Here is a 144,179-nt window from a genome sequence, read left to right on the forward strand (position 1 = left end):
GCTGACTTGGTTGTGTGACTCTTAATACGGCGATTAGATCAACACCAACATGGCGGTCTTTTGGTGGTCTCCGTTACGGCAATCTTACTTTCAGACCACCAAACTCGTAATGAGGCCCCAAGTATCTCCTCACACACCAAGTGTAAACTGGTTCTTGACACATGGGATGGCGCCTAGACCATGTCTAATGTTCCTTTTGTTTTGGGTGATATTGTCTTAATCTTTTACAATATTAATACTAAGGGGGTCATTCCGACCCTGGCGGTCAAGAACCGCCGGGGCCGGGGTCGGCGGGAGCACCGCTAACAGGCTGGCGGTGCCCCGCAGGGCATTCTGACCGCGGCGGTTTGGCGGCGGTCAGAACAGGAAAACCGGCGGTGTCCCGCCGGTTTTCCGCTGCCCTGGGAATCCCCCATGGCGGCGCAGCTTGCTGCGCCGCCATGGGGGATTCCGACCCCCTCACCGCCATCCTGTTCCTGGCGGTTCCGCCCGCCAGGAACAGGATGGCGGTGAGGGGTGTCGTGGGGCCCCTGGGGGCCCCTGCAGTGCCCATGCCAATGGCATGGGCACTGCAGGGGCCCCCGTAAGAGGGCCCCACTTTGTATTTCAGTGTCTGCTTTGCAGACACTGAAATACGCGACGGGTGCCACTGCACCCGTCGCACATCCTCCACTCCGCCGGCTCCATTCGGAGCCGGCATCCTCATGGAGGGGTGTTTCCCACTGGGCTGGCGGGCGGCCTTTTGGCGGTCGCCCGCCAGCCCAGTGGGAAACCCAGAATACCCGCGGCGGTCTTTTGATCGCGCAGCGGTATTCTGGCGGTTCCCTCCAGGCGGGTGGCTCCCGCCGCCCGCCGGGGTCAGAATGACCCCCTAAGTTTGGTATCTAGCAGTCCTACTCTAAAAATAACATCCTAACCCACTCCCTACCGACTTGGCAGTAATGGGTGGCTGTTCATAACCCTCTAAAATTACCCTTTACCTATTCACTGGGCCTATTTTAGCTGTCTTGTGTGCCTCATGTAAAAAAAGAAATGGATAAGAAATATATAGATATATAACACAACATTTTATGGCGCAACCCACTTCATCCATTGGACTGTTCAGCTGTCATTCACATTTTGCTTTCCACCCACCACAGCATACTTCAGGATTCCCTGAAGAGTTAGACCCCAATCCCGCTGCTCCGCAGAGGCTGGTGCAGGGAAGCGAGATGTAAACTTTGGCAAAGGCAAAAGATTTCCCATAGGTGAAAGCTATTGGCTTTGCCAATGTTTGTTTATTTTTGTTAGCCACTGAACCATTGTTCTGTCTTATCTGGAACTCTATAAATAATAAAGGTTTAACTATTAATTTCACAGTTCCTAGGGTATCTGCTTAGGCAGATGATATACCATTATATAGTAGTGCCCCTATATGCACTGTACCTGTTATACCAGTCACATTCGATATTATTAGTACTTATGCATTATCAGGTTATACATTGAATATTACTAAAAATGTTTTTTTTTCCATTCGATATATTCTGTACTGAGGGTATATCACATGGTACTGATAGTCTCTGGGAAACAGCTAGTCTCATAAATCTTGGTATTTATTTTCTGAATACAATAAAACATATAGCTAATCTAAATTGTAAGAAACTAATAACTAAAGTCTCAGAAAAATTAAACAAATGGTCTTCATTTAATCTATCATCGTGAGGGAGATTCTAGGCTTTTATTATGGAAATATCACCACAAGTACTGTATGTATTATCATTTTTTCATGTTGCTTTCACTTTAAGTCTCTTTAAAAACCTAAATATGATTTTTACTAAATATTTTTTGAATAATACAATTTGCAGGATTAAATATAAGATATTACAATCATCTAAATTAGATGAGGAATTTGCTATACCTGATTTCATGAAATATCCTTTTTCTTTTCTAGCTGCTCAAAGTGTATGTTGGTTCTCAAACTTGGAATCTCACTTAACACCAAAGTGGGTCTTGGTTGAGCAAAATAACGTTGCTCCATTTTCTTTGCCAGCTATCCTCACTATTGATATTAGAAACAAATTAGTTTGAGTTTCCAGTTCTAAATATAACAAAAATTGCATTATCCAATCCTGATGCAATATTTGGTAACACAATTGTATCTTCTAAGAAAGTATCTTTGTGACATACTCCAGAGATTAAACTGAATTCACCTAAAGCCTGTTGGGAGAGTTAAGATAAAACTGGTGTATTCTGTATTTAAGATATTGGACAAAGTAGCATCTTTTGTCAATATAAAAACGACTTTCTGTATGCCCTTCTCTGAATATCATAGCCATGATCTATTCTTTAGGCTTACAATTGTTCTATTCCACATCCTCGGTGTTCTGATATTGAACTTTTCTTTAGTATGCACAAAATTTCTGGTCACAGTGCCGCTAATACATATACAAAAATGTTTTCTATGAACCCTAGGAACTTATTAATATCAGGCAAATTCTAAAACCAATTTTTATATGTTAATTTTACAACACAGTAGTGGAAGAAAATGTGGTTATGTAGTATTTCAAGCTGGCTACTATTATCTATCTGTCAGACTAATTTGCTAATATTCAATAATTGTTATTGGTCTCCTGTCAAGTGATACAGTGTAAAATTACTTGACACATTGATTTTGGGATTTTAATTAGGAACCTGGTACTTTGAAGCATATGTTATTTGATTGTCCAGCTTGCTTTAAATTTTGGTTTGATGTTTTGGAAAGAGTTTCACAAATCTTTCATTCTGATGTTCCTCTTTCTTATGAAATGGTTACAGGCAAATCTTCTTTTTTAACTTCATTATCACATATGGATTTTAAATGGATTGATATTTTAATTCCATCTGATATCAAATCCATTGCTATGAACTGGAAGCCAGCTAATGCTAATATTTTGTCTGCTCATGCTTGGTGGGAATGGAAAATATATATGAAAAAAGGACCTGAAATGTCTTTCAGTTGAAACAATAAGACTCCTTCAGTCAAAACTTTATTCTGGAAAACTGTAGACAAATATATCACTTACTGTTGACTTATCTTCTGAACTGTGGGTTTGATAATTATTAATGCATAAGTAGCTGTATGTGTCATGTTTTATTATTATTTTAGGGCTGCCATTATAAATACAGATCTTCGTATCTGCTATATTTTATTTGAAATACAACATGTTAATCTTGATGAGGATTTTGCTTTTATTTTCTGTCTGCCTCTTGATACTATATTCAGTAAAAGTCAATAAAAACCTTGCATATCCAAGGAAAATCATTTGTCTGGCTTAAATGTTTCTTGTTGTACAGATGCCCAGAAATTCAAGATGCACTTTTCAGATCCATTGACACCTCCCTTCATTGGGAATCCCCCAGTTTTCACACTTCCCTCCCTGTTATTCAATCTACATTTCAACTACTTATAACTCTACTTAAGAAATTCAAGGCCAAAAGCTACCAGATGACACACAAATATTCAACAATCTGCACCTTTAATTCAGAAACCTCTGTTGCTTAGTTGATGGACCATAACTTCCTAATATTCAACTGATCCAAGACAAAGATTCCCCTGATCTTTAAAATATCAATGTCTGGGAACAGTCTTTTCGTCCTAAAGCTCTAGGTGATTGCCTTTTTGAGGCATCTTTAGTCTGCAGCCTGCGGGTCACTATTGATTCCAAATTCAACTTGGAGAAGCAAGTTAATAATGTTATCAAATCTTGTTCACTTCGATCCACATAATACACCATATTATGCCCTTTCCTACCCTCCCACATAAGATTATGATGGCTAATTATTTTGTCCAGGCACACCTGAATTACAGTAGCTCTGCATATGTAGGCCTTCCAGTAAAATCTCTGGAAGGAACAATCCACAGTTAGAGCCATATTTAATTTGAATAAAATTTGGTTCGGTCTCAGACGACGTTTGACTCCTGGACTGCTTAGCCTGCTTGATGTTTAAGATCTTTCATTTCATCTCCCCAGAGTTCCTATTTGGTAAATTTAAGAATCATATTCCGTCTAGAAATCTCCGCACCCTAATTAAAACATCTTTGAGATTCATGCATCAAGTAGCAAATCTGAGATTGGCAGAACTTTCACACTGCAAGAAGTCAAGCTTTTGAACAGAATTCCTCTGGAAATAAGAGCTCAGACAACGATCTTAAAGTTAAGGAAAGCTTTAAAACATAGCTGTTTACCCTGTAAATTCCAGCTAAACTATAATGTGCCAAGTGACTCCCCTCAAAGTAACAGCTGTGCTATATGTTACCTTAAATAAATACTTAAATAACTAAAAAGAAACTTGAGCTTCCTATTCCTTTGGACTGTGAGTGCAGCACGAAAGATACTCAAAATACTCCCAAGTGCTCTACTGCACTTCCCAGTGTAGGTTTAGTTACAAACCTTTCCTCATGGATCATTCTTTGGCTTTTCAATAATATGCCCAGTCAAAGGTTCCGGTTCTTTTCAAATCCTGAGGTTCATGGTTCTGACTGACCTGATCAAAGGACTTATCTATTTTCAAATATTTCTGCTTTTGAATAATTGATCACTTTCTGTGCATGATCACTAAGGGTGCCACATTCTAATGATCTTTAATTGGACATGAACTACCTTAAGACAAGATTTTCTCATAGTAAACATGTATCACTTGCTGTTGATCCCTCTTTATTGTTGTCTGTAGAAAACGAAATAGTGAAACTGAAACAAAAAGTGTTAAGTCTGATGAAGCAGAAAATGAAGGTTTTTGATTTATTAACGCATAAACGTAGTGCTGACATAATCATGTGTGACATTAACCGAATTAATGAAGATTGTACGGGGACAAAATGTGCCCTCAGAGTAGTTTGCCATCATTTATACGCGTGCTTTATGTAACGTGGTGTATTAGAGTTGCACTAATCCGACATAATCATAAACATGTGCTACGATTTGCTTATTTGAAATGCCTTAGCTTAGCATTACTTTAGCGGAGGCTTTGGCCTAGTTGCCTGGTCTCACGGTTTAGATGTTCGTATTTTTCCACTGTGCTATTAAACGTGTATTTTTGCTTGGAGCTGTATTTTTCCACAAGAAACTGTTCACATGCTTATCTTAAAGTTGGTGCCAGCATGGCATATTTTCTCCTTAATTCAAGGTCGGCTTGCAGGTGCGGACAATGGAGGCTCTGAGAGTAAGCTAATCGAGAGACAATGTTGCAACTTGCGTACCCATCTCCAAGGATAATGTATGCTTAAGTAAAAGCTTGAGAACTGTCGTTTTTGATTGGTCAATTTGAAGCTAACCTATGAACCCTCCAATGGAGACCCTACTGGACTTGAACTGTTGTCTATAAAACCCAGGTGCACGAGAGGGAAGCTCTCTCTCTATCTTCGGACATCCCGCCATTTTGACTTCGTAGCTACTATGACCCATTTTGCTGCGACGCCATTTTGAGAGACTTTGATGCTTTCTCTAATCGAGAGAAAGAGACTTTAATGATTCTTGCCCTAGAGACTTTAACTTTGATTTGCCCTTTGCATGAAGTAGTAGCCTTACTTTGCCGCCGTGAGGCAATTGCCCCGTTCACCCCTGCCCCTTTGTTCCGTCCCATGCTGATCGAGAAACGATACCTGTGAGACGAAGAATTCATTGATTGCTGATTGGAATTGGTAAATATGAAAGGAAATTGTAAAATTGCATTGTGTTCCTTTTAGGTAACTGACTGCTGATTTTGATAAAGACCCTAGCTAGGAGTTTTCTAAATTGATGTTGCTAAATTGTTTTTTGCATGAAGTCCCACATGCTGATGCTAATTTGAAGTTAGATGAGGATTCCATATGTCGCACGATGCAATTGGAGATCTTGTTATGCTGACTAAATGTACGCAATTAGCCCATTGCAGATTATCGTATTAGTGCTTTGCATTGCCACTATCGAATGCCTTGTGATTCAAATGTTACATAGATTACACTTGTTCCGACGATATGGACAGCTATTAATGTTCATTTATGTTTATCATTTGGTGTTGAGACACATCTATATTGTGCTAGCTTTGTTAATATAGGGAAATAAATTCACTAACTTTGCAATAAACTGGTGTGGTTATTCCTGGCTGAAAGGTCAGGGTTCGCCGAAATGTATTCTGGATTAATCGTTAAGTGTTATGTTGTTCAAGGTGTTGCTTATGTTCGTTATTGATTATTGATTGGATGCGACTGATCGATATAAGAGTACAGAGAGCTCCCACTAAGTCAAAAGATTCATCGGCCTAAAGAGCGTCCAAACGTAGGTAAATTGTTACTACGTTCCGCTCTATCAAGTCCCAACAGGAAGATAAGATCCCACTGCATATTTCTTTAACACACTGCACCAGCGTAATACTTGTAATGTTTGAATCTTTTTAAAAATCAAAAATTAATGCAGCATATTTTGCATGTACTTATTACAGTGAACAAAAAACTATCTGTTACTATGTAGAAATAATTGTGCTTTTATAGAGCTGCCACGTCACCCATAAATGCAAGCTGTTAATGAGGCTTACACACGTACAGGAAGCCATCAATATCTGCTCCACTGTTTGTGGTGCATAACCTTTTCTTACAAAGTGATTGTATTTGCAAACTTACAATATAAAGTTTCTGAGCCTGGCTTACAAAATAATAAAAGGATGGGTGGGGGGGAAGGGAATTCCAAACGGTTCATTCACAGAAAAAAGATTTTGAGGACTTATCCATTCTTAAATCTGACTCATGGCTTTGGTAAATACTTCAGAATTTTGGATTTGTACTGTTGTGCTGGTTGTTTTTTATGAGATGGACAAGGGCAGTTGAAGTGATGTTAAAACCCATACATTCAAAACTGTGTGAGCATTCACATACATTAGTAATGGTTTTCTATTCTTACCCAATTTACAGACACAACTCTGTGTTGAAAATGCTTTTGAAAGTGTAAAAATTAGAAGTGCCCTAAATGCCCCCGTATTTTCAAGTGATTGAAAGAAAGGATTTCTCCACAAGGAATCAAATATCTCTGTTTCTCAGGCAAATGGGGGAGGAGGAATAGGAAGAGCCCTGTATCCCTTGACCATAAACCAGGGTCTGATTGAGCTAACTGTAGACCATGAATCAACAGAATTCCAAGTCTATTCTTAGAGTTTTTCACCTCCCAAAAAGTACATAAATTATTGAAAGCGTGGGATTTTGCCCTCAATTAATTGGCAGAGCAGGTCCACGTAATTACAAAAGCAGCTTGTAGCAGCTGGATCCAGACTACTCGATTTGTTTTATGTTTACAACAATATTAAATCTACAAAGAAGTACTGACTGGGTGATATCTGAGACTTGCTCTATGCATATGTGGAGTGTACAATATAGGAAGCAATCGTAGTACCGTGCATTTAGTTTCATAATTCAGTGTTTTGGCAAATGTTACAGATATTGCAACAGAGAGGTGTTAAAAGACACCATCATGTTGTTTCAATGAACAGTCCGTGCAGATAGAAGCCGACATTAGAAAATATACACTCCCATTTGTATTAGTCTTTGGCCCCTTGTTTCACCTAGAAAGTGTTTTGTACCATAACATAGGGATAAATACATTGGTTGTCTTTCCATGTAGTCAATTTACGTTTTGCTTGATATTTAGCTGATTGGATAGTAAGAAATAGAAAGGGTTGCATTTGTTCTGCATTTTGCTAAACATTATCTCTCAAGGTAGCCAAAATATGAAGCTTTTGACTTTATCACCAGAGCATTGTGGATAATAAGCTATGACACAAATGTGTATTTCCTTACAAACACAGCACTTCAATGCTGGGACACAAATTTAAACTGATAAGAAAATACACGAAAGATTGGAAAAGGATCTGTCAACCATTGAACAAAATAGGTAGATAAAAGACTAAGGCACTCATTTGGACTTTGGTGGTCAATTTGACTGACCGCCAAACTCAACCCACCAGACGACCACCAGTTCATATTACAAGTGCTGGCTGCTTTCTGCCATTATTGAGGCGAAAGCAGGCAGCAATTGTGCTTCCGGTCGACGCTGCAGAGGCGGGTCCCTCACCAGCACTGCCAAACCAGCAGGACTCTGCCCGCTGTATTATAAGCCGTAAAGCGGCTTGGCTGAGTCCTGCTGGTGTGGTGGTGGCGGTGAGGGAAGACCGCCAGGACCCATCCCCTCCCAGACATCCCCCTCGACTATGGAGATAAGTGGGCATCCGAAGGGGGGGGAGGTCTGTGTGTTTGGGTGTGTGAATGCATGTTTGCAGAGGGGGGAGGGGGTTGCTGAATGCGTGCGTGTATGTGAATGAATGTGTGTGTGTATGTGCGCATGAATGGGGGTGTCTGTGTTGAATGTGAGTGAGTGGGTGTGACTGAGTGCATGTATGCGTATGTTGAATGGGTGTGTATGTGTATGCATGCATGCGTGACAGGGGGTGGAGGGTGTGCATGAGTGTGAGGACAGGTGGGGGGATGTGTGCATGTGTGTGGACATGTGTGTATGTGTGTGCTGGTGACAGAAATGAAGATTGCTGTTGCTGGGTGCGTGACCGCCAGGGTTTTCGTGGCAGGGTGATGGCCATGAAAAGCCTGGCAGTTTGCAGCCTCGTAATTCGGACGGCAGGCTGAGGCCAGGGTTGTGGAGGCTTGGCGCCTGACAAGCCTCACAACTTTTAATGTGGTGGTCGTTACCGCCGGCTCCGCGTTGGTAGGGACACTACGGAGAAGCTGGCGGTCTCATGACCTAATGAGGACCTAAGACAGCAATGATCGTTAAGGGCCTGCTTGGATTTTTGAGCAGTTCAATGAGACAGCTAGCTGAGTTGAATCAGCAAAAAGCAGCACAATTCAGTTCGTCATATGCCAAGATTGGTTGTAGCATCAAAAGTGAAAACAAAATGTCCTTGCCAATGTTTGTTTATGGGATGCCTTAAAAGGATTTCATGTCCTATTCCCTTTATCCAGGTCTGAAGAGACTCCAGAGTACCAGGTTCAGTGCAACAATATTTTTATGTGTTATTTATGACTTTTGTGTGTGTAATTGTTATGCCATAACTATAAGAATGTCTATAATATTCAAAAGGGCCAGATTTAGAATAGGGTATTTCCTCAAATAGGTTCCGATGAATACCTTTTACCTGGCTAAATGGCAGCAAAATGTTGACCACCTTAAAAATAATGTCTTTAGGGATTATTGCTTCCCATGAGTCCACCTGTGCGTTTTTAACCTTACCATGGTTAGTATAAACTACAATAAAAAAATCAGTTTTACCTAAGCATAGGTAATTTAATCATTAATCAAGCTGTGTTTAAAAAGACCTGAAGATAACGTAGCAGCCGCGGTACTTGGATCTAAAAAAATATCTCCAAAATTGAGCCCCGTACGGAACCTGTTGGGTACTGCAGGCCCAAACGTCCCAAAATGGGTAATAGTCTGTATATCCTGTGAAGAAGATCTTCACGATCTGTAACTTAGTTATTTATGGGGCGAATTCCCTTAGGTACTTTGTACAGAACATCACACCAGTAGGTCTTGTAGTGAAATAACCTAGAATCAGAAGTATCCTACCACCCGAAATTATCATTGCACAGGTTCACACATTTTAATGAATTTTATTATTTTAAAGCGGTGGACAATATATAAACTGTACAACAAGAAACACTGAATCATGCGAAAAGCTGTGGAAAAATAAAGAGAAGATCGACAAATTATGACTTTATTTCACAATTCTTTTTTACATCTCCAATTTTGCCTTCATGCCAAGTTTGTAAATGATCTGGTAACCATCATCCCAAGCGTAGATCTGCTTCTCCCGTGGATTATATTTCATACTAGAGTGGGAGCCATATCTTTTTGGAAAGTAAACTAATGGGGCATCGTCAGTAGAAATGGTACCACTGACATCAAACACACATTGCACCCGTGAGCGGCTGGGGAGCTTTGTATTGTACACTACATAGATTGTGCCACAAATAACAAAAGCACTTTCTGCATTCTCTATGGGACATGGGGTATCCCACAGTTGCTCGATGCCAAGAGTTTTGGAGTCCATTTTAGCCAGGCAGATGTTATTCACGTTTTCTTTAGTGGCATAAATAGCCCACATACCTTCTTCATCAGCTGCAATGTCAATGTAGTTAAAAGGAGACAAACCATAGACTGGAACCTGGTGCTCCACTTGAAACACTGCACTGTCGACAACTGTTTTGTTGGCCAAGTCAAATTTGATGACCTGGAACTCATCTTGCTGTCTGATGAAGTAAAGGTTCCCACCATAAACCACATGCCCAGTACCAACCCAAGGGAAGGGTAGCTTAATTCTTGAAGCTTTACGAGTGGAGGAAGACAAAGTAAATTCTCTCATTCTTGGGAATACATAGACTGTGTCATTGCTGGTTCCATCAAACACATAAATCTTTTCTGAAGTGCCCATCAGGTCTTTGGTCCAGATGCCTGAAGTGCTTCCATACCTTTTTAGGATTTTCATCGCACTGATTTGGGAAATTGACTCACTGCAATCTGGAACAGAAGGAAAAGAAAAACAGAATATTTTAAAGCATGTTACTGGTTGTATATTTATATCCTGAAGCAGTTTCTCATCCTAGCTTCACAGAAGTAGCTCACGGGGAAGTGTGGTGGATTAACTCAAACAAGTGTTCCAACTCTGTGTAGCTATGTCAGAATCCGAACTTCTGTCCATGATTGAGTCATGCACTATGAAAAATTAGATTAACGTGTGTGTTTATTCACATGAAAGCAGCAAATATAATAAATCTTTCTGAATGACATTTCGAATACATTGGATCGTGGTGCGAAGTTTAAACTGGAAGCTCCGCATAACTAGGAATAAATACAGCTTCTGAGAGAAAGTACTTCATTGAGTACAGGTGTGAAGGTAATCTTTAAGGGAAGGTAATCTTTATGGTAGGTATTAATTAGGTGGCGTTCAAGTGCTTTTTTGGTTTATAACTGTGACTTTCATATTAACCTCAAAGTGGTTCTATTTAATGACAATCCCTAGAGTTAATAGCGCAAAAGGCCCAGCCCTATGCAGAGCCAGAGGCTGTGTACAGCTGCTTCACGCCAGGCTACTGGAGTCTACTATGCACTCCTGGAAGCTGTGCACTGCTGGTTTGGTAGCACATGAGCTAATGCAGAGCCTAGAGCATAATATGCTTTGCTAAAGACAGTATACAGCGGGTTCAGTGATACATCAGCTGTCACAGGGCCTAAACCCACAGCGTACTAAAAATGGCTGGACTCATGAAGACCATTGTGTGGGAGGTTGTATGTGTGATTTACAGCCATCCCATGCTGTGCAGTACCGAAGGCGTGTGCAGAGAGCTTGGGTTCACAGAAGGATGGACGGTGGTCTGGTTGCTGAGGGTGTATATTCATGAGAGAACTTACCAACCCTCTGGCTCTTCTGCAATGCTGCTTTGCTTTGTTTTAAACTTTTCCTTCCAGCAGTTGAGATTATCTGAACTGATGGGTAACGGCATTTAATAAAAAAGAGCCAGGTATTTACACAGTTCAACTATGCCAATCTGATGTCTGGCCTAATGGCAGTTGTATAGTTTTGATGGTATGAAGAATCTCCTTTATCTGTGTAAATAGGCCCCACTCCCATAGTACTATCCCGCTTATATTTAAGATGCCCTTGTGCACTCTGGAACTTGTAATCCTGGCAGTAATCCCCTCTCAAGATGTCACACACCAGGGCTCTTTTTAATGCTCGGTCCTTGTCCTTTTATAGTTTTAGTTCATTCTCACTCTTCATGCAGGTTTCCATGCTCCTTCTCGCGAGACAACTTTTGCAGCCAGGTTTGTTGCTCTCAAAGTGCATACAAACAAGACGGGGATTTCAGTATGTGATGACCCACGCTGAAGACTAGAGGATATGGACTCCAGTAACCTGAGCTATGAGCTTTTGATAGTGACTTCCTGCAGACTAAGAGAAGGTCCCTCAGACAAAGACATCTCCTACCCAAAATAGGACTGAGGAACCCACCCAGGTCAAATGTCAACATTGTGGTATTTAGCAGGCATATGGTCCCGTACACCAAGATCCCCAGCCGCTAATCATGAAGACACTGAGGTTCGAAAGTGGGTGCTCATTTAGAAAAGCATTGGTCTAGGTGGCAACTTCTATCAGCTACGCTGCATTTAACATAGAGGCCCCCGAAGCCACAAGCTTTGGGTCAGTGTAACCAAAGGGAAAAGAACGCTACCATCTGGACGCCTGTGCACAGTGCCTCCAAATCATAATTTTCTGAATGTAAAGATAGGCCTTGGTCCTACGGGAAGTTACAGCCTGATGGTGCACCAGTGTGGACAGAGACAGCAATATTTTCACCACAGCTCCATATAAACTGCGCTGTCTCCAGTCACTCATTCTGCGCTTTTGTTTCTGGTTTCTGTCTATTAGCACAGCACCTTAGTTCTCCAAGATACTGGGCTGTGGGTCACCCTTCTAGACAGCTCCTCATAAAAGGAATAGCCTAAAATATAAATGTCCCATCTGTGATAGCTTGTTCCCTCAGTCCTCCTCTTAAAAAACAATTCCACCATGAGAGTAGCAGGACATCAGGCCTGTTCGTTAGCGTTGCATATGGTGCCTGTGTTATGGTTTGTATGGCTGGTGTGTGTGCTAACCCTATTTGTTTTTTCCCAGTTTTATTTCATAACCATAATTGTGCTTTAAATATGTTTTTGTTGCTAGGACCAAACCTAAACTCAACTTCACTTTAATTGTGGATCTTTTCAATGAATTCCTGTTTTTTGGAGATATACTGCATCCAGCTTCTATAAAGGCAACACCATCTGCTGGTAGTCTACCCCGCTGTGCTTATGGCCAGGACCTGTGCCTAGATCCCTCACATGCCCAACACCAACCGTTTATTGCCACTAGTCATGTGCTGGATGATGAAAATAGAAAAAAACTATGTCCCATGGCATGCATTTATTTTTTTGCTGTATTAGTGGAACCTTCACATATTCCCAAATCCACAGTGAATCTGCGAATTAATGGTTAAGGTATCTTGTTAATCTAACCCTTTGAAGTGTGCCAGGCACCTTTTTGGAATCCTAATTTCACAAAAACGGCTAACTGGATTTACAACAAACAAAGCAGCAGTGGTGACCCCTGAGTAAAGTTCTAGATCCAAGCCAAGATTGATGTACTTTTGCTCAGTGTTTTTTGTTATAGAAGAGAACAAGGTTTTCTGTGAGTGTTAAAATGGAAAACACTAATGTTTGACTCCCCCTTTCCTTTTCCAGTGGAAAGGTCTGTACACCACTTGAAATACACCCATTTTCGATATGATTGTGAAAGAGATCACATTTTATCAATATATTAGCAGCATAGAAGTTAGCGTATGGTGACTAATTAACCTATATTTTACAGCCTAACAGACAAAATAACACAAGTTGTAAAATGTGCCCCTTTGAATTATGGTGGACCATGAGGCCACCATTTGCATAGTGCACCATGTTTTAACATTAGAGATTTTGTCATTTATATTAAATGAAGTATTAAAATGAGTTAACATAATGAGTGTTTTGTTATGATGTAGATTAAGAATTCAAGTATTAAATGAATATGAATTAAACATACTTATATTGAATTAAATGAATTTATGAATGTGAGTTACACGTGTGCAGAAAAATAAATGCACGTTTAATTTAGTTCTAACATGGCGTAAATAATGTTTACAATTTTATAATTTGCTTTGCATATTTGATTTGAATTGTAAGGAGCGCAATAGGTTTTATTAATGTATTAATGTTTATCAAGGCTTTCTCAGTTTGACTATGCCTGAAAGATTCATTTTGCAGGAGTAGTGGAAAATCACTTGTTTATTTTGTTCCCTCTGACCTGAATTCTTTTTCTAGGATGTTAATGGGATGTTGAATGTCCTATTGTATTGAAGGCAAAAAAAATTTATTAACCATGTTGCAGTATTTGTTCTCGTTGTCAAACAAGACAGTAAACTTATGATTTTTATGAGAAACAGGTTTAGTGTACCGTGAGAGAAGAACCTAATGTTGCAAGTTATTAGAGAATGTAATATTGTGAAGGAATTGCATGAAATCATTGAAATGACAATGCACATTTGCTGAGAAAATCAGGCATAGTTGCAAATTTAGTGTTGCCATCTACAACCACTGGACACCGAAATTGACGTCTGAAGTGAGACCACCTGAAAGCACAATGAATGGATCTTGCATATTCCTAATAAGTGAGAAATTCTGAAATTTTAAGTTAGTCCCATTCCTGATTCGAAGATATTCAGATCTCTAATTGAGTCTGTCTACTTCTGTCTGCTGTCACCCTCTGATTCTTTAAGTCCCCACATGAGCTTTCTCATCTTACTTTAATTGCCATGCTGTTCAGTACTAATATGTCCAACTACTTCTGAATTGCTGTCCTATGTGCAGCCCATGTTCTGCACTGTCCTGAAACTGCTGTCAACTGACGCCGGAAGAAGTGACCGCTCCTGTCTGATGAAGTACACTGTCTGCTGTTCCATTAGGAGAGGTATAACTAAATGTGGTTTCTTGTTTCCTTTTCAATTAGATAATGCCACCAGCGTAATTGTTATAGTAAGTTGCCGTAGTTAGATTTTTTTGCTTTGGTCTTCATGTGTTAGCCCGCTCCCATGCATGCAAGGCCGAATATCTGTTAGTGACAGGAATGGCACAGCCTTGAAATCTGAAATTGATTTTTAAAATTGTATTTTGATGATTTACTGATTTCACCATCATCAGCTTGAAAAATGTAATAATAATGTGCATATTATGTTGTTGCTAATTTATATTATTCTTTTGGAGTGTTTAACAGTGTTGATGCTCCGTCGATTACATCTTTTCAGACGTATTGGTCAACCTATGTTTTTTATGTTTATTTATAATTTTGTTTTGCGCACTATATACGTGACATTGATTTTGGGATTGTAATAAAGCTTTGAAACTTTATTCAGTTTGGACTTTGATTTAGTGTTAAATTGTTTATGGTGTTTAGAATTGTTTATGGTATAATAGTATTGATTTGTGTTTGAATGATTCTGATTACTACACTATTCGCCAAATGTCCAAAGATCTAGTTGACCTCAATAGGTAAGAATAGGGTGTCTCACCTGTGTGTATGTGGTTTCTGAAACTGAAGTGGGGAGAAATTATTCCCGACACAATGCACCAACAATTGGAAAGCTCCATACAGATTTGTCACTTCTCTAAAGTCTGTGTGACTGCCCTCTTACTGACTTTTAGAGGAGACTTGCCTCACAGACTATTTTTGCTTTATCAGTTCATTCATCATTTGGCTACTTGCTATCAATTCAAAATCAAGAGGCACTCATTGTTCCAAATTCACCCAGCCTTATCACTTCTCCTACTCTGAAATGTCTGCATTGGCTCCCAATGCAAACCTGTGTTTCTTATGAAGTCCCCTGCAGTATATACACATAGTACATGTAGCACACATACACATACAACTTTGGTGGCACTCACACTCGTTGGTCCCCCAAACTGGTGGCTACCTGAACTCAGCATTTACTTGCTCCTGTCAGTTCTTGCGAAATATCCAGTTCTCACGCTGTCATAATCTCTCCATTTTTATAAAATATCAAACAATCCTTGCCTTCCTGTTTCTATTATGTCAAGCTAGTTCATTCACTGCTGTCACATTGGCGTAAAACTGTAATTCAGTCCACCATAGGTTCTCATATTCTGAGTGGCAATCTGCTGTTCTTAGGTCTCCTCAACTATCACTTATACAAAGTACTGCGGCAAGGCTTCTGCTAGTGCTTCATTAGCAATCTTCCGTCTCTTCCCACCTGGTAGCACTGCCTCGAAGCTCACAAGCACTCAGTATTTAAGGCACTTTGTGCAATCCGTCGAGCTCTCCGCAAGAATGTCCTCTCTTTTAATCATCATATGTATATTGTAGTCCTATGTCCCTCTTTACGAGTTTGGGAAGGTGGTGTCCGGGGTAGGAGGTACCAGTCTGACATACTATGAGTTGCGTCGGGGGTCTGGAGCCGAGATTACCAAGTCTGGCAAAATCGACTCAGTATTATTTGGTGTGAATCTGCCCTGGTAAAACTGTGGGTCCTCTAGGCAGGCCAGTGGGCACATACACAGTTAGGCCCCCGTCTGTTTTCACTACACAATTTTATTAGGGAACCCCTCTAGAAGCAATATATTCTCCACTACTTTGTGCTGTGAGATCCCCCCCGCAGTCAACAGACATGAACTCAATCTGAAGCTCGGTATGGACCTTACCACAAGTAGGAGGGAACTGAATAATGAATCACATAATGCCAGTTTGAGTTAAAAAAAAATCAGTGACAAGTTCTGAAGTGGTACAAAGTTGTCATGGTCAGGACAATCGTTTTCTTGGTTTCTAGACATGATTTGCTTTGGGAGAACACAATCATCATCGGTTATTCCCTCTTAGTACTTCTCATAGTTCACAATACCGGCATAGTAACTACCCATGTCTGAAACAAAAACTCACAATGGCAGTATTTAGGTGTGTTTTTAGGAAATTCTTACCTCCTTGTATACCCACACCCAAATCTAGCCTACTCCTATGTAAACCCACAGAGGGCTCTATGCTCTTCCACAGCTCACCTTAGAAGATTCCAACTATTAAGGTGATGCATACTCGTGGCTGCTCTGTTTGTTTTTCTATTTCTTATAAAATACTTTATCATTAATAGAGCCATACTACTAAAATATTTAAATTCTATGTAAATGTTAGAAATGGGGTTTTTGGTTGGCAGTCAGGTTACCCTCTGTCCAAGCAAGAACCCTCACTCTTGTCAGGGTAAGTCACACACAATCCAAAATCAGCCTGTGCCCACCCTCTTGTAGCTTGGCACGAGCAGTCAGGCTTAACTTAGAAGGCAATGTGTAAAGCATTTGTGCAATAAATCATACAATACCATAATATAACACCACAAAAATACACCACACCGTGTTTAGAAAAATATATAATATTTATCTGGGTATTTGCAGGTCAAAACGATCAAAGTTGTAATATGAAGTTGTAAAGATATAAAAAAAAAATTATATAAAGGGGGTCATTCTGACCCTGGCGGTCTCGGACCGCCAGGGCGCAGAATGACGGAAGCACCGCCAACAGGCTGGCGGTGCTTCAAAGCCCATTCTGACCGCAGCGGTAAAGCTGCGGTCGGAAAACCGGGGCCGGCGGTTTCCCGCCGTTTTTGCCCCGGCTGGGCGAATCCGCCAGGGCAGCGCTGCAAGCAGCGCTGCCCTGGGGATTCTGACCCCCTTACCGCCAGCCTGTTTCTGGCGGTTTTCACTGCCAGGAAGAGGCTGGCGGTAAGGGGTGTCCTGGGGCCCCTGGGGGCCCCTGCACTGCCCATGCCACTGGCATGGGCTGTGCAGGGGTCCCCTAACAGGGCCCCGGCCAGCTTTTCACTGTCTGCCGAGCAGACAGTGAAAAGCGCGACGGGTGCAACTGCACCCGTCACACGGCCGCAACACCGCCGGCTCCATTTGGAGCCGGCTTCTGTGTTGCGGCCTCATTCCCGCTGGGCCGGCGGGCGCTAACTTGGTTAGCGCCCGCCGGCCCAGCGGGAATGTTGGAATGCCGGCAGCGGTCATGGCGGCCGATTGGCAGTTCCCGTGGCTACCGCCGCCCGCTAAAGTTGGAATCAGGGCCAAAGTGTCTTAAGTCTTTAAAAAGTAAACAAAGTCTCTTTCAAGCACAAAGTACCTGGTTTGGAGGTGAAAATCTCCGCAGAGGGCGCAGAAAAATGGTGTGTGAGTCGGTTACGCCCCTTCACACATGGACTTGCGTTGTTATTTTTCACGCGGGGAGACGTGCGTCGTTCTACGGGAGGAAAAATGGTGTGTGCGTCGGTTGCGCCCCTTCACACACGGACTTGCGTCATTATTTTTCACTCGGGGAAGACGTGCGTCGTTTTCCGGCACGCGGACCGTCTCCTTCCATGGGTCCCGGGGATTACCAGATGTCCCGGGTCTGTGCGTGGATTCTCCTGCTTGTTTTCCGGCTGCGCGCCGTTCCGCGGGGCTGTGCGTCGAAGTTTCGATCTCACGGCAGACATCGCGTCGATTTCTCCTCTGGAAGTCGGGCGGCATTGTCCTTGCGAGGCAGTGCGTCGAAGTTCCGGTCGCCCCGAAGGCGTTGCATCGATCAGCGTCGGTGTGCGGCGTTTTTCTCACCGCGGAACAAGCTGTGCGTCGAAAATTTCTGCGCACGAAGCGTCCAAGTGAAAGAGAGAAGTCTTTTTGGTCCTGAGACTTCAGGGAACAGGAGGCAAGCACTATCCAAGCCCTTGGAAGCACTTTTACAGCCAGGCAAGAGCTCAGCAGGCCAACAGCAAGGCAGCAGGCCTTTGTAGAAAAGCAGACAGGTGAGTCCTTTGAGCAGCCAGGCAGTTCTTCTTGGCAGGATGTAGTTTCTGGTTCAGGTTTCTTCTCCAGCAAGTGTCTGATGAGGTAGGGCAGAGGCCCTGTTTTATACTAAGTTGTGCCTTTGAAGTGGGGGTGACTTCAAAGAGTGTCTAAGAAATGCACCAAGCCCCCTTTCAGTTCAATCCTGTCTGCCAGAGTCCCAGTAGGGGGTGTGGCAGTCCTTTGTGTGAGGGCAGGCCCTCCACCCTCCCAGCCCAGGAAGACACATTCAAAATGCAGATGTATGCAAGTGAGGCTGAGTACCCTGTGTTTGGGGTGTGTCTGAGTGAATGCACAAGGAGCTGTCAACTAAACCTAGCCAGACGTGGATTGAAGGGCACAAAAAGATTTAAGTGCAAAGAAATGCTCACTTTCTAAAAGTGGCATTTCTAGAATAGTAATATTAAATACGACTTCACCAGTCAGCAGGACTTTATATTACCATTCTGGCCATATTAAATATGACTTCCCTGCTCCTTTCAGATCAGCAGCTGCCACTTCAACAGTGTATGAGGGCAGCCCCAATGTTAGCCTATAAAGGGAGCAGGCCTCACAGTAGTGTAAAAACGAATTTAGGAGTTTTACACTACCAGAACATATAACTACACAGGTACATGTCCTGCCTTTTACCCACACAGCACCCTGCTCTAGGGGTTACCTAGGGCACACATTAGGGATGACTTATATGTAGAAAAAAGGGAGTTCTAGGCTTGGCAAGTACTTTTAAATGCCAAGTCAAAGTGGCAGTGAAACTGCACACACAGGCCTTGCAATGGCAGGCCTGAGACAAGGTTAAGGGGCTACTGAAGTGGGTGGCACAACCAGTGCTGCAGGCCCACTAGCAGCATTTAATCTACAGGTCCTAGGCACATATAGTGCACTCTACTAGGGACTTATAAGTAAATTAGATAAACCAATCAATAGTACAATTTACACAGAGAGCATATGCACTTTAGCACTGGTTAGCAGTGGTAAAGTGCCCAGAGGTCAAAAGTCAACAACAACAGGTCAGAAAAAATAGGAGGAAGGAGGCAAAAAGTTTGGGGATGTCCCTGTCAAAAAGCCAGGTCCAACAGTAAACATATTACACTTACCCCCAAGCCCCAATGTTCCCCCTTACCTTCCTCTACCACACCATAAGAGCAAATCCCTAAAGAGTTCATTAAAAATAATCTGCCTGTAGTTCTATATTATTATGTATATTGGAGATATGTAAGCATTGAAGAGTGTTGGACTGAGAAATTAGTAGGACACCACACTCACACCACACAAGCGAGAAATCTGGCCAACTTGTATGGAGGAAATTTGACAATTTGAGCGCTGTCTGTCAGGAAAAAACAAAACAAACAAAAGCCTGTCTGCAGACCACGGGATCAACCTGAAAATAAGCACTGAATGATAAATTGTATCAGCAGCTTCTGAGAGATGTAAAAGACCAAGGGCCACAGTATCCCCTGATCCAAGTTGTACCTAAGATCATCTGTTACTGTCAAGAGTGCTGAATCAGTACAATATAGTGGTCTAAAACCTGATTATTCCAGGGAGGCGGATAGTTGATAATTACACAAACTTTGATAGATAGGACAGTAGCAAAGTGAAATATAGAGATGTGAGGGATCTGCTGAATTTCTTTCAAGATAGGAGTAAGCATTGCCTTTTTCCATTTAACAGGGATCACAGCATTTTCAAGTGACAGATTACACAGGTTGATCAGAATTGGGCAAATCACACTAACAGCTTGCTACATAATGAGGGGGCCAGTTGTGAATCTGATTTGATAATGGCTAGCAGATCTGAAATCTGAGTTAGAGATGGTGGTACAATGTTGGAAAATGGGTTATTGGTAAGGGCAGGTAGGTACCTACACTTAGCAATAGGCCACCAACCTCCACTTAGGTCCAGTTAGGTCTCAATAAATTAAACCCAGCTCAACCCTTGGTAGCTTGGCAACGAGCGACAAGGCTTAACTTAGGAGACAGAGTGTAAAGCATTCAAATATCACAAAACAGTAATTAAATAAAACACAGGAAACAGTTTAAAAATCCACAACCAATTTCTGAAAATAGATTATATTTTTATCTTTAAAATGACACAAAAACGAACAAAATCGGATAAGGGGAACGGAGATCTGAATTTTTAAAGAATTATTGTTTTCTAGCGCCTAGAAACAAAAAGCGCCAATCTGGTCATCTGGTCGCATCTCGACCGGGGCAAAGTCAAAGTGAAAGGCCGACCGCGATGGATCCCTGCTCGGCTACAGCTCGCAGAGGCCTCGGTCAAAAGTTTACTTTTGGACTTAGTCTCTTTTCTGAAGATTTTCTTCAGCGGGACGAACCTGCCAGTCCAATCCAACCTCCTGGAACTCTTCTCCGGATATGCGTTGCTGGAGCCCTCGGTGGAGATTTTTACCTTTGGACTTAGTCGTTTTTCCGAGGTGAAAATCCTTCGACCGGGGTAAAGCTGGATCTTGATCAACTTTTTACCTTCAGACTTAGGGGGTCATTCTGACCCCGGCGGGCGGCGGGAGCCGCCCGCCTGGAGGGAACCGCCGAATGACCGCACCACGGTCAAAAGACCGCGGCGGCCATTCTGGCTTTCCCGCTGGGCCGGCGGGCGACCGCCAGAAGGCCGCCCGCCGGCCCAGCGGGAAACCCCCCTCAACAATGAAGCCGGCTCCGAATGGAGCTGGCGGAGTTGTAGGGGTGCGACGGGTGCAGTGGCAGGGATTTTCAGTGGAAAGCAGACACTGAAAATCATTATGGGGCCCTGTTAGGGGGCCCCTGCACTGCCCATGCCTGTGGCATGGGCAGTGTAGGGGCCCCCAGGGGCCCCACGACACCCGTTCCCGCTTCCTTGGGCCAGGGGTAAACCGGCGGGAAACCGCCGGTTGCCCTTTTCTGACCGCGGCTTTACCGCTGCGGTCAGAATGGCCCAGGAAGCACCGCCAGCCTGTTGGCGGTGCTTCCGCGGTCCCCGGCCCTGGCGGTCATGGACCGCCAGGGTCGGAATGACCCCCTTAGTCTCTTTTTTGGAGATTTTCTTTACCGGGACCGACCTGCAAATCAGGCCGGGTCGCGGGTGAGGCAAGCCGGCTAGAGTTGCCGTGGCGGGTCGGTCCATGTATGGAACCTTTTTCCAAAAGTTTTCAAAAGTTCTCAAAACTTCTGGGTCTTCTCCCAGATGTTCTTTTAAGGTTCTTTTGGGGCCCACAGCTCACCCCAAGGGTCCAGAAGCTCTGACATGATCCTTAGGGGTGTGGACTACAACTCCCAGAATGCACCTGGCGCAAACTCCTGTTTGGCCACTGGGTAGTGGTCAGCTGATTGATTTCTTCAGGAGTTGGTGCTGGGGACTCTGGTTAGCAATTTTTCACCTGTAGCAAACAGGGAGTCCCTCCTTGAACCAGTTGAAGCCAGGCAAAGTCCTTCTTGTGGTGAAGCCCAAGTATGCAGCTGGTGCAGTCCTTCAGAGTGCAGGTTCCAGGTGCAGGCCAGGGGTCCAGCAGGGCAGTCATTTTTCTCCTTTGGTTCTTCCTTGTTGGAATCTGATGGGTATCTGGAAGGGAACTGAGGTGTGGGTGCAGGTCTGCCAGTTTTATCCTTGCTCCTGGGTGAAAAACAGGGGGGTCCTGATTCTCCAATCAGGTGCATGGTCCTTCCCCCTGTGATGACCACTTCCTGGGAAGTGTGGCAAAAATCAATCCCAGGAGGCAACATTCCTCAAAAATCCATCATGGCTGAAAATGATTTTTGAAGGTTACATCTGGCTGAGCCCACCCACTGGTGTGGCTAAAAATCATAAACACACCCCGCTCCTGCCCTCTCCTAATCTAATCAAGGGGGTACCTAGTTGTTTGGGGTTGCATGATGTGGGGGTGTTGCTGGGTTGCTCCAAATGTCCTTCTCTGCCTTTGAAGACCAGTTTGGCAGCCCTCCTCCTTCCTCCCTCACCATCTGCTGAGGGGAGATTCCCTCCCACAGGCACATCTCTTTGTGTGAAGCCAGGCCACTTCACACCTCATCAAGGCAGCCTGGCCAGGCTGCCAGAGGCTGGCCAATCAGGGCACAGCAGCAAAAACAATGCAGGGCTGAAATTGGCAACTTTTCAGGTAAAGTTTGAAACTCTTTACCTGAACAAGTTATATCAATCAAAACAGACTTTATTCGGCTTTCAACCAGCCATAAAAGTATCAATTAATAACACATCTAGTAATAAATAAATATATATATAAGAAATAAGTAATAAAAAGAGGGGAAGTACAAGCACATTCTAGATACATTCAATACTGGTATATAAACCCCTAATAGATTTACACCAATACCAAGTCAAATGTCCTTACAGTTTTTGTTTTTCTCTTTTGTGTTTTCCATAAGGTAAAAAACTCCAAACAGTCCAATGAAATTAGTCCAAAACTCCCATAGACTTCCTTACAGTCCATACTGAGCATAAAAAGTTTGCTAAAATTCCACAAGTTATGTTAAATCCCACAACTGGAAGTTGTGGGATTTATTATAACAATTAATTTGATACCAAACTCATTGTATCTGTCATTTAAGGGGACTTTTAAAATTAAAATAAAGTCTTCCCATTCTAGCCTATGAAGGCCATTCACTACAATGAGGGAAAAACTAATTTGGCTGTTTTTACCTCACCAGGGCTTATAAAACTACTTTTATAAGGCCCCTGCTTATAGTTACATGGCACCCAGCCCTAGGGGCACATAGGGCACACCTTAGGGGTGACTTATATGTAAAAATAAGGTAGTCTAAGACTTTGGAACTCCTTTTAATTCCAAAGTCGAATTTGCATATAACTTTAATTTAAAAGCAGCCAGCAAGGCAGGCCTGCATTTAAAATGACACTGGTCACCTCAGCAGTGCACCTATGGGTGCACTACCTATGCTGTGGTCCCTAAACCTACATGCCCTACCATATACTAGGGACTTATAGGTAGGTTGACTTAACCAATTATAATTAGCCTAATTTGCATACTGATTTTACACAAAGCACAGGCCCTGGGACTGGTTAGCAGTACCCAGGGCACCATCAGAGTCAGGAAAACACCAGCTAAAAGTGGAAAATGGGGGCAAAAAGTTAGGGGGCCTCTGCAATCAGCCCTGTTTTCTCACATACAAACTTTTCCAAGGGGGGTCACTTTTGAAAAATTAGAGCCTTTTTCAAGAAACTGCACTCCACAGTGCACCCTCACAAGCCACTGAGCCTGGTTTAGTATAAAAGTAAAGTTGGATATGTTCCTTAATCTCTTGACAGAACAATATATCTAATGGAGCTGAACTCTTAAAGCACCATCTGTGCTGGTTGATTCCCTCATGCTTAAATGATAACTGAGCAAGGACTGGCTAGTGAGCAAACAATGTATTGGTCTCATCAAGCACATATATTATGTCCACTGTCAATAAGACTCTGTCTAATCTAGAGGATGCCTGTTGTACAGTGTAGTGGAATACAGATTCTACACTGTCTGGGTGCAAATGCCTCCAGGCCATGCATCTGACATCTCAAAAAGGTCATGATAAGGAAAGAGCACAGTGGACAGCACCCCTAATGTTTTTATCTGTTGTGATTTGTGTCTGTAATTGTTTTAAAATTCCCAGAATAAATAAACTGTAAATCAGAGAACTCCATCATTCAGCAGTCACACCCTCAAAGAAATATGCATCATCCTGATTGGGACTGTATATGTTCACTAGTGTGAGCTTATAATTTGCTATTTGTGAAATATGACAACCGACCCTTAGGGCACAATCACCTTCCCACTCTGAAAGCATTGAATCTATTTATTAGTATTACTACTGCTCATGAATGAGTAAAGTATGAGGAAAAGTATCTATGACAAAAACATTTCTCTGCATAAGCTATAGGTCCCTCTCGTGTTAAGTGACATTCATGTAGCATTGCTATGTTCGCCATGCGTCTCTGCAAATAAGCTATCACTTTCCTGGCTTAAATGGGGTGATTAAGACCTCTCCCATTCCATGTAAGAATGAGTAGGTTCTACACTATCCCAGATCTTACATTCACAGTTATAATAGTACTCCCTTTCTGCTTTCCTTTTGTCTCCAGTATTTAACATAATTCTACTGTGTGACCAATCTTATCTGTCCTCCTTTCCTTCACTCTCCTATCCCACCTTGCCTGATACCTCCACAACCATCATTGTCTTCACTCCTACCTGGACCCTACCTAGCATCTTAAACTTAAAAAAAAACTGCAAGTAATCTCACTAGGGGTAACACACACCTTGACACCACAATGACTGTGCCACATATATAACTGGCATCTGGGTCATTTGTATTTATAAGGCACTGCATATAGACCAGGGAGTAAGACTCCCTTCAGGTGGTAGTGGACTATAAATGACTCAGAACATAGAGCAAAGTCTCTCCCGAACATATCATCACATTTCATCAAAGCATTTCCTCTTTGTTACTATCGCAGTTGCAGTACCGAGCCTGGACCCAGCCTTAATTTCACCATAGCTTCTACACACGGTATTCCTCTGTTCATCAGTCCAATATCTGTAAAGTGTCTATTTCATTTCATTATTCCAATCCACTGTTTTCCTTACTGTAGATGTGCCTTCTCCAAGATATTGTGGGAGCTATTTTCTCTAAACTACTGATCTCAAACTCCTGTTTTGAGTCAGGATTTTCTTCTTAGTGACTGTATATTTGCAATGCTGTTTTGAATTTATTTTGTCTTTACTGACACATTGCTTCATCCACTCTCGAGTTCAACACCATACCTGACATCTCAACTACGTGCCACTATCATGCAGATTATCTAAGAGATAGGGCTTCCACAATATGCAGTATTATAATATAACAAAATCTGTTGCGTCTTCCTTTGAACTGAAGAAGTGAGTTCTCCCACTAAACTGTGTAATTAGCTTTAAAGGGAATAGCATTGCCTTCTTCAATCAATGCTTTCCTAGTAGCCTGATGGATGAGATAAAGCCTGGGAATATCATCACCATAGAGCCTTCATATTGCAAGCAACCTCTCACTCAAACAAGTCTCAGACTTTTATCCTTGTCTCTTTATTTAAGAGTGGAGTTAGAGGGAGGTCACTGTAGCAGCCATCGGTGTTCTCCGTCCACAGCAAAGTAGCTCAAAAAGGCATGCATCCCAACAACTTCCAAAGATATTCCACAAGCTCTTCCATGCCCCCCATGTGTTTATTTTCATCAGTACATATAATTCAGATATTGTTCCTCTGTGATCTGGGATCTTCCTTCCAGATCTTCAACCTAGCTAGGAGGTTTAACAGTCTTCTTTCTGTTTCCATAATATTCTTTCAGTTCCTATGATTCACATCCTCAACTATGACTTCTTGTCAGGACTGCATCCCACCTTAGGCAGGATGGCTGATATCTTTTAGTGACAAAGATTGTCCTATAGAGTAGTCAGAACACTCAGAGAGCAGACACAGCACCTCTGCCTCCACTTGTTCACCACTGTGCAAGTAACTGTTCCTTCGGTAAGTGTAACTGGTCTTTGTTTTGCCAACTTTACGTCTCTCATCCATTCTGGTGTGGTATATCACACTGCTTAGTTTGCTACTCACTTCTGTCCAACATTGATTCACTCTCTGTTCTCAACCTGATGCCATGCTGTCCAGCTTTTTATAGTCGGCTTCACATTTTCACTTTCTTCTTTCTTGAAACCTGTCCTGCAGCGCCTTCCGTCACTTATTTCAGCAGATCTCATCCCGCCTGTCATACCAGATTTCTAAGCCGCCTGCACCTGTACAAGCCCTTGGGTCTTGCAGGCCACATCCAGCGCTTTATTTTCAGGACTCTGTGTAGGGAATGTGACCCTTCATCTGATGTACCAGAAGTATACTGCAGCCACTCCACCAAATATGTGTAAAAAAGATAGGATTTTAACAGGATATTGATTTATTTTGCCTTGTCATGCTACGTCGATCACCTAAGAGTGTCCATCTTGGCTCATAGTATACTAGCAACCCTAAAATTATTTTTCTTAATTGGGTGCAAAGCACTGGAACAATCTTCCACTGATCCTCTGGTCTGATTCGAACCATGAATCATGGCTGATTCTGGCTGTTCCCTTACATTCTTTATAAGACTGTTTCCAGTAGATCTCCGCAGCACCTTAATTCCTGATTAGGATGCTTAATGAAGCAAATTTCATTTCAAGCTACACTTCCAGATACAGTACAGCACACATCACCACATGCACCACTGTATATAATACTAGAGAACTCTAATGATGGCACTCCTGGAATATTGTAATGCAGTCTAGACTGGCGTACCAAAAAGGCATACTGTCAAGTGCAGGTCTTCTCAGATATTCTTTTTGATGTCTTTTAATTCGAAGATAAAGCCTGCTGCCTCCTAGTGTTGCGTAGGCTATCATTATCCTAATGAGACTACTGGACTTTTGGACGGCAAGATCGTTCACAGTGTGGGGGACTAAGTCTGACCCACGGCGAAGGACCCTTGTCACCTCAAATCCGGGTTGAGCTCTGGCTAACTAGCAGTGCCTTATCTCTCCCAAAGGGAAGAGACAATTGGGCAGCCGAGCGCATGACATCTTAGTGCTTCCCAGGGAAGTCGTGGTCACTCAGGTCCCAACCAGTTCTCTCATACATAGTGTGGTCTCATATATAAATGACAAAGGCAGTTTGAGTTTTAAAAATTGGTTTAATAAAACGACTGCATTTTAGATAACAAGGCGTGAGCCGCAATAACCAGAACCATACAACACAGTAGGATTGAAATAGTAACGAGGAGAGTGAAACATAAGAATAATGCTATCATAGTGCAACTAGATTACGTTCTCTAAGTTATATTTTGAGCACAGCATGTTAAGCTCAAAGCCTGCCTTTCAGGTTCCTCCGGGAGGACATCGACCCTCATACCTGAGCAAAGGCCTGTGATCGGGATCAGCATCTGCAACAGGCAGTCAGCATCTAGTTGTGGGTTCCTGGTCGGAATCTCACTCTTACGTGTACCAGGACTAGGAAGTGTTTTTATAACTAACACGCCGGTGTTCTAAGAAACATCCCTACATAAGAATGTGTACTTTCTACGAACCCTAAAGACTAAACGTCTACCACGTCTATCGGCAATGTACCAGACTGCATCCTTGACTAAAGCACAGAGCGAGCAAGAATGTATTGTTTGAGAACTTCAGTGCTGAAATAAGCTAAACAGTGTGATAGAAGAAAATAAAACAAGACCGTGAAACTGGTTATTGTAAAATAACAGTGCGAGGCTAAATAAAATGCATCTAGGTCAAAGTGCACAGAGGCCTAATACTTTAAGCAAACGCGCAGAAAGCTACATTAAAAATGGCTACACTACATTAGTTCTACTTCTGAGTCCAAAATGTTAAGTGGATAGAGTGGAAATCATGGGAGAGTAAAGTAAGCTTCAGTTTTTTGAGGAAGAAAAGCAGTAACAAAAAAACATTCAAGAACAGCCGGAACCATTGTAGCAGAAGTGGGAAGCAAATAGAAAGCATTCTGGAGCAAACAATGAATTAAGAGTGCAGTTGTGGCACTGCTTCCAGACTGACCACTTCCCTTTTATACTGTCAGATAGAATTCACCTGGAACAGGAAACAGAGATGGAACTGGAAGCAACATCTCACCCTGGTAGTTAGGATGGTCAAAATAGAAACAGAAGTTAATGTTCATAAACTTCCCCAGGAAATATCTGACCTACATCATAACTAAAATAAAAGGAAAGAATCTGCATTCTAACCAATATAGAGAAAATGTCAGTGTGAACGTTACTCAGCTTTCCACATGAAATCCATTGATAGGCAACAAGAAGACTTGTTGTGTAACAGCCAAGCTGATTACAGCCGGGCCTGAAACACACAAGGCAGTTAACATAAACTCCCCCTCCAAACACTGCCAAGCTGTATTCCTAGCCTGTTCTATGGAAAGGAGCACCTTCCTAGATAGTAGGAGACCACAGTAGAGAACAAGACACGTACAAACAAGACTATAGTTAATTACATCCTGTCCATGAAAAGACCCAACCCTCTTGTCAAAAGCAAGATTTCTAACTCCTACACCCAGCAAACAGAAACTTAAAAAGCATCTACTCTAGTGTGTTAGAATCTGCAGAAACATGATCCTGTGAAATTATCCCCAAAATTCTTCCATTGGCTCTTGATGGAGACAATGAATGGGTTGATAATCTATTGCATCATGCGCAGGGCCTTTTGTAGCAAAAGACTATGGTACTTGCAAATGTTGAGTCTCTACAGTTCCAGGCAACAGTCTTCACTCACCACGTCATACGACATTTTAAATAGGAAAAGCATGGGGTGGGTCACTTGGGAGTCTGAAGTTGCTGGAATCATCTAAATTGTTGTCTGAGGGAAATGCACATACTACATTTACTTCAGGAGATGTTTTTAAACTAAAATAATAATTTCACCACAGATGCCATGCCTTGAGAATGCCAAGTAGGTGTACTCCCTGGCATTTTAATGAATTCTGAAAGCATCTGATCTGAGCTTAAGCTGTACTTTCTCTATCATTGAAACATAGGATCATATAAACAAAGGCATTTATTCGGTCAGAAACGGCCTGATTCACAGAATCAACCCGTTTTCATCCACAAAAATGCCTTATTAATTGCAAATTATATGTTACCAAATCACAATTTGTGATTAGCGATTTGGTATTTCGAGAGGCATGTTTAGGACGTCTCTTCCGAATACTGTATTGCGGTGGTATGTATGAATTGTTTGTGACCCAATTATGGTTTCAAAACATTCATTAAGTACCAGCACCTTGTTGACGCAGATATGCTAATTAGAAATTATTAATAAATGCTTATATGTTATGGTTTATAAAAGTTCATAGAGAAATTAATCATAGAGAAAAATTAATGTGCATGTTTGAAAATGTGCCCATGGGTAATGGCAGCCACTTATATGAACTTGTACTAAAAGGACCAAAAATGTGTGAAATAATGAAAATGTATAATAGTAATGTAGTAGTATGTCATATTAAGATGTATAACCTATGTTTTGCATTATATTGTAGAGTTAACTTAGCTGAAGTTGTGGCCTAGTTGCCAGGCCTCATACAGAAGCTGAATTTCTAGCGCACAGCAGAGACGCTGGTGCGTTGAACTGTCCCTGAACTGCAAACGTTAATAAAATCTGCTTAGCTAGAATTTTCTGCAATGTACCGACGAACAGGAGATGAGGAACTAGGATATGTAACAAGTTTGGTGTAAGACAAACTTGATGTACTATCCCAGGACTTGAACAATAGAAGCACTGACTGGAGAAGAAGATGCAACATTTTCGATACCTGATGAGCCGGATGATGAGGACATCGTACAGCGAACCAATCAACGAATTGGGGATGGGGAAATATTAGAATTCATAGACTTGTAAAATTAATATTATAGGTTAGAGTCATAACTGCTGATTGACTGACCAATTAGGAATTAGGAGGATGGACTGAAAAACTCTAATAAAAAGTCATGACAGGGGCTAAAACTTCAGATGCAAGGAGAGAATTGATGATGTCAACAGGCACGATTCGAGATTCTGTCATTGGGCTCATGCTGTTGAAAGCCTGATGCGTTGCTGATCAATTGATGACCTGAGGACTAAGACTGACTTTTTTGCTGATCCATTTCGTGGATAGGTAACTATGACAATGTGACTGATTAACTTTTGTGCCTTTTTTTTCTAGGTACCAACTGCGCTGTTTTTATAGGTTATCTACTAGCTAGATGTTTTTCTAAATTAATGTTCTAAATTGTTTTCACATGAAGTCCCACATGCTAAATGCCAATCTGGGTTAGGTAAGGATTCTTTGGGTGACTCTGACAGTGACAAATGGTTGATGGACTGATTGCTGAACTCTGCTATTAATGTCAACATATTGATCTTTGTTAGCTTATGCTGAAGCATTACATATGTGTCTTCTCAAGTTCTGATTAGATTATGTTATTGGTGGACATTAATGAATTAATTCTGAGCTGATTGAATAAAGTTTGAATTAATCTCATGACTTAGTATTGTAACTAATAGGGAAATAAAACTGATAAAAACATATAATTGAGTTGTGGTTATTCATGAAATATTGATATATTGTCTCATGTTTAATGATTCTCTTAGTGGTTGTTGATTGATTACACTGATAATTGATATTCATCGATTACTGCATAGCTAGGATACTCCATATGATCCAAAAGGTTCATCCGCCTATATGCGTCCCCTTGTAAGTTTACTTACTAAGGACCAGGTGCGCTAGCAACCTCGAGGGTGGTGGTAACAATTCGCAAATGGGCAGGGGTCTGGATGGGACCCCTTCCCCTTTGTGAATGTTAAAACAAATCATTTTTAAGAGCGGGCAGTGTTCCAAAGGACTTAAACGTTTCATTGTAATTTTTGAAACGCATCCCATTTTCCTTTAAGGAAAACAGGCTGCAATAAAAAAAATGCTTCAGTAAAAAGCAATCCCAGACATGGTGATCTACTGCCCCCAGCAGTCCATCATTCCTGTGATGGTTGCAAATCCTAATGGGTTGTAAATTGCGACTTATCCCATTCATATTCATTAGGTGGGCCTACTGCGAATGCATTAGAAATCGTTATCACCAACTTGTACATTTGTGTACATTAGGAATTGCAATTTCTTAATAGGGATTCACAAAGGATTGCAATTAGGAACTCGCAATTCCTAAATACTGTACATATGGGGCCATATGTAGAAACGATATTTGTGGTCTGACTGCAAAAATTGTCTTTACGAATGTGCAAAACACAAACTGTGATTCAGTAACACGTTGATATTTATTTGTGACCCATTAGGAATCGCTAACTCAAAAGAGTTCCATATATTAGGATTCGTAGGTAATCGCAATTAGGAAATTGAAATTCCTAATGTTAGTACATCTGGCCCATTGTCCTTAGTACTTCTAGTTTTAACAATTCATTATTGAGTGACTTCCTCCAGTAAGGTATGTTTGTGTAACAATTCATTGTCCCATTATATGTTGACACTGGTAGTAATATCAGTAATTGCCCACAGTGAAGTAAGGGTTTAGTGCCCTGTTTTGAACCATCTATCTTATTGCACTGTTGAACACGTACTTTTGACTGTAGTTGCCTTCACATTTTTTAGGGTAATATCTGACAAGTTTTTTTCTGCTTTTGAAGTGCTTTAGAGGGATCCAGCTAACATCAAAGTCACAATGTTTCATCATTTCCAACTTAGTGCTGCATCTAATTATATAGATTACTCTAGAGTAGTGCATTTGGCTACATACAGATTTTCACAAACTACTACAATAGCACATGCATTTATTGCCCAACCTGCAGTCTGCACACACTGAAGTGAGGACCTTGTTGTAAGACAAGGAAAACATATTTACCGAGTGTTGTGGCTTCTTTCTATCTTATGCATTCTCCCCACTACCTTAATGTTCCCTGCTGCTCAGCCAGTGAATGAGGTCATTCTATGGTTAGAATGTTGACAGTGTTTGTGCTTGGATGAGTGGACAGTTGGAGGGAAAAGGGCTGAGCAGCAGGATGCTGCTCCTGGTGGGGCTTTATCTGTAACCTACAACCACGCTAATAAACCTACTTCTTTTATAACCTACGAGCATCTATCATTAAATACAACACCAAGCCTACCATTTAACTGAAGAAATGGTTTAGAATGTACATAAATAGAGTAAATGGCAGGTACCATCATACAGAGAAAGGATGCCTTTTTTAGGTATCTTCTCCTGTCACCCATTTCTTCCTCATAGTGGAGAGGCAAAGGCTCTCCCTTGACACACAAACTAGTGGCTCTGAAGTAAGCCTTTGTTCCTATGCCCGAACGTTAACCACTGTGACACAAACACCCTTTTTCTGTTTATTACATTGCTGCTAGTGTTGTCCTTTTTTTGTCACCCTGGTTGCCTACTAGGCACATACATACAAACCATTTTTGTGCTCTGAACGGGCCCAGTTTGGCTGTTTCCGACTGCAAAAATGCTTTTACATATGTATAAAACACAAATTGTGATTCAGTAATACGTCAACGAATCACAGTATGTGTTTGCGATTCAGTATTTGGAAGGGGCTTGTTTAGGGTGTCCCTTCCAAATACCGAATCTGAATGCGATGTTTGAATTTTGTGCAACCGAATTACAGTCACAAAGTATTCATATTTTACAGACTGGAAGGACCCTTTCTGTATGAGGCCTGGCAACTAGGCCACAGCTTCAGCTAAGCTAAGAAGAGAATGTTAAAATTACTGCCTACTCTTAAAAAATGAAACTTCAGAGTTTCATTTTTTTCTTTTTAAGCATATCTCGTTTTCCTTTAAGGAAAATTGGCTGCATTCAGAAAAAAAGATTGCTTTATTAAAAATGGCAGCGATTCCTAATGGGTCGCAAATTGCAATCTTCCTCATTAATATTCATAAGGTAGGTAAATTGCTCCACCATTAGGAATTGCTATTGAAAACTTGTACGTTTTTTAGAGTCAAGCCTGTGAGTGCATGCGCTAGAGCATGCGTCTCCCTTGCAAGACACTGTTGTGTTCAGTACAGGGCTTGGAGTATGCCTGTCGCTTACCATTTGTTGGTTTGCACAGCACTCTTTACAGCCTCGTAATTCATCAAGGCACACCTGGCATCACTTCCATTTCTGTGTGTGGAGCAGGGATCAAGCATTAATTGATGCAACTTAATTAGTGCCTGTCTGCTGCTCCCGACGTGATTGAGGTACTGTTTGTTGTTTTTAAGTTGGAGTGATCTGCAAACAGAGGGCTTGCTTCCATTGTAACTCAAAGACAGGGGTCACTTCGGTTTAACTATTCAGTGGGAAAATGGCTTCTGGTAGAATTTACACGGTCTTTGCTGCAGCCTATTAACGGAGTCATGGGCAGAAAATAAGAGCGAGAGGGAGTCAGACAAAAAGGTCGCACCAGAAAGCGTTGACTGCAACCAGTCCTGAAAATGTACCCAGCTGGTTGCACCATTGAGCTGAGCATTCCAATCCAATTGCTCTCCTTCGGGAAAATTATTTTTCCATTTGTTTCTTCACTTTTGAAAACTGATATAGTTCCCTGCACATTTCTCAACCATGCAAGTCATTACTGGGCAGCACTTACCACTTTATGAGCTGTTGTTGAGAGAAACAATGCACAAAAAGGATGGAAAAATCAATGTTTTCATTGTTTTTATGGCTCCTCCAGAAAGGCCACAACACGGAGTAGGAGCAACTTTGTATTTTTAAGTTTCTGCCAATTACCTACAATTATGCTGTTTTGAGTCTTCCATATTTGCTAAATGAACAATTAAACGGGATAGTCAACAGGAGCCTGGTGGCAAAAATCAGTACAGGTCAGATGTCAATATAAGTGTCTCTACTTGTGCAAAATGAACATATGAGGTTCAATATGCAAGACATCCTCTGACGGCAGTGAATTTCATTTTTTGAAATATAACTGTCTTATTTCTTGTTTTCAGTCAATGTTAGCCTCCATGAGTCAAGCAATATTGAATTGTAACTGTTGGTAATTACAAATAAATTCCCCTTCACAAGCGGCTTTGTCTTAGCAACAGTGAAAATCAAAGCACTGCTTCAAGAATGTTTGCCATTCCATTTCAACAGATCTGAATTTTTTCTTCCCTTTGCCCTCATCCCTTCTCTCCTTATCAGCCAGGCTAGCTTGATTCCAGTGGCACAGCAAGCAAGGGACTCATGTCAGGGCACCCTGACCACTTAGGTCGCACATAGCAACACCACAATATAAAATGATGGATGGGGTGTTGACACTTTTCAAACACTCACCCCTAGTCACAAATTTGGGTTTGATCCATAGTTATTTTGCTCGCCAAGTCATCTCTCATCAGCCAGGCGAGCTTGTATCCAGTGCTGCAGCGAGCAAGGGACCCACATGTGGGCATACCTTTTTTAGGTTGAGAGCGAAAGCGCTTTGACCTGTTGTAAGTATTGTGGGCTTTTAACCAAACCCATCTCACACCCATCACTTTCATTTGTTCCTGGGATTGCCTTTCAAAAACCACTTGATGTCATTGGTAAATGCTTTATGTTTGTCCCGCCTTGAGGCTGTTTTTGTCACGTATTGCAGACCGGCCCTGTAACATGCATTACTGCACAATTGCTAATATATTTCAGCGTGGGTAACTATTTTTTTCTTTTGTCTCTCCCCTTCACGCTGCATGGCTCTCACAGCGCAAACAGGCACAACAGCGTAAACTTGATCAGCGGTATGGAGCACTGGTCACATTGTTCACAGTTACCTAATAAGAGTAATTTCTTGTGGCTTTCTCCTTAAAATGCTTGAAATTGGTAAATGCTTTAAGTAAAATGGAAATCCTCAACACGAAAGCGGCCCTTCCGGCACAGCGAGAGAGCCGATACTGCAATATTCACTGCATTCAGGAAACTCGCCCCATAATGCTTTGCAGGGCATTACTTTTACGAAACATTTTTGCTCATTACTCAGCATGTGGTGGTTCTAGGACAATGGGACCACCTACAAAACATTCACCACGAAGTGCTCTTTCTGTCTAGGTCATCTCTTGGTACCCACAGAAGGTTAATGGGGAGCCCAAAATAATAACCCCTCCCACCATTCAGTATCTTGTTAAGCATTCTCATGACTGGAGCTTCTGTGAATAGATGTGAATAGGCCTTGTTTATAATATTATCGCTATAGGCCTGCTAGCCTGAGAATGTGTACTGCACTATAGCCTCCAGGGTCTAAATATATTATTACATGACCATGTTTTCATTGTGGTGTCCTCTAGAGGCTGTTGTAAGCATTACAGTCATATCAACATACTAAAATATTTGTGGCATGGAAACTTGCTGCATAATGCTTTGCAGGGCATTACTTTTACAAAACATTTTTGCTCACGACTCAGTCTGTGGTGGTCCTGGTACAACATTTTTGTCACTACTTTTGTAAAGTACTACATAGAGTGGCCTAAGAGGAGTATTTGTCTCTCACAGTGGTTCTCTGTTCGTTTGGTTTATCATTTTGTTTACTACGGAATGCTTCATTGAAATGCATGACATTCCTTACTTTCAGAAACAGCTGATGTCAGGAACTATTTGGTGAATGGAAAAACCATCTTGAAATAAAGGCTTCTCACACCAAATGTAACCTATTTTGCACGTTAACTAAAAGCCTACTTGAATTACGATCCAGTCAAGTATGTAAATGCCCTGCTCCTCTTGGCAAGTCCCACTTGAAAGAGAATACTTTCGTGCTTATGAAGGAACTACATCAAAACAAATGTTTTGCATGTAATAAGCATGATATGACAAGCACCAGAGTGCACTAACATACCTTTTTCAACTCCACTCCAAATAAATGTTAGTTCTTTATTTTCACACTCTTATTTTCACTGCTCAAAGCAAGCCTTCTCAGATGACCTGTGGGTCCGTTTCTGTGGGTAATGCCTAGGCAAGATTTTTCCGTCGCATGGCCAACTGTTAGGGGCCAAAATATACAACCATTAGTATGGTTGTTTATACCTATATTTGCCTTTTCATTCTAGTGCACTTTGGCTATTTGTAAGCATCGTAAATAAAACATAATTTATAGTACTCAATTTACCACCCCCAGATGAAAGGATGAGTCTGTCCTGCTGCAATTGAAACTTGTGATCTTCATAACATTGCAATTGCCAGAAGCACTTTATTTCACTGGGCCATCCTGTCTAAATTTTTTAAAATATGGAGAAATTCCATTATTAGTCTACCACTGTGTATTTGTGTCTTTAAATACTGATGGGTTTAAACACTAGAGACCTTCTCATACCATGTTTAGTTCTCGCAAGAGATATTGTATACCTCAAGGCTCTTGAAGCCCACCCTTTGCTTACCACTCATTGGCTTCATTGTCAATTGTATTTGCTACTTCCTAATTGGCCAGGGCTTGCAGACTTCACTTCCAATTCTTTTGTCTGGAGCATGGACAAAGTCCTTATTGCTTCATCTTAATTAGTGTCCTTCCGCTGTTCGAGCTGTGATTGAGATATTATTTTTATTTAGTCTTCTCGTCAGCCTTGGTATTTTTTCTTCCTCTGCCATCTTTTTCTCTTCTACCCCTGTTGTCTGTGCCTCTTTTTCCCTCCCACTCCCCCTTCTGTCCACGTTGATTCATTTTGCTTAACAACCCACCCTCCATTTTACCATTTCATTGCCTGTTACCTTCCACCCTCCCTCCTGTTGTTCGTGTTGCCTGTTCCATTCCTCTTGTTGTCTGTGTTGTCTGTTAGCTGATGCCCTCACTCCTGTTGACCTTGTTGTCCACCTCCATATGCTTTGATAAAAAAAGTTATATGTCGCGGCCAGCACTCCCCATGTCAAAATGCTTTTTTCTAACTTTTATCTATGCTGTACAGCAGCTGTGCTGCTCTATAACATGGCTAAAAGATATTGGCAAGACCTATTGGCTTTGTCAATGCTTGGTTTTCTCCTTCCTTTACAGAGTCCTTCCCATGCCATGTGGCTTACACTCATTTGCACTTTCCCACTAAAATTAACTTATCAATTGGAAACTTGTTTTACTAAATGTTTCTCACAGTTTAATTACATGTAAATATTGCACTACTACAACAGTTTTACATTGGTATTGAACCTGGCATTAAACTGCTGTTAATCTTGTGATCCTACTCAGTCTAGTGTACATTTCAAGCCAGTTCTCAGAGGTGCATTAGAAATGTAAGAAATAAATTGTTTGCTTTATCTCCAGTCTCAGTTGTTGAAAGCAGTTGTGCTTGTCCTTCTGATTTAAATGCTCACAAAAAATGGCACCATGTTCAGCTGGGCATTATTGTGATATCATCAGACCTTAGTGGAGCTGACTAGTATGTAGGGAGGTGTAGGCCTGTACTGCCTTCATGGATATCCAATAGAGCATGAAGACAGACACCACGGCCAGTGAGTGGTGGGGAGATTCTGGCTCCGATGTCTAAAGCTAAAGACCCAAAACCACCCCAGCAGGGTAAAATAGACTGCTACACTAAAGCCGTGAATCACCCCAGGAAAGACCTAGAGATGCTGCAGAGCTGCCGGAGAATGCAGCTCTGCTAGCAGTGATTCAAACTTCGCAAGTTGCCAGGGAGTCTAAGATAGGTGAGGTGCATTCCAAAGTGCCACTCCTCCGACAGGACTTATGCAATGTAGCTGAGAGAGTGACCATGGTGGATGATAGATTATCAGAGCTGGAAGACATGGTCCGTGCCCTCCAACAAGGGGTCTCTGAGGTGCGAGCAACTGCGAGGGACCTGGCCTGGAGGGTGGACAATGCTGAAAACAGGGTAAGGAAAAACATTCTGCATTTTGTGGGTTTCCAGAGGGGTATGAAAAAGGTTGCATGCTGGAGTTCTTAGACTACTGGCTCAGTTCCACCTTCTCAGCTGATAGATTCTCCACCTGCTTCATTATTGAAAGAGCACAAAGGTGCTCCCCCGCAGATGGTCACTGTGCACTTTCTGAACTTCCATGACCATGATATGATCCTCAGGGAGGCTAGACAGAGGGGGTCATCAAATACGAAGCCCTCACAATCATGATTTCCTGGACTACTCTATAGAAGTGCAGAAGCAAAGGAGGACCTATGGGGCAATAAAGACTTAACTTCGTGTATTGCAATGGAAATATATGCAACTGTTTCCCTCCTAACCCCCACGCCACCCCCACAAATACAAAACCACATGCCGAAGACACAACCACTTTGCAAGCAAGGCCTAAGAGGTCTGTAGCCTACCCAACCCTCCCAAACCCAACAATTACTGCAAATTAACAACCTAAGTCACCCCAGAAAAGCACCCAAGATGCTGCAACACTATCCCTACAATGGGGAGATCGCCCTCACTGATAAATGAGCTTATAATTGGGTGGCCCATTTGATTGTCATAAACAAGTGAGTGTTTGCACCTCAGGAACATTTCAACGTATAGATTGGAACGGACTTGGGTATTGACAAGGTCTCATTTGCACTATACCTATGGGGGGAAGAGGATTAGATAGCTGTTACCGGCTAGTTAGGTGGTACTGGAGGCTAAAAGCCACCAGATGCATAAGGTGGGCAAATAGAGTGACCAGAGAAACGCCTATATGGGAAAGGGCAATGATGAAGGAGTATGGAGTTTGGGAAATTTAAGGGCTTCTGAGCTTCTGAGCCTGGGACATGATATGGATTTCCAAGATTGGTGACCTGCTAGAAGATTGAGACCTTATGCCCTTTCTCTCCCTTCAGAGGGAATACTAGCTGCACACTAATCAATACTTAAAATACGGTTAGCTGCGACATGCCTGATAGGCTGAGGGACTGGAGGTGAGGTACTAGAACTACCTGAAGATACTTCCCTTGAGGGTAGGGTACTTATGGGAGAAATAGAGGCCTCCCTCACATACAAAACGCTCAACAATAATAGCCTGACATACTAAGTTCAGCACAAAGTTGGAGAGAAATGTGAGCAAGATGGATGACATAGACTGGGAGGCAGCCCTGCTGCATCCATGAGATGGGGCTATTATATCCAGGCTGTGACTTATAAAACTTAAAATTCTGCATCAGGTCTACTACGACCGAGATCACAAGAACAAAATGGGGAGACCAGTGTCTCCAAACTGTTTACTGTGACATGGGGCTAGAGGAACATTTGTGCACACACTCTGGGGCTGCCCAGCCATAAAGTCCTACTGAAGGTAGTGCGGGAACTCTGCAACGTCACGAAGGTGGACATTCCATTAGGGCCCAAGTATGTTCTCCTTGATGTACCAATGGATGTAGACCTTCAGCGGGCCAAGCTCCTCTTTGGAAACTTAGGATTGGTGGTGGCAAAGAGGGATGTGGCCAAGCACTAGGGTATCCTGAATATCCCGACCCTGCAGGAATGGAAGGCAGGGATGGACATGCACTGGTGATGGAAAAAGATCACTTATAAGAGTAAAGGGTGCACACATAGATTTTTTAAAGTCTGGGGAAAGTACTATGCTTTGAACCTTGTTGATGGAGAGACTGTGTCTGCACAGGGATAAGCTTAATGTTCATGCTGTGACGTCCCTCTGTATTCCTGCAAGCTTTGCTGTGAATCTAATCTGTGGACTGACGCTATATGTTATGTATGATTATGCTGATGCCATGGTGGCGATTTCCTTCTTTGGTTGTATAATCATTGTGGGTGCATGCGTGTGCCCTATTTTCACACTTAGAACCAATCTAAAAATATATTTTTTTAAAGAAATAGGATCTATTTTGTAGTGCTGTGCTGAAATGAAATGGATTTCTTTTGTAACTTTGGAGGAAGATGTGGTCTAACTGTACTCACTCTTGCAACAAGTCAAGGACTTTTCGTGTTCTTGTGGATGATTCTGAAGGATCCATTGTATTGACTATGTACAAAAGTATAGTGTCATTCTCCTGCTTTTAGATTAAGGGTTAGCATTAGTTATGCATTCTAAAGGTGCTTCTAACAGTGTTGCAGTTAATGTAACATCTAATGATTGTTGTCAATATTACTTCATTTCATACCGTGCCAATACTGTGCCATTTATTATTTGAAAATGTATTAAAAGTGCTCTTTTTGGGATGTGTGCCAGACCTTGCTAGCATTTTGTCTTTCAAACTGAGCAGTACATATGTTAGTTTGCTATTTAACTCTGTACTTAAAACCTTTTTTCTTGACAGCAATTTTTCTTTCAGTCTTCATGTTGGACTGTTATTTAATTCCGTACTTTGGTCATTTCTGAGCAGAGCTTTATGCCTATTGTACAGAGGCAGACTTCATGTCGGTCCTCTTGTTGCCTTTGTATTTAAAGAAGTTGCAGACCTTTTTTTGCTTTCTTGTTAGGCAGACTATTGACAGTCTGTCATATGATCTTATACTTACAATTTTTCTCTTGAGTTATGATATATATTGATGCTGATTTGAACTGACTAACCAATTTCTTTGTAGATTTCTGTACTGAGTCTTAAAATTTGAATAAACCTTCATGGTTTTGACCTTAACTATTGTCTTGTGTATGTTTTTTTGATTTGCATTGGGCCCTCGTCATTAGGAACATAAACGGCTCCTGGTCCTACATATGAGCCCTTCAGCATTTTATTGGTGCAACGCTCTGACAGAAGCCTACCTGTGTGCACGGGAACTGTGCATTGCTCCTGACTGTGCTATACCTGTTCTCTGTGTTTTTGGTGAAGCTTCAGAATACCTTTTCTTTATATTAATGCCTAGTACCATTGACTTTGCCAGTGTTTGCTGTGCACGTAATAGAAAGCACATAACCACCAATATACTAAAGGTACTATTTCAACAGCACTGTATGTTGTGAAACTGTGTTGCAAGATAGCAGTCACTCACTACAATATAATTCTCAATTTACTTCTAAAAATGTTGCATCACGCTTTTGCCCCATGTCTCTTCAGCCTGACTGCTTGCCTCCCCTCATTAATTCCCCAGAGCATTATATCTCTATATATGCCATTTCAATCATATATGCATGATTTTCTCCAAATAGTTTAAGAGAGGTGTTCAGAAGCTCGAATGGAATACATCGAGATACATTTAAAAAATGTAGGAGAAAATAGTGGGTGTTGAAATGGTAGGAATAGAAAAATATCTGAGAAAATTGGGAAAGAATGTTCTGGTCCTAGAGAAGAGATGTTAGAATACCATGGCATAGACACAGTCCTGCCGCGTACTGAAATGTTAAACTTTATATGCTTACGCACACTACTACATTACATGAAATTACTGTATGCACCCAGCAGTATGGTGAATGGGAAGTTATAGTGTAGATGGCAACTATTGCAAAATATCACAAAACATATTTTGCTACGGAGGAAGCAGCTATCTCTTCAAGGGATGGGACGTCACAATGAGCTGATAAAATAGCTTCAACTTCTGCTCTGTAATATGCTCCTTAACTACACATTGCTGCGCCAGGGTCATGTTTCCAACGTGACCCCCAGTGATGAGGACATCTGGATCTGTTTTGCTAAATAGGGTAACCGAGCACTTAGTTGTTGACAATTTCTGTTCGGCAAAATAGGATGTATTTTTCAAATATGTTTTAAATATTTTCTTTTTTCATCTCATATCCTATAGGGAGAAAGAGGATTGTAAAGGAGAACGTATTTGCATTCAAATGACAATGGCATCCCATTGCCACTTAGCTAAAGTTTATTTGCGCCATGATACATTTGCTAATTTGGCTCAGTTTAAAACACCAGCCTCCCTAAACCTAAAAAATTAGGAAGCAAGGTTTGTCTCAACTATTTTTACCTGTAATTTTTTCATACTTCTTTTTTTTCTTCTGCGCTTTGGCAAGATTCAGCTCGGTCAGTTTCTCATCGACTTCCACGCACGGCGGTGCCGGGTTCTGGGTCTCAAGGTAATCCACCTCCCGCTCCAACCTTTCAACACGCACATTGACGTTCTCCATGTCATTTCTCAGGGATTCCTTTTCCTTTTCCACATTCTCAAGCATGCCAACCACTTGGTTTTTAAATTCACGCAACTCCGAGGTGTACCGGCTGCTCTGGTCATGCCATTGTGTAATTCTGTCCTGCAAAAAGAAATAAACATGTCTTGTCATTGGAAGAGGTCACCAGCCCACAGAACACAGTGTCTGTGACTCATTGAGAAAATATCTGGTTCTTCATTGCTCAGTCCCAAAAGACTGCTGCAATCGCTAGTCGCGGCAGATTGTATGTTCGGTGGCACTTAACCGAAGAAACCTCACTCTAGATCAGGGCTCTATTGAGAAAGGGGTAACTCGGGGTTGTTAGATGCAAAGATTTCTGGTAGGACAATTGTGTTAAAATTGTCCTTGGTGGTTTAATAAGAGGCCTTCCTCGTGGGCACTGGAAAGCAGTAAATATATTTGAGGGACAAACATCGTACTACAAAAGAGGTAAGTAAGAGTCTGTGACACCTAGCCTGGTGTTAGTGTTGTACTACTTACCTGTTACACAGTAACGAGACAAAGCTTAAAGAAGTACCAGAAAGATGTTAAAAGCTCAAACTGGTGTTACTCCTGGAAAGACGTGTTGGAATGGGAATGTCCCCGCATCGGTGCACAGTATGTTATCCTGCCTGAGTGCCGACTATATGTGAAACTGGTATCCTTAATATTATTTTGGTCTTGGTGGCATTCTAATCTAGCATGTGTACAGAGGCCTATGTCTGTCCCTAGTAAAGTAAAGTTCGGGATCTATCCTGTGACCTGGAGGGGGTCACACAGCATGCCCTCATAGTAGGCAGTGGACTGCTATCCATGGTCTGAGTATATCACATAAAGTGTTAGAGGTTGGCTGTGTGCCATGTTTTGAATCTTTGAATCAGTGGACTGAAAAGGCAACTAAAGGCAACAAACGCCGGCCAAGACTGATTCCTTATTTTTTATGGTACCCACTATCCTTCAGTTGTTCTGGAGTTAAATGCCAAATGCCAGGATCACAGGGTAGCCGGCACTAGGCTCATCTGTGATATACCGGCTACTAAATCATTTCTTCCTAAGCGCCGTGGTACCATTGTGGCCGGTATTTGTTGCCTTTTGTTGCCTTTTCAGCCTACGATCTGGGCTGTGGATTGTGCCCTATGTAAAGCTAGGTTCATACTCCTTATTTCGTCCTGAGGAAGTCACGTGATAGTATTGAAATGCGTCGACATTTGAACAGCAAGGAGTCCAATTACTAAAAAAATAAAAATGACAAGCCGTGAGTAGACCAGATTGAATTACTACAACTACATTGAGATTATCGACCATGATATCTGGTCTCTAGATTTGGAATACTTAAGGGTGGATTTAGATAGAAAAGGTTGGACCAGAACAGTCAAACTAATAGAAGAGACTTTGTGCCCCATATTTGGTTCTCATTTTGAAAAAGTGCTCTTATAATAGTATTGTACTGTATTAGGGGATATACGTCTCTGTGTATTGTAATGACATGTGGATACAGAATGTATTATTCAGAGTACATAAATACAACAAGAGCGGTATTATTTTACAATATTGTACAAACCTACTTCCACTACCTGGTAGAGAGAGCTGTTGATAAATGTAATGCAAAATAATAGTTAAGAAAAATAAAATATATTGTCCAGTAGCAATTAAAGAGTATTGTGGACAAATTCACTCTATAAATCTATTAGTTACAAGTCATTAATGTTTTTTGATTGTCATTTGCCCCAAGGCTTGAGAAAGTGATTTAGGAAACCACTTATTTTTTAATGTACCCTGTTCAAGCAACAGCCACAACCTCCGGCAGGATGAGCCACAAAAGTAACTAAATTAACCTGTGCTTAACACTGGATAACTTGGCACAAAAGCAGTCAGGCTTAACTTAGAGGCAATGTCTAAAGTATTTATACAGTATGCAAACAGCAATAAAGTGAAAACACAACACAAGAAAAATCTCATACCACTTCAAACAAATAGAGTCAACGTTAATAAATAATTTCACATAAAAATAACAAAAATCCAATCAGAAGTACTGGCTCATGATTATTTATTTTTTTAGTAAAAACTAGTGCCTAAAAGCCAAAGTAGACATCTAGTTGTGGAAGACATGGTCAAAGTAAAAAAATATGGCTGATCGCGATTTAGTGTGCATCGGATACTAGAAGTGGTTTGGGCCTGGTCGGCGCTTGCCTATGGATTTAAAGACATTTTGAAGAAAATGTTCTCATAAGGTAAAGTTCAGTGGAGGAAGGCTGCAGGTGGTGACTGAGGAGGGAGCGTCATTGTGAGGCAGCCACTGGACATGGTGAAGGTTTCTACGTTTGGAAGTTAAGGTAATTTGGAAGGTGGTGGCCGATACCCCTTTGGCGAAGGACCGTAGAACAGAATTTGCGGCTGAGAAGTACAATTAGCAGGAGATGCCACAAATTCAGGCCGACTGGCAATGCACCTTGGACCGATAGATGATGAATGGGGCTGATCTTCCCTCGATTTTCAGATCATTTTTTAGGCAAAGATGTTCTAAATCCCAAGTTTAAGATTTTGGCTATCTGCACACCTTTAGCACTGCCACGTAGGTGCCAGGACTGAAGGGGTACCACTTGGGGGGTTAGGACTCACTCAGACTGGATTCAAGATGATAGGCGATTGTTATGTCCCTGGTGGCATTGAACAAAAGGGCCAGCAAACTAGCCCTTGGAGTCACTCTGATAATCCTGGGTTAAATTGATGAAGCAGGGCTCAAGCAGCTGGGCAGGCCTCTGAGAGCTTATGAAAAGCTCCAGGCCGCATAGCAGTCCTTTCAGGTGCAGCAAAGCAGTCTTGTGGAGTACACAGCAGGCACCAGCAGCAGGTAGTCCCCTGGCAGTCCTTCTGCAGGCCCAAGAAGTGGACTGAAGAGTGGGTTTGAGGGTCCTATTTTACACCTGGTGCCTTCTTTGGAGTAGGAAACATTTCCACCTGCTTGGAATTTTCTTACTTCCCTCCACTGGCTTCAGGGTGGCTGCATTGACAATGCAGTGGCAACAAGCCCTTTGAGTGATGACGGAGCATGATCTAGTCAGTTGTACGTGGATCTGTGCCCTACACCTCTCTCATCCTGCCAACAGATGGCCCAATCAGGCACACCTAACCGTCTATTGTGTGACTGTCTGAGAAGAATTCACAAAGTCCAGCTGCCAACTACACCCATGACAGGCTGCAGGCACCAAATGGCAAATGGCAGGAAAATGCCAACTTTCTAAAAGTGGCATTTTCAAAACTGTAATTTAAAATCCAACGTTACCATTAAAGAGGATTTTTAATTACAGTTTCACAGATACCAAACATAAAATGCTTATTTGTCTCCAATCAAAAGTTAGCACTTATTAAATGTAATAAGGCAGCCCAATATTATCCTATGGGACAGTTAGGCCTCACAGTAGTATATTGCCAAGTCGAATTGGCAATTTAAAACTGCATTCAGGCTGCAATGGCAGGTCTGGGGCATGTTTTAAGGGATACCTAATTGGGTGGCACAATAAGTACAGGTAGCATTTAATTTACAGGCTCTGGGTATATGGTATTTCACACTACAAGGGATTTATAAGTAAATTAAATATGCCAATTAGATGTAAGCCAGTTTTACAAGGTTTAGGGGTGTGACCTCAAGCATTTTAGCACTGGTTAGTAGTGGTAACATGCACAGAGTCCCCAGGTCAACAAAAACGGAACTCAGCAAAAAATTGAAGGAAACAACCAAAATGGGGGATGATCACCCTAAGGCTAACAGGTCTAACAGATGGGAAGTTTGCCAGAGAACCTTAAGAAGAAGTAGGATCTTCACCAGCCTTGTCTCTTATTCACCTACAGAGAAATCCCACAAAATTGAGTTGGGTTAGGTTACTTTGCAATTCTGTTTTGGCACCCAGTACGTAGCCCACTCACCTTAGTCAGAGACAACTGGGAGGGAACTTCAGAGTCATCTCTAAAAGATGGTGTGTCCTATGTGATTGGGCTCAGGACATTGATGGAACACTACATGTGTCAGGTGAAGAGAAACGTTCAATCAAACCAAGAGATGATTAAGGAACTGAATGACCAGAAAGCAATACTGACTGTTTATCAAGAGGGTCATGATGTGTTGATTCCGTAACCCATTTGCCCAAGAGCTTTGGATGAAAATTGTGAGTCATTCAAGGTACTACATATGGTTTCTGAGGTAAACTACTTGGTGAACACAAGTGTTACAAGGGAGTCAAAAAGGTGTTGTGTGTGGGATGTCTCAAGCTCCTGGACAGACTTCACAGTAAGCATGAGGGGATGACAAAGGGGGTTGAGGAAGATGGTAACCTACTTCCTGACCTGATGCAGTGATGTGAAGGATGGTTGCGTGGATGGGGTATAGCTTGGCCCTGAACTAATGCCTAGAAATGACATTTGAAAGACAGAAAACTGAAACCAGTTCCAAAGCTTTAGACAGTGCATCCACATCCCCTCTCTGGGATCCAAACCACCCTACTTTTTCCTGTTCCAAGTTCTTTTTGGCCAAAAAATGGGATGCTCTACAGAAGTACTCCAAGAGCTGCTATTCAACCAGGGCTAGTGTCTGCCTGTCAATCAGTCTTCCAGATGTGAGGGGACAACACCTGACTTTTTGTCAGAGGAGTTGAGGGTCTGCCTAAAGAACCTATAAGCCTGTCTCTCTGCTGAGAGAGAGAGAGAGGAGAGTGTGCCTGGGTCTGTAGGAGGAGAGACTGTCTAGAAAGAGAAGCCCAGCATGTTTCTGGAACGAGGAGCTGAACCGAAACAGAGAACCACAATTGGCCTGGAGGCCTCAAATGTCTTCAAGAACATAACTGCAAAAAAGTCATGCTTCAAGCCACATCTGCCACTGCTGACTGCCTGACCACAGTCGATTTCAGTAGGGTGCAGCGTGCGATCCGGAGACAATCCTACTAACCTTGTCCTGAGCAAGGCTGCCACCACAGTTCCTCCACAAAGGGAGAGCTAAGCCTTGAGGGCAGGAGTGAAATCCATGTCCACTGTACAGCCGGGACTAACACAAGCTATCAGGAGGCAAACTGCAACAGGAGACAAGAAACAGAGGTGAGCGGGTGAGCCTGACACATCCATTTGAGAGTATTTAAACAAAACATTATAAAAAAAATTGAACATAGCTGCTGCTAAAGCCAGTGAGAAATTTGAGTCATTGGCATGTGATCCAAATCTTTCCTGAGCCCTTAGAGGGTTGGAGATGGTAACAGCGGGAGCCCATGAGAGCATGTGGAAGAGCAATTACAGGGGAAGTGGTGGAGGGTGTAGTGCATTTTATATCTAACAGATTGCAGAGTTTTAAGTACTTCTATGATATTAAAGTACTTTCTTTTTCCAGAAAAGCTAAGCACTGTGATGGACAGTAAGTTATTCTGTCTCGTTGTTGGTGAGTTCTGAGCTCTTCTCCCCCATACTATCTTTCACAGAAGACTGTGACTGCTTGCCCTTGTTACCCTGATAGTCAGTTGTGGTAAGGGTTATCCTTGGTGCAGTTTGAAGAGCAATGGTAGAATGGACCAGAGGCAGGTGACTTCAACGGAGGTGATTGAGGCCCAGCAGCGCCTGTCTACCGTGTGGCCTCCTGAACAGGGTCTGATAATATGTGTGTGAAGGAAATCATGCAAATTAAGCCCATTGCTATGTCATGACACAAATCATACAGGAAGAAATAGGCAGTTCCTTTTAAGTGTCTTGAAAAGAGGTGCTTATATATTTCAAACAGAAATCTGAGAAATCCCTATCATTTATTGATGTCAGTCCTTCTCACTCCAGCTCATGAATTTACATGACGAAAGGCAGTCCATAGGGACATCTAGGTTTTGTAATGTTCTTATGATAGGATATGTGATGTGGGTGACTCATCAGAAGATAAAACTGTGCAGCCCAGACCCTCCCATCATGGGTAACCCAAGTTCTAGAACAATCAGCATTATCTATTGCAGTTGTGCTATTTGTCAGGCAAGTTAAAGGAGATGTATAAACAACATTTGCACTATGCTGCAAGGTGTGGTGATGGTTGATCTGACTGTTCTTCAGGAACAAACTGCTTGACTAATCTGTAAAGAGAGTAGAATCCGTGGTGAGTCAAGAAATGTTCCTTTGTGTCTCTGGGCATTTCTGGACTAGCAGCATAATCCAGTAGCATGTCTAGGAGACAGTGATGTACCAAAACATGAGAGGACCCTCCTGCAAGATATGCTGAAGGGGACCCCACACTCACATCAGTAGGTGCTAAGTGGGCCCCCTCCAGTATGGGTAAGCCTTAGGGCCCGCCACTGCAGGGGCTGAGGGGACCTCGGTTACACCCCTGCTAGGTGATACCTCAAACCATTATGGCACAACCCGATCACATTGATAGAATGATACTAAAATTGGCACTAACTTTGTAGTTACATTTTGATTTGCGATATATCATCTTCTCATCATCTATCATCTTTGCTCAGTGGCCCAGAAAGCCCTATCAAGGGTTTGGAGATGGTGGGAAATGCAAACACTTGAGTAAATGTGTGCAGGAATTGGGTGAATATCTATTAAAGCCAGGCATAGGGGACACTTGTGCTATATTTATAGTTCCTATTTCCATTATTAGTTGTAAGATTATTATAACAGAGTAAGCAGGTGTGATCTAATTGCTACTTTGCTAGTTACAACATTGGAACAAAGGGTCACATTTTATTATCCTGGTCACTCCCCTTGACCAATATTACATTATTTTTGTGTGCCTCAAAACTGGAAACTCTCAGAAGAAGGAGCACCAGGATTATAGATCATTTTGGGGCTGATTGCCCCCAACCTGCTGCAGATGTTATGTATACAATAGGGAATTCACAAAGATTCATTGAGCCCCAGAGAGGGATACATTTCATCTCATTCCACAATGCAAAACACCATGGTAATCCAAAGAATTACTTTAATTGCTGTTGACACTCAGAGCACAACACAAGAGGAATCAAGCAGATTTCCCTGCTGATAAGATGTGACCGCCAACAACAACATTTCTAGGACTTTCCTTTTGTTGGGTGGTACCTATGCACCCCAGGTAACACTTTTAGTATTTCCAAGGATCTAGGGGTCTCCTCCTGATACCTCTTCTACCAGACAGTCCAGCAGAGCCACCGGGCAGAGAAAGAATATTACCATGGCAGTAGTTGAAGCTTTGCCCACCAGAGCCTGGGTGCCCTTGAAAACAAGGGCAATTATCGCCAACAGCACTAGAAGGAGGACGGTATGGTGATAGCATAGTTGACGACTCATACTGAAGGTCCCTCTGCCACCTTCATAGATTCTCCTTGTGTACAGCTGTCACCATCCAAGCATTTATCCCAATTCACTTTTATCTTACTCATCGTAATTATACAAATGCTTTATACTGCAAACACATTTTTAAATCTGTCCACTGTTTCACCCTCCAACTTATCAAACTTCTATCTCTGACATCTTAGAAATTAAATTGCAGTTATTTCCTTTGTAGTAATTTAATTGCCTCAGGATTCTATCCCGAATGTTAAAAAAAATGTGGTAATGCTTCCATTACAAAAAAAGCCTACTGCTGAGCTGTCCTCCACATCCAGCTGGCAAATACTTGCCTAACTTTCTTTCTGTTCCTTCAAATGCCAGGGTACAACAGACTAAAGCATTGCCTCTCCTCTTCAAACATGAAAACTCTCTGCAGCTCAGTTGGCCAGTTTCACTCTAATGAAACAGCTGCGTTAAATTGGGCCATCACCACCACTTTTCCACCTTGATCTCTCAGGAACGTAAATTGCAGTAGAATGCAAAACTGTCTTCGTAACTCTTGCCTTTCTATGCACTGGGGCAAGGATTTACAAGCGTGGCTACAGGATAGCTAACTGTACCTTCACTGTCTCTTGGTGCTCCTCTTTTATACTATCACCACCACTGTCTGCCGATGTCCCAATAAAGATTCTCCGTGTGGCCCCTATATTTCTCTGATTACACCACATGTTTTCCAAAAATTATCTCCTGCTTTGGAAACTACTACCTTTATGCTGATGGCAGTATGTTCTTTCTTTGATTCCCTTATGCTCACCACCACTCCAATAAAAACATCTCCCTACTGCCCCACAAGCAACTTAATACTAGATGCCACTGATTACAAAGGCCTATTGAGGATAATATCAATATTTACTGGCTTTGGATCAATCCATTGCTTACCAGTGGTTGGCTTTCTTGTCATTTACATTTCCCTGCACTTTTCAATGGCTTTCCTTCTTCTTCATGGTTGTCCCTGCTCTGGAACATAGCTTATTTCCCATACTTTTGATTGCATGGCTTGTATCCTTCCATGGCTCCACACCATGAAACAACTTTTTTGCTATTCAACACTTCATGGGGGTGCATCGTGCATGCACTTCCAAGCACTTTACTCAATATCTTCTTTTACAGCACACCATGTGAGTATGGTTTCTTTATTTTGCCTCCCTGTCTAGTTTTCTGTCACCTACCTGCCTTCCCTACTCTCTGTGCTGCTGCAGCGAGAGCAAAGCTTTTCTGTCGCTTTCCCCTGCCCTTCCCAGTCCCTCTCTGAATGTCTTTTTTAAATCAATCAATCCACCCATTGAGCTCCTCCATTGCTCCCCACACTGCTTCCGTTGCTTAATAAAACCCATCCTCTTCAGTGTTGCTCCCCAGCACTTTCCTTCCCTTCATGCTCTTTTTTAGGTCGAGCATTAGCGTTCGACCTGGTGTATACTTAAGTATACTTATATTGTGGAAAGAAGCAATTTCATTTGTTGATTGCAGTGTCCTTTAAAAATGTTTGCTCGCTTGTGGTCAGTTCTGCCTTTTTTCCCCCCTTTTTCTGTTTCAGAGCAGTGACCTACTACTGTATTTTTCCAGTTTGGTTTCTTTATCTGTTGCTGTGATGGACTATTTTTGACATTTATTTGGTACTCCCCTTTCACTGTGGGTGTTTTAGGCTGGTAGATGCCTGTGTTTTATTGCAGCATTCTGTTACTCCCACCCCCTCCCATGCTGCTGGCATTTGTTTTGGCTTTATTCCAGTGCTGTCCTCTACCCAGCTCCCAAAATAAGCTTATTATCCTAAACAAATGGCTCTTATAAGCTAATTTTACTAAACAAACACCATATGCATTGCAGAGTCTCTCTTTCGCCAGGGCCCTTTCGTGTCAGAACTCATGACATTGCAGACAGGGCATTGCTTATCTCCTTTTATTGAGGCCATAAATCTTCTCAGGCTGCTCTGCTAACTTCATTACAGCTTTGTTGAAATGCAAGGAAAAATGCTTGTTTCTTTAGCCTGGAAGACAGAAGCCCACTGTGCCTTTTCCAGACACTCCTGTTTATCACGGTTTTGCTAAATTCCAGCAAAACTGTCTGAGGTGTGGGATGGCCCTGTTTTCTGTCACATGGGTCTCAAATGAAACAGTCTTGAGTGTTTGATTTTCTTCTTGAGAACCGTACCGAGACAGAGCCTTCTCTTCACAATTAGTAGATGTCTGCCAAGAACCTATTCACTGGGAGACACTGGTGGTCTCCTGGGTGACATGAGCTGTGACACGCAATTGCGGAGGGTGGGATGGAAGGGGGATGAGATGGGACAGGGTACATAATTGAGGGTCTGTGCTCTTGAGTTTGGCTGCCGCTAGCCCTGCTTGGTTTGCCCTCTTTCTCCATTCAGCTCTGCATCAGGGCTGGAACCTGGTAGGCTAGTAAGCAGTGAGAGTAGGCAGTGGAGATGAGTGCTAAGGAGCCAGACTTGTGCTGGCGATGAGAATGCTGTCCTCTCTTTGCTTCAAGGCCATGTTGCCAGAAGAAAGACACCTAACATGATGTATTAAGGCAGCGGCCAATCACAGCACATGCTTGGCTCACTTATGTACTTTGTGTTTCATGCTCCCAGGACCCCTTAGCTAAATGGGTGTCCTTCATAATGACCCCATTTGAGGATTCAATCGTGTAGAGTGTAGAACGCATAATGATTAAGTGCTGTAAAATGTCCTCATAAAATATATCTGGATGCCACAAAATGCCCTTTGTTTTATACCACAAAAGTTGAATTATTGTAGCTGCAATATCATGAGTTGGAGGGTTGCTTTATGACCCCTGAATGGTGGGACATGCTTTGGCCTATACAATATTCCACTTGCCTGAACCACTGAATGTTTTGAATTTTTTTTTTTTACCCTTGGATGGCAGATTGTCAACTTCTAAAAGTTGCTTTAATTCCTACAGTAGCATAAAGAGTTTTCTAAGTTTCTGTAACTTCCTATATAAGTTCGCCATAATGTTTCTGCCAGTCCAGAGCATCTGGATTATTCTTGTCTGGGAACACGATGCTCCAGAATGATGCCACACAAATATTGCTGCATTCAAAAACGAGGGATAACATCCATTCTGCATTATGCCAATCACACTGATTTCCAGTTCTGGAAGGAATAAAGCATAAGGATTTGTTTGATTTAAATGTGCATGTTTCTTTTTTTCTTTTTCTTAAAAAAAAAAATCAAAGTCACATGCAATTTTTCTTGAACAAAGCCAAGATTTACCAGCCACACTGCGATCTCCACTATGGAGCTGCTTTACAACTGATGTTGCCTGCTTCTTACCAGATTAGTTTTCGGAGCAAAGTAATGCAGATGCAACTTTACTTGTGGACATGCATATGTAGCCTGGCTTTCTGAAGTTAAGTTTTTAAGTAGATCAAAAGCATGGCTGTTCTCAGAAAGAAATATAGGTTCTTGCATATTTGTGCAAAGATGCCACTTAGTGGACATTGTGCTTCAGTTTCAAATCACCTGTGCGAATTCCTGCCACGTGTAATTTTTAAGACCTATAATTATCCATTGTCACTATTACACTCTCTAGTGGTACTCAATGGCACTCTGACCCATCCTGCTGCATATGGTAATCAATCAATCAATCAATCAGTTTTTGTAAAGCGTGGCTAATCATCCGTGAGGGTCTCAAGGTGCTGAGGGTTTTGGGGCCTAATCTAAAGAGCCTCATCCAAAGAGCCACGTCTTGAGGTTCTTCCTGAAGACGGTGAGTGATGAGCTTTGTCTGAGGTGCAGGGGGAGGTTGTTCCAGCTCTTTGCTGTGATGTAGGTGAATGGATCGTCCTCCAGCAGTGGTTTTCCAAATGCAAGGGATGGTGGCCAGACCCAGCTGGGTGGAGTGGAGGGATCTGGCGGGGGTATGAAAGGAAACGCAGTGGTTCAGGTGGACTGATCCTGCACTGTGTATGGCCTTGTACGTGTGGGTGAGTATCTTGAAGGTGATTCGTTTCTTGACCGGGAGACAGTGGAGCGTCCTCAGGTGTTGGGAGATATGTTCTCGGCATGGGAGGTCCAGGATGAGTCTGGCGGCTGTGTTCTGGATGAGTTGTAGTTTCTTGATGTTTCTCATCGAGGTGCTGACATAGAGGGCATTGCCATAGACGAGCTTGCTTGTGACTAAGGCATAGGTGACTTTCCTGTGGCAGTCTGCTGGGATTCATCTGAAGATTTTCCAAGGTTTGCAGAGTGTGTGCCAGCATGATGAGGCAACTGAGTTTACCTGGCGGGTCATGGATAGGAAGGAGTCGAGGATGATGCCTAGGTTGCGGGCGTGCTCAATTGGTGCGAGGGACACTGAGTGCTGTGGGACACCAGGAGTTGTCCCACGCTGAGGTGGCGTTTCCGAAGATGATGAGCTCCGTCTTTTCAGAGTTGAGCTTGAGGCAGCTTTCTCTCATCCAGGTGGCGACGGCTTCCTTCCTGAGTGGAAGTTCCTTTTGGCCATGTCCGGATCTTCGGTGAGGGAAATGATGAGTTGTGTGTCATCGACATATGACGCAATGTTCATTCCATGGCTTCTGACGATGGCTGCGAGAGGGGCCATGTATATGTTGAACAGTGTGGGACTGTTGTGTAGCCATTTTAGTTATAGCTCCATGCACATTATTTTAGCACATTAAGCCTGCCGCTGTGCACTTTCACCTAGATAGCCACTTTTAGAGTCTTGTTTTATTTCTCTCTATCTAGCTGTTTTCGCTTAGGCCAGCTCTACGTTCTCAAACAAGACATTTTTGCTCACTCTGTGCTTCGTTCAAGGCTGTAGTGACATAGGTTGCCGGTGAACCTGGTAAATGTTTTGTCTCTGGTATTCATAGAAGAACATACATCCTTACGTAGGGACATTTTCCCAGAACATCAGCTGTTTTATTATAAAAACACTTCCTCATCCCTTACAGGTTAGAGGGAGATTCCAGCTAGAGGACCAAGAATGTATGCTTATTGCTGACTGCTTCGCTACAGGGTAACCTGAAGCGCAGAAGTAGAGCTTCACATGCTGTGCTCTATTATAGCCTAGGTAGGAATTAGTCCATTGACTATAGTGACAATATGGTAGCGTTATTTCTATGCTTCACTCTCCTTGTCACAACCTTAATCTTGTCATGCTGTATCATCCTGGTTATTGCAGTACATGCTGTGCTATCTAAGATGCAGTCGCTTCATTAAAACCTTATTGAAACATATACTGCCTCTGTTTGTCATTGTGTATGTGAGACAAATGTAACTGAGAGAAAACGGATGAGACCAGAGTCACCACAATTTCCTTGACGAGACAATTATGTCATGCACTCAGCTGCCCAATCATCCCTGCTCTTGGGTAGAGATGAGGCACTGCCAGTTAGCCGGAGCAAAACCCGGATTAGAGCGACAGGTGTCACCTGCAGTGGGTTCCGACTCAGTCTCCCACACCACAGGCGATTCTGCAGCTGAAAATCCAGTAGTCTCATTAGAATAATGAGAGCCTACGTGACAGGACTCAGTGAGGATCCTTGGGGGACTCCGCAATTAACCCCTGTGGGTCTGGATGTGTAGGGTGGGAGTTTGACCTTCTGAGTCCTCCCAGAGAGGAAGGAGTGGATCCATCCCCGGGCTCTTCCGTGGATTCCTATGTCATGGATTCTGGTACTTAGAGTGCTGTGGGAGACTGTGTCGAAGGTTGCTGAGAGGTCGAGGAGTATGAGCACTGCGGTATGGCCACGGTCTAGGAGTGATCGGATGTTGTCAGTGGTCAGAAGGGCTGTCTCTGTGCTGTGGTTGCTGCGGAATCCGGACTGGGAGCTGTCCAGGGAGTTGTTGGTCTCCATGAAATTCCGTAGTTGTATATTGGACGCTTTCTCCAGTACCTTGGTGGGCTAGGGTAGAAGCGAGATGAGATGAAAATTCTTCAGTTCTGATGGGTCAGCTGAGGATTTCTTCAGGAGAGGGCATATTTTGGTGTGTTTCCAGTCCTCGGGGAAGGTGCTGGTGTTGATGGAGCAGTTCATCGTGTTTCGGAGCTTGGGGGCGATGGATGTGCTGTCTCTAATGTATATGTGGTGTGGGCAGGGGTCCCTGGGGACTCCGGAGTCAGTGCTGTTCATGATGTTTACTGTTTCCTCTGTGGTGAGCGTGGACCAGCTATGTATGGTCTGGGTGGGTTCTGGTGGGGTGGACGGTTGCAGGTTCCGGTGCCAGGTTTTTGCGGGAGGAAGCTGTCATAGATGTCCTGGATCTTGCTGTGGAAAAAGGTGGCAAGGTTGTCGCAGAGGTCCTGTGATGGGGGATGCTTGTGGCTTTGGAGGGGGGAATTTGTGAACTCGTTGATGACTGAGAAGAGTTCCTTAGTGTATGTAGAGGAGTTGATGCGATCCCGGAGTACGTCCTTCATAGTGTTCTTGGTGTTTCGGCGGTAGGTGGTGGTTGCGGCTCCGAAGGAGGTGAGGTCTTTGCTGGTTTGGCTGTTCCACTATTTTTCCTCTAATCTTCTGTGGGTGTGCTTCGATTCTTAGAGTTCGGTGGTGAACCACCTGGCCTTCTTAGGTACGCGCTTGGTCGATGTTAGCCGGGGGGGGGGCTAGATTGTCGATGCATTCGGTGATCTATGCGTTGACATTGCGCACTGCTGTGTTGGCGTAATCAGAGGGAGTGATTTGGCGAGGTTTGAGGTGAGTTGCTTGTTGGTGATTTCATTCCATTTCCTATGGGGGCCCTGGAGGAGTGTGGGTGCGGCTGCTGGGTGCAGTTATTGTGAAATGTAAAATGTATGCAGCAGTGGTCGGTCCAGTCTGGGGTGGGGATGGTCTTGATGGTGATCCGGTTGCTTGAGGTGAGGATGGGGTTCAGTGTGTGTCCTGTGATGTGTGTGGGTGCAGACACCAGCTGCCTGTAGCAGAGGGTGGCAGGGTTGTAGAGTAGAGCAGTGGTGTTTGGGTCGGTGCGGTCCCCGAGGTGGAAATTCAGATTACCGAAGAGGAGGTAGTCGTCTGACTCCAGGGCCTGTCTACAACATTGTCTATGAGTGCTGTGCAGGGGCTGGGTGGCCTGTACACTAGGGTGCCGCAGATGGAGGTGTTGTGGTTGGAGTGGTCAAGGAAATGAAGGAGTTCCATGGTGGTGTACTGTTCTTCTGGGACGGCATTCACACATAGTGAGGACTTATGTACGATATTGAGTCCTCCGCCCAGGCGGGAGGGCCGGTCCCTCCTTAGGATGCTGTATCCGTTGAGAATGGCAATGTCAGGTCCCGTGGTGCGGTTGACCAAGGTCTCGGTGAGGAAGGCGATATCCGGCCAGGCGGTGTTGATCAAGTCCCAGAGTTCGGTGCCGTGTTTGTAGAGGGAGCGGATGTTCAGGAGGAGGCAGTTGATTGGGTTGTGAAGGGTGTTGGTATCTCTGTGTGTGTAGAGTACCTTCAGCTTGTTGAGGCCGGCACTGAAGTTGGTTGCAGTTTCTGCAGGTGAAGGGTCCATAGGTGTCCTTGGAGGAGATGGTGCAGCAGTCGTTGAGACGCCTGATGTTAAGGCGGTGGAGGGTCACAGCGTTATAACAGATGTTGGCCAGGGGGTGGCTTGATGGAGATCCAGGGTTTCTGGTGCTAGGTTTGGTCTGGGTGCAGATGGGCACAGACAGGCTTGCCTTTGGTGCACCAGCAGAGCACCAGCAGCGTGCTCGCTACGCGCAGCCACCATTAAGCAGGGGAGGGGATCTGGGGGGAACGGTCAGCTGGGAGGTGGGAGAGTGGGAAAGGTGCTTTGTGGGGGGGAGGGTGGGGCCGTGGGGGCAAGAGCAGTGCAGGAGGGAAGGCAGGGACAGCCAGGGAGAGTAAAAAAGGAAAAACAGATGGATAGAGAGAAAGATACTTACTTGTGATGCCCACTAGACCACCAGGGATGAGGCGCAGGGAAGAGCCTGCGGGTGGAGGAGGGCCTTGAACTGAGAGTCAGGAGTCGGTGCCATGGGATTGGCTGCAGTGTCTAAGCTGTGAGTAGTAGGGTTTAGTGAGGCCTCTCCGCAAAGACCTCTATACAGGGCGAAGGATGCGTTTTTTGTTTTTTTTAATAATGTTTTTACAATCCATGGGACTGTTGCATGACCACACGGAGGCAGCTGTAAGTCCAACAGTTACATGACAGCATTTCTTTTTGTTACAGTTGGCCCCTGACCACCCCCACCCACAAGGGCTAGGGAGTCAAGGTATGCCTTCCCTGCCTCCTTATACCCCCTTTTATAAAAATATTTAGGACCCAGGTACCAAGTTCCTGATTCCTGTAATGTGGGCCGCAATTTTTCTTTCCATTGCGGCCAGGCAATCACATTTGGACCAGCCAATCAGATCACTTTTTTGCCCATGTGGACTCCTGGGAATCCCACAGTAGTGTCTCAGGAATACTGCATTGCACCAAATAATAAAAAGCATGCTTTCTGGGTAAAGATGTAGCTTTCTGCCAAATATGGTACAAATGTGTTCAGCTGGTTTGGATGTAGCTGTGTCTAAACGACCTGTGGGAAACTGCACGGGGAAAGTGTGTTTTTGGGACCTCCCTTTCACTATAGGCCCTACTTGCCAAATCACCCCGAAACCTTTCAGGAAGGAGCTGAGGTAGATGAATCTTTTTTTTGGGGAAAGGTTTGTGAATATCCGTCAAGCAGCATGAAAGTTAATGGCAAACCAAAAATCCATTCTCCTATGGAAACCTGGTCATAACTATAACTACTCAGTCCACTTTAAAAAATTACTTTGACACTCCAGAGTAGCTCATCGTATTCTTTATTGGATGTCTGCTGTTATGTGTTTTGGCTGCTACCTGCTTCCTTGCTCACATACAGGAGCACCATTTTAGACAGGTGACTACATGCTCATTTCACCTATAAACATTGAAAACTATTTGAAAAACTACTAGGAAATACTACATAATATTAAATGTACATCCAAAATAAATTTGGACCATTACTGGTGAAAAATTGTGCTACTGGTACACATTTTTGATAAATTAAGATGATCTATGCATCCTTTCCATATCTTTACCAAAATAAAGCTGTTGTCAATGCTTGTGCAGATTAGTCTCCCTTTGTCAATCGCTAATCTAGCACAATCAGATTGCACAGGCTTTGAACAGCAGTTGCTTTCTAAATAATGACAGAATGAACGCATTTACCCTTCATTACCACATTTCCAAATATTGAATCTCATTAGCGCTCTGCTATAGATATGTGTAATTGGATGAAAGGTTGTCTTTCCTAATCCAGCCCAAGTGGGCCTCATTCATCCATACTGCATATCCAAATTGATAAAACTCCTGATATTGAAGGACTGAGAAGTTCTTCATAAACGTGTATGTAAATCTTAATTTAGGTTCAGACCTTCTGGGGTCTTTGTATTGAGCTCAAAAATGTACCCCGACTTTAACCTTCTAAGTTGTTTATCTTTGTCTCCCACTCTGCGGTCCCTTTTGAAATAGATTTGATGAGAAAGGATTTTAGGACTTTGTCATTGCTACAAAATTGTTCTTTAAAGTGACGGACCACTGGGTTTGTTGCATTTATTGAATCTTGGACTCTTTTCTAGCCATATCTTGTTCTCATCAATTTCAGGGCTACTTTTTACTAAAGCATCGTTCATTGATCTTGCTTTCCTAAATGCAACCCCTGGTTTGTTTGGGACTTTTTTTCCCCTAAAATTGGGTAATTTGTAATTGAATACCAATACTTATTAATTATATTTTTCTGTGCACCCTTGCCGTAAGTTGTGATCAACCTAAACTGTGATTGCTTGCTCTTCTTAGTTTTTCCTCTATTGAATAGGAAGCTTTCCGTTTTTTTGGGTTGGCGCTATACCCGGTCTCCTCTCCCGCTTCTCTGTCATATCCTATTTGTACAAACCTTTACTATCATTTCTTTATAAGCTCTTTTTCGAGTTCACCAGGCTCACTGCAGTTTCACTTCGCCGTCAGCCTCTCACCATATGGTCTACTCTATTTAAAATGTTCTGGGAGGCAGCAGCTTGCATGGAGAAGTCTACTACCTGCTGTTAACTTTGTATAGAATTTAGGGCCAGATGTAGCAAAGGTTTGCGAGTCGCAAATGGCCCGAATCGCTATTTGCGACTGCGCAAAATCGGAAATGGGATGTAAAAATCCCATTTCCGACTCTCAAAAAGCAATGCGAGCCGTTACCGACTCGCAAAATGTGCGACCCCATTTTGCGACCCGCAAATAGGAAGTCGCAATTTGCGAGTCGCAAACCATATGCAATTGCAACTCGCAAATTGCGACTAGTCGCAAAAAGCCCAGTTTGCATGTCCCATTTACCACTAACACAGAGCAGGTGGTAATCATTACCAAAGTATAAAAGGAGACCCAGAAGGCATCTGGGTTACTCAAGATGGCGGAGATATACCTGATAGCAGTGAGGAGGAGAGTCCACGCAGCCCAGCAGAGGAGGAGGAGGAGCCAGAGACAGGAGAAGATTTACAGAACAAGGCAGACTCTTTTTCAGCAAACTGAGGAAGAGATCTACGACAAATACAGACTTAGCAGCGCAGCTATACTAGAATTAATTGAATTACTCAAACCACAGCTAGAACGCCAGACTCTGCGCGGCTGCGCCATCCCTACGCATGTGCAAGTGCTATGCTCACTGCACCTCTTGGCCTCGGGGAGCTATCAGGGGGTCATTGCTGTGGCAGGTGGGGTATCTCAAAGTGCACTATCAAGGTTCCTCAAGGCATTCCTAGATGCCATACTCACACACATGTCTCACTACATATACCTACCCAGGAATGAGGCAGAAATTAACAGCACCAAGTTGGACTTTTACCAGATTGCCAACTTTCCCCATGTCATAGGGTGTGTAGATGGGACACATATTCAAATATGCCCTCCTGCAAACCTGGAATATCTGTTCCGCAACAGAAAGTGTACCCACTCACTCAATATTCAGGTTGTTTGTGACGCCCATTATGTCATCACTGACATTGTAGCGAAATTTCCAGGCAGTACTCATGACTCATACATTTTTAGGCACAGTGGGATACACCAACGCCTGGAACGTGGGGAGTTTGGAGACGGATACCTCCTAGGTAGAGCTGCATACACCTTGTAGACATACACACAGATCAATGTGCACACCAACAAGGACTTTCTAACAGTGTACTGTTTGTGCCCAACAGGTGACAGTGCATATGCACTACGGCCATGGATTATGACTCCGTACTTAACACCCAGCAATGAATGTGAAAGACGATACAACAGTGCACATAAGAGGACCAGGAACCTGATTGAACGCACCTTCGGATTGCTGAAAGCACGGTTCAGATGCCTCCACCGAAGTGGAGGTGCCCTCCAGTATACCCCCATTACGGCATTCAAAATTGTTGTTGCATGCGCTATCCTGCACAATATTGCCACCCGACGTGGGCTACCTCTCACCCCTGCAGACCCAGATTCTGAGGATGAAGAGCAAGAGCAACCACATCGCCATCATGGGGATCGGAGCATCGCAAATCAAGGCAGACTGAGACGGCAACACATCGCAACCCAATACTTTGGAAGGTACGTGTCAACTTCAACCATACTCACCTATTGACCAAAAACTCCATTTGTTAAGTGGAACAAAAAAACTATTTAATATGTGCAGAAATTGAACTATTTACAATGACAAACTGTGCAGGGAGTTCAGAAAGCCAACCATGCATGGGGCACATTGCCGTCATGTGCCCCAACATCAGGGACAGTGTTTAGTTTATGACCGACGGCGGCCTCTGCCAGCCTGGCTGGTCCCAGGTTGTTCAGCAGTGCTCTGCCTCGTACTCCCACTCCGGAGCACCCTGGTGTCACCAGCAGAGACACTACTCACAGTGGAGCCCTCTTCGCTGTCCTGTGGGGTGTCCCCTGTACCCCTGGACACATGCTGTGCCTCCATTAGATCGATCACATGGGTGATCCGGCCCAGGCCTCTTGCCACATCCCCTGCAAAGTGGCCCATTTCCACTTGGAGGCCGACTGTCCTTCTTGACAGCCCAGTGGTGTTGACTGCCAGTCTGCTAATTGATGAGGCCATCCTGTCCAGCCTCTGGAGCAGCTGGCGGTCCCTGCGCCGCCCACCCTCGCTCTGTGACAGCAGTCCAGCCACCAGTTCCCACATGGACAGGGCTAGGTCCCCAGTGTTGTTGCCTATGACGTCCAATTGTGCATGGAGCTGCTGCAAGCTGTTCTCATTGCTCCTTACAAAGTGGTGCAGAACCCCACTAATCCTCCCTAACATTTGGTTCTGCAGGCGCTGACCACGTAGCAGTTGTGCCTCGGTCATGGTGGTAGATGGACGCCCGGACTCTGCCTGCAGCCCTGCTCTCCTCAACCTGCATCGCCTGCGCAGCGGTGGATACCCTGTGAGATGTACCGTGGCACTCCTGGCTGTTGCTGGTGCAGCCTCCGGAACCACTGTTGCAGGAGGTGTTGTCATCAAGGGGATGGTGTTGGTGGTGCAGGTGGGAGTGGTGGCAGCTCCTGTGCTTTCCTCATGGGGCTGGCTGACTGTTGTCACCTGGCTGCTGTGGCTGGTGGTGGGGTCTTGTGTGAGACCTGTGGGACATGGGGAACAGACTGTCAGTGTCTACTATCTGTTGCACACTTCCTAATAAACATTTGCCTATTGACTGCCTACTTGACTACATTGCCCATAATGCATCATTCTGGTGTTTGCTACCCTGAAATGGAGCTATCTTGGTTGTGCATGCCCCTGTGTACATGGTGGGTGGGGGTATGGCATTGATGGGGGTAGAGGCATATCACATGGTACTCACCGGTTGATGTTGTGGGCTCAGAGGTGTCCAGATCTCCGAATCCTGTAACAGCCTCCTGCTCCAGGGTCTCCTCCACCCTTTCCTCCAGGGGTGTGGGTGGTGGTATGGATGATAGTCCCCCTCCTGTGCCTCTCATCTCCCGGAGCCTTTCTGCCACCCTCTCCTTGGTCCGGGAGCGGAGGTCGTACCACCTCTTCTTTATTTCATCCACACTCCTGTGGCTGACCCCCAGGGAGTTCACCTTTTCCTGAATATCCAGCCAAATTTGTTTTTTTGTTGAGTCTGGCACATTGAGGGCTGCCTTCCCAAAAAGATCATCATAGTGCTGACAGCATTCCTCTGTCAGCACCTCCAGCTCCTTCTCAGAAAAATTCAAGTTCCTCTTTCTGGGAGTGTTTGCCATTGTTGCTGTAGCTCTGGTTGCATTTCTGATGTTAAAAAGGGTGTGGTCCTCCCTCCTCCCAGGTGTATTAGTAAACTTCCTGGCTGTGATGTCATCATCATGTGCCAGGAAGTGTTTCCAGAGTGTTCTGGAGTGGTTTCTGGAGTGTTCTGCAGCACCTGCAATCAATTTACATGATAATCGCAATTTGCGACACCCACTCGCAATTTGCATGTCCGTTTTTTGCGTGGTCGCAAAAAGCGACCTCGCAGACAGCGGACTCGCTATCTGCATTGCGACTCCGGGTGCGAGTCGCAATTTGTCCCTGGATATTGTACCTGCATTCCTATTAGCGACACGCAATTTGCGAGTCGCACATGCTCGCAAATTTTTTTGTACCTACATCTGGCCCTTAGACTTCATTTTGTTGTACTTAATGTACACACTTAGATCTAAAAATGTGGCTTCTCTTGAGGTGATAGAATTTGTAAAGTGCAAATTCAGATTGGTAATATTCAACTTCTTCACAAAATCATTGGCACTCTCTCTCGGCTCTCTCCACACAATGAAGAGGTCATCCATGTCCCTCGTCCATATGATGACTCATTCTGACCATTCAGAAATATTTTGACTTTAGAGTACCTGCTCCTCATTAGCAAAATACTATTTGTTAAACAGGAAAATGTTGTTGTATGAGCACCACCTTATCATGAACAACACCATTTTTGCATGTGTTAGTGACCTCACTGGTCTAACACTTAAAAAATGGTGAACAGGTATAATGCAAGCATTGATGCTTGTATTTAATGATGTCACGTCAAGAGTCACTAACACATAATCCTCTCCATCAAGAATCCATCTCAAATATTCCCCGTTTCCTGAAAAGTAAGCTTTTTTCGTGATCTCCTTAAAAAATAGTCAGTGGATGTTGAAGAATTTTCAAATGTACTGCCAATAGCATATATTATTTGGTTGCCTGGTGCTTCTTTATCATTTTTATGTATTTTCAGGATAAGATAAAATAGCAGCATTTTTTTAACTTAAAGACAGATATTCATCCTGGCTAAGTAACCCACTGTTACCCCCATTCCAAAACTGTTCTGTATTATATTTGATTTAGATTTTATGGCCCATGTAATTTGTAATCCTCCAGTAGCAATTGACATTGTTCAATTGTCTGTAAGCCTCTTTCTTATACATTTCCATAGGCCACAGAACTATGCTTCTTCATTTATCTAATCCTCTTATGCTGCAACCTGTTTGGCTCCTTAATTTTAATGTTAGTTCACTGCATTCTTTTGGTTTCCCTTGTGGTCTTTTTCTCTTTTTACCTATATTAGCATACATATGTTTTTTAATCCTGTGTGATTAACTTAATTTGTTTCCCACTGTTTGGCTTTTTACTTTCAGGATCTCCTTCTTTTTGGATTCCTCCTCCCTTTGGATTTCTTTGTTGCTATCCCCTTAGTCTTACTTCTATCGTCTGTCATGTCTTAAAAAGTGTGATTCATTTATTACTGATGATATCACACCTTTACGTGGCCCAGGAGTTTCGCCCTCTAAATCAGTGTCTAGTATGGAACTCAGTTCAGAGTTGATCTCAGCTTGTAATGATACCTGTAACTGTCTATTAGCATCTGTAAACTGTTGTCTTCCTAACTTAACAAACCTCCTTGTGAAACTGAATATTTGCCCTCTTTCGTAGTCTAGTTTATTGTGCCTCTGTTTTTATGCTTCCCTGTTCTTGATATCTTCTTCTATTGACAGTCTTTCTTTTATTTCTTTTAGAGATTTTTGTAATATATATATATATGTGTGTGTGTGTGTGTTCACTGAAAAAATAATGTTATAGTTAGAAAATCTCAGTGACAATGTAACGTTTCAAATGTACAAAACCACTGAAATTCACCAGTTATAGTTACCTCTGGTAACTATGGCATGGACAGACCCCATTTCCAAGTCCCCGGATGGCAGCCAACCCCATGCGGCATACGGCCTTTAGCTGTGCATTGCGAGCGATTGGCCACAGGGCCTGCAGCCAGGCCCTGTGGCCGGCCCACCCGGGGACAGCCAACCCCACGCTATGCATGACCTTTGGCCATGGGCCACGAAAGGTTGGCCTTAAAGTCTGGTCTGTGGCCAGGGCCCTGTGGCCTACCCCCCACCCCCTGCGGCAGCCAGCCCCACACTGTCCATGACGTTCAGTCACGTGCAGCGGGGGGCTGGCCACAGGGCCATGGCTAACCCACCCAGAGGCAGTTAACCTCATGCTGCACATGACCTTGTCATGACATGGCCCCGTGGCCAAAAGCAAAAAGAACAGATCATAGACGGAATGCTGAACAATGCAAACATTCACCCCCTGTCACACAGATCTGGGTTTAATCCATTGTTTTGTTGGCCACCACGCCACCCCAGTTTAGATCTAGCCATATGCAAATCAGTCTTGACCCTGCACCCCATGGGAACAGCTCAAACGGCCAAGCCAGATCCTCCCTGGACCGGAAACAAGCATCCTGGGTCCAGTTTCAGGGTATCACCCCAAATCAACCATGCTAGCTTGAATCCAATGAGCATGGGACCAATGTCCTGGCATGCCCTTCTCACTTAGGCGACAAAAGCAAAAAGAACAGATGATGGACGGAATGCTGAACAATGCAAACATTCACCCCCAGTCACAAAGATCTGGTTTAATCCATTGTTTTTTTGCCCACCACGCCAACTCAGTTTGGACCCAGCCATATGCCTGAACTGCCAAGCCAGGTCCTCCCTGGACTGGAAACAAACATCCTGGGGCCAGTTTGGGGAATCACCTCTCATCAGCCAGGCTAGCTTGAATCTAGTGGCGCAGTGAGCACAGGAACCACCTCTCAGCATATCCTTTGCCACTTAGGGTGACAAAAGCAAAAAGAACAGATGATAAGCGGAATGCTGAACAATGCAAATATTCACTCTCAGTCACAAAGATCTGGGTTTAATACAGGCCATGCCACCAACCCACCTGAAAGCAGCCAACCTACCTGCAGGCTGCCAACCCCATGCCGTAAACAGCCTTTGGCATGCGCAGAGTAGGGTTGGCCTTCGGGCCATACCTGCCAGGCCGAAAACTTATATATCTAAAAAGGGAGGGGGTGTGCAGTCCGGTGTGCAGTCCCACTCCCCGAGCTTTAATTGGCTCCCAGAGACCCTATATCCTGGCATCAAATTCCAATAAATAGGGGACATGTGCCATGAGGCCCTCCTCCCCAAGACTTAATAGGGCCCGGGGACCCTATCCTGGGGCCAAATTCCATTAAAAAGGGGAGGGGAGGTCACATGTCCCCTACCCCAAGTCTGTTGTGGCCCTGATGGCCCATTCCCTAGGGCCTCTCTAAATTATAGGAGAGTGCCCTGGTGCCCATTCGGGTCACCCACGAAGCAGCACAAATTAAGGGGAGGAGGCGCACGTTCCCGAGCCTAATGAGGCTCCAGGGACCCCATCCACTGGGGGCGAATTCGGGAAAAAAAATAGGAGGGGGCCGCGGGGCTCTCTCCCCAAGCTTTCTCAGTCCTCAGGGACCCCATCCCCTGGAGCCACATGTTATTATAAAGGGGAGAGATGCTGTGTGTCCCCCCTTCCTGAAACTTATTAGGCCCCATGGACCCCATCCAACAGGGCCGCATATTATTATAACGTGGAGCGTGCCACGTAGACCCCCCCCCCAACAGCCTTCTCAAGACCTGGGGATCTCATTCACTGGTGCCTCTATTTTTTTTAAGGTGGGTGCCCCAGTGCCCACCTGGGGCACCCCTCAAGCATCATGTTGGGGGATATGGGATGAGCCCCAGGGCCCCCACAGCCCCAGCTGGCTCCCCACATGGTGCGGGAGCTGGCATTGCTACCACCTGGAGGGAGCAGCTATCTATGCTTGCTCCCTCCAGCCTGGAGCAATATAGGTTCTGTTTCCCTGCCCCCAGCAGTGCAGGCAAGGAAAGAGAACAGAAGTCTGCTCCAAGCTGATGGGAGCATTTTTCAATGGGATGGGAACATGTTGCCATACCTGCCTGTACAGCTGGAGGCAGGGAAAGTATGTTTGCTCCACTTTGGTGGGAATTTTTAAAAATGCTCCCATCAGGCACGGGTAAAACCGTTTTGCCTGCCCATGCTGGTGAGGGTAGGGAAACTACTGAAGGGCTCCCCACAACACAGTAACTGAGCCGGCCCCAGAAGAATGGTGTTTGGGGTGCCTTTGGCCTAGAAAGACACAGGGTGAGGAGCTGCGTGCCCTTTCCTAATTACTGTCATGCCCCATGGGATGGGATCACTGGGGCCTTTTTAAGGCTCAAGGAAGGGGCTACGCGCCTCCACTCCCCTTCTATTTACATTTCAGCCCAAGGATGGGGTTTCTGGGGCTAATTAGGCTATGGGATGGGGCGAACACCCCTCCCTTCTTGTTTTTATTGTGACCCCAAGGGATGGGGTCCCCGAGGCTTCTCAGAGGCTCATGGAGGGGTGTCATGCACTCCCATCCCCAAAATATAAACTCACAGTTTCTGCCACCTAGGATTGTTTTTTGCAGAACTGAGTTCAGTTCAGCAAATTCACAGAAAACTATTTTTAACAAAAATTCTGGCGCAAGTCGGGGTCCCTCTGGGGCCACACCACCAGGTTTAGGGGGCTAGGGTATCCATACCATGTCCCCTTATGTTTTTTAACCTTTTTTTAAGTCCCACATCCTAAGATACCTTGCCCCCTTGTGTCTTTTTTATCTTTTTTCTTAGTCCCAAGTCTTAGGATGGCTGCCACCCCTTCCTGGTTGATGTGATGGCAGCCAGCCAATTAGATCTCAGCTTTAGATGTGTCCAGTCTATGGAGGCTACACAGCCGTAGATATACAAATTATTTTGCCATTAATTGCTCAAAAACTACTGAATGGATTTACACCAAATCACAAAAAGCACTCTTTCCGGACCAAGGTCTAGTTTTCTGCCAAATTGGGTGTAAATCCGTTCAGTAGTTTGGGCTGTAGCTGTGTCTAGAGTTATGGAAAAATTAATGGGGAAAACTCATATTGGGACCCCCCCCCACTTTCTTCTCAGCCCTCACTTGACAAATCCTCCTAAAACTCTCAAGTTAGGAGCTGAGGTGGAAGAAGAGCTTTTAGAAAGTTTTGTGAAGATTCATTAAACAGCAACAAAATTATTAGGAAAACAAAAAATGCTTTTCCTATGGAAACGTGTTCTTAAAATTACATATATGTGCATATATATATATACATGTATATATAAATATATATATATATTTATACGTATATATATATGTACATATATATATATATATATATATATATATATATATATATATATATATATATATATATTTTTTTTTTTAACTACGGATACAGGGACGTTATAGTCAGGTTCTGAATTTACTCATACAAAACCATAGTATTTCAGAAGTTATAGTTATAGTTATTTCAAGTAACTATTACTTGCGCCCTAAGGTAACTATAACTCGCACCCTCACCAAGCACAGTTCTCATCAATAATTTTATTGCAAATGTTGCAGTGATGATATCAAAGATGCCATAGAAGGTGTCATTAATGATATAATATGTGGAGTAACTAGCTGTGCATGGCGAAGGCGTGAGTTATAGTTACTTGAAAACTCTAACTATAACTGCTGAATATAGTAATCTTTGTTTTTTTCAGTGAATTTCTATGTTTTTTAATGTAAAGTAATTTTAATTACTATACGTTAATCCACCGACTGTCGCCCACGGCCTACAGCTGTGCCTGGCGTGGGTTGGCCGCAGGGCCCATATAACCACCCAAACCTGTGCCACGCATGGCCTTTGGTCGTGCGCAGTGGGAGGTGACCACAGGGCCTGTCTCTCTCAGTGGATTTGTGAGTGGGTGCGTGAGTGTCTGAGTGGGTCTGAAAGTGGGTCTGTGAGTTTATTAGTGGGTCTGAGTGGGTGCCTGCGTGTCTGAGTGGGTGTGTGAGTGGGTGCATGAGTCTCTGAGTGCATGAATTAGTGAATAAATTAGTGTATGAATGAGTCTGTTAATGGTTTTTTGTTTTTTTATTCTGCTTGTTTGCAATTAATCTCTATTAATCCTGATTAATAGTGAATAAGGGGCATGGTGAAGAAAAATCATTTTAAATCCATAATTTGACCCTCAAGCACTCCTATATCATACCCATGGGCTCAGGGTACCTCCAGCCTGACCTCTTACGCTACTTTTCAGGCCCAGGGACCGTCTTCCGGGACCTTAAAATAGCAGCCACAACTTTCTATTCAGGTTGTGGCTAGCCAATTACAGCGCTTCTATTCGTGTGCGAGTTCACACAAAATTGTGAATATTCATGAATTTTCTGTGACCTCAGATATACACATGTATTTTCCCTTTTAAAGCTCAAAACTACTGAACGGATTCACACCAAACACCCAATAGCACAATCTGCGTACCAACAGCTAGCGTTCTGCCAAATTTGGTGAAATTCTGTCCAGTGGTTCGAGTTGTAGTCGTGTTCAAAGGTCCTATGGGAATTGACATGGGAAACGCAACTTTTTGGACCCCCCCTTATTTTTGACCCCTGCTTGACAGATCACCCAAAAACCGTACGCAACAAGCATCACCAGCACACTTTTTTTTTTAGAAACTTTCGTGAAGATTCGTCAAATGGTGCCAAAGATTAGTCAAGTCAAAAAAGGCTTTTTCTATGGAAACATGGTCCTAACTGTAACTACCTACTGGTGACGGCCATTAGGTATATATATATATATATATATATATATATATATATATATATATCTATATATATATACCAAATAAACAGGGGTTAAAGGGACATTATAGTTAGGTGAAAATGTCAGTTAAAATATACTTTTTAAAGTTAAGGCTGTGCTATTTCTCTTCTGTATGGCACCAATTCTACAGATGCCACTGTGCTACACTTTGTCAACAGCCTTTTAGTCACATTCTTCTTTTGGGCCACACATGTTGGATCATAGGTTTGTATGGGGGGTCACCTGTCTGTTCGTCTTTCACTCTGGGAATTGGAAGCACACTGGGGACGTCCCTGTGCCACAGAGACTTCCCATAAGCCAGCATTCTACAATCAGGGATATGTGAAGAGGGCCCAGTATAAGAACAGCTATTTGCATGTGGTTGTGATTGTGTCATAATACATAAAGATCTTGATATATTCCTAATGGAGGGACCATGGCAGGAATTTATTTCAGAATATTATATAGCTTAACACACTATTGCTGCAAGTACTGAAAGAGATCTGCTAGTAATAAGAGTTGTTAATAATGAGAGACTCACCTCCATGACAAATGATAATGGCAATGATTTCTGCCATTAGAAGCCACTTATTCATAGCTAGCTTAGAGAAGGCATCTTACAAGACATAAAATACCACTAGAATGTTTGTAGATGTTTGGCTCAATTTTATCAAGTTATATGGTAACTCCAAATATTATATTTTAATTGGATATAGCCTTCCCAACCCCGTGCCCCCTTTCTATCTTTTTTAAAACACATTTTATTGCATTTTTCAACTGTACATTCAAAATGTAATAGGTCAAGCAATACTGTACGCAGTAGTCACACCTTCATCAGAGCCTACTCACAGAGAATCACAGATGTAATGGGATAACATGACTTGATAGGCAGTGCAGAATAATAATTACTGCTGGCCTATACATTCCACACAAATACTCCCCCTCTCCCCGTGCCCTCTGCTGGTTCTGGTTCCCTGCTCCCGTTCACGTGGTCCCAATAGGCTTGGCAGTGATATGTGCTGTAGTTAGCCAAGTCAAGGTCACATGACTGCTCTACGTGAGTGCCGTTTGGTGATATTAAGGGAAATTAGCCTGCTTTGTCGCTCTGTTGCTGGGCTGTCTGGTAGTGCAGGGGAATGTAAATGGGTATCCGAGTCAGGTTTGTTCTCAAGGTAGTCCCATTTGGCCTTATCCAGTGATATCCTCCCTCTCTGTGCTCCCTGGAACAACACTTAACCTTCATAGCCTGCCCAACTTAGAAGACCACCCTCCTAGTCAAGTTAGGTCCCCTAAGTGCCTTCCAGTGCATAATGATCTCACATTTTGCCAGTATCAGAACTAATAATTTTGAAACAGGCATTCCTAGAGACTGTGTAAGTGGTAGCAAGTGTAGATACGAAGTCTGTGTCAGGGATTAGCTGGGGAAGGTCCACCTCCCACCTGTCCTGGCATTCCCACAGGGGTGTACATACATCTAGCCATATGGTGTGGTAGAGATAGGAGACCACCCTGGAGCAACCTGGCATTGTACACAACAGCTGGCAGCACCGGTGGGTGGGAGGCTCATCAATGCTGGTCCACTAGTGGGTTCGTATAGTGGCTGACACCGCCATGTGTAGGAGGAATTGTCTGCCTGGAAGATCCAAGGAACTGGCAAATTCATCGAAGGCCATGTTGTTACAGGTCTCCTACTTGTGCAGTTCCGAATTGGGCCATTTAGTCAACCCTCTCAATGCCACTCCCTGGTCCAATTGCAAAGGGAGGTTCGGCACATAGGGTCTGTTAGTACTGTTGTGTAGCCATTTTAGCTATAGCTCCTTGAACGTTATTTTAGCATACTAGGCCTGTCACTGTGCACTTTAACCCAGATATATTTTATTCAGCTTCATTTTATTATTCTTACAATAGCCACTTTTTTGCGGTCTTTTTTTATTGCTCTCTATCTAGCTGTTTTTACTTAGGCCAGCACTATGTTCTCAAACAAGAAACACCCACTCCACCTACAAACACATCTCCAGTTTTTGCACGAACTGCTTCTGGATACTTTGCCGACATAAACAACGTTTCAGACTCATTCGTCTCTTCGACACCTGAAATGTCAAAAACACGTAAGCGGATAAATTGGCCTAAAACAACTTAGTTTATTCTTCCATGGAACTATCTGTGACTTTCCTTTACTGTACTGGCTTTCCTGCTTTGGATTGGGTTTGTTATAACATTCTTTTTATTAATACATGGTCATTTTCTTCCTGAAAAACCAACAGTTGAACTGGTGGATGAGGTCCTAAAACCAAATTTTTCTTCTCACAAGATCCGCAGAGATTTGTCTTTTGTGAACATTTCTGCCATACCAATTCCTGGTGGGATTGTTTGGGATAAAGTAGCATTTGATATATACGGCCCCACAGAGGTCATTCAAATACCATATGTGTTTAAACTTTCAATGAACAATATAATAATACCCGGAGGTGTTTCTGATGATTGGGATGTGAAAACAGTTGATTCTATGATGACTGAATTGCAGTATTACACTATATTTGAAAACAAAGATGTTTATCAATCTAAAGAGAATTATAGTGATATGTTTTGCTATAATTATTATGGGCGCCATTTCATCCACAGAGCAAGTACCCCAAAAACTGTCTATAATTACACACAATGGGAATATTCTCCGACTCTACCACAAGGGAGTTTTAAAACTTATTCTGAAAAGTTTACATATTTTTCTGGGCACGATGTCAAAAATGCTGAGTCATATTATTTTAAATTGCCACCAACAGAAAATGTATGCATATTATTGACAAATACGAAATGTATTTATTCGGATTCCTTTGTTTCCCGGTTGACTATAGAAGGCTATGAATATTGGTTGAAGTCGATTGACTTAAAAAGTGTATGGGGAACTAGACATTGGCAAATACGGGGGGAGGAAACTTTATTTAGAGCATGCCTGATACCTGTTCAAATGATATTTTTAAATGAAACTGTACAACAAACAAGTTGTCTAGGCTTATAAAGATTAAGGAATTGAACACGCCCAGTATTCCTGCACCTGCAAAATTTCCTAAATGGCAAAAATATTTAAATGCAACTGAAGATCAGCTTGATGAATGGGTCCAGAATAGCACGTTTAATGCTTCACTGTCACTCCCTGGTGGGTGGTTATTGTGGCCAATAGATACCAATGGGTGTCATAAGCGTTTTATAAACTCGTACAAAATGTCTCAGTGGCATGAAAGAGGTCTTTCTTAGCGGTAGTGAATGCGAGACTTCTGTCAGCCATTCAATGGCTTGAAAACAGCTGTCCTTGCATGGGGCGTGTAATGCGTATGCAGCGAACTTGGCTTGTTATCTGAAGGGAGTTCCAGTCCACTTGATTAAACCTACATTCCAGGTGCTTTCAAACGGCAGCTATGTTCTCCTCAATGGTGAAGACTGTTGTGGGATGTGAGCCGGATTAGTTTATGTTGTTTCGGTCTCTAAGATTGTTTCATGCTGCAGGAACTTACTTTTTCCTCCCACTAGACTAAAAGAGGTAGCTCTGGCCCCATATTGCTACTTCTAATGTGAATTTTGACAAGCTGACCAGACTCAAAACTTTATTGTATCAAAAACATGTGGCTCTCACATCTGCATGCAAGATCTACGCACTTCAGGTGGCAAGGTCGTCAGCAGAGATACAGTCCCTTTTAAGTTCCAACTTTCCCAGACACTTTGGTGAAGTCGTGGGACGAATATTTAAAGTGTCCACTACTACTGGAATCACAAATTTCTTTAAGGCTGTTGGTTCTGGTTTCGTTCACACCTTCTCCTCCATATTTTTGGGAGATTTCCAATTACTTTGGCTATGATAGTTGGCATTTTGCTCTTTGCTACTTTTAATGCGCAGTGGCTGTCCCGCCGCAACAAGGATGAATCGAACCGCTCCCACCAGCGCAGTTGTGTCGTGAACGCATGATGCACTGCTTTGGAGCAACATTGGATTGTGACTGGTCCCTGTCATTTAGACTGGTTTTCATTGTGTGAAGCCCGTGTGTCGGTGCCTTTGGTACTTTTTCGAACATGCACTGGAAGTTTGTATTTCTACGCAGCGCTTGATTTCATTGGACGCTGATCTGTTGATGTTCTCGCTGAGGCTTCATTACTGGACATGCCCATTGAGGGTGTGTTTGCTACGGGAAGCTGCTTATGAGTTGCCCTTCCTGGAGGATGCGGCTCTTAACTCATTATTGGCCACACCACAGAAGGCTGCTCCCTTGGCTGAGGCTCGGCTATGGAACACGACTGCTCCTTGGTCCTTCTTGGCGATACCTTTCCAACTTTAACACCTGCCGAAGTGGAAGATTTCCTGTCCTCCATTGTCCCGGATTCAATTGGCAGTTTAAAAAAATGACTCTGACTCTTGAAATTCTGCCCTTTTTGCGCCACATGTTAACATTTTAAATTGTCCTTTTATAAGCTTGTGTGCTCTTTTAACTTTTCACTATTGCCATTTTTTAAATTTATCTTAGGTTGAGTCTTAGTAGCTTTTATGTATATTTAGGCTTTGAACCACCTTCAACAGACAAGGGGAGGGTGTTGTGTAGCCATTTTAGTAATAGCTCCATGCACGTTATATTAGCATACTAGGCCTGCCGCTGTGCACTTTAACCTAGATATATTTTATTCAGCTTCATTTTATTATTCTTACATTAGCCACATTTTGCGGTCTTGTTTTATTTCTCTCTATCTAGCTGTTTTTGCTTAGGCCAGCACTATGTTCTCAAACAAGACATTCTTGCTCACTCTGTGCTTCTTTCAAGGCTGCAGTAAGATAGGTTGATGGTGAACGTGGTACAAGTTTTGTCTCTGACATTCACAGAAAAACACACATCCTTATGTAGGGATATTTTCTCAGAACATCAGCTGTTTTATTATAAAACACTTCCCTGTCCCTTACACTTTAGAGGGAGATTCCAGCCAGAGAACCAAAACTGTATGCTGATTGCTGGACGCTTTGCTACAGCTGCTTATGCAGACTCCGGGCTTTCGCTCAGGTATGGGGGATGATGTCTTCCCAGGGGAACCTGAAGGGCAGAATTAGAGCTTAACACGCTGTGCTCTATTATAGCCTAGGTAGGAATTAGTCTATTGACTCTATTGACAATATGGTAGCGTTATTTCTATGCTTTACTCTCCTTGTCACAATCTTAATCTTGTCATGCTGTATCGTCCTGGTTATTGCAGCACATCCTTTGCTATCTAAGATGCAATCGCTTCATTGAAATCTTATTGAAACATATACTGCCTCCGTTTGTCATTGTGTATGTGAGACTAATGTAACTGAGAGAAACGGATGGGACCTGAGTGACCACGGTTTCCCTGAGAAATCAATTATGTCATGCGCTCGGCTGCCCAATCATCCCTGCCTTTGGGTAGAGATGAGGCACTGCTAGTTAGCTGGAGCAAAACCCGGATTGGGGCGACAAGTGTCATCTGTAGTGGGTAAGACTCAGTCTCTCACACCTCAGGCGATTCTGCCACTCAAAATCCAGTAGTCTCATTAGAATACTGAGCGTCACCAGCAACGGCAAACAGCCTGTACAGCCATAGTGCCCTCTCGGTCTGGGCACCCGGGATGCAAGAGGAGCCGGAATAGTGTCTCTGTGCTTGGGAGAGTGTCATCTAGGTCTCCCAAAGGGCCCGGTCTGGATGCAAGCCATTGGTTGAACCACTGGAGGTATGCTGCGAGGTAGTATCATTCATAATCTGGTGCTGCTAATTCTCGGTCAGCCTTCGGGCATTGTAATTTGGCTAACGCTACTCTGTGTCTGCCTGCTCCCCATATGAGCTCCTATACTAGTGAGTGTAACTCTTGGGAGATCTGGCGGGGTATCCCTAGGGGCAGTGTTGGGAACAAATATAACAAATGCAGGAGTGCTACCATTTTAGCCCCTGCTTTTCTACCAGCTAAACAGAGAGGTAGGGAGTTCCCAAAAATCCACACTGGTCTGGAGTCTCCTAACGGCAGCGACAATGTTGCCCTCCAGTAAGTCAAGGGGGTTGTGATATATTTTGACCCCTAAATATTTCAGAGAAGTGTTGTTCCATGTAAGACCTTTTGTGTCCGAGGGTTGAGATGTGTCCTGGCATACCGGAAAGAGGTGGGATTGATGCCAGTTGATGCAAAGGCTGGAGGGTACCCCAAAGTGCTCCATCAACATTATGGCCCCACAAAGGTCCCTGTCACTTTGATGTAGGAAGAGGAGCATATCATCAGCATAAAGGGCCATGTAGTGGGTTATGCTCCTATTCCCTGGAAGGCGGTTCCCATCCTTGCTGCACTAGCAAATGCCTCAACAGCAATAGCATACAGCAGCAGTGAAAGCGGGCATCCCTGCCTGGTGCCCAAGAAAATAGTGTGTGAATCAGAAATGCATTTGCCAGGGCGGAATCAGGCTGTTGGAAATGTATACAACAGCTTCGTCCACAGCACGAAATTCGGTCCAATGTGCATACACAGCACTGTGTGGTACAGAAAGTCCCATCAAAGGCTATCAAGAGCTTTCTCGATATCCATGGCAACGACTATTGCCTCAGGTTTGTCTGGGATCTCAGCTTTGAGGATAGAGAGAAGCCCACGGGTATTAGTGGCTGTGCTGTGGCCCAGGATAAATCTGGCCTGGTCTGCGTGTTTGAGCTTGGTCATGAAGGGGAGTAGATGGGCCACAAGGATATAGCTCAATTCTTTATAATCCACGTTTAACATGGATAATGGCCGATACACCTGGATGTCTTGGGGGGCGTCCTGGTTTTAACAGCGGGACGATGAAAGCCTCATTGGTAGTGGGTGGGATATGGCTGCGTTTCCAAGCTGCCGCATATATAATGTGACCACATGAGGAGCAAGCTCAGTGGCATAGGGCGTGTAAAATTCTGCAGGGAGGCCGTCTGTGCCGGGGACTTTGCAGTCTCAGTTTGGGTAAGAGTTGGTAATGCCCCAGGGCCAATAATGTCTCACATTTGTTGAGGGCTCTGTTGCAATGGGGGGCATACAACAATGTATATATCTAGCGAACCTACTGTTAATAGCTGCCTGGGTGTAAAGGTGTTTACCCGTTTCAGATTCTATATCCAGAATCAAGGAATTCCTTGGGCTGGGGTTGGCCAGCCATGCCGGGAGAGCACTCGAATTGTCACACTCCATGTGAGTGCATATCATATCTTGCGGTAGTCTAAGCATCTGAGTATATTGGTGTAAATTGCCAGTAGTTCTTTAGCATCTAGGAATAGTTGATGTGTGTTCAAGTTCCCGGGTTGGGCTAGTTCTTCGTTGCACAGAACTCTTTCATGGGAGTCTATTTCACCCAGTAGGGTACGGTGCACCCCCACCACTTCAGCAATACGCCGACCTCTGATGAAGGCTTTGAATGTGTCTCACACAACAAGGGGTGACGACGCGGTGTCTGTGTTGTCATTGAAGTAGGTGCATGTTGCGTCCCCTATGGGGTGCAAGAAGGTGGGGTCTTCCAACATTTCTATACGGAGACACCAGTCAGGGATCAGAGGGCACTCTCTCTTCCAGGACAGGGACAGCAGTACAGGGTTATGATGGGAGATCATCTGACAGAGATACTCTGCGTATCTGACCGCTCTATGGACCTCACGGGGAATACAAGAAAGTATTGAGACAAACATGTAGGTCATGGACACTGGAGTAGAAGGAGTAATCTCTAGTCGCAGGGTTCAGGCCTCTCCAAGAGTCCATCAATCCCCATCGCTGTTGCCAAACTGTGAAGCCCCACAAAAGGGGGTAGACGGGGGAGTACCGCAGAGGAGGATGGGATCTATCTCAGTCTGGATCTACTATACAGTTGCAGTCTCCATCTATTAGTATATTGTGTATCTCATAGGGGGCAGGACCCTGTTGAGGTCTGCAAGGAAGCCCCCCTGGTTCATATTGGTGGTGTAGAGGCTCACGATGGTCAGGTCACGGCCCAGAGATCACCAGAAAACTCACATTTGTGTCAATCAGTTCTATGGACATTTGGAAAGGCACTACAGGACGAACCCATTTCAATATCCCTCTAGCGAATGCCGAGTATGAAGTTGCATATAATTGGCCTCTCCATCTTCTAGGTAGTGCCTCTCTCTCAGCTGTAGTTAGATGGGTCTCCTGAAGCAGCTCTATATGGACCCCTTCTTTTCAAGTATGCATGTACTTTATACCTCTTAACCAAACTATTAAGAACCTAAAGTGTACATTCGGGCAGAAACCATGCGAGTGTGGAGTTAGAGTGCAGTGAGTCAGGAAAGATAAGCCGTGGACTCGCATAGGGAGTGGGGGAAACGTGGTGCAACGTTGGGGGTACCCCGGTGGAGGTGTGGCAGTGTCAGGGGCCCGAACAAAACATTCTTCCCAACAAACGTGAAACAATTATCCAACTCCCGACCCGAGGACAAGAAGAAAATGACTCCCAATCCAAACCATCAAGTGAACAAGCAACTCACATACAAACATGTCTGGTGGGGGAGGTGCACCAGTCACGACGCCTTTCGGGCACACACCACCTAAGGCCAAGACAGGACAAATGTACTTGCAATCGACCCTATTATCAATCATAGCACTGAGGAGCAAAGTGCAATCATAAGAATCCCAATAAGCCTATGTAACCTAGGCATAGTGATAACATAATAATAATAAATATCAAATAATCTCATCCGAAGCGCCAGGGGTGTTCAGTGGCAGTGGGCCTCTTGAACAGTTTAAGGAGATCGAGGCCTGGTCTGAGGTAGTGTTCCCTCGGTCTTTCTAATCCGCCTGTGACGGGGATCAAGGGCCAGTGCTGCTGATTGTCGCTACTTCCTATACTACTTTTCACTGCTTTTGCAGTGTTTGGGAGTGGGTTGGAGCATTTTTAGCCATCCTTTTAGTTTTCTTTTTGGGAGGGTCTGTGGGATCTCTCACCGCTCCCCGTGGGCGATTTCCTTCTCTGCTGAGGGAGGCGGTCAATCCAGTCCCATAGCAGTTCAGGTGAGGTAAAAAAATGTACTACTTCTTCTCTGGTCACTCTTTGCCTCGTGGGGAATAGCATAGCAGCTCACCCCCAATGCCCTCAAGTGTTTCTTGGCAGCGAAGAAGGATGTCTGCTGCGATTTGGACTTCTTTGGAGAAGTCTGGGAAGAGCATCCCCCTCTGGTTTTCCTCCAGGATGTCGCCCCATTGCCTGGCGTGTTCCAGGATATGGTCTCTATCCTGGTAATGTAGTAGTCTAGCCACCACTGGACTCGGGGCAGACCATGGTAATGGTGGGCGTGCACTGACCCAGTGGGCACATTCAAGAGCATGGTGTGGAGAAAGCCCTTCTGAGGCCATGACATCATGAAGCCACCACTCAACTAAGTTAACCATGTTCCCCAGTGCACCCTCTATGCATTCTGGAAGGCCCATGATGCGGCTATTGTTCTGTCTGGCCCTGTTTACGAAGTCTTCAGCTCCGTTTTCTAGGATTTTCACTTTGTCTTCTACTTGCACTAGCTGTTCTTTTAGCAAAATGGTGGCAGGAGTGGTCTCCTTAAGCCTTTGCTCCATAGTTATGACCCTCTCAGCTAAGCAGCAATGGTCATCCCTGAGGAGCCCAATGTCTGTCGCCACAGTGTCTATTTTATGTTCCAAAGCCTCCCTGGAGGCCGCTATGGCTTGCAGAACAGTGTCAAGAGTGGGCTCTGGATGGGTCACTGATGATGATGTAGCCGTAGGGACCGAAGCTTCAATTGCTGTGATGGCTGCATCCTGGGAAGAACAAGGGTCAATGGTGTCTTTTTTCTTGGTGTGTTTACCCATCTTTGGAACTTCATGCCATTCCCTCCAGTCCCAGATTTGCGGTGTGTGGTTTGTGGAGGCGTAATGGCAGGCTAAGACGGGTAAGTCAGTGTTTGCGGATGGCAGGGGCCAAGGCCTGAGTATTAGGGCCACTGAGTTTGGGAGTGTGTAATACTTGCAAGCTTGTGCAAGTAAGCCCCCACCGCAGCAGCCTCAAGAGTCAATGAGAGAGCCATGGGCCAGGTGGCCTCTAGACAAGATATCCCCACCATGGAATGATGGAGTCTAGGATACCAGATGAGGTAGTGGTGGGCGGTAGTAAAGAGAATGACAGGTCACCCAGGTCTGTTGTCTAGAACTGTAGACTTCAAGGTCCTCTTGGTAGACAGCAGTTCACGGCCCTCCAGTACATAGAGGGCAGTTGTTGATGAAGCCACAGCCGAGGAGCACAAAGACAGGTAGTTTGGACAGCAGAGCTATATGGAATTCCTCAGAGGAGGATGTTTGCCAGCACCCCCAGGGCACGAATGTTACCCTCTGCCCACTGATTATATTGTGGGGGGCAATGTAAAGCACTCCAGTAAGAGCGACACTCCGAGAAGCTCTGAGAACCCCAGATCTTGAATGTCCTATATGAGGCCCAGGGCTGGTATTTCGTCGAAAGTTGCAATGCCCCACACCCTAGTACCATCCAGTCGGAAGAAGAGGCATAGGCCACAAACCACAGTTGTCGCTCAGGATGACTCCAGGAGTGCAGGATCTGCAGTGCACCTCTCCCCACCCCCTGGGCAGCCCCAGCAAGGGACCGGGGGAGGCAATGTCCAACTGGCAGCCGCAGCGAGGAGGCTCGGCAACGGGCCAGCCCTCGAGTTCCAGAATCTGGCCGACTGCCCAGCCCTCGATATGGTAGGCCTCCGATCCTGGGCAGGTGGGGGTCGCAGCCGTGCCAGCCAGGGTTTCGCGGCACAGAGAAGGGTGTCAGGGGGCCAAGTCAGAGCAAAGATAGCAGGACCGGACCTCAGCCACACAGTGTAAGGGAGATGCGGACTTTTACGGCCTCTCCTCCAGAACGGGCCACCGACCCTGGTTCCCAGCTGCCCCAGCCGAAGGCGGAGTGTGATGTAGTCCTCTGGGCCCCAGTCTGGGCGGTTGCCAATAGTACTCCCGTGTGCCGGGGGGATCCCTAGCCAATCTGTAGCTGCAGGTCCTTAAGGAAGTGTGCCACACCTCGGTCATTCCAGCCATCAGGAGGTGCCGTCTGCTGTCTTGGAACTTTGGGCCTCCGCACTCATGGACCGATCAGGGATGATTTCGGCAGGAGGGTGAACATACATGCACCCCATAGGTAGCCCCTATTCAGGGGGCTAGTGTTCCGTCGGATCACAGGCCGATGCTGGCATTATATCATAAGGATGCACCCGATAGTAGAGTTCGGCCGGGAACGCCGCAACTCTCCCGTCTATTCCATTTGGCGTCAGGCCACGCCCCTTTTCCCTCTTTCTCTCTTAACTAGTTTCCCACCCCCTGTCTAATGTTTTCTCTTGTTATTTATTTCCTTAAATAATAATTCACAGAGACTAAGTTCCCTAAAGGGACATATTATTATCAGAATAGTTATGAAGATCTGTATCATAATGGAGATGTTTAAACATTTTAAATATGAAATGATAAATATTTGTAATTTTTGTTGATACCTAATTGTCACCAAAGTTTCCCCAGTAAAGTGATTATTCTAAAACAGATGATGTCTTAAAAAGAAGCCATGAACTGCCCGGTGTAGCTCCTCATCTAGCAAATGGGGAACGTAGTTGCTAATTTTATTTCTGTGTATACCACATTTCAGACATATTATTTTGAAAGAAAGCTGATTCTGCTTGCTGGCAGGTTTACACGTTTTTCAAAAATGTTTCCACACTTACAGGAAACGCTCGTTATAAAAAAAAAATGTCTATTTCTGGCAAATGTTATTCATTGGTCTTAAGCGTACCATAAAATCAGGACCGCACTGCCTTCTCCAGCACGGGCGTCTATCCCATGACCTCTAACGTCTCCAATCGCCAAACCGCTCTAGCCTCGCCCCCCCTCCCGCCCCCAACAAATTCAAATTGATGCTGCTTTTAGTGCTGTAAAGGTTTGCATCTATGCCTCTCAACTAACACTTTACCAGTTACTAGGATGGTCGTACACGATCCAACATGCTTAATAATGTTGTCTTAAAATCCAGGAATGGCGGAAACTAACCTTGTAATATGGGGTACAATGTATGTGGCACCATTTGAGCAAATATCAGACTCAATTGTACAAAGCGATACATACCTCAAAATGTACACGTCTGGAAAGCTGCAGCACAGAGCTCTCAGATTTCCATACAAGAGTAACTCATACAGTTCAGGTTTTTTTTAATAGCATTCTGGGATTTGTGCTCTTTTTCTGTTCGGATTATCACACAGTAAATTCAGGACTACAAGAACCGGAAGGTAATGAAAACAACTAAATGCATAAACTGCTCACACATTGAACTGCAAATGAAAACAACTAAGGCCTCCCACACAGTTACCAACTACCACTTTACATGGCACCCGTGGGAGAATGTTCAGTGACCATTCCACAAAGAAGGGCATCCTGGAAGACACACTCACCACTGGGGGGCCTGAAAGCACTCAAAAGAGGGGGCTGTAGGTCTAGCACTTCCCCTGGAAAGCACATGCACGCACATCCCTTTTGCACGGTCTTGGTTAAAGCGAAGGGGCTTCCGCATCAACATCCTGGGCCCGTTTTAAAGAGGCCAGTTCATTACTCCTTCATACTCAGGTGTGCTGAAGTTCATGATAGCACCCACATCTTGTGTGAGGAGAATGATCCTAGAGAGGAACAAACAAACCCACTGCCACACCTCCCAAAAATGCGGAAACACCTCCCCCTTAAAGTTGCAAAGAAGCTATTTTTATCTTGCATTCTGGTAGGCCAAACCCACGCGATCCAAGTTTCCTCTCGACAAACTTCGAGGGTCTCAACTTCTCTCAATTTGTATTGGGACCTACACACTCTGGGACTTATTTACAAGCCCCGTGTGCCGCTGGTGCATCACATTTTTGTGACGCTCTAGGAGTGCATAGTGCAGGCCCATATCTGTAAGGTCACGCAAAGCCACTTTGCATGGCTTTTCATGGCCTTTTAGATATGGTGTAAGGCAACCCAGCAACAGTGCGTCAGGAAGGCATTCCATGGGCATTGCAGTGGGTTTTCCCATGCAATACCCCTGGGTTTTGGTACATTCCCAGATTTACAAGGCATTGTAAATCTGGGAATGTGTAAAAATCTGACGTCTCCCCAGAGGAGGTGCAACGAGGAGAAATATATTTATTTCGCCTCGTTTTTTTTACTTTCTATGTGTGCTGCATTCTGCAACACACATAGAAAGAAGAAAAAGCCTCCATGGATTCTTTTTCTGCAGGAGGGTGTCCCTTCCTGCACAGAAACAATCCTGCCTGCGACACAGGCATCCTTGCACCATGGTGCAAGGGTGCCTGCGTTGGCACTAGGCAGTCCATTGTGCGCCAGTGCAGGGTGAGAGGACAGAAATGCACTGTATCTTGTAGATACAGCGCATTTCTGCCCTTTCCCTGTGGTGCGGAGAAGTGCAGCAAGGTCACTTGGGCACCACAGGGCTTGAAAATATGCCTCCTAGTCTCATCACAATGACAAGAATGCTATCCATCATCTATAGCAATCACCACCTTACCTTATTCTTTGCCAATATCCGAATTAGAACAATCACAACAGCAACCAACAAAACCACCTACAGGCAGTGAATATATCTTCTTTTAGGAGCACAGTCTACCTGCCTTCAACAATCCACCCACTAGGAAAATTTCAATGTTGTCATTCATTATTTTGATGCCACAATTACAGTTCTTATACATGTCCCTTAAAGTCTGTTGCATTTGGAATGTAAATACTATCAGACAACTGATGATTCAACATCAAAGCACTCAACTCTAATCCCTCCATCATCTCATTACCCAGCCAAATAACAGAAATGGAGCAGTTCTTCAGCTTGTTTCCAAAAGCTTTGACAGGTTCATAGACTGAAGACCTACAATTGCCCTCACCCTAGAGATAAGATATCTGGATCAACAAAGAGTTAAAGAAGATGAAGACAGAAACACTGCATTATAGTGTCAATGGAAGAAATCAAACAATCAAAATGACAAAACACCCCCTCAGTACAAACGGGTTTACAAAGCTTCCATCAAACAGACAAAAAGTTTACTTTTTTCACAATGCAATACAATAGCTTTATTGCTTGATTAATAAAAATCATTACAATATATATCAACAGAACAATTGCGGCCGCATTGAAATAAAAAAAATCCCATTTCTGAAATATTGTTCATATGTCAAATATAAAAAAAAAAAAAAAAAAAAACATTAATCATCAGAGCTATAACATGATGTGAAGTGCAAACATTTGTTCCTATAAGTAAAATGTCACCGTAAAATCGAAGCTCGATTCAGAAGATGCCTAATTCTCAATGTATTCAGAATCCTGACAATATTTACTCTCATAATCATCAAAAACAGCATGAATTTATATTCTTATCATGATTGTCAAAGCGCATAGAGTTCTTAGCCTACTCACTATGGCCACTAGGTAGACCATAAGAAAGTATTTGAGACTCCTGAATGCATTTGAATAATGTCAATAAACTCCTAATGGTCTATTCACTTACTCAAATATGTACATGTTGTAATAATGCAAAATATTTGTAAAATCACACTGTTAATAAGTGAACTACATAGATTACCCCCATCTCTGCTTTTTTAAGATAGATATACCTTTGTTCCATAATTGATAAATCATTGCAGTCAGAAATATTCATAAATGATGCAATTAGTAGCCCAGACACCATTTGGGATTTCTACATTACAGTGAGTAAAAACAACGTTCTCTCACCCAGTTGTAGGGTGTCTACTTACAAGGATGCCTCTTTCATCAGGGGTAATGATCGCCCTCCATGCTATCTGTAATATTCTGCGTCTGGGCTGAGAGAGAGAGTAATTAAAGGAAGATTGTTTAGTCATGGGCTGAATATCTTCCTCAGCTTTCAGTGATTGTTGGTGAGTGTTTTAACAGGAGCTCTGCTTTTAATATGAAATTTGCTACATATGCCATGTGCTGAGGTGTCAGTCCTTTGAGGCAAAATAGGATGGCTTGTTGGCATGTTCGAATGCTGTTTGCGTTGAACATGTTTTTAAGGTACAGTTTGTGCCAAGGTGCCAGTGCAGGGCATATGCATAGAAGGTGTAGAAAATCTTCCTGCACATAGCCTGCATTTCCTGGTTTGTGAAGGGTTGAGCCATTTTGGGACCATGTCCAGTGAGGGGAAGATACCCAGCCTGGCGTGCCGCACCTTTACTTTCAGGAATTGGTTTAGTGTTTCTCCCATGTATGCTTTTGCTGTCGGTGCCTTATACATGTTTATAGTCATCCATGAGTGGGAACGTGACCTGAATTTGCCATTGTCCTTGCACCACGATAGTTTATTGATTTGCTTATTTATTCGCTTTTTAAAGGTATTATGCGGTAAGGACTTTTGCCATAGCTCTTCTGCCTGAAGTTGCTTGATTGCTAAGGTGATTTTGTCAGACCAAGAATTTGAGTCAACCTGCAAGTTCAGGCCTGATTCCTCCCTGATTAGTGCTTTTCGTGTGTTTGGTGGCGCTTGTCTTAATAGGGAGGCCTATTTAAGGATGGCTCCGTTCTGTACCAGCTCTTGGTCTTGTAGCCCGAATTCTAGTCTAATTTGCGCTGGTGAGGAGCTGTGTGATAGGTGGAAAAGAAGTCGGAAAACTTTACCCTGAGAAATGTTCAGGAAATCATTAAACCTGCCAGGATAACTTTTTAAGCCGTATGTCAGGGAAGGCAGGAACTTTGCTCTGATCACAGTTGGGAGTGGCCTCTGGTAGGACTTTGCAGATTAGTGGATAGTTTTTGAAGGGGTGCTAGTTGTGCTGCCACTCTGGCTTTCAGGGTGTTGAAATGCAAGCAGTGAGACCGCCTTTCCTGTAACTAGACTCCCAAATATTTGTAGCTATTACTTCTATCCACAAACTGGTTTCCGCATAGCCACTGGTTTTTCTTTACAATGCAGTGGCCGAAGATGACAACCTTGGTTTTGTCTGGGTTAACCTGCAATATGTTGGATTTACAATACTGATCCAGGCTGTTTAGCAGTTTTTGAAGTCCCATGCCTGATAGGTTCAGGAGGACGATGTCGTCTGCATAGAGAAGTGCAGTTAGAAGTTGGGAACCTAATTTGGGGGTATGGGAACCCACAGAGTTCAAGTATGCACACAGGTCTGCAAGATATAGATTGAAAAGCATCGGGGCTAGGACGCAGCTTTGCTTTACTCCTCTTTCTATAGTAATTTTTGCAGAGACTCTTCCATTGCAGCCAAATTTTACCCTAGCCCAGTTATCAGAATGTAAGAGCTGTATTCCTTTTAGCACGTTTGGTGGTATGTTGAGATCTGCTAATTTTTTCCATAACCTGTGCTGTTCCACAGAGTCGAAAGCTTTAGAGAGGTCCACAGAGCAGGAGTACAAGGCCATTTTCGTTTTTGTGTACTTTTCCACCAGTATTGCTAGTGTTAACAGGTTGTCAGAGGTACTTCATGAGGGACGGAAACCTGTTTGGTTCAATGGGATTAGGTTCTGTCTAGAAGCCCAGTCTTTTATTTCCACTAGCAGGGACTCCGCAAATATATTCCCGTCAGTGTCGAGGAGGACAATCAAGCGATAGCTGTCAGGGTTCCTTCTTGTAAATTGGGTGGAGAATCGTCCCTCTCCATGAGTCAGGGATTTTATTTTCTGGGACACAAGAGGTGAACAGATTAGTAAATTGGTTGGACAAAAATTCCAGATTGTGTTTTAGGATCCCCCATGGGGAGGCCATTTGGGCCAGGGCCCATTGGTTCTGCAGTACCTAAGGGTACCTTCGATCTTTTGTACTTCAAAGGATAGGTGATTTGGCTTGACATTTAAGCTCAAGCTGCATTCTACCACTTTCTGACAGTCATATAACTTGGAGATGTACTTGATCCACTTTGCTTCTGGCATGGTGGTGCTTAGGGTTCCAGCCACCCCACACTCCAGTAAGTTAATGATAGACCAAAGGGAGCAGCTGTTCTTTTGTTTGCATGCCTCAATGACTTTGATCCATTCTTGCTCTCGGTGAGCGTGCTTTGCTTCCCAGAGTGCCTTTTTGTATTTCTTCCTTGAAGCTCGGAAAGTACTGAGTTGTTTGGTGTCCATGTGTTGTTTCTTTAGAGCTCTTGCTGCTTTATTGAGCTGTTGCCTTTGTTGCTTTAGAGATTGTGTGAACCATTTTATTTTTGTTCCTGGGGGGTCCAAGTCTAAGCAATTGAAAGGGAGCTAGCTGGTTCCTTATTGAAGTTAGCATTGCTTCCCACCTGATGAATATGTCCGACTGTGTTCCTGGGTTGGATAATAATCTCACTTTCCAAACCTCATATTTCCCCATGCACTGGGTAGACCATCTTATATGGCGGAGGTGGCTGCCTGGATCCTGAGCCCCTATGTTGTACATTTGTGCCATGTAATGGTTGTTGTTCAAGATTTCCATGACTTACGGGTGATGATCGCTTTTGCATCGTAGTTCTATGCTGAAGCCTTGAATGTATTTGAAGAATGTCATGGATGTAAATGTGTAATCTAGGGTGCTCGCTGATCTATTTGCTATGTTCGTAGGATTAATTGGGCTGTCTGTGGAGAAACGACCGTTCAAAGCCCTTAATCCTAACGCCTGCAAGGCTCTCACGAGAGGGTGATCGCATTTATCCGTATCATTGAAGCGTGATACTTGCTGTGGAATGCCCAGGCGTTGATCTAAGGCTCCTTCTCTGGTACTTCTGTACCCATGGTTGGCCATATTTAGGTTGAAATCGTCTGTGATTAGCCAGGATGCATTCCTGTGCAAGGCAATTAGAGAGTGCAGTTCGTTTTCCGTAGTATCTAATAACTGAAATTTGTGGGTTGCTTCTGGGTTAATATAGATGTTAAATATTATGACCGTAGTTGATACCTTATTAAAAGCCAGTTTTTAATAATGACGGCTAACATATGGGTTGGAAGCAGGTCGATTTTCCTTGCTGTTAAAGATTTACTTGTGGTTATGCAAGTGGAAAGTCCTCCCTTGTTGTGTCCCTTGCTCTTCGCTTTTATTGCTGGGCTAAAGAATTCTTGGAGTCCTGCTAACGGATTTTAATCTACCCGCAAAGTTTCTTGTAGGCAAATGATGTCAAAGGTTCTCAAAAAGGATTCCAGGTTTGGATCATGAGTGATTTTGATTGACCCTGGTATGTACCAGGATATCATTTTTGTGTTGCCCAGTGCCTGTTTGGGCTGTGGTCTAGAATTTGAGATATTTATCAGTGGTCCTGAATCCCCACAACTATCTTGGGTTGCAGGTGTGCCACAGGGTTGAGAGAATAATTTGTTCCAGCTGATTTCCTCTTTTTGCAGGCCCATTACCTGGTTTCGTCTTATTACTTGGTGTACCTGTGTAATGGAGACTGTGAAATCACTTGGTCCAAGGGGGAGGGAGGAGGTGGCACCCTTGGCATGTTGTAGAATTGATCTCTGCGTTATGTCCCTGGAGATTGCTGTTTGCGTTCCAACATAGCTTCCCCTGGCGCCATGCGGTATGAGCAATGTTGGGTACTTTGCCTGATTTTGATAGTATCAGCTGCACTTTTTCCGTGCTGCTAAGGCCCACTTCCGTGCATTCGTTTTTGCCACTCTTACTTGGTAGTAGAAAGGCTATGTAGTTAAGATCTTTGCTGTTTAATTGTTCGAACCCTGGGATGGCGTTGCACATTCTCAAGAGGTTGTCGCTATTTAGGATGTCCCAAGGGCCCTGAGATTTGTACATGGGATTCAAGATGAGGGTATGAGTGCCCTTATCTTTTGCAGTCAGCAGAGGATTGGGCATAGTTGTTTGGGGCTTTGCTAAGTGCAGCGCTGATGTAATTTCAACATCTGTAATAGTCGTTTGCACTGCCTCACAGGGTGCTAGCTCTATGCGGTTTGAATTAAATGCACAGGCTGAGGTCTTTGTGATGGGTCCTGAGGGTCTAGGTGTCCAGGGTCGGAGACCTGTTGCAGAAGGATCGCTCAATTGTTCCCTTGTCTTTTCAGGGACTACCCCCGATCGGTGGCCTAGATTGCATAATTACCCGTTTGGGCGTGGTTCATTTGAAGCTCCATTCAATTAGTTGATGTGGGGTGTGCCCCACCGAAGGCTGTCGGCCAAGATTTCCTTCTGGCCCAACGCAGGGCCCTGAGGATGAGATCTGAAAGGGTGAGCTGGAGGGTGCAGACTGCAGGAGGGTGTTAGACCAGGGGTGGTTTAATTGGAGTTCATTGGACCTGTCCGGTTCTATTTTACCGGGAACTCCTTGGTTCCTGCTTCCTGCAGAGACAGTTCCTTCCTCTTACAGCTGTCTTTGAGGATCGTTACCATTTAGTAGCTTCAGGGGTGGAGTTTTAGTATCTGTCGATTGGGAGGGTGGCGAGCGTTTTGCCAGTTCCTCCTTGATGCTAGATTCTTTTTCCGAGTTCCCTTCCAGTGGGTTATTGCACCGGTTCCTGCGTGTAGGCTGGGTTTTGATTTCCTAACCCATTAATGATTTATTGTGCATTTTCCTTAGCGGTTTCTTGTTTTTCCTGGACAGAACTGGGAGAAAGGGGGCTTCTTCTTGGATGTATGCTTTTTCTGAACTTTCCGTTATTGCTCTCAATGTCTCTACTGGGTATCCTTCAGGCTGTATTGCGACATTGGGGACTCTCATTTGAGGTCTGTTTGTTGTTACAGGGGTTGGTTGACCTTGTGTCTGTAGCCTGCCATTTCTTCTCTGTTTGGCTTCCTGTTTTAAGTGTCCTACTCTTGATGACATGAATGATGGCAATTCTTGAAGTTTGTCCAGGATTGGGCTGTAGTGGGAATGGCCATAGTTGTGGTGGCCAGACTTTGCAAGATCTGGATTTGAATATCTAGTTTGTCTGTATTAAAAATAGTAGCGTGTGTTATGGCTGTGAGGGTTTTGTTTAAGGCGTCCCATCCTGCCAGGAGAAGAGAGTCTCAGTGTAAGTGTCCCAGGTTTTGTGTAGTTTCTGGTGAGAACAGCGAGTTTGTGAAGGGTTAGAGAGGCCTCACTGGAGTGGTTGGTCAAATTTGACCTTGGGGTTGATCATTTTGAGGCCAGATTTTCCCAGCTGCCTTTTTAAATTTTCTCAAAGCAATGCCCTTCAAAGGTGCAGGTCATCAGTGACTATGGTTCTGTTTAATACCACTATGGAGGGTGATAGGGGGATTGACTGCTTTAATGGCTGAAGAGTGAGCCCAGTTTTGTTGTGTAAGGGACCCAAGCAGGGCAGAGAACTTGGTAGTGAGAGTTTGGGCATTGATTCTTGGGCTGTGTTACAGGGAGGGAAGTCCGCCCAGGAACTGCCCAGGGTGATTGCACTGTCACTGAAGGATCTCCATCTGGGATGGAATATCGGGATTGAGTCTCTGGGAGCAGTTTTGTGGCTGGTGTTTTTATCCAGTGGCTAGAAGTACTCAGGGATCCCTTTGAGTCCGCCCTTCACCCTCTGGGTTCCCTTTTGTGTCTTCACCTCAGGGTCTGGGGAACCCTCCGTTGGGGCAGTAGAGGTCATTGCCCCCTTTGGTGACCCCTGAGGCGTACCTTGGGGCTTTGTGACCTGCCTTGTTATGCCCCCTTTAGTCCGCCCCCCCCTGATTATTGGGGCGGCCTTTTCTCTCCTCATTAAGTTTTTAACTCTGTTGTGTGCTACTAAGAGGAGGGAGCTGCAGGTCCTCATGCTCTTTCAGTACTTCCCCCTTGATGATTTCGAGATCTGTGGGGGTTCCTCCTTCACCTATTTTATCGTGGAGTGAGAGTGTGATGGGAGTGTGACAAGAGAGTGGCAGGAGATGGGATGCTGGAGCTTCCCTAACTTCCGGTGCATGGCTGCGAGGGAGCTATGGCTCAAGTGAGTGGGTCTCGCCAGTCCCCGCAAGCCGCACCCAGACCTGGCTGGGCTGCTTCTGCAGGGAACTAGGATGCACACTTGGCGACAGCCGCCTGTGACTTCTGCGCTCCCACTTGCTGAGTACTTGCAAGGCTAGGTCGGGCACCACGCACACGCTTGCCATCTGCTGCTGCTACCGCTGCTGCTGGTACCTGCTGTGGCTGCGTAGCTGTAGTTGCGGCCGGGAGCCTATTCCCGATGGCTGAGGGTGTGTGTGAAATTGTCATTAGAGACCCACCCTGGGGTGGCTAGGGTCCTCCTGGGCTCAGACTGGGCACTGCGGACAGCCGCCGCAGTGGTCGAACTCCTGTGGTCGCCTAATGTCCTGTGCGGCTCTGTTTGGAGCGTTGGTGTGGCGCTGTAGATTGACTGTAGACAACTGCAGACTGAATTTCACCTGCTCAGCGTGCGATGATGCCATGATGCCGTGTTCACAGGGTGTGGTCAGCTGTGGGCTCCGCCTGTTCCGTGCAGCGTTCAGTGATGTGGTGGTTCTGTGGTGATGTGGTGGTGCAGCCTTCTGCTTTGGTGTTTGGCTATTGAAGTTGCCTCTAAGATAGCTTCAATGTTTGATGACCAGCTTTGAGACTGGTTCCCGGAGGTAGACTACTTGTTGGTGCACCCCCTCTAGTCTTGCTGCTGGCGCCTGCTGTGATCTTCTGGGCCCTCCTGGGTCCCCGGTCCTACTGAGCCCTGCTGAGGCCACCTGGGTCCTGTTGAGCCCTGTGGGGGGCCTGCTGGGGATCTGGTAGGTCCTGGTGGGTCCTATGGACCTGGCCGCGCTGAATGAGTAAGGTAGGGGGCGCTTGATTCCTTTGCGTCGAGCCCCCAAAGGGCACACTGCTGGTGGCGAGCCAGTGGTGAGTGGGTCTCATCAGTACCCCCACAAGCCGCAACCAGCCCTGGCTGGGCCGCTTCTGTAGGGGACCGGGGCTCTCGCTCTTAGTGGCAGCCACCTACAGCTGCCACGCTCGTGCTGCACTGTCAGGCGTCTGTCAGGTGTCTTTCTTACCTGCCTTTTCTTCCTGCCGGTCTGCCTGCCAGCCTCCCTCTTCTGCTGTGCTCCGAGGATCGGAGGTTTTGTGTACAGCTGGGGCCACAGGAGTGCCGTGGAAGTGCCACATGAGGGCCACGGGCCGTGATGATTTTCGGCAGGTGGGAGGCACAGGAGTGCAGAGGATCCTGTGCAGACAATCCAGGTCCATCAGCGCTACCAGATCGGACAAAGGGCTTTCAGTTCAGTGCTGGCATAAGAGGAGGTAGAATACTTCGCACCAAGGCTCATCCGTTACATTTTTCACAAAGGAGCTCTAAATACTCTCTCTAGTTACTCCATATAATACCCACAGAATTATGCAGTTGAGAATGCACTGCCACGATGATTCACCATTCCCAGGCTTTTTGCATCACTGTTGTGGGCACCTCATTTCAAAGGCAAAGCTCCCTGAATAGCCACCCTGGGGCAAGATGCCTAGCTACCATCCTACGTAGACTACGATCAGTTAGACTACGACCACTGGCAGATGTCTGTCCTTGGCCTCTGTAAACCATCTCTCTGACTCCCAATTCAAACACGTGGATATCCTACTTTCAGGGCCAGACTGGCCGTAGCGGGCTTCAGGCGTTTTCTTAGTGGGCTGGAAGGGTGGGAGCCAATTTCGCAATGGTGGGGGGGATGGTTTTGTTACTAGGGGCCGGTTTTGCAACAGTGCTGCAATATCGGACCCCAGTAACAAAAGAACAAAAGCAGCAGTGCTTCGTTCACCCCCGAGCTGATCTAACAAAATTGCAAGAGCTGCTTTGGGTTCCCAGTCCAGCCCTGCCTAATTTTCCAGACTGCCAACTTCCCAGCAAAAAGCACATGTCAACAATTCCCTCCTTTCAGACACCTAATCCTCCTACCTCAATATCTCTAACATCTTCAGGTCAGAGGCTGTGATTAAGAAGGCAAGCTTCAGTCAAGACCAGAGGTTTCCCAATGGCATGTTCCTAGGAAAACTGATTGTAGAGCTGACTCCACCCAGATCTATAACTTCTTGGAAGAAAACAACTTGCTTTCAGTCCATCAAATATGTTTCCTCTCACCACCTCAGCCATCAGCTGAAGTAGGATACCTAGGAGTGATCCTGGAATCTAACCTAACACTCCCTCAGATAGGAAACCAGATCACAAGAAAAGCTTACTACAACAAGTAAACCCTTTGATGATTCTCACCTAAAGTAGGATTTCCAGAGTAGGATGCAAGCTTGCTACTATCTTCCTTCCCATGTCTCATGTTGACTACATAAACACATTCTGCCTTGTGGCCCCGCTCCTCGTACTGAAGGACGCTAACCTACTTCAGCAAGGATCCAACATTTTTGCCCATGTATGACTCACCAGTCTCAAACGTGCTTCATGGGTTACTGGTAGACAGGCACTGTCTATTTATTTAATTTTATTTAATATTAGTTTTTATTTTTGGCAGATTCACTTAGCATGAATGCGGCCCGAAGGTATTGGAGCGTTTTACATGGGCACCAATTAAATTACATATCGGACATTTTGTTATTATTATTGCCCACAGGACCATGTACAGCACAGAGCTTACCTACCTTCATTCAAGTAAATATGCAAAAATACTCACAGTATGGCATTTAGCGTTTAGACTCGAACCATGAATTTAGAAATGCAGTATAGACCAGGCTCTTCTCCCACCTGTGATGAAAGATTTCACTAACCAGGTGACAGAGCATTTCAGCATTACAAGCAAAAAATGGGTGGGCAGGACTCATGATCATACCCACCCCAGAGCAAGAACCGGTTCTTCACAAGGCTGGTAGACACAACAACATACACAGATATTAGTCTCTTTTGCTTCAGTCCACTTGTAAGTGAACATACACAATCACACCAATCTGTGTAAGTGCAAACACTGGCAATCATGCATGGCACCAGACTACTTCTCACATAAGTCACACTTACGTTCACACAACCCTCCAAAGGGACACAAAATCATCTTATAACCTTAGGCATCCTTCCTCTTACCCTACGCACTCAGGTACAGCAACATATCACGTTATAAGAGCACAGAACTTGTAATCACGCACAAAACCAAAATACTTCCCACAGAGGTTACTCTGCAAACCCAAACCCTTGCAGCTAAGCACTACCTACAAAGTAGCATGCTAACTGCCCATTCAAAAGAGCTTTGGCACTTTACGAGGGGTTTGAATTACCATATACTTCAATGCTAATGTGATACAATCAATAGTTACCAAAGACATTTGCATTGTGGGCTTGATGAGTTTCTGTTCCCGTTATAGGAGTGGCTCTACAGTGATCAAAATGAGGCTAGACCTGAGGAGGGCGCAGAGGTGAGGAGAGAAATAAAGAGGTGAGTTTCTATAGCGTTGAAATAAGCTTGTTGGATGACTGTCATGTCACAAATTTGGTGATTGGGCAAATGATTACATAGGGTGTAGGACATGTGCAACACAACTGTAGCTGCCGTTCCAATTTCTCTTTTGGTAAACAAATAGTCCCACAGCTGAGAGGGCAACACGGTGTGGATTTTTGAAAAAAACTAGTATGATTGATAAAACAAATAATTGGTGCAGCTGCGACTAACTATTCTGTAATATACTCCTTCAGTAGTTTTGCAACTTAGCTGAATAGGAATATGTGTATATATAGTCTTATTTACATTTTGCAGTACAAAATATTCTCTAATGCAATGAACAGTATGTTTAAAAAATCAGATTTTAAAATTGATCAAGAAATAATTTTTGTTAAAACATTAGAATCACAAATTCCAAAAGTTGAACATGCTATCAGTACACCTGTAAGTGTGATCAAGGAAGACAAAAGGCTGGGCCTCATCCAAAGTGTGCTATTCTCCTTACACAACAGTATCTGTAACCCCACCCCTCACCCTTAGATCTACCAAAGGGCAGTGCTCCAGGAAGTCTAACCAGCAGCTCCTTGCAAACTATTCTTGAATTTCTAAAGGAAGGCCTGTGACTATTCTCTTCATCTCTGTTTCTGGATCTCTACCATCCAGCTACTGGATAGCAGACAATAAACATTTGTTATATTGGGAAGCTCTGCTTGCATATCTTGTGCAGTGTCAACCAGCGGCATCCAAAATGGATTCCACTTTGTCTTGTAATTAATAGAGTGAGCCAACCTTGAGGATGAACATCAGAAGACTTCTGCACCAGAGTGCGCAGAATCTCATTTTCAGTGTTTGCTTTAGTTACCAATCGACTTTCTCATTACTATGATCTTGATGTTACTGCTTCCTTTGAGTGCAGCCTAAAGCTTTCACGATTCCCCTTTATTTGTGCCCAGCCATTTCTTTACGCTTCCAACCCATGGCCCAATACGCTCTCCTTGCTGAAACAATGGTCTAATGGCACCCTAGTTATGGGCAGACTGTACGCCTTGAGACAGAACTTTGCATAGTTGAATACTACTACTTTCTGAAGCATTTAACCGCTAGAAAATGTATGCATAAAGACACTATCAAATTACGTTTTTGTCTTTCATGTAGAACATTTAAGGGCACAGGAGAGCTGGGTGTCTATAGTGTTGAATATAGCACTATCTTCACCTGCAAGTAATGCAGCTTCTTTCTAAAGTCTTGAATCCTCAAAATACATGCTATCGCAAAAGAAGTATCTTCCATATTTCTAAAACCTAACATGAAAATTGATCAGAACTCAAAACTTCTGACTGTCACCTTTCCTTTTTTCTTTAAACAGCCCTCTCCTTCTCTTTCATCTTCTGTCCGCCCCCCCCCCTCTCTGAACACTATCTTCTCGGAGTCACTTGCATGTCTTCCTTAATCTTTAATTTAGTTTTGCAAACCGCCAACAAACATCACAAGCTCTCCTTTTTTTAAAGTCATGTCCCTGCAACCTAAGATACCCAACCTCCTGTTGCTCATCTATTAAACCCACAATCCATCTGTATGAACTAACATTATTCCTCCTCCCCCAATGATAATCATTCCTATTGATTTAACCTACCGCACAAAAACTGGAGTGAATGTATGGAAGGGTTTTCTTGAGCTCACAGGAGTAGTCTCTATAACCATCAATAACCAATGACACCGGACTAACCACTATCCTAGGGTTCCAGAGAGCGTGCTGCCTGGCAGAGCGCGCTTCAACGCCTCGCCAGGGGTAGTACGCCTATATACATGCAATTACAATTACAGTTATTGGCAAGGGCTTAAAATCCTAGCATATATTGACAAGACGCCAGAGCTATTTAAAAGTGTCACGCATGACATGGGGCCACTTGCTCGCTATACCACAAAAACGCTTTGCCCACGTGTGTAGCACCTATTGTAATACTAACTTCAGAGGGAAGCTGTCCAGTTCTGACACTTTTAAAGTATGCACGGTAACCTGTGTATTATGACCCGAGAGAGAAAGGTATGCCGTCGAGCTAATAAGAGGCTGAGAAACGTGCCTACTAACACCTGGCTCATTAATTTGACAATTGTTGTTGTTCTGGTCAGATCTGTTGGCCTCAACTTTGTCTCCTGCCAAAAATGGCAGTTGTATGAAAACAGGCTGAGACACGCATATGGGGCTACATAAAGCGCTATATGAAAATGGATCATTTATGACTAACTTCACAGCCGAGCAGTTAAAAAGGTAACCTTACCTCCAACACTGCAAGTCTTCTTTCCATGTACTCCATAAGCGCCTGCTGCTGCTGCCCGTTAACAGTGGCACTAAAAGTTAGCAGTGCGCAGAGAAGCAAGGTCCGTGGATCCATTGTTGCTGATTTCGGGAGTATGTTAAAAGACAGCGCGTGTTCCACCACTGCAAAGGTCTTAGTTTCAGCCTGGGATATTCGATTAGAGGATCGCTGGTGGAATGCCGAGTAGTGCACAATGCTCAGTTTTATTCCAAGTAACAGCAGGGCTGGAACGCTTCTCCTTGTAGGAGGGGCTTTGCCGCATCCGAGGTTCTTATTTCCCAGGTTTTATTAAAGCCAGCTGTGCAAAGAATAGTTCCGAAAGGCCTCTGCATAAACAAGCCGCGTTAACCTTTCCACTCCCAGCCCTTCAGCCTGAAAGAAGACAGGCGCTCGCAGTGCAATGTCGAGGCGCCTTAACGCTGTGAGTGGGATTCGTTTTCACTATTCATTGGGACTGTAATAGGTGACTGCTAATGACCTCAATGTGAATGCGCGTGTTCATTATTTAAAGGTGGGTCTGTTCTCTATTTCTTGCCTTGTCATAAAACGTACAACTGCCTGCCACACTTTCTGCAGGACATCAATCGGGAGATAAGGGTCCTGTTTACTCGCAGTAGTTTTCACATCTTGCCCTTTCCCAACTCCCTCAGCAGGAAACAAAAAGCTGCAGAAAGCAGATGGCGGTGGACTGCGAACATTATTATTTGCAATGCTCCCGCTTTGAAAATTAAAAGGCCAACAACCGATCATAAGTGCTCCTTTGCATTTCTATGATTACCTGATAGTGACTACTCATACGGAACAAGCAGGTATACGTGTAAATGTATTTCAAGATTATGGGCCTCATTCTGAGGCTGGCGGGCAGCGGTAGCCGCCCGCCTGGCGGTAACCGCCATATGGCCGCTCCGCGGTCAAAAGACCGCGGAGGCCATTCTGGCTTTCCCGCTGGGCTGGCGGGCGACCGCCAGAAGGCCGCCCGCCAGCCCAGCGGGAAACCCCTTCCCACGAGGAAGCCGGCTCCGAATGGAGCCGGCGGAGTGGGAAGGTGCGACGGGTGCAGTTGCACCCGTCACGAATCTGCTAAGCAGACACTGAAATTATTTGTGGGGCCCTCTTACGGGGGCCCCACGACACCCCATACCGCCATCCTGTTCCTGGCGGGCGAACCGCCAGGAACAGGATGGCGGTATGGGGTGTCGGAATCCCCATGGCGGCGCAGCAAGCTGCGCCGCCATGGAGGTTTCCTGAGGGCAGCGGAACCGCCGGTTTTCCTGTTCTGACCGCGGCCAAACCGCCGCGGTCAGAATGCCCTGCGGGGCACCGCCAGCCTGTTGGCGGTGCTCCCGCCGACCCCGACCGCCGGGGTCAGAATGACCCCCTATGTTTTCAACATGATTTCCAAAACTGACGGATTTCAAAATGCAACAAGCGTTAGCAGGGTCAGTAGGTCTAGCGTTGGCTGCCAACGTTTTGACTTGGTCGATGTTTGTTTGGGTTCTTGAAAACTTTCTTGCTAGAGGTCTTGTAAATATATAGCAAAGTATTTCCTAAAAGCAAAAATATTCTCAAACTACTCTAAATACTGTCCAAAAAGACACATAGGGGGTGATTCTGACCCCGGCGGTTCCTTACCGCCAGGGCCAGGGTCGGCGGGAGCACCGCCAACAGGCTGGCGGTGCCCCGCAGGGCATTCTGACCGCGGCGGTTTTGCCGCGGTCAGAAGTGGAAAACCGGCGGTCTCCCGCCAGTTTTCCGCTGCCCTGGGAATCCCCCAGGGCGGCGCAGTTTGCTGCGCCGCCATGGGGGATTCTGACAGCCCATACCGCCGTCCTGTTCCTGGCGGTTCTCCCGCCAGGAACAGGATGGCGGTATGGGTTGTCGTGGGGCCCCCCGTAAGAGGGCCCCACTTTGTATTTCAGGCCCTCATTCTGACCTTGGCGGGCGGCGGAGGCCGCCCGCCAAAGTCCCGCCGTCAGGTTCCCGTTCCGCGGTCGAAAGACCGCAGCGGTAATTCTGACATTCCCGCTGGGCTGGCGGGCGGCCGCCTTCAGGCCGCCCGCCAGCCCAGCGGGAAAGAGGCTTCCACGATGAAGCCGGCTCAGAATCGAGCCGGCGGAGTGGAAGCTGTGCGACGGGTGCAGTTGCACCCGTCGCGTATTTCACTGTCTGCGCAGCAGACATTGAAATACATTTAGGGGCCCTCTTACGGGGGCCCCGCGACCCCCCCTACCGCCATCCGGTTCCCGGCGGGCGGACCGCCGGGAACTGGATGGCGGTAGGGGGGTCGGAATCCCCTCGGCGGCGCAGCAAGCTGCGCCGCCTTGGAGGATTCCAACGGGCAGCGGAAAACCGGCGGGAGACCGCCGGTTTTCCTGCACTGACCGCGGCCAAAGCGCCGCGGTCAGAATGCCCTGCGGGGCACCGCCGGGCTGTCGGCGGTGCTCCCGCCAACCGCGAGCCTGGCGGTCACAGACCGCCAGGCTCGTAATGAGGGCCTCAGTGTCTGCATTGCAGACACTGAAATACGCGACGGGTGCCACTGCACCCGTCGCACCTTCCCACTCCGCTGGCTCAATTCTGAGCCGGCGTCCTAGTGGGAAGGGTTTTTGCACTGGGCTGGCGGGCGGCCTTTTGGCGGTCGCCCGCCAGCCCAGTGCAAAAGCCAAAATACCCTCAGCGGTCTTGCGACCGCGGCGCGGTATTTTGGAGGGGGGAAGTCTGGCGGGCGGCCTCCGCCGCCCGCCAGACTTAGAATGACCCCCATATTACTTTACTAGTCCCCGTCACTGAAGGGAACTACCTTGTGTGTCGAAGTGCTGCTTGTGAAAGGGCAGAATGCTGTCACTCACAGTGAAGTTAGCCAGTGGGTGAAGTGGCCCATGCAGAATGCTGTAGTGGGTGGAAGAAAAAGGTGAACAAAGGCCAATGAAAGAAGAGTGCTGGCTGAAAGCCTCAGTACATATATTATACGTATAATTTCTATTCCCAAGTTCCATTTTCAAACTTAATTAAACTTCTGAAATTGAAAGTTTTTTGCACACAGAGAGCATTAACCACCACGTGGAGCTGACTAGAGCCAAATTAAAAGGTAGTATTATCTATAAGGGCCTTCTTACAAAATTTGCAGACACACTTCAAAGAGTTTAAAACTAGACTGCTAAATTATGCCTCAGTTTGTGGGCCATGCAAAACTTGCATTAACAGCACTTTACTGGTCACTGAAGATTGAAGGATATAATCCAAGATATTCTGTATCATCCATAAGGCAGATGCAAACGAAAACCCAGATATCTTCAAAGATCACCTTTGCAAACTCCAGGATCAGCTAACATGCACCTGCAGATGACTGCGAGTCTAGGACGCCAAATGCTAGAATTGCTGATCCCCACTATGAGAGTGGAACCTAATGCATTTGATCTCAGATAGGTATTGAAACCCGAAACCTCCCCATCACAGGCTAGGTGCCTGGTGCACAGGATAAGACTGGTACTTAACTGCCACCTCCTCACAAAAATTTCAAGGAGAAGATCTGGAAAGAAGAAGAGTTGGCCTGATTGATGGAAAAAGATGGCACACGGCCTCCTGATTGCTAGCGGAACACTGAAGCTGGAATAGCTCTCCAAGGGTCAAGTGGTTTATCTCCTGTTACCTGCTATAGGGACACATCAAGCAGAAGGACTCCTGTATCGTAGAAGGCCAAACTGTTCACAAGGCTGGGTTGTGCAGGAGCCCTGGCTATAGAGAAACTAGGTGCTTAGAAGCATACCTGGAAATCCTGAAGGCTGTAGGAGTTACTAGGTGAAACTTTTCTAGGCTTGCACAGGGAAGGTGCAAGCAAAAAAACCAGGATAATCCTACACTGAGCTTTTTGCCCTGTTGGAAATTTGTTGGCTATAACGTCCTGCCTGGCTTCTTTGGCAGATTTTGAGAATCAGAAAAGTCAGAAGGTAAAAGACCCAGGTGAGTCAGCAAATCTATCCCAGTGGTGAGGCAACCTTGGTGGCTCCAGATACCAGCTCTGCCTTGCCTGGAGCATTTGGCACCAATACCAGTGGCTTCAGCATGAGCTCAATAATGGTGTATCTAGCTTTGAGGAACTATAGCTTCCTGCCTTGCTTCGTTGGCAGATTTTTAGAATTGAATAAATTAGAAGGTAAGATACCAGGTGAGGCAGTGAATCTATTCCAGCGATGAAGCAAACTTTGTGGCGCAAGACACAAGCTGTGTCTTGCTTGGAGCATCTGGCACCAAAACCAGTGGCTTGAGCAGGAGCTTGGTGTATCTGACTGCAAGGGACTTTCACTTGCCTTAGCTTTCCACCTTGCTTTGCTGGAGGTATTTGGTTTCCAAAAAGTTGACAAGTGTCCCAAGGCAAAGATTGTGGACATGATGACCCACTGGGTATACCCAAACTGTGATATGGTGAAATCAGCTTGAAATCTTGCTTAGGTCTTGTCAATTGTGAACCTCTGAGCTTATTAAGTTTTTCTAAATTGGTTTGGTAATGTTATATGTTGTTTTCTGGCCTTTAAGGGAGTTGGTACTGTCTGACCCTAAAACACATTTTTCATGGGAATAGCCTGCTTCCTGTGACACAGGAACTAACTCTATGCAGGTATTGTCTTGAAACTATGCTGTGATTTAAATAGATTATGGGGGTCATTCTGACCCCGGCGGTCAAGGACCGCCGGGGCCGGGGTCGGCGGGAGCACCGCCAACAGGCTGACGGTGCCCCGCAGAGCATTCTGAACGCGGCGGTTTGGCCGCGGTCAGAAGAGGAAAACCGGCGGTCTCCCGCCGGTTTTCCGCTGCCCGACGGAATCCTCCATGGCTGCGCAGCTTGCTGCGCCGCCATGGGGATTCCGACACCCCATACCGCCATCCTGTTCCTGGCGGTTCGCCCGCCAGGAACAGGATGGCAGTATGGGGTGTCGTGGGGCCCCTGGGGGCCCCTGCAGTGCCCATGCCAATGGCATGGGCACTGCAGGGGCCCCCGTAAGAGGGCCCCACAAAGAATTTCAGTGTCTGCTGTGCAGACACTGAAATTCACGACGGGTGCAACTGCACCCGTCGCACCTTCCCACTCCGCCGGCTCCATTCGGAGCCGGCTTCCTCGTGGGAAGGGGTTTCCCGCTGGGCTGGCGGGCGGCCTTCTGGCGGTCGCCCGCCAGCCCAGCGGGAAAACCAGAATGGCCTCCGCGGTCTTTCGACCGCGGAGCGGCCATTTGGCGGTTCCCGCCAGGCGGGCGGAGTGAGGCCCTATGTTTATTAAGTAGATTAGGCACAACCCCAACCAAATTAATAGCACAATTTCTGATATCCCTGTCCTCTGATGAAATTAGAAGATGCAATGTTTTAGGTAGAACTCTGTTCTAAATTCCCTGTTACAGAGACTTGATCTGGCATTTTAGGAACAAATAACTCATAATTCAAATGCCTAACTGAGTTCAGTCCTGTAAGTAAAACTGAAACAAACATACCTTGTAAGTGCAGACAGTTCCTTCACTTATTGTAATGCCTTATGCTATTTGGCTGAAATGTTTAATCTATTAGTAGCTATTCTCCATTCATTGACAGCAGTGTTACCACCTCTTACGCCGAATTTACACTCCAATTAGCAAATTTAAATTCCCACAGTACATCTTCAGTAGCTTTTTAATCCTGATTTAAGGGCACCTGTTTAGGTAATTCTGGACCTAAAAAAAGTTTGGAAAATCAGCCTGTTCTCAACATAAAAAGCATGCCTCTCTAAAATAGAAATAGCAAGATGTTGTATAGTGTACATGGCATCTAAAGCAACACAAAAAGATGATTGATGGAGTGCTGAACATGGTCAAACACTCACCCCCAGTCACGTTTGACCAAGAAACAAATGGAAAAGAATGTTGGTAACAGAGCAGCCCAAGGTCACAGGGTTAATTAAAGGTGAATAGAATTCCAAAAAATAAGCCATGCTCAGGGTAATACAGAAAGTCAGTTTTAGTTCAGTTAAATCAAAGCTCACAAGGAACAGGTACTCAAGAAGCAATTTATCATTTTGAATAATGAACATTCAAGGCATGGCATGAAGTACAAATAACAACATTTGTACTGGGGGCAGAGCCTAGCCTGGCAGTAAGATGGGCGCTCTTTAGAGGACTCTGCCAGGTGATGAAATAATCTGCCAAGAATCATCACCCAGCGGGCTCACCTGATGTTCCATCCATCATGGCACCCTGTTGGTGTCTGCCACAGGGCCACTAGTGCCACTAGTGCCACCGGGGGACCACCTGAGAGCCTGTCCTCCATTGCTGGTCTCCATTGCGGCCTGCATTGGCCTCAGCGGGTGCCTGCCAATTGAAAGTGCACCATTGGGGAGCAGCCCTTCTCTTCTTGCTAGCTTCGAGCCCGGTGGGGCTGTGAGATGGCGGGCATGGTCTGGCTTGACCCTGCTGCCTCCCTGCACTGAGCGACTCTGCCCAGGACTCGCACGACCTACTACTGATCTGGCACCACACAGCCTAGAGCAGCTGACATGCCTTTCCTCTTCCGAGGCCTCCGACCTTGCTGCTGGCTCCTGACAAGCAGCCTGCCCTCACTTACCTGATTGACGGCTTGCTGCTATATGTAGGGGTGGCGATAAGTGAGCCCCCTGGATGCCACCTTCCCCCTGCTTCATCACAGTATCAAGCCTGCCCTGAGCACGATTAACGCTTTACTATCTATGAGGGCCCAGTAGGCCTCATGAGACACTCTTCCTATCAGAGCCATGAGAAGGGTGAGTGATGACCTATGCTGTGATCTTTTCAGACCCACTCATTGCCTTACGGTGGTCTACACCACAACACTGTATGTCGCCCTGACACCAGCACTCTGTTTTCAGCTATTTTGGGAGGCAGCCAGGGGGCTTTGGGAGACATGCTCTGCTGGGAGTCAGATTCATCTGTGCCTGTGCTGCACCCTAGCATCTACAATGTCAGCGGGGGTCCTTCTACTTGATCAGGCATACCTGCTCTTATGCAGTTTACTACATATATCTGGGCTTCTTGAGGCTGCGGACCTCTCCTATCTAGTGCCACCTCACTTTCTCAAGGCCTCTTCTCCTCCCACTTTCTAGGCCTGCTTGTGCCTCCCCTGGACAACATCATACACTGGAGAGGTCAGCCGCAGGAAGGGATGCTGGACCCTTGTAGGAGTCGGAGCTGCCCGGCTGGACCAAAGGTGCCTTGTCTAGGACGGACACCAATGTGATACCTCACTGCTCTTCTTGGCCCTGCATACCAGTCACAAACCTACATTGCGACCCCCTGCCTACCCTACAGGATGCACGTCAATCTAAACTAACTGTCAAAGGCAGACGCTCAGCACATCACTCCGAATGGGATGCAACAGTGGAAGATCTCCTGACTGATCTCGTGGGGAATGCCCCCAAGATAATGATCTCAAGGAGCTACTTGTCAATGTCCAAAACAAATTGTGCACAATAGATGCTAAAATTGATCTGAAAAATTGCCCTGACCGCATGAAGGCGAGAGTCGACAGACACGAAGACCGTAATGACCACCTTGAAAATCACGTGTCAGATGCAGATGATGCCCAAGCAATCACCAGTTGCATGGACAAAGTCCAAGAACTCATCAAATTAAAAAATGACGACTTAGCAGCATGATCCCAGCACAAAAATCTTCGCATCACAGGGATTCTGGAGTCTACAGCCATTGGTAAAATGGAGGAGAACGTGAAGATGAAGGTCCATGCACTTTTTGCGATGCCTCTCCCCGGTCTTCATTGTAGAGTGGGCCCATCACTCCCTCGGCCGCGTCCCCCTCGAGGTTCCCCTGCCCATCCCATAGTTGCCAGACTTCTTAACTACACAGACCAGAGTGGTCTTGTGCCTTGCCTGTGAGCACCAAACTGGGCAACGTGGTCTCCTTCTGCTTGGATTTCACGCTGGTGGTGTAGGTGGCCTGCTAGGAATTTCTTCCTGCTAAACGTCTCCGTTACAAAGTAGACATTCCATACGCGCTTCTGTATACTTCCAAGCTGCGCATCCTCCATGAGGGAAAACCACATTATTTTACGGACACCAAAGCTGGCCTAAAATTTGCCAAACACATCACAACAAAGGCAATGATGCCAAGGGCATCTCGGCAACATCCTGAAGAAAACCACCTCAGCGATAATGACTAAACCAATTCACCCTCATCAGCACACGTAGGCATCACCTGAGGTGATTTGCCTCCCCAATTATGCTTTCAATAAGTATGGTTACAAAGGTGGCCTGCCTGTGGTGCCGCATGCCCTCCTTTTCACACAGAGGCCGCAAACTTCTGCATTGACAAACTTTTACGGGAGCCCGCTGCCTTCACTCTGGATGCTTTTGCACCCCATTGGCCACCCAGTTGATTCATGACTGGGGTGTTTGCCCGGCTTTCCTCCATCCTCAGGAATGATTCCCATGTTCTATAACTGTGTTTTGGGTCTCTGTTGGGGTTGGGGTGGGATGGCAGCCTTCAACCATGTTCGGAAGTTGGAGTGGGTGGGGGGAGAGCTTGCTAAGGGGTTTCTGTTGGCTGACTTTCTTTTTCCCTAACAAACCTCATGCAAAACTTTGAATCCTCACTTTCTCTCTTTCAGACACATGGTGCACTTGGCCCCACCTTCCCTACCATAACTGCTGCCTTACCTTAGTGAAATGGCCACCACTAGAATCCTAACCTGGAACATTTGCTGCCCAAATGACTGTAGAAAGGCCAGCCTAGTTCATACTTATCTTAATAGACACCACATAGATATTTGCTTCCTCCAGGAGCTCCATTTGACCCCGACCACTGAGCCCCGACTGCATGCTATTTGGTGCACTAACATCTACACATCGCTTTACTCTAACTATGCCAGAGGGGTCGCAATACTAATACATAAAGGCCTGCCCTGGCAACTAACGCATTATTTGCGACAACTAGGGAAGGTTTGTTGTCCTCGCCGGCACACTGTACAGACACCTCACGTTGACCTCCATATACGGTCCTAACACAGACAGTCCTGAATTATTTTCCAAGATCTGCTGCCTGATCACCGACCTGGGCCTGGGAGCTGTTATTTGAAGGGGGGGAGTTCAACGTGGTTCTTGACAGCGCAGGGGATTGCTCGGGTGCTCCTAGGCATCCCAACCCAAATGTGCCAATGCAGCTCTTCACAATTATTTGCGACAGCGGCCTTAACAATGTTTGGCTACTCACCCATGCAACTGATGTAGAGGGCACCTGCGTGACCATTTCACATAATGCATGGTCACGCACTGATTACTGGCTACTTTCCCGTAATGCCCTAACCTGGTCCACCTTGGTGTCACATATGTCTCGCACCCTTTGAGACCATGCTCCTGTCCTGCTAGAGCTCACCCTACTGTGATCTACTCCGCAGGCTTTCACTTGCCGACTGCCCCCTGGGGCGGTCCGGGACGTGGTGTTCTGGAATAAGATCTGAACCATGATCATGCACTACTTTAGCAATAGCGTGGGCTCAGTGTCTTCCCCATCAACGCTTTGGAAGGCTTTTAAAGCTTGGGAGTCTGTATCGCTAAACAATCATGAATTCTTCGAGCCATACGTGGGAAACTCCATATGATTGAATAGGAACCTAGGTCTCTAGAGCTAGAGTACTATGCCACCAAAAAAGCCACTGTCATAGCATCTATCTGCATCAAAATCTCTGACTATGAGGAAGAGGCCTTGCGTGGAGCAAACTATTAGGCCGGGGGTTGACAGTCACTGATATGGCAAGGGGGATAGCCCTTGCAGGATGCTAGCTGCTATCCTGTGCAAACCCTGGGTTTCAGCATACGTGGTGGAGCTCCTGGACAAGTGATAGAAGCAACAGTCTCATCCTGATGGGCTACTACAAACCATGACCTCCTTTTACTCCAAGCTCTAGGAAGCAACTCCAGTGCCTGGCAGAGAGGAGCTAGCCACATACCTGGACTCGATCCAGCTTCTATGACTGGACCGGGCACATCACTTATACTTTCATGCTCCTTTTATCATAGAGGAGGTCACACAAGTCATTCTGTCTATGCCTAGCGACAGGGTGCCAGGGCTTGATGGTCTTACCACCACCTTTTAAAAGGAGTACACAGACCTACTAACTCCTCACCTGCTGTTGATGTACGAGGACTCTCTAGCATCCGGGATGTTGCCACCTTCACTACAGGAGGCAGTCATAGTTACAATCCTGAAAACTGGCAAGCCTGCAGATCTCTGCAACTCCTATCGGCCAGTATCTATGATAAATATTGACAACCAAATACTCGCCAAACTTCATGCAAACCACCTCCGTACACTGCTGCCTGGATCAATTCAGGTTTGTGTTGGGAAGATCCACTTCACACAGTCTCCGCACAGTGTTCACCCTTATGCACTCCATTGACCCTCTGCTTGCCGCCAAACTATTAGATGCCATGAAGGCAATCAACTCATTAGAGTGGTCGTTCCTATTGTAGTTGCTATCATGGCTAGGTTTCCCTCCACTATTTAACTGACTGACTCGATTCCTAAGCACCTCCCCTGCAGCCCATCTACATCTCAATGGCTTACTTTTGGAGCCTTTTTCCATTACCGGAAGGACTCGCCAGGGTGGCCTGCTGTCTCAATCCTAATTGCTGTGGTGATGGAGCCCTTTGCAACTTGGCTGCAGCAACACCATGCCGATAGAGGCCTTGAATTCATGGGCTGGAGTCTGGTGGTGTATGCAGGTGATGTGACTCTCTATATCCGCCAACCCCAAGAGAACTTAGGACCTAGTTATCCATGAGGCCATTCAATTTGGGGGATTTTCGAGAATCCATGTCAACTGGTCCAAGTCCACCTTATTCCCCCTCGTGGAGAGTTTGCAAGATTACCTGCTGGAATGGACCTCTGAACCAGTGCAGTATCTGGGTGTTTGGCTTAGCCGAGACCTCGTCAAACTTTGGAAAGTCAACTATGGCCACACCGTAAAGTGGCTGGAAGAGAGAATTCCCATGTGGACTTTATTACCATTATCAGTGATAGGCCGAATAGCCATTGCAAAAATGGTCATCCTGCCCAAATTTCTGTACCTTCTCATTAACATAACGGTCCCCCTCACAGCACATTTTCTTTGGCGCCTCCGCTCTAACCTGATCTGCCTGATCTGGGCTGGCAAGCAACAAAGAATCGCATGGTAGATACTCACTCTACCCTTTCAACAGGTGAGACTGGGCGCTCTAGACCTGTTCCTTTATGCTCTCTGCACCCAAGCCCAATACATTCACTATTGGCTTTATTCCACACGATTCCAACCACACAAAACCATTGAGGTGGAATATGCAGACCTGTGCTCCTTCACTATGGCTCTATTCAGACCATGCACACCACCGCCGACCTGGATTGATACAGTGGAAAGTGTGCAATTGGTGTGGGATGGCTTGAAGCAACATCTCTGACTTCCTTACCTCTATGCGCCATTTTCCCCCCTTGCATGCAGTCCATTACTGCCACCACTGCAGGACAAGGGGGCCAGGGTAGGGCACACGGACGAGACCTGAGCGCCTTCACAGAACTACCCCGTGATGATCGCTTCTTATCTCCATTTGCATTGTCTGGGCCCTCCTCCAGCACAGCAATTGAGATCCTTCTTTACCACCAACTCCTAGCCACCTGCTGCATGCTACACAACACATTCCCTGCTCCTCCCCTACACTGCGTGCTCTTGAACACATATTACCTAACTCATCACCTCATCGGCTGGTCACTCGTCTCTAATCTGTTACACAAGACACAGCACCTGTGACTCTGCCCGGTGCCAGCATCACCTGGGCTGAAGACACCATCCCCCCAATACTGATACCCAGTGGTCCTATTGTTGTGGCCAAATGGCCGCCCGCTACCTGAACTACATATTGCGCCTCATCCACATCAGATTCCTCCACCGGCTATACTGCACCCCATTGCAGCATCATTGCATGGGCTTAGTGGAGGATGCTCACTGTTTACGTTGTGCTGCCCCACAGGCTTCCTTTCTATGTATCACCTGGGACTGCCCACATGTAGCTGTCTACTGGTCTGCAGATGACCTCCCCTGACACCTGTCCTCACCTGCCCCCTTATCCCTCTGATGTAGGAGTGTCCTTAACCTGCGAACAATCTGTGCCATCATCTACCATGTACTGATTAGTCCACTGTCTATATTGGGGTGAGAAATGTCTTACTGCAACTTTGGTGAATGTATCCTCCTATTGGTGGGTCATTATGATGTCCGTATTCCTCCTTCTTCATGCTTCCATACCGTGTCCCTTCCCCCCTTGTTCCCTTATTGATTTACCAATGTTTGTATTTCTAAGGTACCAATAAAAACATTAAAAACAATAGTACTAAAATAGATGTGGGAAGGAGCACTTGTGAGCTCTGCTAGGCAAGACAGAAGCTCAGTAAGTTCCTCATCTAAATTTGCTGTTACAGATAATGCCTGCAAAATATCCACATGTACGATATACATGCAAGGGCTGGGTCTGTGGAGCTGATAACAAAGCTTATGTTATAAATAAAGCTGCCTGATTTCCGTTTTTACTGATTTTTTACAGCCAAATACAGATAGAAATTGTTAGAAATTGAGTTTTTGGTTGGCAGTCAGGTTACCCTCTGTCCAAGCAAGAACCCTCACTCTAGTCAGGGTAAGTCACACACAATCCAAGATTATCCTGTGCCCACCCTCTGGTAGATTGGCACGAGCAGTCAGGCTTAACTTAAAAGGCAATGGGGGTCATTCTGACCCTGGCGGCCGGTGGCCGCCAGGGCCACCGACCACGGGAGCACCGCCAACAGGCTGGCGGTGCTCCCACGAGCATTCTGACCGCGGCGGTTCAGCCGCGGTCAGAAGCGGCAAGTCGGCGGGCTCCCGCCGACTTACCGCTGCTCGGGGGAATCCTTCATGGCGGCGGAGCGCGCTCCGCCGCCATGAGGATTCTGACAGCCCCTACCGTCATCCTGTTCATGGCGGGAAACCCGCCATGAACAGGATGGCGGTAGGGGGTGCCGCGGGGTCCCTGGGGGCCCCTGCCGTGCCCATGCCAATAGCATGGGCACGGCAGGGGCCCCCGTAAGAGGGCCCCACAAAGTATTTCAGTGTCTGCCATGCAGACACTGAAATACGCGACGGGTGCAAACTGCACCCGTCGCACCCCTGCAACTACGCCGGCTCAATTCTGAGCCGGCGTCCTCGTTGCAGGGGCATTTCCTCTGGGCCGGCGGGCGCTCTTTTGGAGAGCGCCCGCCGGCCCAGAGGAAATGTTAGAATGGCCGCCGCGGTCTTGTGACCGCGGTGCGGTCATTTGGCGGCGGAACCTTGGCGGACGGCCTCCGCCGTCCGCCAAGGTTAAAATCAGGCCCAATGTGTAAAGTATTTGTGCAATAAATCATACAATAACACAATATAGCACCACAAAAATACACCACACAGTGATTAGAAAAATATATTATATTTATCAGGATAATTGTAGGTCAAAACGAATAAAGATGCAATGTGAAATTGTAGGGCTATCCCTGGAAAGTGATATCAAGGCCCTCATTCTAACCCCGGCGGCCAGGGTCGGCGGGAGCACCGCCGACAGACCGGCGGTGCCCCGCAGGGCATTCTGACCGCGGCGGTTTGGCCGCGGTCAGAAAGGGTAAACCGGCGGTCTCCCGCCGGTTTACCGCTGCCCTTAGAATCCCCCATGGCGGCGCAGCTTGCTGCGCCGCCATGGGGGATTCTGACACCCCCTACCGCCATCCTGTTCCTGGCGGTTCGCCTGCCAGGAACAGGATGGCGGTAGGGGGTGCCGCGGGGCCCCTGGGGGCCCCTACCGTGCCCATGCCAATGGCATGGGCACGGCAGGGGCCCCCGTAAGAGGGCCCCACAAAGTATTTCAGTGTCTGCCTAGCAGACACTGAAATACGCGACGGGTGCAACTGCACCCGTCGCACCTTCCCACTCCGCCGGCTCAATTCTGAGCCGGCATCTTAGTGGGAAGGTTGATTTGCCCTGGGCTGGCGGGCGGCCTTTTGGCGGCCGCCCGCCAGCCCAGGGCAAATCCCAAAATACCCTCAGCGGTCTTTCGACCGCGGAGCGGTATTTTGGTGGGGGAACTTCGGCGGGCGGCCTCCGCCGCCCGCCGAAGTTAGAATCACCCCCCAAGTGTCTTAAGTCTTTAAAAATCAATCAAAGTCTCTTTCAAGCACAAAGTACCTGGTTTGGAGTGGAAAATCTCTGCAAAGGGCCGCAGAAGAAGAGATACGTGGAAAAATGGTGTGTGCCTCGATTTCTCCCCAGCACACATGGACTTGCGTCGTTATTTTTCACGCGGGGAAGTCGTGTGTCGTTTTCCGGCGTGCGGACAGTCTCTTTCTATGGGTCGCGGGGATTACCAGATGTCCCGGGTCTGTGCGTGGATTCTCCGGCTTGTTTTCCGGCTGCGTGTCGTTCCGCGGGACTGTGCGTCAAAGTTTTGCTCTCACGGCAGGCGTTGCGTCGATTTCTCCTCTGAAGTCAGGCGGCGTTGTCCTTGCGAGGCCGTGTGTCGAAGTTCCGGTCGCCCCGAAGGCGCTGTGTCAATCAGCGTCGGTGCGCGGCATTTTTCTCACCGCTGTGTGTCGAAAATTTCGGCGCACGAAGAGTCCAAATGAAAAAGAGAAGTCTTTTTGGTCCTGAGACTTCAGGGAACAGGAGGCAAGCTCTATCCAAGCCCTTGTAGAGCACTTTCACAGCCAGACAAGAGTACAGCAAGGCAGCAGGGCAACAGCAAGGTAGCAGTCCTTTGTAGAAAGCATTCAGATGAGTCCTTTAGGCAGCCAGGCAGTTCTTCTTGGCAGGATGCAGGTTCTGGTTCAGGTTTCTTCTCCATCAAGTGTCTGATGAGGTAGGGCAGAGGCCCTGTTTTATACCCAAATGTGCCTTTGAAGTGGGAGAGACTTCAAAGAGTGGCTAAGAAGTGCACCAGGTCCCCTTTCAGTTCAATCCTGTCTGCCAGGGTCCCAGTAGGGTGTGTGGCAGTCCTTTGTGTGAGAGCAGGCCCTCCACCCTCCCAGCCCAGGAAGACCCATTCAAAATGCAGATGTATGCAAGTGAGGCTGAGTACCCTGTGTTTGGGGTGTGTCAGAGTGAATGCACAAGGAGCTGTCAGCTAAGCCCAGCCAGACGTGGATTGTAAGGCACAGAAGGATTTAAGTGCAAAGAAATGCTCACTTTCTAAAAGTGGCATTTCTAGAATAGTAATATTAAATCCAAGTTCACCAGTCAGCAGGATTTGGTATTACCATTCTGGCCATACTAAATATGACCTTCCTACTCCTTTCAGATCAGCAGCTACCACTCCAATACTGTATGAGGGCAGCCCCAATGTTAGCTTATGAAGGGAGCAGGCCTCACAGTAGTGCAAAAACGAATTTAGGAGTTTTACACTACCAGGACATGTAAACTACACAGGTACATGTCCTGCCTTTCGCACACACAGCACCCTGCTCTAGGGGTTACCTAGGGCACACATTAGAGGTGACTTATATGTGGAGAAAGGGGAGGTTTAGGCTTGGCAAGTACTTTTAAATGCCAAGTCGAGGTGACAGTGAAACTGCACCCACAGGCCTTGCAATGGCAGGCCTGAGACAAGGTAAAGGGCTACTTACGTGGGTGGCACAACCAGTGCTGCAGGCCCACTAGTAGCATTTAATCTACAGGCCCTAGGCGCATATAGTGCACATTACTAGGGACTTATAAGTAAATTAAATAGTCCAATCAGGTATGATCCAAGGTTACCATGTTTAAAGGGAGAGAGCATATGTACTTTAGCACTGGTTAGCAGTGATCAAGTGCGCAGAGTCTAAAAGCCAGCAAAAACAGTGTCCAAAAAGTGGAGGGAGGCAGGCAAAAAGTTAGGGGTGACCACCCTAAGGCTGTCAGGTCTAACAGAAATCTATTTATTTTCCTGAATGTATGTATTTTTAGATGTGGCTAAAAACAGAAATTGGGTTGTTTTGAGTGATTCTAAACGCTGTCAGTCATGACTACCAGGCCAGTAGCTGTGTGTTATGACAGACAAAGGGTGGGGGTTAACAAATAAAGGCATTTTAGGAAAGAGCCTTAAACAGTAGTAGATTTGCACAATCTAGACACTAAAATTCACATGTTTTCTTATGTGTTTATTTTATCATGTGCATGTGTATGTATCATTGAATCCTGTCAGGCATTGAGGCATGAGGGTACATTTACTGATTACATAAATGTTGAAATATACACATTTCAGCTTTATTTTTTTCACAAAACCTAAAATAAATGTGGATAAATACTGACGAAATGTCCAAAAAATAAATACCGTAAAACTGGGAGCCCTAGTTATAAAGGTTAATGTAGAGACAATATTGTGGATGAGAAGGACTGCCTAGGGTGGCAGTTGTGCCTATAAATCTTGGTGATCTCACAGGAACAGGGTAGGCACTAACAGCAAGAGTGGCAAATATCATACACAGCCATGATAAACAAGAAACTAAAGAGGAATAGTTATTAACAGGAAAGAAAGGAAAACATACCTAATGCTTGTGAGAAAGGATATCACACTGAGAAAATCAGAATTAAGTCTGCTCTGTGGAAACTGTTATTTACGAAAACAGGGAAAGGACGTCAATGACTGGTAAAAGGGAATTACTAAATGTGGTGGCAGTTCAAGAAATAAGGTTACACTGAAACAGTAACGAATAGTAGCATAATGCAAAGGTGGCACAACCAAAAACGTGTGTGCTACAGCAGCGGTCACAACTGACTGATAAAGAAACTACCACACGCATCTTGTGTAGAAACTATTGTTTTATTAAAGTCCACTGGTGCCTTACCCACGGAAGATGGCTTGCTCCTCACATCAAGCACAATGCTTGTTCTCAAAGGTGGGATCAAAAGCAGTTAGAGCACTTCTGCACAATGGGTGGGGAGCTTCTGTGTGGTTATTGCACACCCCAAAGAAGTCTTGTGTGTGAAGTCAAAACTGCAGCATAGCTCAAATGGTGCACAGGGCCCCTAAGATTAAAGCTGCATAAGGTAGATTAACACCTTGATTTATTGTTTGCTCCCTTTGGCAATGCTAAAAACAAAACATTAAATAACAACTCCTATTATCTGTGAGACAACATGTTTCATGTTCATCCTAACCCTATGGGATCTGTGGAATGTCAGTAGGACTGGGAGGGGGTCTCAGACAGTTTACACCTACTTTCACTATCTGTAATGTTATGTGTCAGGTCAACCATTGTGTAAGGGACTCATTGTAGGTTCATTGTACCTGACTGGGGTGAATCCACATGGGGTAAAAATTCAGTTCCACATGTCATTCCTTTAAGGATTGACCCTCAAAAACAAGCTCAATATCCTCTGAAATCAGAAGCAAAGCACAACATAGAAGCCATATTAGAACAGTTACAACATCAGAGTAATATAGCAACTGGTATAATGAATACTCCTTCTTTCCCATTTGAAAACATGTACAAATCATACAGAGTACTCCTAGATTATAGACATCTAAACTCTCATATGCGCATCTATGCAGTGCAAAACACCAACAGCATAGGTCTTATGACAATCCTAATGGGTAAAAAACTATGAGACAGCCCTGGACGTTTCCAATGGGTTTTTCAGCCAAAATGTAGCACATGAAAGCCAGTACCTACCGCCTTTTTCATTGAATGGATGTTGACTCTTGTTTAAACGACTGCCAATGAGGTGTATGAATAGCCCTGGTTTGTTTAAATGTTTGCACAACATCCTAGAGAGATCTTACAACCAGATCCTGAAGCATTACCATACATTGAGAACATTTACATCACAGATGATGATCTAAACACCCACCTGTCTATGGTGGACCTGATAGTGACACTATTGTTTTAACAGTTACACAATTAACTTTAAAAAATCTAAAATTCATTATTTGAATGTGATTTTTCTCAGGTATGAATTACACATTGGAGGCAGGGGATTGGGACTTGACGTCTTTCAGAAGTATGCTACCTGGCAGCCTCGGAATACATTAGAAAAACTACAAGCTTTGCTGAGATTACGTAATTTAGGGCAAACGTACTTGTCACATTATGCTGAGGGAGTTGAGCACTTGTATGCTTTAATTTCTTTCATATTTTCTGCAAAACACTGGACAGAAAAACACACAGACATCTTATGCGCCCTCCAAGCAGACATGTTAGAGACGAAATATTTACAAACTAGGGATTATTCAGTGAACCTCGTTGTTAGAACTATACCAAGCACCTCAGGATACGCTTATAGTCTACAATGAGCGGCAGACAGTTCCTGTTACTTAAATATCACATTTGTATTCAGCAGACGAAAAATGCTTTGCTGCAGCATGCAAAATTCTTATTCCTGTGCAGACAGACAGTTTAAAAGAGCATCCATTGCTGCAGGGAAAACCTACATCAGTTGTTTCTCCAATTACTGCACTGGAAGCAGCTGTAAAAGTAAGTTTCCTTAATGTTCGAGCTCTCCACTCGAGATGGGTGCAATTGGCATCTTTATTAAGTGTTGTTGAATTAAAATTTGAATGTGACCAGACTTTCTGCACTCAAGAATTTCTAAAATGCACACAAAACATACAGCAGACTCCTGAATTATTACTCATTGAGAATTACACAAAGCATCTTTTAAATAGATGGACATGCACAGCTTGCGATATGTACTGTGCAGAACTATTTAGAGGTTTGTAGTGGTCGGAATATTTACAGACAGTTAACCAATACACTCTCGCACTAAAGCTTTAGGTGACAGTACGGAGCAACTTGCAGAGGTACATGCCTTGTTATCTGCACTCCAAAAGCTGACTCAAGCATTCCCCCACTGATAGTGTGCCATCGCTTCGGGTTTGAGCACGGCATGAACCTGATGCTGTTAATATTACTGCATATCGAATACCAGAGGCCATGGTTTGGTAGAGGTTCCATATTAGATAATGGGACCCACTGAGGTTGTTCAAATACCCTTTGTGATAAAGATCTCACTTGAAGACATAATAACACCTGGTTCCTTTTTTACATGAATGGGACATTAAGTGGGTGATTCTAACCCTGGCGGTCAGTGATAAAGCGGCGGCCAACCCGCCAACAGGCCGGCGGTCCAAAAAATGGAATTCTGACCCTGGCGGGAACCGCCAACACAGGCCGCCACATTAACACTCCGACCGCCACGGCGGGACCGACAAACAGCGCGGCGGTCACCGCCAACAGACAGGCGGCAGACAATGTACCGCCCACACTATCATGACCGGCCAATCCGCCACCTTTTCCGGGGCGGGAGCACCGCCGATAAAAACACGGCGGAAACAGACTACGAACGGGAAAACGCGCACCTCTACGCACTCCACGAGGAAGGAGGACAGCATGGAACCCGAATTAAACATCCTACCTGCTCTCGTCTACCTGCTCATCTACCACGAGTACGAACTCCGGCGCAGACGACAACGGTGAGTACTGCACCTACGACACAGGGGAGGGGGGAGGACGAAAGGTTACGTGCACACACATACGCGATACACCCACCCCCCCAAACCATGTACACACCAATGCAGAGCAACAAGTCACAGTGAAACCACCCAAACCCCCGTAAAAAAAGCAAGGACATAATTAAATTGTGACTCGAAATTTATGGGAAATAAAAACCACTGATAAGTCACGGTCAAATAGCAATAACAAATCAAAAATACCAATTCAATATCCAGTGCATACGATAAACCGAGGCAATAAGTCCTGCACATCTAACGAGATTCCAAGTGTCCGTGGGCCAAAGTGTATCAACACAAGGGCAAAGCCCACACAGGAGACCTGAGTCCTTTGGAGAGAACACTGCAGGGGCATCTGATGAAAAGACCACAGGCACCTCAGGGGGAAGGGAAGGGGGGGGCACCACAGCCACATGAGTCCACGACGCCAGAACCACGAAGGGGCCACCATGCCCACTGTGCCATCCTGGGGAGTGCAAAGCCACAGTCTCTCAAGTCTCTACAGTGGGTGGCTTGCCCACTCGGCCATCCTGGGGAGTGCAAAGCCACAGTCTCTCAAGTCTCTACAGTGGGTGGCTTGGCCACTCGGCCATCCTGGGGAGTGCAAAGCCACAGTCTCTCAAGTCTCTACAGTGGGTGGCTTGGCCACTCGGCCATCCTGGGGAGTGCAAAGCCACAGTCTCTCAAGTCTCTACAGTGGGTGGCTTGCCCACTCGGCCATCCTGGGGATTGCAAAGCCACAGTCCATCAGGTGGATAACAGTCTCGACCGGTCAAGGAGGAGGCATGGTGGGCACAGTGAACCGTGAACAGTAGCTCGAGACAGATCCGGCACTGTCATTGTGCCAGTGGTGCTTGAGACGGCGGGGCCCAGCGGAGCGGTGCATGAGACGGCGGGGCCCAGCGGAGCGGTGCATGAGACGGCGGGGCGCAGCGGAGCGGTGCATGAGACTGCGGGGCCCAGAGGAGTGGTGCTTGAGATGAAGGGCCCAGCGGAGCGGTGCTTGAGATGAAGGGCCCAGCGGAGCGGTGCATGAGACGGCGGGGCCCAGCGGAGCGGTGCTTGAGATGAAGGGCCCAGCGGAGCGGTGCTTGAGATGAAGGGCCCAGCGGAGCGGTGCTTGAGACGGCGGGGCCCAGCGGAGCGGTGCTTGAGATGAAGGGCCCAGCGGAGCGGTGCTTGAGATGAAGGGCCCAGCGGAGCGGTGCATGAGACGGCGGGGCCCAGCGGAGCGGTGCTTGAGATGAAGGGCCCAGCGGAGCGGTGCTTGAGATGAAGGGCCCAGCGGAGCGGTGCTTGAGACGGCGGGGCCCAGCGGAGCGGTGCATGAGACGGCGGGGCCCAGCGGAGCGGTGCTTGAGATGAAGGGCCCAGCGGAGCGGTGCTTGAGATGAAGGGCCCAGCGGAGCGGTGCTTGAGACGGCGGGGCCCAGCGGAGCGGTGCTTGAGATGAAGGGCCCAGCGGAGCGGTGCTTGAGACAGCGGGGCCCAGCGGAGCGGTGCTTGAGATGAAGGGCCCAGCGGAGCGGTGCATGAGACGGCGGGGCCCAGCGGAGCGGTGCTTGAGCTGAAGGGCCCAGCGGAGCGGTGCTTGAGATGAAGGGACCAGCGGAGCGGTGCTTGAGATGAAGGGCCCAGCGGAGCGGTGCTTGAGATGAAGGGCCCAGCGGAGCGGTGCTTGAGACGGCGGGGCCCAGCGGAGCGGTGCTTGAGATGAAGGGCCCAGCGGAGCGGTGCTTGTGACGGCGGGGCCCAGCGGAGCGGTGCTTGAGACGGCGGGGCCCAGCGGAGCGGTGCTTGAGACGGTGGGGCCCAGCGGAGCGGTGCTTGAGATGAAGGGCCCAGCGGAGCGGTGCTTGAGATGAAGGGCCCAGCGGAGCGGTGCTTGAGATGAAGGGCCCAGCGGAGCGGTGCTTGAGACGGCGGGGCCCAGCGGAGCGGTGCTTGAGATGAAGGGCCCAGCGGAGCGGTGCTTGAGGCGGCGGGGCCCTGTTCAGCGGTGCTCTTCTCCACGGCGGGGCCCTGTTCAGCGGTGCTCTTCTGCATGGCGGGGCCCTGTTCAGCGGTGCTCTTCTCCACGGCGGGGCCCAGCGGAGCGGGGCTCTTCTCCACGGCGGGGCCCTGTTCAGCGGTGCTCTTCTGCACGGCGGGACCCTGTTCAGCGGTGCTCTTCTGCACGGCGGGGCCCTGTTCAGCGGTGCTCTTCTGCACGGCGGGGCCCTGTTCAGCGGTGCTCTTCTGCACGGCGGGGCCCTGTTCAGCGGTGCTCTTCTCCACGGCGGGGACCTGTTCAGCGGTGCTCTTCTCCACGGCGGGGCCCTGTTCAGCGGTGCTCTTCTCCACGGCGGGGCCCTGTTCAGCGGTGCTCTTCTCCACGGCGGGGCCCTGTTCAGCGGTGCTCTTCTGCACGGCGGGGCCCTGTTCAGCGGTGCTCTTCTGCACGGCGGGGCCCTGTTCAGCGGTGCTCTTCTGCACGGCGGGGCCCTGTTCAGCGGTGCTCTTCTCCACGGCGGGGCCCTGTTCAGCGGTGCTCTTCTCCACGGCGGGGCCCTGTTCAGCGGTTCTCTTCTCCACGGCGGGGCCCTGTTCAGCGGTGCTCGTCCAGTAGGTCAAGGGAGCCAGACCTGGCCTGGACTCCCTGCTCAGTCGCCCTCCGACCGTGCTGTTGCTGGACCCTTCGGTGACGGAGTCCTGGGCCCTTTGGTGTCCTTCCTAACACCCGGGATGGGGCTTGTGGGCCCCTCCTGCTCTGCGCTCCTGCTGGCTGACTTTTCCGCCCTGCTGCCCTTTCGCTCCTTAGATGGGGCTCTCGGGCCCTTGCCTCCCCTAGATGTTGTGGCTGGTGAAGTGGGCGAACTTTGCTCCTTGGGGGCAGCCGTGTCAGTCCTCTCACGGCGGCCCTTTAGCTTCCTGGTCTTCTTGCCTGGTGGGGGGCTGGCTGTCCCCTTGCTGCTGATTGAAGTGTCACTGCTGGCAAAGGGTGGGCTCCAGAACCCATGCACCACAGTGACACTCGAAGCTGGGCTGGTGGTGGCTGAGGTGCTCTTGGGACTCTTTGCAGATGGAGGGGGTGGGTCAGTGGAGGGAAAGAGGTCAAGATTAGCAAGGAAAACTTTCTTAGGACCAAGGTAAAAGGTAGGAGAAGTGGTGATGGAAGTGGAGGAAGAGGATGTGGTTGTAGGAGAGTCAGGTGTGCTGTCTTTGGGTGCAGGTGCTTGTGCTGGAGGCTGTCGTGAGGTGGATGGCTGTTGGGTGGGTGTCTGCCTGCGTTTGTGTGTCTTGGAAGAGGGGGTGACAGACACCGTGGGAGAGGACACAGGGGACGTGTAAATGGTAGTGGGGGTGGTGACTGCACGTGTGCGGATTGGACTGGAGGGTGTGCTGGTGATGGAAGCACTGGCTGATGGTGGTGTGCATGCAGGTGTGAGTGTAGACGTCACAGGGAGGGAGGAGGGAGACGAGGAGGAGGGGGACACAGAGGTGGTAGTGACTGTTGGAATGTCTGCATCTGGGTGTTGCTTGCGTGAATGCTTGTGGGTTCTGTGGTGCTTGTGTCTGGATGAGCTGCCCTTGGGTGTTGAGGTGTGTGCAGGCTGGTCTGATGGTGTGGATGGGATAGGCTGAGGAACAGGAGACAGAGACAGGCTGGAGGCAGTCAGAAGAGGGAGTCTGGAAACAGGGACAAAGGCTGCCGTCAGTGCTGAGGCCAGAGCATTGAACGATCGTTGATGGGCAGCCTGACCCGAATGAATGCCCTCCAGGTAGGCATTGCTCCGATGCACCTCCCTTTCTACCCCCTGGATGGCATTCAAAAGGGTAGTCTGCCCAACAATGATGGTCCGCAGGAGGTCAATGACCTCCTCACTGAGGGCAGCAGGGGTAACAGGGGCAGGGGCTGAGGTGCCTGGGGCGAAGGAGACGCCCGCCTTCCTGGGCGAGCGGGCACGGAGCGTAGGCTGAGGGGCTGCTGGGAGGGCGGGGCTGGTGCGCTGGGTGGCGGCTGTACCTGTAGAGGCGGGGGGCCCGGATGTTGCCGCCACCGCTAGGGAGCTCCCATCCGAGGACGTGTCGCTGGTGTCACCACCGGTCCCCGTTGTGGTGCTCCCCTCGCCCTCCAGATCACTGGTGCCCTCGGTGTCTGTTCCTGGTCCCACCGGGGCCTTGTGACTTGCAGCTCCCTCGTGCTCCGATGCCAATTCTCCTCCGCCTGATGATGCTAATGCACAGATGCACAAGAAGACGAAGAAGAAGGGTGGGGGGAGAAAAACGAAGACCAGGTTGAGTGCATGCAATGTCAACACCGTTGGCGGAGAGGACAGACACAGGAGCCTCATGCACTAAGCCGCGCATTCGGGGTACACTACTCAGTACTTCGGACTAGGACAACAGGTCTAGAGACGACAAAGGCGCACATGTGTGATGCTGGACCATCGATAGCTGTACTTGTCACCCTACAGAGGTGGGGGCCGGGAGCACAGGGCCATGCCTAAAGGAGAGGACTACACTACAGAAAGCGCCCTGGCCTAATGTCACCCCCAACCCTCCTCCCCCACCCAGACGCCTCCACTGCGCAGAGAGATAGCAGAATGTGCTGATACTCACCCCCTTGTGTCTGCTGTGATGTCCTCAAGAGCCCATCCAAATCAGGGTAGGCCACCGCCAGGATCCGGGACATCAGGGGGGTCAGGGTACGACTGGCACCCCTCCTAGGTTGGGAGGCCATCCCCAGCAGTGACTCGGCGGTCTTCCTGGTCCCGCGGCGGATGTCCTCCCACCTCTTGCGGAAGTGGGTGCCCCGTCTGACGTGGACCCCCAGGGCCCGGACTTCCTTGGCGATGGCACGCCAAATGTCCACTTTCTGATGGGCGCTGACCTATTTCACATGTACAGGGTGGGAAGGAAAAATCATCATTTTTCTGCATGTTAGATGCGATTGGCCCAACCTTGCCATATGGCACATGCTCTCATCTGTCGTACGTTGCACTCCTCATTCGCCCCCCACCCCACCAACTTAGCATCCACCCCACTCCACACAGGCATAGCCCATTCAATGTGCACCCAGTGTACTTACCTATTGGTCTGGAGGACCGTAGAGTAACGCATACTGGGGGAGGACCCCATCCACAAGTTTCTCCAACTCCTCAGACGTGAAGGCAGGGGCCCTTTCCCCAGTCGCAGCAGCCATTGTCACTTCCAGACCGAGGTCACAGCAGCACTTGCAGTATAGGTCCTCTCCTGTGGATGATCAGGTCTCGAGTGATTAAGCAGATAGAAAATGGCGGTCACGCCCGCGGCGGTGCGTACCGCGGCGGTGCGTACCGAGACCGCCGGCGCACCTTGTCATTGGCTCCTGAAACCCATAGGCCTCAATGTTAGCCAATGTGGCTTCGTATAGCGGTCTTCGACCGCCTACCGCCACGGTGTGCCACGCCAGCGCATTGACCTCACATCCCATTGTCCCACTTCACAGATCAGGCAGCCGCCATTTCAAGGGCCCACATGGCATTATTTGTACTGCGTCACACAGGCCTAGGCCTTGCATTGCCACACATACACGCCTTTCAATACATAGATAATCGTGTGCTATGCATGCAGTGGTGAACGTACCTGTGATATGCTTGACTCTGTGCGCCATGTTGTCCTTCCTAGGCACCGTCCGCTGGGACTTGCGAGGAGAAGGATGAATCCTCGCGTGTACCGACCGCTGGTGGACCTGTCGACAATGGAAGAACGCCACATCATACTACGATACCGACTTGACCGAGCCACTATACATGAACTGTGTGCCCAGCTGGAGCCAGCCCTGATGTCCCCCATCCGCCAACCCACAGGAATTCCCCCTCTAGTGCAGGTTCTGTCAGTCCTCCATTTTTTGGCAAGTGGCTCATTCCAGACAACAGTGGCCATGTCATCTGGAATGTCTCAGCCTATGTTTTCAAAAATCTTGTCTAGAGTGTTGTCTGCCCTGACGAAACACATGCGGCGCTACATTGTATTCCCTGAGGAGGTTGATTTGGCCACTGTGAAGGGTGATTTCTATGCCCTTGGACATATCCCCAACATAATTGGTGCCATTGATGGGACCCATGTGGCTTTAGTACCCCCAAAAGACGATGAGCAGGTGTACAGAAACAGGAAAAGTTACCATTCGATGAACGTCCAGGTGGTCTGTTTGGCTGACCAGTACATCTCCCATGTGAATGCCATGTTCCCTGGGTCAGTGCATGACGCGTATCTGATGCGAAATAGCAGCATCCCTTATGTGATGGAACAGCTACAGAGACAACGTGTGTGGCTAATTGGTGACTCTGGTTACCCCAACCTGCCTTGGCTATTGACCCCAGTGAGGAATCCCCGGACCAGGGCAGAGGAACGGTACAATGAGGCCCATGGGCGAACTAGGAGGATCATTGAAAGAACCTTTGGCCTCCTGAAGGCCAGGTTTAGGTGCCTGCATATGACAGGGGGATCCCTGATGTACTCACCAAAGAAGGTGCGCCAGATCATTGTGGCCAGCTGTATGCTTCACAATCTGGCATTGCGACGTCAGGTGCCCTTCCTGCAGGAGGATGGTCCAGATGGTGGTGTTGAAGCAGCTGTGGAGCCTGCGGAGAGTGAAGAGGAGGAAGACGAAGAGGACGACCCAGACAACAGGGACAGAGTTATCCAACAGTATTTTCAGTAGCACACAGGTAGGAATCACCCACGCCATTTAACATTTACTGAATGCCCCCTGCATCTTTACTTTGTGTATTTCCCCCCAGTTCTTTTAAACTGAAGTTTGCTTTTCCCTTCCCTTTTCAGTGCTGTATGACCCACTGCGTGACTTCTGCTTGGTTAGCCCATGGACTAATGCTTATTGACATCGGTATGTTGTCCACACATAAATTACAGAACATTATTGATAAGTAATGTGTTATACATTTGTAAATAATACAGGCTGACTCCAGAATGATTTCTGTGCAATGAGTGATTTATTTTTAGTGCTATGTATTGGTACATGATATTAACACAGTGATGGGTGAGGGTGGAGTTATGTCCATGGCAGAGTCCAGTTCTCGGTCGCACAGGTGCATTGTTCATATGCTTGTGGAAGGATGGAGCAGGGGCAGTTCAAGGTTGGACAGGGTGACACTGTGGGACAGTGGAATGACATCCGGGGGGATATTAGGCTGGCGGGGGTCTTGGCATCCTACTCTGTCTTCCTTTGAGATCTCAGGTTCCTCTTGCGGGGTGGTTGTTCTTCAGCAGGAGGTGGGGTTCTGGTGGCCCGTCATTCTGTGGGGGCCTCCTGACCACTAGCGCCGGCGGAGGTGGTAGGCTGTTCCTGGCTAGTGACAGGGGCCCTTTGCGGTGCCACATGGTCCCGCAATGTGGTTTCTATCCGGTTGAGGGCCTGGACTATGGTCCCCATAGCGGTAGCGATGTTCCGGAGTTCATTGCTGAACCCCATGTACCGTTCCTCCTGCTGTGCCTGGATCTCGGTGAACCTGGCCAGTACCTGGTATCCTCCCATGATGGTGGTGAGGGCCTCTTGGAGAGTGGGTTCCCTGGGCCTGTCCTCCCCCCCGTCGCACAGCAGCCCTCCCAGTTGCCCTGTTTCCCCGGGCCTCTGTCCCCTGGACGGTGTGCCCACTACCACTGCCCCCAGGTCCCTGTTGTTGTTGGGGTGTTGGGTCAGCCTGGGTGCCCTGTAGTGGCGGACACACCGTTGATTGACGCGTCCGCGAGACAGAGGCATGGGCCCGCTGGGTGGGAGCTGTGCTGGTGTTCCCAGAGGGGTTTGGGTCTGCTGTGGCCTGTGTCTGTGTTTGGGGAACCGACTGTCCAGAGGTCCCCGATGGTCCGGGCTGGTCGTCAGGTTCTAGGTCGACAGAGCTGCTGTCCTCGCTGGGGGCCTGTTCTGGAGGTGAGATGGACAAATCTGGACCCTCCGTGGCGGTGTGTTGGCGTTCGGGCCCTGCAGGGGTAAAGGAGTATGGTTATTGTTTCTGTGTGTGCCATGGCGTGCATTTTGAGTGCCCTTGTCCCCCAGTGCTGGCATTCCCTTGTGGGAGGTGTTGTGAGGGTTTGGGGGGGGGGGTGTATGGGTATGTGCAATGGTCATGCTTTGGTGGTGGCTGTCTATGGTTTGTGTTGGCATTCAGGGGTTGGTGTTGTTTAGGGTGGGTTGTGCTGGTGAGACATTGGCAGGGAGGTTGTGTGCTGGGGGGTTGAGATTGGGGGTGAGGGGGTGGGTGGCATGCTGGTGGTTGGGGGGGGGGTGAAGTAGTTGAGATTCGACTTACCAGAGTCCATTCCTCCGTGTACTCCAGCGAGGCCATCAGGATGCAGGATGTTTACCACCTCTTGCTCCCATGCTGTGAATTGGGGTGGAGTGGGTGGGGGTCCCCCGCCAGTCTTCTGCACAGCGATGTTGTGCCTGGAGATCATCGAGCGCACCTTCCCCCGTAGGTCGTTCCATTGCTTTCTGATATCTTCCCGATTTCTGGGATGCTGTCCCACAGCGTTGACCCTGTCTACGATCCTTTGCCATAGCTCAGCCTTCCTTGCTATGGTGGTGTGCTGCACCTGTGTGCCGAAGAGCTGGGGCTCAACCCTCATGATTTCCTCCACCATGACCCGGAGTTCTTGGTCCGAAAACCTTGGGTGTCTTTGGGGTGCCATGGGGTGGTGTGGATGAGGTGTGGGGTGGTGTTTTTGGTGATGTGCGTGGTGATATGTGGTGATGTGTGCGTAGATGTGGTGTGGGTGATGAAGTTGGGTTCCTGTGTGTGTTGGGGTTTTCTATTGCTGTGCTCGCTCTCTCTATCTCTATCTCTCTCGCTCTCGCCTTCGCTCCGATTTCCAACTAGTGGGGGTTTGTGGGTGATGTGGGTGTGTGTTTTATAGTTGATTGGATGTGTGGGTGTGTTGTTTGTATGTGTCTCAGGTGTGCGTATTTCAAAATGTCCAATGTGGCAGTGTTTTGGAGCTGTGTGTGTATTTTGAGCGCGGCGCTGTGTACCGCCAATGGAATACCGCGGTTGAAAGACCGGCGCGTGGATTCGTGGGTCAGAATGGCATGGGCGTGTTTGTGTTGGCGTGACGGTGGAGGTTTGGTCATCTCCAGTTTTCCGCGGCCCGCTGATGTGGCGGCCTTCCTTGGATGTCGGATTTTTGGCGGTTTCACAGTTGGTGGTCAGAATGACCGTGGCGGTTTACCGCGGCCGCGGCGGTAGAATGGCGGACTTCTGACCGGCGGTAAGGGCCTTTTACCGCCGAGGTCAGAATGACCCCCTAAGACTGTTAAACAAATGATTGCTGAGCTTTAAGCTTACACAGCCCTCGATTATGAGGACCTTTATTTGAATATAAACAATCATAAAGAAATGTTGTGTTTCTACCTCTATTCCCACCATTTCTTACACAGAACTAGTTATACTAGAGAAGTGTATTACTATGCACAATGGGAAGATTCCCAAACAGCCCCTTTGAACAGTCACTCGAATTTCTTGTCTTGAAGGATCCCCTTACTTTAATAGTGGCAATAGGGGGGATCCTTTAGCCTGCTATTATTTACAAAAAACAGGGACATTCCAAAAGAACTTGCTTGCATGTAGTAAACTGACTTACTACTGTGAATTTGTTGAAAACCTTACTGTTAGAAATGGGGTCTTTGGTTGACAGTCAGGTTACCCCCTGTTCAAGCAAGGACCCTCACTCTAGTCAGGGTAAAAGAGAATCACCCTCAGCTAACCCCTGCTTACCCCCTTGGTAGCTTGGCAGAGCAGTAGGCTTAACTTCAGAGTGCTAGGTGTAAAGTATTTGTACCAACACACACAGTAACTCAATGAAAACACTACAAAATGACACAACACCAGTTTAGAAAAATAGGAAATATTTATCTAAACAAAACAAGACCAAAACAACACAAATCCCATATACACAAGTCAAGTTATGAATTTTTAAAGATTAAACTCAAAAATAGCACTTAGAAACATAAAAATGCTTCAATGAGATGTTAACACGGCATCGTGACGGAGTCGTTCCCAACAAGCCGACACCAGCGGCTCCGGACACGGAGTCGTGTAGACCTCCGAGTACAGTACCTTTGGTGAAGAGTGAAAACAAGCCAATGCGCGAAGTCGGGGATCGCTGCGTCTGTGCGAAACGTTGAATCCACACACTTCGAGCGGCGTCGGTCACGACGTGGTGCGGCGACTTCCACGGAGTCGCAGACTTCAGCGGGGCTGCAGCGGCATCGGGCCTGCGAAGAGCGTCGCGTTCCAGCGAAGGTCACGGCGTCGGGTGCAGGCGGCTTCACCGGAATCAGCAGCGGCGTCACCGGATTCAGCAGCGCCGTCGGTCCGGAGTCGTCCGAAGTCGATTTCCTTGGATTTCCACCATCTTTCCTTTCAAGGGCCCAGGGACTGGATAGGGCACCACTTGTCAGAGCAGGAGTCTCTCCAGAGACTCCAGGTGCTGGCAGAGAGAAGTCTTTGCTGTCCCTGAGACTTCAAACAACAGGAGGCAAGCTCTAACTCAAGCCCTTGGAGATTTCTTCACAAGATGGAAGGCACACAAAGTCCAGTCTTTGCCCTCTTACTCTGGCAGAAGCAGCACTGCAGGAAAGCTCCACAGAGCACAGTCACAGGCAGGGCAGCCCTTCTTCCTCAGCTGTTCAGCTCTTCTCCAGGCAGAGGTTCCTCTTGGTTCCAGAAGTGTTTCTCAAGTCTGTAGATTTGGGTGCCCTTCTTATACCCATTTTAGTCTTTTAAGTCACCTTTCTTCAAAGGGGACTCACACCTACTTGTGAAATCCTGCCTTGCCCAGGCAAGGCCTCAGACACACAACAGGGGGTTGGAGTCTGCATTGTCAGAGGCAGGCACAGTCCTTTCAGATGAGAGTGACCACTCCACCCCTGTAAACTAAAACTGTAAACTTCGTACTTGTATAGCGCACTACTCACCCGTTAGGGTCTCAAGGCGCTGTACGCATACCGCTGTGGAACCCCTCCTGGCTTTTCCCTGTGAGGTGCCCACTCCTGGGCAACCTCCAAGGTGAAGCCAGGCATCCCAGCGCTGTTGGGGCCGTTGTGGAGATTAAGCAAGCTATTGCCCAGAGTTACAGAGTGGGAGCCATGAATTAGATTAGGCACCGATGCGAGAATTTTGAGGTCTGAGGAAATTGAGCTCAAGACCCGCTGAGGCGGCAATTGAACCCTGGTCCCAGGTCAGATTTCTGCATCAGGGTCTGCCGCTCTAACCCCTCCCTCCTAGCAGAGATGGCTAATTAGGAAATGCAGGTTACACCCCAGCTCCCTTTGTGTCACTGTCTAGTGTGAGGTGAAAAACAACCCAACTGTCAACCTGACCCAGACAGGGAATCCACAAACAAGCAGAGTCACAGAAATGGTATAAGCAAGAAAATGCTCACTTTCTAAAAGTGGCATTTTCAAATGCACAATCTTAAAATCAACTTTACTAAAAGATGTATTTTTAAATTGTGAGTTCAGGGACGTCAAACTCCACATGTCCATCTACTCTCTAGGGGAATCTACACTTTAATCATATTTAAAGGTAGCCCCCATATTATCCTATGAGAGCGACAGGCCTTGCAACAGTGAAAAACCGAAGTTGGCAGTATTTCACTGTCAGGAGATATAAACCACATTACTATGGGGGTCATTCTGACCCCGGCGGGCGGCGGGAGCCGCCCGCCTGGAGGGAACCGCCAGAATACCGCTGCGCGGTCAAAAGACGGCCGCGGGTATTCTGGGTTTCCCACTGGGCTGGCTGGCGACCGCCAAAAGGCCGCCCGCCAGCCCAGTGGGAAACACCCCTCCATGAGGATGCCGGCTCCGAATGGAGCCGGCGGAGTGGAGGATGTGCGACCGGTGCAGTAGCACCCGTCGCGAATTTCAGTGTCTGCTGAGCAGACACTGAAATTCAAAGTGGGGCCCTCTTACGGGGGCCCCTGCAGTGCCCATGCCATTGGCATGGGCACTGCAGGGGCCCCCAGGGGCCCCACGACACCCCTCACCGCCATCCTGTTCCTGGCGGGCGGAACCGCCAGGAACAGGATGGCGGTGAGGGGGTCGGAATCCCCATGGATGGCGGATTCCCATGGGCAGCGGAAAGTCGGCGGTACACCACCGGCTTTCCGCTTCTGGCCACGGCTGTACCGCCGCGGTCAGAATGCCCGGCGGAGCACCGCCAGCCTGTTGGCGGTGCTACCGCCGACCGCCGGGGTCAGAATGACCCCCTATATGTCCTACCTTATCCATACACTGCACCCTGCCCTTGGGGCTACCTAGGGCCTACCTTAGGGGTGCCTTACATGTAAGAAAAGGGAAGGTTTAGGCCTGGCAAGTGGGTACACTTGCCAAGTCGAATTTACAGTGTAAAAATACACACACAGACACTGCAGTGGCAGGTCTGAGACATGATTACAGGGTTACTTGTGTGGGTGGCACAACCAGTGCTGCAGGCCCACTAGTAACATTTGATTTACAGGCCCTGGGCACCTCTGGTGCACTTTACTAGGGACTTAACAGTAAAACAAATATGCCAATCATGGAGAATCAATTACATACACATTTTAAACAGGAACACTTGCACTTTAGCACTGGTTAGCAGTGGTAAAGTGCCCAGAGTAATAAAAACAGCAAAATCAGAGTCCAGCACACATCAGTAACCTGGGGAACAGAGGCAAAAAGTTAAGGGAGACCACGCCAAGGATGAAAAGTCTAACACGTGTCCCCCCCAGCTAAAAGTGGGGAGCAGCTACCCAACCTCATGGGAGTTCTCATCACTAAGGCGGAAGAACCTGGACAGACCATCAGCATTGGCGTGCTCTGTACCAGGACGGTGTTCCACCGTAAAGTCCATCCCCTGCAGGGAAATGGACCACCTCAACAGTTTTGGATTCTCACCCCTCATCTGCATTAACCATCTGAGGGGCCTGTGGTCGGTCTCAACTCGGAAGTGAGTCCCAAACAAGTAGGGTCTTAGCTTCTTCAGTGCCCAGACCACAGCAAACGCTTCGCGTTCTATGGCACTCCACCTACGTTCCCTGGGTAGTAACCTCCTGCTAATGAAGGCTACGGGTTGATCTAGGCCCTCTTCATTAAGCTGTGAGAGTACTGCTCCAATACCATGCTCTGAGGCATCTGTTTGCACAACAAACTCCTTGGAGTAGTCAGGTGCCTTCAGCACAGGTGCTGTGCACATGGCAGCCTTCAGGGCATCAAAAGCGTTCTGGCAAGCCTCTGTCCAGATCACTTTCTTGGGTTGCTTCTTAGAAGTCAACTCAGTTAAGGGGGTAACAATGGTACCATATCCCTTAACAAACCTCCTGTAATATCCGGTGAGCCCTAAAAAGGCTCTCACTTCAGTCTGGGTCTTGGGAAGCTCCCAAGCCAGAGTCGTGTCAATCTTAGGCTGTAGGGGTGCCACCTGGCCACTCCCCACCGGATGTCCTAAGTACACCACAGAACCCTGCCCTATTTGGCACTTGCTTGCCTTAATAGTGAGGCCTGCCTTCTGCAGGGCCTCTAACACTCTCCAGAGGTGTTGCGGGTGTTCCTCCCATGTGGAACTAAACACAGCAATGTCATCCAGGTAGGCGGCACTGAACTCATCCAGTCCTGCCAACACCTGGTTGACCAACCTCTGAAAGGTGGCAGGGGCATTCTTCATCCCAAAGGGCATCACGTTGAAGTGGAAGTGCCCATCTGGTGTAGAGAATGCTGACCTCTCCTTTGCCCCCTCAGTTAAGGCAATCTGCCAGTACCCAGATGTTAAATCAAACGTACTGAGGTATTTGGCAGCTCCTAACCGATCAATGAGCTCATCAGCTCGGGGGATGGGGTGTGCGCCAGTCTTGCTGACCGCATTGAGACCCCGGTAGTCCACACAGAACCTAAGTTCCGGAGTGGCACCAGGAGCAGCAGCCTTTGGGACCAATACCACTGGGCTGGCCCAAGGAGTGCTGGAGTGCTCAATAACCCCTAGGGTTAACATTTTGGAGACTTCCTCCTTAATGCAAGCCCTGACCCTGTCATTCACCCTGTAAACCTTATGGTTAACAGGTGTACTGTCCCCAGTGTCCACATCATGTGTGCACAGGTGTGTGACTCCTGGGATCAGGGAAAAGAACGAGGCGAACTGTCCCAACACGTGGCGACAGTCCCTCTGCTGTTCCTCAGTCAGGGAGGGGGAGAAGATCACTCCCCCCACAGACCCATCTTTCTCTCCTGCAGAGAGAAGGTCAGGAAGAGGCTCACTCTCTTCCTCCACCCCGTCATCTGTCGCTAGGAGCATGGATAGCTCAGTTCGCTCAAAGTGTGGTTTGAAGCGGTTGACATGTAGGACCCTCAAAGGGTTCCTGGGGGATTGCAAGTCTACCAGATAGGTGACCTCCCTCTTTCTTTCCACCACCTCAAAAAGCCCAGTCCACTTATCTTGGAGAGCCCTAGGCTCCACTGGTGCCATGACCCACACTTTTTGTCCAGGCTGAAACTCAACCAGAGTGGCATTCTGGTCGTACCACCGTTTCATATCCTTCTGGCTTGCTTCCAGGTTCTCCTGAGCGAGACTCCTGAAGCGGGCAGTCTGGTTTCTTAGTGTCAACATGTAGCTAAATACATCCTGGGGTGGTTTACTAGGAGCTTTCTCCAAAGCCTCCTTCACCAGACTGAGCGGTCCCCTCACAGGGTGGCCATAGATGAGCTCAAAGGGGCTAAAGCCAAGTCCCTTTTGAGGCACCTCCCTGTAAGCGAACAAAAGGCATGGCAAGAGGACGTCCCACTTACGCCTCAAGGGCTCTGACAGGCCCTGAATCATGCCTTTCAAGGTGCGGTTGAATCTCTCAACCAGACCATTACTTTGGGGGTGGTAAGGGTTGGTGAACTTGTAGGTTACCCCACACACCTTCCACAGAGACTTCATATAAGTGGATATGAAGTTTGTACCTCTATCAGATACCACTTCCTTGGGGAACCCCATGCGGGTAAAAACTCCCATCAAGGCACGTCCCACCACGCGGGCAGTGACCGTCCTTAGAGGAATGGCTTCTGGGTACCGTGTGGCATGGTCCACCAAGAACAGGATGAACTTGTTGCCAATGGCTGTCTTGGGATCCAGAGGCCCCACAATGTCAATTCCTACCCTTTCAAAGGGAGTACTGACTACAGGTAAAGGTTGGAGGGGAGCTTTGCATTTCCCCCCACTCTTGCCACTTGCCTGACAAGTCTGACAAGACCTACAATAAGCAGCTGACTGCTTGTGCATCAAGGGCCAGTAAAAGTGGGAGACAAGCCTCTTATAGGTCTTGTCCTGCCCTAGATGTCCTGCCAAAGGCACATCATGAGCCAAACCCAGTAGGAAGGCCCTGAAGCACTGGGGTACCACCAGCATACGAGCTGACCCAGGCTCAGGAACCTTAGGCTCACTATACAGGCGGCCATCCTCCCAATATATCAGGTGAGTACCTGGCGCCTCGCCAGCCGCCTGGGCTGCAGCCTGCTGCCACAGCTCCTCAAGAGTAGGGCACTCCTTCTGCGCTGTGCAGAATGCTTCCCTGGTGGGTCCCCCTTCCTGCTGCCACTGTGACAGCTCAGGGACCTCCCCCAGTTCAGCCACCTGCTCCCCTGTAGGTTCCGGGGCGTCACCCTCAGGCTCTGCCTCCTCCCGGACCGTGGGAACCTCTGGGGCCGGTTTCCCTCGCCCCCTGCCCTTCCTCTTCTTGGCGGTCCCCTGGGCCACTGTTTCAGGCTCCAGGGGTTCTTGACTACCCTGATTGGCTGCCATAGACCGGGTGGATACGCATACCCACCCAGGCAGACCCAACATCTCCAAGTGAGACCTGTGTTCCACCTCCTTCCAAGGGGAATCCTCCAGGTCGTTACCTAGCAAACAATCAACAGGCATGGTTGGACTCACAGCTACTTTCCAGGAACCTGAGACCCCCCCCCATTCAAAGTGAACCTGCGTCACTCTGCAGAGGCGCTCAGAGTTGTCTACCGCAACTACTTGGTGAAGTACCCGGGCATCAATCTGCTCTTCAGACACCAGGTGACTCCTCACTGTAGTCACACTGGCTCCTGTGTCTCTCAGAGCCTCCACCCTCTGTCCATTGATGGTCACCCATTGCCTGTACTTCTTAGTGTTATCAGGCACTGGGTTTCTCTGGACCATCTCACTGTCCCCTAGTGAGACAAGGGTAATTTCTGCTGGTTCCCACCCACCTGAAACCAACTCCTCCCCAAGTGCTACACTGGCCAAACCCTGGGACGGTGCACCAGTGGGTGCCGGTGTACTTTTGGGGCATTTGGGGTCCCCCCTCACATGACCCACTTGGTCACATGCATAGCACTTACGTGGGGGATCACCTGCCACTGGCTTCCCTTTGGTCATCCATGGCTTCTTTTCATGGGGGGTTGGGAATCCTTACCCTGGGAATTAGTTTGGGGCCCTTTAGAGAACTCCCCCTGTTTGCCCTTACCCCCCCCCCCTGTCTTCTGAGAGGGACCCTGCCCACCCTTGGCGTGGTCTCCCCCATACCTCTTTTGGACCCTGGTGCTCTCCCAGTGGTCCGCTTCCTGCACAAGCTTCCTGGGGTCAGTCAGCTTGCTGTCAATGAGGTGCTGGCGCAGCTCTGGAAAACATAAACTGTACAAGTGCTCCCAAGCAATTAAATTGTAAAGCCCCTCATACGTGTTTACCTTACTGCCCTTCACCCAACCATCCAGTGACCTGCAAAAAGAATCAACACATTCCAACCATGTTTGGGATTCCTTTCTCTTGTAGGATCTAAACTTCTCCTTGTACTGCTCAGGGGTGAGACCATACCTGGTGAGTAAGGCCTCCTTCATGACAGGGTAGGTGAGACTCTGAGCATCCCCTAAGGCTGTCAGTGTGTCCCTCCCCTCTGCCTCAAAATGCTTCCACAGGGCTGCCCCCCCAATGAGCTTCAGGGACCAGGTTCATGTGGAGAGCTGACTCATAACCCTTGAACCACAAGTAGATATCATCCTCCCTCTTATAATCCCTCACAAGGTCTTTTGGGATGTGTACCCTTCTCTCAGGTTGCACTGTAGGATTGCTGCCACCATCCCTACTGGACTGGCTCCTCTAATCTAACTCCTTTAAGTTAAGCTCATGAGCCAGCTGCATCTTCCTTTCCTCAAGGACTGCTCTTCTCTCATCTCTTTCTTTCTCCAGATTGAGCTTCTGCAGCTCCAATTGGTATGCCCTCTCTGCCTGTCTGTCCTGCAATTCTTCAGGCGTCAGACCTTTGGAGGATACACTGCTACCTGCCCTAGAGACTCTTTCCCTGGGAATAACAAGTCCCCCCACTATACCATTATGTACTGATTGCCCTCCCTCCTCATCCTCATCCTCCTCCTCATCCTCAGTGTGCCCTCCAGTGCTTCTGGTTGTCACCCAGGCCCTCAGCGCCTTTTTCAGCTCATCCTTCTTGGAAGAGCTCTTAATGGGACAACCAAAAGTTTTACAAAACTGCTTTAGCTGAGCCTTGTTATAACTATCCAATTGCTTCAGGTCAAAAACAGCTTCAACTGATGCATCTCCAAGTTGAGACATGATGAAAGGTTAAAAGAGTGCAAAGTTCCAAATGCAGAAACAAGTTCCCAAATGAAGTTCAAAGTCAATCAAAGATCAGCGAAGAAAAACAAAGTGGACGTAGGGAAAAATCCACAAAAAGAGAAAAAGCAAAAATCTCAAGACAATCAGTATGTGGTCACGTAGTGGTCTGCACTCAAAATAATAGTGTACACTTAATCACTGTATGTCAAGTACAAATACAAGTACAAATCCCAACCGCTGATCACCAATGTTAGAAATGGGGGTCTTTGGTTGACAGTCAGGTTACCCACTGTTCAAGCAAGGACCCTCACTCTAGTCAGGGTAAAAGAGAATCACCCTCAGCTAACCCCTGCTTACTCCCTTGGTAGCTTGGCAGAGCAGTAGGCTTAACTTCAGAGTGCTAGGTGTAAAGTATTTGTACCAACACACACAGAAACTCGATGAAAACACTACAAAATGACACAACACCAGTTTAGAACAATAGGAAATATTTATCTAAACAAAACAAGACCAAAACGACAAAAATCCAACATACACAAGTCAAGTTATGAAGTTTTAAAGATTAAACTCAAAAACAGCGCTTAGAAACAAAAAATGCTTCGATGAGATGTTAACACGGCGTCGTGACGGAGTCGTTCCCAACAAGCCGACACCAGCGGCGCCGGACACGGAGTCGTGTCGACCCCCAAGTACAGTACCTTTGGTGAAGAGTGAAAACAAGCCAATGCGCGAAGTCGGGGATCGCGGCGTCTGTGCGAAACGTTGAATCCACGCACTTCGAGCGGCGTCGGTCACGACGTGGTGCGGTGACTTCCACGGAGTCGTGGACTTCAGCGGGGCTGCAGCGGTGTCGGGCCTGCGAAGAGCGTCGCGTTCCAGCGAAGGTCATGGCGTCGGGTGCAGGCGGCGTCACCGGATTCAGCAGTGGCGTCACCGGATTCAGCAGCGGCGTCGGTCCGGAGTCGTCCGAATTCGATTTCCTTGGATTTCCACCAGCTTTCCTTTCAAGGGCCCAGGGACTGGATAGGGCACCACTTGTCAGAGCAGGAGTCTCTCCAGAGACTCCAGGTGCTGGCAGAGAGAAGTCTTTGCTGTCCCTGAGACTTCAAACAACAGAAGGCAAGCTCTAACTCAAGCCCTTGGAGATTTCTTCACAAGATGGAAGGCACACAAAGTCCAGTCTTTGCCCTCTTACTCTGGCAGAAGCAGCACTGCAGGAAAGCTCCACAAAGCACAGTCACAGACAGGGCAGCCCTTCTTCCTCAGCTGTTCAGCTCTTCTCCAGGCAGAGGTTCCTCTTGGTTCCAGAAGTGTCTCTCAAGTCTGTAGATTTGGGTGCCCTTCTTATACCCATTTTAGTCTTTGAAGTCACCTTTCTTCAAAGGGGACTCACACCTACTTCTGAAATCATGCCTTGCCCAGGCAAGGCCTCAGACACACACCAGGGGGTTGGAGTCTGCATTGTCAGAGGCAGGCACAGTCCTTTCAGATGAGAGTGACCACTCCACCCCTCCCTCCTAGCAGAGATGGCTAATTAGGAAATGCAGGTTACACCCCAGCTCCCTTTGTGTCACTGTCTAGTGTGAGGTGAAAAACAACCCAACTGTCAACCTGACCCAGACAGGGAATCCACAAACAAGCAGAGTCACAGAAATGGTATAAGCAAGAAAATGCTCACTTTCTAAAAGTGTCATTTTCAAACGCACAATCTTAAAATCAACTTTACTAAAAGATGTATTTTTAAATTGTGAGTTCAGGGACCCCAAACTCTACATGCCCATCTACTCTCTAGGGGAATCTACACTTTAATCATATTTAAAGGTAGCCCCCATATTATCCTATGAGAGAGACAGGCCTTGCAACAGTGAAAAACGGAAGTTGGCAGTATTTCACTGTCAGGACATATAAACCACATTACTATATGTCCTACCTTATCCATACACTGCACCCTGCCCTTGGGGCTACCTAGGGCCTACCCTAGGGGTGCCTTACATGTAAGAAAAGGGAAGGTTTAGGCCTGGCAAGTGGGTACACTTGCCAAGTCGAATTTACAGTGTAAAAATACACACACAGACACTGCAGTGGCAGGTCTGAGATATGATTACAGGGTTACTTGTGTGGGTGGCACAACCAGTGCTGCAGGCCCACTAGTAACATTTGATTTACAGGCCCTGGGCACCTCTGGTGCACTTTACTAGGGACTTAACAGTAAAACAAATATGCCAATCATGGAGAACCAATTACATACACATTTTAAACAGGAGCACCTGCACTTTAGCACTGGTTAGCAGTGGTAAAGTGCCCAGAGTAATAAAAACAGCAAAATCAGAGTCCAGCACACATCAGTAACCTGGGGAACAGAGGCAAAAAGTTAAGGGAGACCACGCCAAGGATGAAAAGTCTAACACTTACCATATAAGGATAGAGGTATTGGAAAGAAGATATGGATGAGAAAAGCATTTCAGGAACAAAACTCTAGCAAATTTAGGGTACAAATCTTTATTCAGAGCTTGTATGATACCTGATCAAAATTGCCTTAAAAAGAAGAAGCCAAGCAAGAGGACTCATTCTCAACATCCATCTGCACAGGAAGTGACATCGGTATAGGAAGTGACATCACTGAATTTCCCATCATCCATATGCTCAGGAAGTAAGATCACTACCCTCCAAGGACCTACTTAATAGCTGCCACAGAGCGGATGCGCTTTTGGCATGATGAAGGAGCACCAGGAACAAGCCTGTTGAGCCCTTCCATGCCTGGACCTCACTCAGTGCAAGGAAATCTGGTCCTTCTCTAATTCATGGGTCCCACTCTCTAACTCTGGGCAATAGCTTTCCTGGTCTATCACACTGTGACCCTGCACAACCTTAACTCTGGGCACCGCTCCACACACTGCTACCTCTCCACACCACACAACACTGAGAGAGCATTCTCTTGTGCTTCCTGTAAGTTTTCATGCACTTACTCACACCTAACACTCACTGCTCTATCAATCAATCAGTAAATTTATAAAGCGCGCTATGTACCCGTTAGGGTTTCAAGGCGCTGAGGGGGGAGGGGGTAGCTGCTATCGGTCGAAGAGCCATGTCTTGAGGAGTCTCCTGAAGGTGAGGAGGTCCTGGGTCTGGCGCAGGGAGGTGGGGAGTGAGTTCCAGGTCTTGGCGGCGAGGTAGGAGAAGGATCTGCCGCCGGCGGTCTTGTGCTGGATTCGGGGAACGATGGCGAGGGAAAGGTTGGCAGAGCGGAGTTGGCGTGAGGGGACGTAGAAGTTGAGTCTGTTGTTCAGGTAGGCGGGTCCGGCGTTGTGTAGAGCTTTGTGCGTGTGGGTGAGAAGTTTAAAGGTGATCCTCTTGTCCACTGGGAGCCAGTGGAGGTCCTACAGGTGGTGGGAGATGTGGCATCAGCGGGGTATGTCGAGGATCAAGCGGGCAGATGCGTTCTGGATGCGTTGGAATCGTTGGATGTCTTTTGTTGGGATGCCTGTGTAGAGTGCGTTGCCGTAGTCAAGTCTGCTACTGACGAGGGCTTGGGTCACCGTTTTTCTGGTTTCCGTTGGGATCCACTTGTAGATTCTGCGGAGCATGCGGAGGGTGTTGAAGCAGGAGGAGGAGACTGCGTTGACCTGTTTGGACATGGTGAGCGCGGAGTCGAGGATGAAGCCGAGGTTTCGTGCGTAGTTGGCTGGAGTAGGAGGGGGGCCTAGTGCGGTGGGCCACCAGGAGTTGTTCAAGGCCAAGGGGGAGCGACCAAGGATGAGGACTTCCGTCTTGTCGGAGTTTAGTTTCAGGCGGCTGTTTCTCATCCATTCGGCAATGGATTTCAGTCCCTCGTGGAGGTTGGCTTTGGCGGTGTGTGGATCTTTAGTAAGGGAGAGGATGAGCTGTGTGTCGTCGGCGTAGGAGAGGATGCTGAGGTTATGCTGACGGGCCAGTTGTGCGAGGGGTGCCATGTATACGTTGAACAGCGTTGGGCTTAGCGAGGAGCCTTGGGGGACGCCGCAGATGAGGTTGGTGGCTTCGGAGCGGAAGGGTGAGAGTCGGACTCTCTGGGTTCTACCGGAGAGAAAAGAGGAGATCCAGTTGAGGGCTTTGTCTTGAATTCCGGCTTCGTGGAGGCGAGTAAGTAGGGTGCGGTGGCAGACCGTATCGAAGGCGGCGGATAGATCTAAAAGGATGAGGGCTGAGGTTTTGCCGTTGTCCATTTGTTGTCTGATGTCGTCTGTGGCGGCGAGGAGTGCAGTCTCAGTGCTGTGGCTGCGTCTGAAACCGAACTCGGAGGGGTCTAGGATGGAGTTGTCTTCGAGGTAGTGGGTGAGCTGTGCGTTGACGATCTTCTCGATGACCTTCGCTGGGAAGGGGAGGAGGGAGATCGGTCTGAAGTTTTTGAGGTCGTTGGGGTCAGCCTTGGGTTTCTTGAGGAGGGATTGGATATCGGCATGCTTCCAGCTGTCCGGGAAGGTTGCGGTGTCGAAGGATAGGTTGATGATCTTGCGGAGTTGGGGGGCGATGGTGGAGTCGGCTTTGTTGAAGACGTGGTGTGGGCAGGGGTCAGAGGGAGATCCAGAGTGGATGAAGTTCATGGTCTTTAGGGTTTCGGCGTCATCTATGTGGTTCCAGGTGGTGAGGCGGTCGGCGTGGGAGGAGTTGTTGGGGGTGGGGTCTGGCGGAGGTGTGGTGATGAAGCTGTCGTGGATGGCGGCGATTTTCGGGTAGAAAAAAGTGGAGAGTGTGTCGCAGAGTTTCTGGGATGGTGGGACGTCGTTGACATTGGCGTTGGGGTTGGAGAGCTCCTTCACGATGCAGAAGAGTTCCTTGCTGTCGTGTGCGTTGTTGTTTAGGCGTTCTGTGAAGTGGGAGCGTTTGGCGAGGCGGATAAGTTGGTGGTGCTTGCGGTTGGCTTCCTTGTGGGTTGCTAGGCTGTCGGGAGTGCGCTCGAGAATCCATTTTTTCTTGAGTTTCTGGCAGGTGCGTTTTGAGGTGATCAGTTCGTCTGTGAACCAGGCTGCTTTTTTCTTTTCTTGGTTGACGGTGGGCCTCTTGAGTGGTGCGAGGGTGTTGGCGCAGTTGAGGATCCACTGTTGGAGGTTGATGGCGGCGGAGTCCGGGTCGGTGGGGTCGGTTGGTGGGTTCTTGGCGATGGTGCTGGTTAGTTGGTCTTCGGTGACTTTTCCCCAGCGGCGGTGTGGCGGTAGAGGGGTGCGTTGGTGTTCGGTGTTTTTCTTGAATGTGGTCGGTCCAGTGGAGTTCGATGGTGTGGCTGAATACGATGTGGTTGCTTGCAGTGAAGAGTGGGTCTAGGGTGTGACCGGCGACGTGTGTGGGTGTGTTGACCAGTTGTCGGAGTCCGAGGTTGGAGAGGTTGGTGGTCAGAGATGCGGTGTTGGCGTCGTTGTTGTTCTCCATGTCGAAGTTGAGGTCTCCCAGGAGGATGTAGTCTGTTGAGGCGAGGGCGTGGGTGCTTGCGAGGTCGGCGATGGTGTCGCTGAAGGGGGCTCTTGGTCCTGGAGGACGGTATATGAGGGTTCCTCTGAGGGTAGTGTTGGGGTCCGTGTGGATCTGGAAATGGAGGTGTTTGGCTGTCTTGAGGGTGTCGTGCGTGTGGGTGTGGATCTTGAGGGTGGATTTGTGGGCGATGGCTATCCCTCCACCGATTCCGTTGGTGCGGTCTCTTCTGGTGATCTTGTAACCGTCAGGGATGGGGATGGCGATGTCTGGGGCCGAGGAGTCGTTCCACCAGGTTTCGGTTAGGAAGGCAACGTCTGGGGCGGTGGTGTCGAGCAGGTCCCAGAGCTGGATGGCTCTGACAGCACATAACACTTCTGTTAGACCTGACAGCCTTAGAATGGTCACCCTCAATTGTTTTCCTGCCTCCCTCCACTTTTTGACACTGTTTTTGCTGGTTTTAGGACTCTGCACACTTTAGCATTGCTAATCAGTGCTAAAGTGCATATGCTCTCTCCCTTAAAACATGGTGACATTGGCTCATACCCAATTGGCTTCTTCAGTTTACTTATAGGTCCAAGGTAAAGTGCACTACATGTGCCCAGGACCTGTAGATTTTACGCTATTAGTGGGTCTGCAGCACTGATTGTGCCACCCACAGAAGTAGCCCTTAACCATGTCTCAGGCCTGCCATTGCAAGGCCTGTGTGTGTAGTTTCACTGCCAAATCAACTTGGCATTCAGAAGTACTTGCCAAGCGTTAAACTCCCCTTTTTCTACATATAAGTCACCAATAAGGTAGGCCCTAGGTAACCCATAGGGAAGGGTGCTATGTAGGGAAAAGACAGGACATGTACCTGTGTAGTTTATATGTCCTGGTAGTGTAAAACTCCTGAATTCGTTTTACACTGCTGTCAGACCTATTCCTTTCACAGGCTAACATTAGGGCTACCCTCATATACTGTTTGAGTGGTAGATTCTGATCTGAAAGGAGTAACAAGGTTGTATTTACTATGGCCAGAATGGTAATACAAAATCCTGCTGATTGGTGAAGTTGGATTTAATATTACTATTTTACAAATGCCACTTTTAGAAAGTGAGCATTTCTCTGCACTGAAATCCTTCTGTGCCTTACAACCCACATCTGGCTGGGTTTGTTGACAGCTCCCTTGTGCATTTCACTCGGAAACCCCAAACACAGGATGCTCAGTCTCACCTGCACACATCTGCATACTGAATGGGTCTTCCTGGGCTGGGAGGGTGGGGGGCCTGACACTTACATGTCAAAGAACAGTGGCCTGCTCTCACACAATGGACTGCCAAACCCCCTACTGGAACCCTGGCAGACAGGATGGAACTGAAAGGGGACCTTGTGCACTTCTAAGCCACTCTTTGAAGTTTCCCCCACTTCAAAGGCCCATTTGAGTATTTAAACAGGGCCTCTAACCCTACCAACTCAAACACTTCTGGACAAGATTCCTACTGGGGAAGAAACTCTGAACCAGAACCTGCAACCTGCCAGGAGCAGCTGCCTGGCTGCCCAAAGGATTCACCTGACTGCTTTGCTGAAAAGGCCTGCTGCCTTGCTGTTGCCCTGCTGCCCTCTGGCTCTGCTGAGAAGTGCTCTCCAAGGGCTTGGATTGAGCTTGCCTCCTGTTTTCTGAAGTCTCAGGGCCAAAAAGACTTCATCTCTGCCAAGAACTCCGTGTGCAGCGAAAATCGATGCACAGCCTGCCGGAATCGACGCACAGCCTGCATCGCGGTGAGAAAATCACTGCACGCCAAACCAGAATGACGCAGCCTGGCTCCCCGAGTGTAGATAGACGCAGCGCCAGCGTTGCGACCCAAACTTCGACTCACAGCCCACTGGATCGACGCATAGCTGAGCCGGAACGAAACAGCCCGACTTTCTGCGAGAAGAATTGACACAGCGCCTGCCGTGTAACAGAAATTTCCCTGCATCACACACCGGATCGATGCAGCTCCTGTGACTTCGTCCTGCACGCCCAGGATTTCTCTGCATCATCCCCGGGCCGTCCAAATACCCCGGAACCCGAAGAGAATCCAAGTCTGTGCGCCAGAAATCGACGCAAAGCCCTTGTTGCCTGGAAAAGCATTGACACATTGTTTGTGTGCGCCCAGAGAAATCGACACACACCTTCCCGTTTTTCAAGCATCTCCTCCTCTGCGGTCCTGTGCGGATAATTTAGACGCAAACCAGGTACTTTGTGCTTGCAAGAGACACTTACTGCTTTTTAAGAACTAAAGACTCTATTTATCATTACCAAAGTGATATTTCAACTTGTACTTATCAAATCTTGATCGTTTGTACCTTATTTTAACCAGATAAATATCCTATATTTTTCTAAACCTGTGTGGTGTATTTATGTGGTGTTTATACTGTGTTATTGTATGATTTATTGCAAAACATTTTTTAAATATTGCCTTCTAAGTTAAGCCTGACTGCTCAGTGCCAAGCTACCAGAGGGTGGGCATAGGATAATTTTAATTGTGTGTGACTTACCCTGACTAGAGTGAGGGTCCTTGTTTGGACATGAGGTAACCTGACTGCCAACCAAAGACCCCATTTCTAACATTGGTGATCAGCGGTGAGGATAGGACTGGTATTTGTGCAGTGACATACAATAGCTACGTATACACTACCTACCAACAGTTTTTTATCTTTTTCTGCAATTTTGTTTTCTGCCTGACATTTTTTAACGTAATCCTCATTCAACATGTCTCTGGCTGGGTCTCAAGCAAGAGCTGAAGAATTTGACCTAGCCAAGGTGGAGACATACACTGTTAACCAACCGAAGGGATTCTGCAAGGGGATGTGAGTACCTTCCCGGGGTGCCTCCAGAAAGGAGAGAATGTTGAGGAGGAGGAGCCAGAGGGGGGCCTCTCAGAGGATTTGTTTGCCAGCAGTAGGGAATGTTACCCCTGGAATTGTGCCCCCTGCTAAACCAGGGAGCAGAGTCTCTAGCCATGGCCTGACCACACAGGAAAGGAGGGAAGAGAGAGAAACTTTTGTTGGCTCATGAACTGAGTCTCAAAGAGCTGGATGTCATGGCGAGCCAGTCTGAGTCCAGCAGTGACGGTGGCGAGCCAGTCTGAGACCAGCAGTGACGGTGGCAGCATGCATGCAGAGTCTGCTGTGGAAAGGAAGGTTTGTATTCCCAAAAATGTGATGCCAAGTTATGTGGTGGGGGATGACATTGATAAGTGGCTGGCTGCTTATGAAGTTGCACTAAGGGCTCATGGGGTTTCTGAAGGGCAATGGGGGGCAGCCTTGTGGTGGTATGTACCAGTTGTGGGGAGAGACACAGTCCTTGCATTGGATCCATGGGATCAAAACACATATGCACCCATGAAAGCTGCTTTACTTGCCAAGTTTGGGCTGACCCCTGAGAAGTACCATTAGAGGTTCAGGGACAGCACCAAACTCTCCACACAGAACTGGGAACACTTTTGTGATTTCTCCAGTAAGGCACTGAATGGATGGGTGTGGGGGAGTAAAGTAGATGACTATTTGGGGTTATGTAATTTGATCCTGAAAGAGCATATGTCCAGTGTTTGCTTTACAGAGTTGTGCCAGCACCTAGTTGACAGTAAGATGACTGATCCTAGAAAACTTGCTGAGGAGGCGGACCTCTGGGTTAGCACCAGAGTGTCCAAGAAGGTACCTGGAGGGACACCCACAAAGGTGGTCAGGGTTCTCACCAGAAGAAAGAGGGGGGAGACAAACTTAAAAATAAGGAGTTCTCAAAAAGCCCCCAAAGCAATTCCTGGGAGTGTGGGGGGGTAACCAGTACTCATCTGAATTTGGGAAGAGACCAGGGTATTTTTACAAGAGGCAAGGGAAATGTATCCCCAAATGCTTAGAGTGCTTCAAGCATGGACACTCTAAGGGCGACTCCCAGTGTCCCAAGATGGCCCAGCCCCACACTGGAGGGCAGACACCAGGGTTGGCTAGTGTAGCGCTCGGAGGGGAGACAGTCCCAGTTAGCTTTGAGGAGTAGATATAGGTGTCCCTGGTATCCCTGTGAGATGAGGAAATGGTGCCAAAAGCCCACATGCCTTCCAATACTTCCACATATAGGCAGTAGGTCACCATTAATGGGCAAAGGGGGCAGGCTCTGCGTGACACAGGAGCCAGTATGACTACTGTCAGGGGTCAGCTGGTGTCAGCAGAGCAGGTCATCCCTAATACATTCCACCAGGTCATAGTCGCTGACAATCGTGAGAGCCACCTACCGTTGGTCCTGGTTTCCTTTGAGTGGGGAAGAGATTGTCTGTTAGGCAATGACCTTGAGCATACTACCTGGAAGGAGGTAGAGCTCAGGTCCCAACTGGAGATTTAAGGTTTGCCTTAATGGGTCTGCATGACCACACTGTGCATGGCTGCCCGGAAAGGGAGTCAAGGGCATCTGGAGCCTGGAAGAATGGCCCAGACAGCTACACAGAGAAAGGGCAAGGGGCGTGGGAAACTGGGCCCAGAAGTTCCCGTGGTTGCTGCCGGGGCCCCAGAAAAGGAGGCCCTTAGCCAATTGGGGAAGACATTGCCGCCCTGGTTAACCAGCCTGAGCCTGCCGACTGGTGAGTTTAGGGTGGGCCAAGCAGGGAGGAATTCTGCCAATTGCAAAAAGAGTGCCCCACTCTTGAGGGTCTGAGGCAACAGGCCTCAGCCCAAGCAGCAGTTGAAGCCTCTGGTGATCACCACATCTATTGGGAGAATGATCTCCTCTACAGTGAGCCTAAAGTACCGGCTGCTGGGGCAGCACGTGTGCTGGTGATCCCCCAGTGTTTTCGGGTCTTCCAACTGGGTCTGGATCACAACATACCCCTGGCAGGACATTTGGGGCAAGACAAGATCTTTGCCAGGCTTGTCACCCACTTTTATTGGCCACGAATGTGGGTAGCCTCAGATGCTTTCTGTAGGTCCTGCCCAACCTGCCACGCTAGTGGGAAGACAGGGAAAAGGCTCAAGGCCCCCCGTCCCCACTCCTCGTCGTTGGCACCTCCTTTGAAAGGGTGGGCATCAACGTCATTGGTCCCTTGGACCCCAAAACTGCCCTAGGTAACAGGTTTATCCTGGGTTTTGTGGACCATGCCACTCGCTATCCAGAGGCAATCCCTCTAAGGACAGTGACTACACCGGTGGTGACCAGCGCAATAATGGGATATTTACCCATGTGGGGTTCCCAAAGGAGGTTGTGTCTGACAGAGGCACAAACTTCATGTCAGCATACATGAAGTCCATGTGGGATGAGTGTGGGGTAACCTACTGGTTTACCTCCCCTTACTATCCTCAAACCAATGGGCTTGTTGAAAGGTTCAACAAGACCCTGAAAGGCATGATCACTGGCCTGCCTGAGGCCATGAGGAGTAAGTGGGATGTCCTCTTGCCATGCCTTCTCTTTGCTTATAGAGGTGGCGTTCAGCCCCTTTGAACTTCTCAATGGATACCCTGTCAGGGACCACTAAGCATAGTCAAGGAGGGATGGGAGAAATCTCCCAAGAAACCTCCTGAGGATGTGGTCAGTTACATGCTGGCCCTCCGCAACCAGACGCAGCGTTTCTGGAAACAGGCCAATGGTAACCTCAAGGCCAGACAAGAGGTGATGAACGAATGGTATGACCAGAAGGCCACCCTGGTAGAATTCTCACCTGGAGACAAATTATGGGTGATTGAGCCTGTAGAGCCTAGCGCTCTCCAGGACCGCTGGAATGGTCCATTCGAAGTCAAGGAGCGAAAGGGGGAGGCCACTTACCTAGTGGACCTCAAGACCCCCAGAAGCCTCCTAAGGGT

The 144,179-nt window shown here is 46.7% G+C and overlaps 1 protein-coding gene across 1 annotated transcript; it reads right to left on the reverse strand.

Moving 5' to 3' along the window:
• Nucleotides 1-9,588: 9,588 nt before the first annotated feature.
• Nucleotides 9,589-96,102, reverse strand: OLFML3 (olfactomedin like 3). The gene is made up of 3 exons (XM_069238729.1): nt 95,781-96,102; nt 41,739-42,021; nt 9,589-10,511 (listed from the first exon to the last, which is right to left on the reverse strand). The coding sequence occupies exons 1-3, from the start codon at nt 95,892-95,894 to the stop codon at nt 9,727-9,729; spliced, it is 1,182 nt and encodes a 393-aa protein (XP_069094830.1). The 5' UTR covers nt 95,895-96,102; the 3' UTR covers nt 9,589-9,726.
• Between the last annotated feature and the right edge of the window lie 48,077 nt (nt 96,103-144,179).

Source organism: Pleurodeles waltl, chromosome 6 (genome assembly GCF_031143425.1).
Source record: "Pleurodeles waltl isolate 20211129_DDA chromosome 6, aPleWal1.hap1.20221129, whole genome shotgun sequence".
Lineage (NCBI taxonomy): Eukaryota > Metazoa > Chordata > Amphibia > Caudata > Salamandridae > Pleurodeles > Pleurodeles waltl.

Bases quoted from the DNA above. Each gene is read 5' to 3' on its own strand.
- OLFML3 (XM_069238729.1), bottom strand. From the start codon at position 95,894: ATGGATCCACGGACCTTGCTTCTCTGCGCACTGCTAACTTTTAGTGCC. The intron at 42,022-95,780 runs GTAAGGTTACCT...TTCTTTTTGCAG, and splicing joins GAAGACTTGCAGTGTTGGAG to GACAGAATTACACAATGGCA. The intron at 10,512-41,738 runs GTAAAAATAGTT...CTTCTGTTCCAG, and splicing joins GAAGTATGAAAAAATTACAG to ATTGCAGTGAGTCAATTTCC.